Consider the following 144,179-nt stretch of genomic DNA (forward strand, 5'->3'; position numbering starts at 1 on the left):
AACTGGTTAAAGGATGAATATTCGATTCTACAAAGAATACGAATCTTGCTCAGCTGGGGAAAATCAACAAAGGATTCCAACCAAAGAGCGCATGAGACATATTATTCATTACCGGCAGACCGTGAATAATATACTCGAAAGGAAGAGACACCAGAGATACCGAAGTATATAATAGGTGACTAACCAAAAAGAGAGACCATCGATACCAAGCATCCGGGTAAACGAAAGACAACTCAAAGGATAAATCGCAAGCATCCGGCAATTATCCAACAACAAGAAATATTCGATTCCGCGAAGGGAAATAACGAATCTTACTCGACCAGGGAAACACAAAAGGCTTCAACTGAAGAGTGCATGAGATATATTATCCATTACCGTCAGAACGTGGATAGTATACTCGCATGGAAGATTATCCACAACCGGTATAAGGGTTAACAAAGGATAAATCGACCGAAAAGAAAGGCATCGGGATACCAAAATAGGTATATAATGATGACCAATCAAGGAAGCAACAACATTACCAACAAAAGGGTAAATGAAAGACTCACTAGGGATAAATTGCAAGCATCCGGCAATTATCCACAAAACTGGGAATACATTGACAAACAACCAATGATCCGGGGAACAAATCACTAGCAAACGGTGAAAAGACCCACTGGCGACTTCAAAAGGATAACATTGCAAGCATCCGGCAATGATCCAGAAGACTGTTGGGAATACAAGTGCTTACTCAAGAGCAACTACCCAAAAGCAGGAAGGAATATCAACATCGAATATTGAATGAAGATAACCACAAAGGAAGATTAGGGTTTACATCTACCGAATACGGGGCAGAAGACCAAAAATCTGGCTGAGAAAACAAGAGGTTCAACAATACCGACTACTGGGTAAGAAACCAAAGACTCAGCTGAGGATAAAATTGCTAGCAACCGGCAATTATCCACATGTATCATAAGATACAACTCCGCTGGAGAGAAAAATCACAGCGACAAAGGATTTACAGCTACCGAATACGGGGTAGAAGACCACAAACTCCACTGGGGATATAAATCACCACCGGGAACAAAACTCTGTTTGGGATAACACCACAACAACAGGAAATCCACCAACAACCAGATCGAACCACAAAGGTTACCACTGCTAGGGGAAAAGAGATAGGACTTACGACTACCGGATACGGGGTAGGAGCCATACTCTGGTGGGAATAACCACAAATTAGGGTTTACATCTACCGAATACGGGGTAGAAAACCAAAACTCTGCGTGGGGATAGAATAAATCACGAATCCGCACGAGAAACCGAAAATGAGGTTTATAACAGACCGCAAACTCTGTTGGAGAGCAGGGAATTAGGATTTACGACTACCGATTATCAGGTAGAAAACCAACAACTCTGGCTGGGGACTAAGAGGTATATAACCACAAGTTCTGCCAAGAAAGCCAGGAGAACAGGACTTACAACTACCGGTATAAGGGTAGAGGCCAAAATCGACTCTTGCGGAGGAATGAAAGGTATATAACCACAAATTCCGCCAAGAGGACAAGGAACAATAGGACTTACAACTACCGGTATAAGGGTAGAGGCCAAAACTCCGCTGGGGGACAACCCACTGGGAAGCACAAGGAACAGACGACAAATGTCAATTCAGGAAAGATCCGAAAAGACAGACTGAATCAAGACACGTCCTAATGAGGATATAACTCAAATAGGAACATCCATCCCAATATATGTGTTGGGAGGAAACGGAAGAAACCGTCATCCACGAGGGTATATCTCAGTGGGGAACTGCAGAAGGAAAGACAGACACTTTCTGCTTATGGGGCTGACTCTATATGGAGAGATTTAACACCCGACATCTGCTTAGGGAGATCTATAAAGATCTATATCATCATAGCAGGGAACAACAAACAAAAGATATATGGCAAAAAATGCAACATGAATATCTGAATGTTTATGAATATGCATGAATATGCGTGATTTATGTTTGATGAATGCTGACAAAACAGACATTTCTAACACAACAGGTCCAGGAACCAAACGCCCGGTATTATACTTCCAGGGGGAAAACCAGCTGGAAAGCCAATCTGCCGGAGATCCACATGCTATAAAGCAAAGATCTGCGAGTACTGCTGGGAAGCAGAAGCAAAAGAATCAGAGATATCTGGAGAATACCAAATCTCTGAGCACTGGATCAGCGATCATCCCAACTAGGGCACAGAAAGTCACAACAGGCGAAGCAGCCACCAAGACAAATCTGTCGGGGAACAAGAGAATCTCAAAGTCCTGCAGGGGATCCTAGCACACTGCTATGGAAACGGATCCAACATAACTCCATTGGGGAACAACCCACTGAGGGAGCAAAGGTCACCCGGGTAGAGTTTGGCTGCACAAGCAACTCTACTGGGGATATCATCAACTACTCTCTTGGGGAACAACCCACTGAGGAAGGAAAGCACCAAACAAGTAGATTCTGCACCAAACCACTCTACCCGGGGCGAACACACATCTGATGGATCACACCAGCAGATTCTGCAATAAAATCCGCTCTACTGAGGATCGAAAAGTAATCAGGAAATCAATACAATCTCTGGATGACGGAGCCATCAACCGACCATACCGGGGATTGAAGGAGGTTCAACAGGCAATACTGCCACAACAACCGCTCTGCAGACAAATGCTGGAGAAAGATGGATGATAATACTGGGATATCCCAATCAACCACTGAGTAGGAAAATAAATCCTGCTCTGCTGAGAATAACAACCATTTTGATAGAGGGAAAGTAAACAACTCCACTGACGACTTTGCCGGGGAAAAGGTAAGGTATCGGGTATCAAACCACTGACTTACCGAGTCTTCCAAAAGGAAAGCGACCGTGCTGAGAAAACAGATAAATCTGCTGGCAACTGCGCTGGGGAGAGTGACAACAACTTTGCTCGCGACTGCAATGGGGATATCAATAACAGCTCTATTGTGCCAGGGAGACAAATAAAGTCTGGGGGTAGCGACCCACTGGAGAAAGTGACGAGGCACCAAGGTGACAAACCATCAACCGCCGAATCCTCCATAAGGAAATCATCCATGATAAGGGAAAACTGTTGCTGGAGAAAATTGAGTCTTCAACAACACTCTGCTTGGGGAATAACCCCACCAACAACTCGACTTGCAATCATGCTGGCAACTCACTTGGGGAGAAATACGGGATACGGGGATATCAACCCACTAACCACAAATATTCTGAACAACTGAGCAATCAAGCCGGGGAGAGACTACTGCTGGAGAACAGACTGAGTCTTCAATACACCACTCTGCTTCGGGGAGTCAAAATCCACAGAAGCTCTGCTTGGGGAACAACCCCAACAATCAAATCTCTACTTGGGGAACAACCCCAACAACCAAATCTGGAGAAGAAGGATACAAACCAAACCAGGAGTATGAACAAATGTCTTACCTGTTGGGAATCATGCCACCCTTGGGAGAGCACTGAGAAATTCTTTAAGTATCCTTTTATCATAGTGAATGTTCACTTTGTTTAAAACAATAATTTTGAAAAATTTTGTTTTTAAAACAATGATATTTTTATCAATTAAAACATGCAAAACATTTGTTGAATTGAAACAAATAAGAGTGCAAATAATTGGATAAAAGCTCAAATTTATTCGATGGAATGGTAGCCTGCAAATGGCAAGACTCCATAGATCTGTACAAATGTGAAATCAGTGATATATATTGGAAGAGGGCTACATTGAACATAATGATCCTTTCTCTACCAATTTGAATCTCGATGTATTCGAAGCTTCAGTTGACGACGAATCGAGAATCCTCTGACGAAAAGACAGCTGGTGAAACAGAAAGTCTTGTCAGGACGCAGTTACTTGCCGAATCCCTAACTTTTGCCTAGATTGCCCCAGGGTGAGGTACTCAATCTAGCGGGATGCAAATATGCTTTTTTTTCAAGTCTCTAATTTTTGCCTGGATTACCCTTGCAGGTTTTCCACCGAGACGCTCATTTTTGCCTAAGCCGCCCTTTCGGATTTTCAACTTAGCAAGCTATTCTGTTTTTTCCATTTGCATATACTCTTTTTTTTTTTTTTTTTTTTTTTTTTTTAGGCAAAGTATTTCTTAACTGCATCTGAATTCACAGGACGAGTGAAATCCTCCCCATCCATTGTTGTAAGCCTCAAAGCACCGCCTGAAAAGGCTCTCTTAACAACATATAGACCCTCGTAGTTTGGAGTCCACTTGCCCCTGGAATCAGGCGCGAAAGACAAAACTTTCTTGAGCACAAGGTCACCTTCTCGGAACACACGAGGCTTGACCTTCTTGTCGAATGCTTTCTTCATTCTCTGCTGATATAACTGACCGTGACACATGGCAGTCAATCGCTTCTCTTCAATCAAATTCAGTTGGTCATAACGACTCTGAATCCATTCAGCATCAGTCAACTAGGGACTTGAGGGTATCAGGCTTCTTTTATTCTTTTTTTTCTATTTGAAAAAATTTTCCTGATTTTTGCCTTTACTTTGATTTTTCACCCTCTCTTCTTTCATTTTTTTTTACATTACATTTGTAATGCCCCAGTTTGACTGGTTTGCTGATTCTCATGAGACGCAGCTGAATGATCTGCTTTTCATTGCGCAAGTGCTCGGGTAATCTCATCAGAAATCCCCTTCAACATCATCTTCCTCTGCTTCGAATACAAGGAATTCAAATTTGGGAGATGGCGTTGGATCATTATGTTCAATGGGTTTAGAAGTCCCTGCATAATGATTCTGGATAATGAAAAGCTTTTGAATTTAAACAAGCAAATCATTTATGCAGATGAAGAGATGTTTTATTGTTTTCCAGGTTTTTTGTGATCACTGATTTCATGCAAAAAGCAAAAAGTGAAAACAAATGGAAAAACAAATGTTTACCAATGCATTAATTGAATGAAAACATCATCGTATATATGAGCCAAACAATGTCATCACTTCTCCTTTTGGCATGGGAGAAGGGTTTCAAACAAAGTGAACAATTACTCTGATCTATTGATGACTGTAGGAACATCCACAGCGACCCAATTGTGGCAGACGCCACCAGGAATGACGAAATTGTTCAAATCCTCTGCGTCTTCTTCAATGATAGCAGCAACTTCCTCTTCTACAGACTGGTCCTCATGGATGAATCCTCCACTCGTGAACAGGCCTTGCTCATTATATGCCCCGGAACAGTAGCCAATGCCAGCCCGGGATCGGTTAACCAGGAATAAATCCATCAACAGCACTAAGGCTGGCAGAATCCTCTCTGAATTCACAACTCTCTTGCTCAGGATGATCCATCAATCTGGTAGAGTTGGCCCTGGTATAATACCGGCGAGGTGCGTCTCAAAATAAATGAAGATCGCAGGGTCGGACCACAGGACGGGAGACCGGAACAAAACACCTGCTTATGCAAATGATGCATGAAGTGTTTATGCATATGCTTGTTTTTTATTTCAAAGGAACCCGAGGGTTTTATTTGTAAACTTTGAAATATTTAAGCATTTTGATCATATATGAGAATATCTCATCAGACATATCAGGTGAAAAAAATTTCCCGGTTTTTTCATGTTTTGAAATTTTTTGCAAATAAACTCCTTTGAGTTCCTTGAAAATTTTCTTTTTATCTGATGATATGGATGCAGATGAATGCATGAATGTATGAATGCAACAATCACACTCAAGGATCAAGCAAGGCACACCAAACAAAGGTCGTGGGAAAGCTCATTGTATCCCTAATATCAATCATCCATTTTGGTGGATTTAGGTTTTTCACCTTATCGACACCCAAGTTCCATTGATATTAACGGTACATGAACCGGCTCAAACATCCTTAATATCAACCAGCCGCTTTGGTGGATTTTAGGTTTTACACCTGATCCGGGATCCATTGATATTAACGATGTTTGAACGACTCAACCACGAATCACGGGTTTGCTGAGAGTCACGAGCATGGAGTCTCGGTTAAGAACCACCCAAAGGGAGTGTACTAGGGTTTAAACCTGCCAGACATGTTCTACCAGAGGTTCCCATAATCATCGTTCCATCTTTCGAATATTATCGGAGGAACGAATACTCGTATTCTAAAAATATCCTCAAGAGAGACTCTTATGAGTGTAGCATCGCGTGACAATCGCATCAGAACTTACATCTGAACGACCTCCGCACTACGTCCTAAAAATAGGCCAAGATGGGTTTGGTAAACTAAGGTCCTTGGCTTCTAAGGCACATGATTGAAAGAATAATGCCTAACCACAAATAACTTGTGTGACATTATCAATCCAACATGACCTCCACCAAGTGAATGGACTCGCAAGTCAACTGGCTAAGGACTACTCCACACCAGTCAACAAGACTATGCCATTCTCCTATCCTAGAGTGCACTCGAGTTCGGGTATAGAACTCATCTCACAGAGATCACCAAAGCAAACAGCATTTGTATATCAAGCAATTCAAACATTACAATCAATACAGTTATCCCAAATTGTACAAAAATATGTCAAATAACAAATAATAATATAGCATAACAAAGGGTGAAAAGTGGGCAATACCACCAAGGATGTGTCCCCAGCAGAGTCGCCACTTTTCTGTAGCGGTGTATTCGTCACTATATGATCTATTGATTAAATCATAAGCAAATCATACCATGAACATAGAGTCGCCACCGCACTTTTATTTATCCTAAGGACTGGTTAAAAAGCGAACAAAAACCTAAGAAGTTTTACACGTAGAAAACTAATGAAAAAGATCAGAGAGTCTGGATAAGGGGTAAATTACGCAATGGGAAGGTGTTAGGCACCCAATGCGTCCTAGGTACTCCTAGGGAGCCCTTTTCACACTTTGTTGTTTGAAAATTATTATTTGTCATGACTTAAGTATTGTGCAAACACGATTGGGATGATGAGGAAAGAATGCACAAATTAATTATTGGGTTTGAACGGATGAACCCGCTGCCTACGTACCTTCCATCAAAGGTAAGGATCAAAACGCCGTAGTTCGGCTAAAAAATTTCCAAAAAGTGAGTTGGGTTCAATTTTAAAACAAGAGCATCGAGGTTTTACGTTACCCATGGGAGAAAACTCAACCTTATATAACAAGTAGTCCACCATGTGAGAAAGGCTTCAACTTGCCAGAGAGGGGTTAACCCTATAATAGGCAAGGAAGACTTACAATTCATCTACTAAGGACAAATAGGTGAGATTAATATCAACCAACTAGGGTAAATCAAACCTATAGCTAATGTATGAAAACTTAACAAACATGGACAAAGCCACAAAATCATTTGAATGGGTGAAGTTAATTGATTTGGATTATTTACAAAGTATGGTCAAGGTATGATTAAAGTCAATTCACAATGAGTATTTACAAAATGGAATTTGGAAAAATCATGGACTTAAGGTCCAAGTTTCTAATTTGAAAAGGGGTGAGAATGTTTGCACAACACTTATTTCAAGCTTTAAACATGTGTGAAAAGGTAGGACACAATGAGATGAATGGAATGGTGAGTATGTAAAACTTTCTTAAAAGGGTCCGCCTCTTGAAATCATATAGAAGATGATTCAAGTGGGTCCTTAGGAATAGGCTACAAGTGAGCAATAACATGAACATGGTAACACATGAGATTAAATAAAAGCGGATACTGGATGCCACTCAATGGTCTTATACCTGTCTCCTAAAACAAGTAAGGATATCAGAAGCCACTCTATGGACTTACACTAATCTCCATCAGAATAAAACAAAAAACAAAACAGGGAAGTCAACTGCCAATCTATCTGGACTTATGTTAACCTCCACAGTATGATCCTAGGAGTACAAATGCCACATCACAGGGACTTACAATGAATCCTCACATACAACAACAATGCTCAAACAAAGAGCAAAGAAGATATGAGTGACCAATGAGGTCTTACACTCTATCTCTTCCATGTCATAGGAACAAAAGCCAATCAATATGGACTTACAATTGGTTCCTCAATGGGTAAGCAAACAAATCACATAGGTATGAACTAATGGACATGCCACAAGGAGCAATGAATGATAGTAAATGCACTAAGGCATACAAGCAATCATGTACAAATGAGTAATAAATCACAAATAGTCATATAGCACACTCTATAGCCAAACAAGGAGGCTCAATCAAAAAGGGTTTGACTATGAAAGTCCACTGTAATAGGTAAGTGTCGCTCTTAACCTGGCCATTGAGGGGCTCAGGTGAAGCAGATGAAAGGATATGAGGGGTGTGCCTCATTGCTTCTATCTCAGGTCCGAGAGAGCATGTAAATATAAGAATGTGGGGGAGTTCAGAAAGATGGAACTCTTTCCCCAGTTAGACTCGATAGATCTTGGGTTTGGATCTCAATGCTACAACCATGTAATGGGAGCAACGAGAAGACTCACTGAATAGTGGGAGATAGGCTACTTATCTCTACCTTCCACCAATTGCCTCAAATGAGGACTTTTCCTGCTTGGGACAAATATAAACATACACAATCAATGCCTCTTAAGGAGGACTTCAGACAATTTGCCCGGTCAAATAACAGACCGGGTCTCCAGACTACATGAAGAAGAAGGTTCTATACCTCAATGCAAGTTGCTATTTAAGCAAAGCAAGGCAAGTTCTTAAGAGAACTGAGCGACTAAAGGGTACCTGAAAACAATCCAATAAAATCAGCATCCCATTCATAAACAGATAACAACATAAGAATCAATTAACAATGTTCAATCATAATCAATAGTGTGCATAGCACAAGGCTCACATGAACCAAACATCCTACAAAACAGATACATTAGTCATATGTGTCAAGTAACACAATCCAAAATGTAGAGCAAATTCCTTAATCATTAACTCCTTAACCTGAAAAAGGCACAATTAACTTCAAATGTAAGTAACATGACCACTAGGAATAGCCTAGGGTCAAAAAGATGGAAAAATCCTAAAACAGCAACCAATTCATGATCAAAGTCAAGCCATATCACATACAAAGGGATCCCAATTGGTCCCATACCCAAACTATATACACATTTCAATTCATGCAACATGGAAGGTAAAAGAAGCAAAGTTAAGTCACACATGAATGGCCAGCAAGATCAAATTCAAATAAAGGTCACAAAGGCTCCAAAAAATCCACAAAAATTATGTTCTAACCAGAAGGCATTCAGCAAGCCACATGTTAATTTTCAAGTCATTTGGACTAGTAGATCAATAGGAATTAATTAAACATATCGGAGCATGCAAAAACAACATCAAATTAAGCCTACAATTATACACCAACTTCAATTAGATGGTAAACAGCAATGGTACATTAGAAATTAGTAGGACCAAAGCCAAAAGATAGCTACAGGGGTTAAGAATTATGTCATCAATTTTCAAGGTCATTGGATTAATTATGAGAATATGGCAACATGATGAACAATGGTGACACAAGCTAGGTCCTAACAATGATAGGCAGCAAGGAAAAATCTTAATTAAATTGAAAATGGATTATAAAAATCCACAAAAAATCATGTTGAACATTAACCTGCTAAGGATACCACATGCAAAAATTCAAGGCCATTGGCCAGAGGGAAGCATGGTAAACAATTAGGGGAATATAGCCTATCAAACTATGTCACATTTTTACACATCCAAATTCAATAATTCATATATAATAAACCATAGGCCCAAAAATTACCAAACCTATGTCAAAAATCCAGAAGGATGTCAAGAATCAATATCTCAATTTTCATTTAATTTGGATATAGCATGTAGTTTATATAATTAAAATGGCAACATGTATGAAAATATGTATACATTGGAATATCTCTAGGTCCATTTGAATTTTTTACCACGCACAAATTATTTTTGATTTTTATGAAATAATAGAGAAAAAAATATGATCAACAAAAAATCCCTGCATTTTTTTTGGATTAAAATTGGCCGTTTTGTGATTTTTAGAAGTTTTTATATAATTGTTTAATATTTATTTGGAATTTATTTGGATTTATTTTAATTAAATTAGGATGCAGTGGCAAAATAGTAATAATTATAGCCACGCCTAATACACTACCGTTTCAATTATTGACGTGTCATCCTGTAATTGGACCTGGCAAGCGGAAACAAGAAACGGAATTGAAACGGAAACATGATGGATCTACATGCAATTTTTTCCAGAAAAACTAACGAGCTTCATCGTCTTCTTCGGACGTTCTTGGCTGGGATTCTAGGTTTCGATCCAATGTCAACGAAAATGCATAAACTATATACCGGTCGAACCGGTTTTTCATCACGATCACGAATACGCAAGCTATTTCATCTATAGATTAACAAACAGCACGAATCGATGGAAAAGAAAAATGGCGACGAAACCTAAATCATGAAGTTCTCAACCAATTTCCAACAATTTTACAATCCACGAATTGCTATACAATCTACAAAGCATAATCTACAACATCCCTAACTCAATTGAAGCAACTACGAGTTTTGATTCCAACCTTTCTTGGAGCTAGCAGTGCGGAACCGTGCGATTTCCAGCTCAAAAAATGCGAAACAGATGCGTAATAGTGTTGTGGAAGATGCGTGGAGTGTTCGATTTAGCTCGACGATGCTTGGATCAGCAAGAATCCGTGACTGCTATGGAAGGTGCAAGTTGCTCCAACAGTTGTAATTTGTGAATGATTCTTGATTTCACCTGCAAACAGAACTCATACAACCAATACAAATGATGATTTTCACCAAAGATTCGCTCAAAGATCCATGGAAAATGTGAATTGATGCAAAAGAGTGTTGTGAAACTTTTTGAAGAAAATGAGAGAAATGAGAGAATTTTCTTGTGAAATTTTCTGTGAGATTGTGAAAATGTGATTAGTTCCTGCAAAATTCTGTTAGATTAACCTTATATATGGATCCTTTAATCCAATAATTAACCTTAATTAGTAAAAAATGAAATTAGTGTAAACATGGTTTATGTGCATTTTGCTTTCTTTGGCCTTTGGAGCTTAGAATCATGACAGCAGAAATTTATCACTTGAAACCACTCACAAAATAGCATTTGGAAGCTAATTGCATAGGCATTATTTCCAAATTCCTCATATTTTGCATTTTGACTATGAGATGGCTTAGGTGTCCATTTTTCCAATTCATTTTCAAAACCAATTCTCAAACCACAAGGCCTAGGCATGTTGTGAATATTCCAACAAATTTCAAATGCCATTTATGAAGTGTAGAAAAAATCCCCACTCAAAAATTCCAATTATTTCACAAGTTGGACGATTTTGCCCCTGGTTCATTTAACAGTCCAGTTGAAATTTGACCTTTTGCATTGAGCAATTTTGAAGAAATCCAATTATGCACCATGAAAGTACATGTCAAATGGAGTTTGTGCATAGAAAGAACTTGCAATTTGGACAATCCATGTGGTAGTTATGCCCTCCTGATTACGGGTCTTTTTTGAAATTCACTAAGCCATATCTTGCAAACCACACATGGGATTTTCAAGTTCTTGGACTTTTTGGAAAGGTGAGATCAAGATCTTCAACTTTCATGTTGGACAAATTTTGATTTGAAGCTTGTATCATGAAGTTATCTTGAGGGGAGAAAACTTTCCATTTTGGGCAGCTGAAAATTACAGGTCATTTGCCATTTTGGGAAACTTTCTGTCTGACTTCAATTCCTTCAACCTTGGTCTTTGAAATGTCAAATGAAGCTTATATGGACATGAATGAGGTCTTTCTAACCATCTCACGCCCTCCAATTCCTGATTAAATGCACAGTTGACCACAGTTGACTTTTGTTGACTTTGGATGACTGGGCCATGTTCTGATGAATTCCAAGCCTTTTTTACTTGAGATCTTGATTCCAAATGATATCACAAGTTATATGAACTCTTTATGAATGATCATGGTGTCCAAATTCTTCAGGAATGGCCACCATCTATTGCTCAAGGCCTGATTTAACTGCTTTGACCTGGTCAGCTTCAGCTGCAAGCAACAAGGTTAGATGACAATATTTTTGTACTTTTGGTTAGTAAGCATATGAAAAGCAATGATATACAAATGCAATACATGCTTGGTGATCAAGAACCACACTCACAAGGTATCCCACCCACTAGGAGGGAAGCTAGGGTATGCAATGATCCTTGAGGCCATGATATGAGATGTTATGGGCCATGAGGGATCTTAGGGCCCAAAATTGGGGTCTTAAAGAAACCCTGAGATCCTTCCAAGCTAACATCATCAAAGAAAGTGGGTCAGTACAGGTAATCGGAATGAACCTCCAGGGGTTATCCCACAAATAAAGTGGGAAACCACGCAAGTTATCCCTGCAAAAGTCATGTGAGCCCTCACAAAAACTCAACAAAAGGGTTAGTGAAACACCATAAGCATTTTTTTCATGGATAATAGTATGGTTTCAGAAACCTCAAACCCTGTGGAATACACTTCAGAAATCATGTGATTAAACATTCAAGGCATAGGTTTCACCCATTCATAATACATCACACATTTAGAACATTCAAATTGAAGGCGTAAAATAATGGGAATAGGGCAAACCTGATTGGAGAGCTTGATTGAAATTGAGTTGCACCCGTGAGGCCCTTCAGGGTTTGGAGGCTGCTCTGAGTTCTCTGTCAGGTTTCTCTTCAGGTTTTGTCCAGGGTTTTGTTCCAAGGAAACCTCAGAGTATTTTGCTTCTCTTCCTTTTTCTCAAGTGAGGCCTTGGTATTTATAGACTGAATTTAATGGTTTTGTGGGCTCAAATGAGAGAGACCCAAGTCCAAAAAATTTTATTATATTATATTTATTTATTTATTATTATTTTTTTTTATTTATTTTTGTAAAAAATTATTTATTTATTTATTTATTATTATTTTTTTTATTTTTTTTTTAGGATCTAATTCTGATTGACATGATGAAATGCAATATGAAATGCTAAATGAATGCATGAATGAAGAGGGCAAATTTTGGGGTGTTACAGTTGCCCCTATTCAATAATCAGCTAAACCGAGTAGGATGAAAGCGAACAGCTTATCAGGCAAACGGGGTGAGCTGTGATTGAATACCAAAGATAGACCGAAAATTTGCGCTCCGAGAACACCACAAAAACGCGGAAATACACCGTGCTGTTTATTTTTCTTCCGATCCTCTGGCTTAATCTGGAGTTTCGATCCTCTGACTGAACCTATACTCAATTTAGTCCTCTGGTTGGATATTAATTTTGATCCTCGGGCTGGATACAATTTTGATCTTCTGGCTAGATCTTCTTCGATTTTCTGGCTAGATCTCCTCCGTTTCGATTCTCTGGCTGAATCTATTTCCTTTGATTCTCTGGCTGAATCTACTTCGATCTTCTGGCTAGATCTGAATTGTTGCGATTTTCGATCTTCTGGCTAGATCTGAATTGTTTCGATTCTCTGGCTGAATCTACTTCGATCTTCTGGCTAGATCTGGATTGTTTTGATGATAAATTCCCGTCATTAGGATCCCGCATCTGAGGCATGCGCTGGTTGACCCTCTTTTGAAATCTACACCCAACCTTCATATTAGATATGCAGCTTCGAGAATATTCCACTTTTGGGCTTCGTACATATTCTTCGGGTTAGAACATGTTGTAACGACTCCTCAATTAGACTTGGGCTTGCTGAGAAAATAAAGCTTGTAGGCGACTTCACTGGGGAATCTTCAAATTGAGCCTTAGGCTGGCTTACTGGAACACGATTCTCAGGCTGAATCTTCGAAATGACCCTCAGGCTGGATCACTGGAACACGATTCTCAGGCTGAATCTTTGAAATGACCCTCAGGCTGGATCACTGGAACACGATTCTCAGGCTGAATCTTCGAAATGGACCCTCAGGCTGGATCACTGGAACACGATTCTCAGGCTGAATCTTTGAAATGACCCTCAGGCTGGATCACTGGAACACGATTCTCAGGCTGAATCTTCGAAATGGACCCTCAGGCTGGATCACTGGAACACGATTCTCAGGCTGAATCTTCAAAATGAACCTCAGGCCGGATCACTGGAACACGATTCTCAAGCTGAATCTTCAAAATGACCCTCAGGCTGGATCACTGGAAAACGATTCTCAGGCTGAATCTTCAAAATGACCCTCAGGCTGGAGCACTCACGCTTGATCCTCTGGTTGGATCTCATGACCTTGGTTGTAAAGTAATTCTTCAGTCTGCTTGGAAGAACCTGTTTATCAGCTTATGTGTATGCTTGATATGATATGCATGCAAATGCAAATGTTATGCATGGTGTAAAAAGAAATCTGCTTGGGGAAGCAAACTCCGGTAGGGAACAGATCGCTGTATCAATCCTTGAATGCTCTGTGGGGAATGATCCGTCTGCCGGGACCAATGAGCCACCAAAAATAAATTGGCTGCTTGAAAAGTTGACCTTGCGGGGGGAGTATCAACTATGGAAACTTTGTTCGGCGAGGCTCTGTGAGGAGAGTCTGTGGGGAAAACACTTCTTGGGGAAATGTCGTAGGAAACGGCCTTTGCTGGGGATATGAACTTGCTAATCGCCCTCAAGCTGGGGATTAACAAATCTGTTAAAAATACTCTGCTGGGGAATGAGATGAACACTGGGAACGCCACCCTCTCATCTGTTGGTTATGCAACCACTTCGCTGTTGCTAGGAAGATACAGTCTGACACTGTCAACTCCGCTAGGGATATATAGTCTGGATACTGTCAACTCTACTAGGGATAGACAGTCTGGATATTGTCAACTCTGTTGGGGAACATGCTCTGCTGAGGAGAGACTTTGTCAACCGCTTGGGGATGAGGATTCATGACTTGGCATCCGGTTCCTGTGACCTGCAACCAAAAATACACGTATGCCTCGGGGGAATTACTCGGTTTGAATTCACCGTTCGGGATTAAGCACATTCAAAGCAATTTTAAATGTTTTCCTGTGCAAATCATCTGCAAAAGCCACCATTATGTTCATATGCAATATCTTTTATCAAAAATTCGGACATTTTTGCAAACAAACTGATAAATGAAAAATAAAGAGGCTCTTTAACTGAATTATTCGACTCTTAATGGAGAGAAAATTTGTGCCAGGAATAGGCGAGGGTATCAGGAAGCTGATCCCTGAAAAGAGGTGATCGCTATAAAAAGAGAACTATCCTAATGGCAATGGGGATACGGGGTCCCACCGAGTTTCGAATCTGCTATGGCTCGTATGTCCTCAAGACGCTCTGCTCATCTTGCTTTCTGAAGTGGATGATTAGTCGATCTTTAACCTTCGAAGATTGCCGGATTGAATGAAGCGGTGATATAACACTGATGAACTCAAATCACAGTCATTCGCTTATTCCCTAACTTTTGCCTGGATCGCCCCCTTTTCGGGTTTTCAATCCATCGGGATACCCATTTTTGCCTGAGCCGCCCTTTTGGGTTTTCGACTCACCGGGTGTACTCTTTTTTTATATCCCTAATTTTTGCCCGAACCTCTTTATTCTTTTTTTTTTGGTTCGTCGGGATGCCCTTTTTTTGCCTGGACTATTCTTTTTATCGTCCAGCGGGTCTATTTTATGCGAATATATTTTTTTTTAACTGCGTCTGAGTTAATAGGGGACGGGAATCCTTCGCCATCCATGGTTGTTAGCATCAAAACTCCGCCATAGAAAATCCTTTTAACCACGTACGGACCCTCATAGTTCGGTGTCCATTTGCCCCTGTGATCTGTGTTGGGAGGAAGAAATATTTTGAGTACCAATTCACCGACTTGATACCCCCGGGGGCGCACTTTCTGACCAAATGCTTTCTTCATTCGTCTCTGATCGAGATACGTCAATTTTGGGTACGTAGTTCCAGCATAGCACCATTTCCCGTTGGTTTGATTGATGACCAAAACTGAATCCCCGTATACATCCAGGGTTTTAATCTGTATATTGACGGCTTCCTCAAGTCTTAGGATACAAGCTTCGTATTCGGCTTCATTGTTGGTGCAGGGAAAAGTTATTCTGGCACCAAATGGCATATGAACCCCCTTCCGGTGTGATCAACACTATACCAACTCCGCGACCATTGACGTGGACCGCCCCATTAAACATCATAACCCATTTGGATTCAGGGTCAGGCCCCTCCTCCGGGAGTGGTTCCTCTCAATCTTTCGATTTGAGAAACATGATGTCCTCATCAGGAATGTCAAACCTCATAGGTTGGTAATCATCAATCGGTTGCTCTGCAAGATAGTCTGACAAGACACTTCCCTTGATGGCTTTTTGTGAAGTGTATTGGATGTCATACTCTGTCAGTATCATTTGTCACCTAGTAACCTTTCCGGTAAGTGATGGCTTTTCAAAAATATACTTGACTGGATCCATTTTTGATATCAATAGAGTCGTGTGAGTCAACATATATTGTCTTAGTCGGCGAGCAGCCCATGCCAAAGCGCGGCAAGTTTTCTCGAGCAATGAGTATCTTTGTTCACAGTCGGTAAACTTTTGCTAAGGTAGTATATTGCATGCTCTTTTCGACCTGACTCGTCATGCTGACCGAGCACACAACCCATTGACTTTTCTAACACAGTCAAGTACATGATCAACGGTCTTTCCTCTCGACCTGTAGACTGGCCTCGATCTTGATCTCTTTCTTGTCGTCTTCGGTACCAACGTTGATGGTCTCAACCACCTCCTGATAAGGTGTAATAGCTCGGTCCTCCTGTTTCAACAATCTGGATAACCCTTCAGGCAATTCACAATCTTCCTCAGCTCCTTCTTCGGCTTGATAGATAAGATTGTCGAAGTCATACTTGGCCATAGCAGTGTCGTTAGCAGTGAGATCCGAGTGGTCGGCTCTGCATGATGGAGGATCATGCTTTACCTTAGAATGAGAGATTTTTTTTGGAAAGAAAGAAAAAACGAAAAAAGAAACATTGCCATTTTTTTTTTGTAAAAGCAGAAAAAAACTGAAAGAAAGAGAACACAAAATTGTTTGCAAAAGCCGTCCTTTATTGATGATAAAAATAATTGCGAAATGTAACTAAATGGATGGCCCTACAAATGAGCTGTTACACCTTGGGCAAAGTGTAAGACTTTATTATGCATGTAATAAAGGAAAACAATAAAAATCACTCTTTCAGTAGAGTAACCCGAACGGTTTTTTCAGACGACCAATTGTCGAGCTTTTCTCCCGGGACACACGGGCGAATCCAGCTATCTAAGTCACAGTCACTGTCAGCCTTGTCTTCATCTGCAGCATTGACGATGTGGGGGGAAACCAAACCCCCGCAGGAGAGAGTACCGGTTTCATTCTTCTGAGATCCTGGAGCATACCCCAATCCAAACTTGTCTTCTTTGATGACTGGCTCCACAAATTTTCCCCAGCCTTGGGCATTACCAACTTTAACCACTTCGACAGCTTGCTTGTATGAAGAGATAGAAGTCCCGACCTTCTCAAACTCAGGTGAAAAGACAGCTTCGGGCGCGACCTCATTGATGTTTGTAGTTTCGAAGCCCTGACACAGCATCTCATGCATCTCGCCATACATCTCTACATACTTAAATGTAGACAGGTGGCTAACAAAAATATCCTCTTCACCACATACAGTGACGATCTGACCTTCTAGTTCATATTTGAGCTTCTGGTGGAGGGTAGAAGTAACAGCACTGGCAGCATGAATCCAAGGCCGACCTAGCAGACAGCTGTAGGCAGGCTGGATATCCATCACATAAAAGGTGCTCTTGAACACCTGCGGTCCAATCTTAACTGGCAACTCAACTTCGCCAAAGACAGCTCTCTTAGAGCCATTGAAAGCCCTCACAATTAAGTTACTTGGCCTCAGGATGATGCCATTGCAATCCAACTTCATTAAGGCTTTCTTTGGAAGAACATTCAGAGAAGAGCCTGTATCAACCAAAACATGGGAAAGCACCACCCCTTTGCACTCCATTGTGATATGCAAGGCTTTGTTGTGATTCCTTCCCTCAGGTGTCAGGTCATTATCGGTGAAACCTAGCCCCCGGCTAGCGTTTACATTGGAAACTACCGACTCCAGCTAGTTAACAGTTATCTCCGGTGGAACATAGGCCATATTCAGTACTTTCAATAAGGCTGCTCTGTGCGCCTCAGAGCACAGCAATAGTGAGAGAATGGAGATCTTTGAGGGTGTCTGATTTAGCTGGTCGACTACCTTGTAGTCACTTTTCTTGATAATCCTCATAAACTCGTCCACTTCCTTCTCGAATGCGGTCTTAGGAGGATCTTCCTCAGTAGTAACCTCTTCGGTGGATACCTGTTTCCCTTTAGCCTTGGCAGCTGCCTCGGCTTCAGTATTCGCGCGTAATGTTGATGGTGCAAATAGGCGTCCACTGCGAGTGAAGCCACCAACCCCTCCAACATTGTCTACAGCGGAGCTACCAATGTCAATGTCTTCTTCGTTAACTTTCTGCCCCTGGCAGTAGATATCAGCCCCATAGTGCCACGGAATAGCACTGTCTTTCTCATACGGAATAGGTCCTGGTACCGTGATGGTGATTGGACCAACCAAAGTCGGTTGAGGGCTGTCAGAGTAAATTGCGACTGGTGCTGAACTTTCGATGTTCACCGCTGCTGGTTCTGTACTTTCTGGGAAATATATTGTTGTCGGAGCGAGTCTCTCGGGAACATATATTTCTTCAGGAGTGAAATAAAACGTCACCGTCGATACATCATTCTTCACCGGACGGGCCTGATCGAACTGAAGACAACCTTCATCTATCAGCTGCTGAATACCCCTTCTCAAACTGTCACATCCGTTTTCGGCAGCTTGATAATTTCTGCATTCTTCCCCACAGCCCGGGAAAATCTGTCCTTTCAGAAGTCGGTCTTTAACCACCGATAGCGAAGTCTTCACCTTAGTCACATCAGAAACCAAATTCAAAGTTTCCCCACTATCAACAGCATTAATCCTCTGCCCGCCGTGAGCCGGCATCGGGTTCTGGATAACATTAGGCACCGGAGCAAAATTGATAGCCTGGGCATCTCTCAAATCTTGTACCTTTAACTGGAGAGCCTTGCAATTATCTGTAGTATGGCCAGGTGCGTTGGAATGAAAAGCACATCTGGCGTTGACATCATAACCTCTAGGCAAATTATTGGGATCGATTGGTAGGGCCAGAGTTCTCAATGTAACCAGATTCATGTCAATCAGCTTGGGAAGTAATACTGAATAAGGCATTGGGATTGGCTCAATGACCCGGTCCGCCTGCCTTGGACGTTGTTGATAGTGTCTCTGCTGACCCGGATTACCTCCTTGTTGTTGATTGTTGTACCTGGGTTGTTGTTGCGGATGATATTGCGGTTGAGGAACAGGTGTTGGAATAGTGACTGCGGCCACTTGATCTTGATAATAATTAGGGCGTCCTTTACTCCTGCCTCTGCCGGCATACACAACGCTTGCCTCGCCTTCTTTTCTTCGCTGACCGTTACCAGCAAACGGTCTCTTGGGACCTGATGGGTTGGAAACACTATTGTCTTGAATTCGGCCCATCCTCAACAGACTCTCGATTCTTTCTCCAGCAATTACTATCTCTGCAAAGCTGATTGACGGGCAAGCAGCCAATCTCTCAATATAATTGCCTTGAAGAGTGTTCATGAACATGTCCGCCATCTCCCTTTCAGACATAGGGGGTTGGACGGACGCAACAATCTGTCTCCAACGCTGAGCATATTCTCTAAAGGTTTCCTTGGCAGTCTGAGACATACCTTGCAACAAGGTCCGATTTGGAGCCATGTCCAAGTTGTATTGATATTGCTTGATAAAAGCCTCTGCCAAGTCTTTCCAGCTCTTGATGGTAGTACGAGACAAATGAGAATACCATTCACGAGAAGCTCCAGTTAGACTGTCTTCAAAATAGTACATCCACAGCTTTTCATCTTCCGTGTGAGCTCCCAACCTTCCCAAATAAGATTGGAGATGAGTGAGTGGGCAAGAAGCCCCGTTGTATTTCTCAAAAGTAGGGGGTTTGAACTTGTGAGGAATCCTTATTCCCTGAACCAGACCAAGATTTGTGACATCAAAGCCTAAGGAATTTTGAGACTCCAAAGATTTGAGCTTCTCAGCAAGCTCATCCATACGGCGAGTGGTCTCGAGGGCCTCGTCATGCAAAGAAAATTGATCATACTGATAATCTTCATTAACGGGGTGCCCGTTAATCCGAATTCCTTGATTCACATCGTACCTTCCGCCAATACCATTCCCAACATTCCCTGTGTTGCCAACATTACCCGGGTTTCCATCAGCATTTGCGTTACCCGCGTTTCCAGCCAGCTCTTTCTGTACTTGGTCCATCGCTAGCTGTGGACGATTTTCCTTTGTCGGGTACCTGTGGACTCGCTTGGGACCAATAACTGCCTGATACAGGGAACAAACATTAGACACTGCGGTGACACCTGCAAAACAGACAAGGGTTAATATGCATGGTATGCGATGCACTGCTTGTTCAGTTTTAAGGCACCCCCATTTTGAAAGGGAATACCCTGCAAATGAATAAGCATGAGATGTTGGATGCAAATATGTAGATGATGTTATGCAATGCAATGGCATGTCAATCAGAATTGATGGATCCGCTTGAACATCTGTCAGGTTGCACTTCCTGGAGAGAAATTCACTGAGGAATATAATACAAGCCCAAAACTCTGCTCCAGAAAATCGGGTTGGTTGGAGGTTAAGGTTTCCTGAATTTAGCCCACCCCTCACTGGTAGGTTCTAAGAACAGAAGTTCGTCAGCTTCAGCCCTTCAGTCGCGAATAATACGTTTACCACTGAAGGTTTGGCATTATTACGGGATAAAAGACCTCCACTGACTCCCCTCAACAGGACATCCTAAAGCAAATTCCCAGTCTCGGGGTCCTCGGATTGATCAGCGAGAATACGCCCACCAGAGCTAACATAATCACGTCTCGGAGGAGAGGCCTCGACTGAGTTCTCGGGAAATGGTCACCAGAGTCGACGATTTCTAAAGGAACACCATGTCGTTACGGAACATCCGTAGGACATAATATATCCAAAAGAAACCTCGTCTGGGTGTGGTTTTTCACGAACGACTTAACGTAGCAACATGCCACGCAAGCCTCATGATCATCCACTCTAAAACCTGTGTGTACACTCAAGCCTGGGTAATGGGCTTATCTCTCATAGAACATCCCATCCCAACAAACAAACAAACAGATCCAATAGATACAACAGATGCATGCAAGCAGGTAAGCAAATAAATGTACAAAAGCATGAACATCTAATAAACAAGAAATCACACAAGCTAGGAGGGACTCGCTTAGGGAAGATGGACCAACAAGAGGTCAACTTCTTAGTCCCCAGCAGAGTCGCCAGCTGTCGCAACCTGAAAAATACAGTGCGCGAAAAAACAACCGGCGAAAGAAAATGACAGAAGAGTCGCCACCGTGCGTTATTCATCCCAAAGGAGGGAAAGGAAACGCTCGAAGTAAACCTGAAAAAGGAAAGGACAAGACGGGGTCTCGCAACCAAATCTTGGGTTCGGGAGTCGGTTATGCGAAGGGAAGGTATTAGCACCCCTACGCATCCGTAGTACTCTACGGGATCCACTTTTGTAGTTTTCGTCTAAAGGGTGTGGGTTTATCTTGTGCTGTTTGCCAAAAAAAAAGGGGTTAAATGAAAATGACTCGCGCGGATGTCGCATCCACTGCATACGTATCTCATCTGAATATGAGAATCAGAGTCTTCGTAGCTCGGCTACCTATGGGTTGGGGGGATGTGTGCTCGCTAAGACATCGCGTCTTATGCCTACGTATCTCATCTGGCCTGAGAATCAGAGCAAAACGTAGTTCGGCTAACTACGGGGTTATGGATTGGGTTTTGGACGAACGACGTCACTACGCAATCTACCGGATGCTCGACCTTTGGAGACTTACTCGCCTGTAGTAGAAGGAGTTAACGTGTTGCTTTGGGTTTTAGGGTTTGGGATGCTCAAGGGCAAAAAGGCAGTCCTTGATGAAGGAACCGCGCTACCTGCAAGGATGCGAACACATACAAAACAAACATGTATAAAGTAAATGTGCCAACAAGGGGCTCAGAAGTAAATAAACAAAAGAAAACAAATGCGTCCTATCGAGGTCTTCCAGCTAAGAAAGCGATAAAATGCGGAAAAAATGTAAAAGTACCACGCGGATAAAGATCCGAAGTAACAGCAATTAGAGGAATGGGAAACCCTGAGATCCTTCCAAGCTAACATCATCAAAGAAAGTGGGTCAGTACAGGTAATCGGAATGAACCTCTAGGGGTTATCCCACAAATAAAGTGGGAAACCACGCAAGTTATCCCTGCAAAAGTCATGTGAGCCCTCATAAAAACTCAACAAAAGGGTTAGTGAAACACCATAAGCATTTTTTTCATGGATAACAGTATGGTTTCAGAAACCTCAAACCCTGTGGCATACACTTCAGAAATCATGTGATTAAACATTCAAGGCATAGGTTTCACCCATTCATAATACATCACACATTTAGAACATTCAAATTGAAGGCGTAAAATAATGGGAATAGGGCAAACCTGATTGGAGAGCTTGATTGAAATTGAGTTGCACCCGTGAGGCCCTTCAGGGTTTGGAGGCTGCTCTGAGTTCTCTGTCAGGTTTCTCTTCAGGTTTTGTCCAGGGTTTTGTTCCAAGGAAACCTCAGAGTATTTTGCTTCTCTTCCTTTTTCTCAAGTGAAGCCTTGGTATTTATAGACTGAATTTCATGGTTTTGTGGGCTCAAATGAGAGAGACCCAAGTCCAAAATTTTTTATTATATTTTATTTATTTATTTATTTATTTTGTAAAAAATTATTATTTATTTCTTTTTTCATTTCTTTTTTCATTTTTTTTTTCATTTTTTTTTCGTTTTTTTTTTCCAATCTAATTCTGATTGACATGAGGAAATGCAATATGAAATGCTAAATGAATGCATGAATGAGGAGGGCAAATTTTGGGGTGTTACACATAGGTATGAATATTAAGAGTAATATTTATATCAGATTGACCCCCTATGAGAATACTATATATAGAAAGTTATGCAAAGTGTCATAAGTTATTCTCATGGTGATAATGGTGTATACCACTCTTCTACTTGAAACCACTATGGACCGTAGATGTAGAGTCGAGTGCTTTATTGCTGATCAAATATTGTCCGTAACTGGATAACCATAAAGATAATTGATGGGTACTCCACGAAGCAGGCTGAGGGACATGAGTGACCTAGATGGAATTTGCCCATCCTGCGTAACAGGATAAATGTCTATGGGCCCAATATTGAACTGGAAAAGGATAACACGATCTATGGCTTGTGTTCAATATAGACAAAAGGGCAAACGGGTAATTATGCGCATAAGTATTATCACATAAGGATTTGTCAGATCACATGACATTTTCGTGTCTTGGGTAGCAATGATGGGTTGCTAGATACCGCTCATTGTTTATTATGTTAAATGCGTGATTAAATATAATTACCAGCATCGCGAAAACCTACAGGGTCACACACAAAGGACAGATTGATGAGAGATAGAGTAACTAAGGAACACCGTAAGGTACGGTTCCCTTAAGTGAATTATAGATCATCGTAAGGTACGGTGTACTTAAGTAGAATACAAAATATGGTAAGGTACCATGGGCTTAAGTGATTTTGGGCATATTGTAAGATATGGGCCAAAATACGCTTAAGTGGGCCTTTTAGCTTAAAGCCCACACAAGTTGTTCTATAAATAGAACCCTTGTGCAGAAGCATTCATTGTAGTTGCATTATTTTTGTTTTCTCTCTCTCTCTCTCTCTCTCTCTCACACACACACACACACTCAAAGCCTTCATTCGTACCAGCTAGCACTGAGATTGAAGGAATCCGTTCGTGTGGACTGAGTAGAGACGTTGTCATCGTTCAACGTTCGTGATCGCTCTTTAGATCTGCATCAAAGGTTTTGATCGTCACAAGAGATCTGCACCAAAGGTTTCAATCGTCACAAAAGGTAAATATTCTAGCACTGATCATGACCATTCGTAAGGATCACTAAAGGAGAAAATTTTAATTTCCGCTGCGTTTTGGATCGTAATTCTCCTTCACTTCCTTTTGCTCCCTATTATGACTTTCGTCCCCTGTGGAGTCATATTTTTCTAAGTTGAAATATACCTTTTTAGGTCTTCCTCAGATGTTTTGGATGATTGATATCTCTCACCCTTATACCGGTCTTAGATATTCATTCTCCCCGAGCATGTTGTTCTTTCACCCTTATATTGGTGTCTTAATCACATGTCTCTTTAGGCTTATTACCCAGTAACCGGAAATACCTCATTTGTTTCTTCCTCGGCTGAGTCCTTTATGGATATCCCCGCCTGAGTCCCTTAGCGGATTTTTCCCATCCGAGTCCGGATTTTTATCTGAAGTATCCTTTGTGGATAGTTTTGTTGTATTGGCATATTCCCCAATACATGCATCTTTGCGTCAGCTCGAGTCTTTCCATTGATTTATTTTCATGGAATCCCTTCGTGTCTCCTAGCAAGTTTTAAGTCGTGACCTGCTCACGCATTTTATTCCCCTTTATTCCCTAGTAAAGTCCTTAGAGTCTCTGTCCCATTTATGAGTGTATTACTCATATGGATTTTCAGTTTCTCCTAATTTCTTTTTCCTTTGTGGACATATATCCCCACAGAGTATTAACTTTTGCATACATACATTTGCATCATGAGGTCTCTTAGGGACCAAAATTCGTGTCTTTGTTATTATTTAAGCCCATTCTACCTCGTCGAGACGAATATTTTAACCTTTATATCTCCGACTAGAATGACCTTAAATAGGGGCATCTGTAAGACCCTAATTTTGACCCTAAGATCCCTCATGGCATCATATCATTGCACATGGCATTTGCCTCAAGGATCATAGCATCTTGGCTCCTTAACCCTTGGGTTGGGACTTGTGTGAGTTGGTTTGAGACTACAAAGCATGCTTGAATTGTATATTATGGCTTTTCTCATTTTGTTTACTAACCAAAAGCACAAAAATATGTCATTAACTTTGTTTGTTTTGAAGCTCAAGCAGTCATGTGATCCAAGGCTCCTAGGAGGCCCTTATGCTCATTGAAGTGGCCAGATGAAAGTGAAAGCAAGCATGACAATGGTTCACAAAGATCTCAGTCACAATATATGCCTCCCAAGTATCTCAATTTGTCAATTTGATCAAGATAAACCAAAGGGCTTGAGGATTGTTTCCCAAGGAAACCCTAATTCAACTGGACCTAACTCCTTCATTTTTCATTATTTTGAGGTGTGACAAAGTGAATTGGGACTTTTAAGATGTATACTTCAATTGTTATGTTGGATAAAAGTTCATAATACTAAAAGAAACACATGTGATAATACAAAACATTATAGGTCACTTTGGACCAAAGTCATTGAAATGTGAAAAAGTCGAACTTCAAGTGCCCATAACTTTCTCATAAAAAACCCAAATGATGCAAAATATAAGTCCAAATGGATTGTCTTGAAAATATATACAACTTTTATGTTGAAGGTTTTGTTATTTTAGGCTTGAATAATTGAAACATAAGGGCTTGAAGTTGGTCCATTTTGGCAAAATTTCCATATACATGTTTTGTACCTTGAACTTCATGGCCAGTTTTTAATATTTTCCCAACTCCAAATGGATTTTTGTTCAACATAACATTTGTTCCTCATGACAAGACATTTCCAACCATTACCTACATGCCTATGTTTCAATTTTGCAAATGGCATTTTCGAAGAGGAGAAGTTTTAGGTCCAATTATGCATACCATGTTAAAATTCCATGCACAAGCTTACACATTGCAATTTGCACGTCCAATTTCATTTGGCTGATGTTTAGCACTCAATTACCAGTGCTTTTGGGCCTCACATGCGCCTGTACAGGCCCATGCATGAAGGACCCAAGCTCATGCACACACGGATATTTCATGCATTGCATCATCTCTTGCTATAAATAAGATGCTTCATTCACTTCAAAAAGTAACCTAAAGGCGCCCGAAGTTCTGCACAATTGAATCCCTAACCCTCACTCAAAGAAATTTTGATTTTTCTCTCAATTTTTCAAGTTCAATTTTCAACTTCATTGGTTGATCTTTGACTTACAATTCCTTAGCCTAGCTTCTTTGTTACTTCAAGAACAAGTTGCATCAAAGAATTGGAGTGGATCAAGCATTGAAAAGCAGCACTTCAAAGGTCGATTCTCAAACTGTTTTCATTCGAATCTCTTTGGATTTTGAGCATTTCTTGTATTGGTTGGTACCTCTGAAGTCCTCATGTGAGAAGCAATTGGTTTGTGCTTTTAATTTTAGGAATTGAGCAAGTTCAGTTTGAACACCTTGTTTTTCCATCTCAGATTTCTCCTCCTATGAGAGTCTTGAGCAAAAACTAAGGGCACAGGGGTGATGTATATCACCCTAGCTTCCGAATGATGCATGGATCGTGTATTATGGTGAAGGTTTGAAAACCTCCAACTCTGGCCGAAACAGTGAGTCTCACCGGAGAAGACGGTGGTTTCCACCACCGTCCCCGCGTGGATGAGTTCCTGGCCCTTGGATCTGGCTCTGGGGATCTAATCTTGGCCATGTATTGTTATGACTTATTTTAATGCTGAGTGTTTCGCTGTTGACCAAGCCTCACCATACGCGCGTGCTTCTGATTCCTTGGATCAACCACGTTAATTAATGAACGTTGATCCAAGCGTTGTGGTTTTTTCCAATTTTTAAGTTCTATTTTAATTTTCTTTTATTCCAATTATTTTTAAAAATTCATAACTTCTTTATTTGGAATCACAAAAATATGAGACCAATTGCAAAATTTATCTCTTAAATTCTAGTTTCTAAAAATGATTTTTAATTATTTTTGTGATTCCATTTAATATTTTTTGTGAATTATTTCATTTCTGTTTGTTTTAATTCATTTAAAATACTTTTCAATATTCAAAAATGCCAAAAATATTTTCTTAACATCTTTGGATGATGATGGATCTATGAAAAATATTCTCATCAATTTCTTAATTGATTTGAGATTTATTTGAGATTTTAGTCCAATTATGTTATTTTTCTTCATTTTTAATTGTTTAAAATTAGTTTCTGTTTTCAAAAAATGATGAATTTTTTTTTTCAAATCTTGTTTGACCATGTTGGACTTATGATGATCCAATTGGACTTTTCCAAGTTGATTTGATTTGGATTTGAAGTTTGACCTTTATTTGTTTATTTTAATTCAAGTATTATTTTGATTCCCAAAATTACCAAAAATATTTTTATTGTTTCTTGACTTCTAAGCTTCATCTCACTTCTGTTTACCATTGATTGATGTTGATTCCATTCATGTTTGATCAATGTGCTTTACTTATGTCATTTGAATTTCAATTATGTACATTCCATTTCCATCTTCCTCTTCTTCTTTTTCTTTTTGACCAATGAGTTAATGATTGGTGGTTAGCCTTGACATATGAGAGGCTTAACCTTCTTTGATCCAAATCAAATTCATCTTGATCAAAAATCAAGTGAATTGCTTTGCATTGAAGATAGGTTGCTTCTTGGTCAAGCAAAAAACCTAAATTCATACAAGGTCATTCTTCTTTTCTTTTGGCATGGCAAGTTGTAGGAGCTTGGCTTACTAGTCATGGTCTCTAACTTGTGTTTATTTGCCTATAGTTTTATTGATCGGCCTCAGACAGGTGTGACTACTACATTAGTCCACTTACGATTGCTTAACATAGTGTTAAATTTCCATATGGCACACTAACACTAACTACTAATCACTAACTTTTAATTCAAGCATTTAATTCTTGCAATTTACTTTAATGCAATTTAATTTCTTGCTCATTAATTCACTTGTCTTTGCCCTTTGCTTACTTGAGCTCATGTTTATGCTTATGCAATTTGTCTTTTGCTCACTTGAGCATATTATTGTGTATATACTATTGTCTTGTGCTTTGTTTTGTTTTGTTTGTGTGAACCCAATGCAAATGGAGAAAGGACTTAGATTTAGGACCTTACCTATGCTAAATGGAGTTTGAAGAGAAACTAGGCCTCATGCCTTTAGAATGCTAAAATTGTCAAAGAGCAACTTGGCCTCATGCCTTTAGAATGCTTAATCTTGAAGATGACATTGAAAGGACTCCTAATTCTAAACTCACTCTTGTCCATTCTTTCTATTGTATTGTGGAACCTTTTGATCCGTGTGTTCTTGTGATAGGGACGCCAAACTTGAGCTACTTAGAAGGACCATTGTCATGGACATCCATGATAAGAGATACAAAAGCCAATTGGAAGATTCCTAGGAGCTTGATTGATTATTTGTTTGATTGCTTAAGTTAATTGCTTATTTCTTGCTAAGTCCAAAGGAATGGAGCAACTTGGATCATCTTTATGATCTCAAGAAGGGAACTCCAAGTATTTTTATTTCTCTTCCCTCATCTTTGCATGTTTAGGACCTAGCCCTTCTCTTCTTCTCTCCATTCTAACCCAAGCCAAAACTTTTTGTGCAAACATTAACATTGCTTTCAAAAATTAGAAACCTAGGCACTATGCCTTTGATTTTTTCAAACTCTTTTCATAACACTTATTTTGAATTGAACCTTAAGTAAACTTTGACCTTATTTTGTGAATACTTTTCATTTGTAAGTACAACTCACTCAAACTGTTTTTATGGTTCCAATGACCATTTGTGTTAAAGCTTTTCATAAACATTAGCTATTAGGTTTTAGTTATCCTAGAGGTTGATATAATACTCACATGTATCCTTAGTGATGGATTATAAGTCTTTCATGCTTATTTTACCCCCTCACTAGCATGTTGAAGCTCTCCTCACATGGTGGATTTGTGGTTCTAGGTTGAGTTTTCTCCCTTTGATAATAAAAGACCTTAAGGCTTTTGACCAATCGATTCACCAACTTCTTTTGAGATTTTTACCCCGAACTACGAGGTTTTGATCCTACCTTTTTAAGATGGTACGTAGGCAATGGGTTTATCCATTCAAACACAAGAATTCTAAATAACTTGTATATTCTTCTCTCATCTCCCCAATCATGTTTGCACAAATATTTTTTCACAAATACCAACCTATCTTACAACATTTGTAAAAAGGGCTCCCTTAGAGTACTAAGGATGTTTTAGGTGCTTAAAACCTTCCCATTGCATAACCAACCCCCTTACCCAAATCTCTGACATTTTTATTAGTTTTTGATTTGATAAAACTTCTCGATTTTTATTCGCTTTCTAACCTTTCCTTTGGATAAATAGAAGTGCGGTGGCGAATCAAATTGTATGATTTACTTTTGATTTAGTCAATAAATCTAAAGGTAACGAATACCCCGTTACAAAGAGCCATGGGGAGGAAATGAAATTCAATAGTGTCGGAGGAACATGAATCTTATCCGCATATATTTGACACTTGTGGCATTTCTTCACAAACTTACAACAGTCAGATTCCATTGTCAGTCAAGAGTAACCTGCTAGCAACATCTTCTTTGCCATTGCATGTCCATTGGAATGAGTACCAAAGGAACCTTCATGGACTTCAGTCACCAATAAGTCTGCTTCGTGTCTATCCATGCATCTGAGCAGAACCAAATCGAAGTTTCTCTTGTACAATACATCACCATTCAGGTAAAAATTATCGGCTAATCTCCTCAAAGTCCTCTTATCTTTCAAGGATGCCCAAAACGGGTATTATCACAAAAGAATTTGTCAGGTCACATGACATTTTCGTGTCTTGGGTAGTAGTGATGTGTTGCTAGATACCGCTCACTGTTTATTATGTTAAATATGTGATTTAATATAATTGTCAATGCCACGAAAACCTACAGGGTCACACACAAAAGGACGGATTGGTGAAAGATAGAGTAACTAAGGAACACCGTAAGGTACAGTGCACTTAAGTGAATTGTAGAACATCGTGAGGTACGGTTTACTTAAGTAGAATATGAAATATGGTAAGGTACCACGCGCTTAAGTGATTTTGGCATATTATAAGATATAGGCCACATACACTTAAGTGAGCTTTTTAGCTTGCAGCCCACACAAGTGTTTCTATAAATAGAACCCTTCTGCAGAAGCATTTGTGCAGTTGCAATTTTGTTTCTCTCTCTCTGTCTCACTCAAAGCCTTCATTCGTAGCAGCTAGCACTGAGATTGAAGGAATCCACTCAGGTGGACTGAGTAGAGGCGTTGTCACCATTCAAAGGTTGAGTCTCATCATATCCCTCGAGATGAGAATCGGATTGCAGATGCTCTTGCAACGTTGTCTTCAATGATTGTAGTGAAGTATTGGAATGAGGTTCCCAATTTGATTGTGATGCGTTTTGATAGGCCAGCTCATGTGTTTGATGTTGAAGAGGTCAAAGACGAAAAGCCATGGTATTACGATATCAAGTGTTTTCTCCAAAGTCAGATTTACCCGCCTGGGGCATCTTTGAAAGATAAGAAGACTTTGAGGAGATTAGTCGATAACTTCTACCTGAATGGTGATGTGTTATACAAGAGAAACTTCGATATGGTTTTGCTCAGATGCATGGATAGACACGAAGCATACCTGTTGATGACTGAAGTGCATGAAGGTTCCTTTGGTACTCATTCCAATGGACATGCAATGGCGAAGAAGATGTTGCGAGCAGGTTACTATTGGCTGACAATGGAATTTGACTGTTGCAAGTTTGTGAAGAAATGCCATAAGTGTCAAATATATGCAGATAAGATTCATGTTCCTCCGACACTGTTGACGTGATTTCCTCCCCATGGCCTTTCTCCATGTGGGGAATTGATATGATTGATCCCAAAGCGTCGAATGGACATCATTTCATTCTAGTGGCTATTGATTACTTCACAAAGTGGGTTGAAGCGGCATCGTATGCAAATGTGACCAAGCAAGTTGTTGTGAGGTTTATCAAGAACCAGATTATATGTCGATATGGTGTGCCAAGTAAGATCATTACTGATAATGGATCAAACTTGAATAACAATATGGTAGAAGCTCTTTGCAAGGGCTTCAAGATTGCGCACCATAATTCTTCTCCCTACAAACCTAAGATGAATGGGGTTGTTGAAGCTTCAAATAAGAACATCAGGAAGATTATTTAGAAGATGGTTATAATGTACAAGGATTGGCATGATATGCTCCCATTTGCTCTGCATGGGTATCGTACATCCATCTGCACTTCAACAGGGGCAACCCCTTTCTCTCTTGTATACGGCATGGAAGTTGTGCTCCCCGTAGAGGTTGAGATCCCATCAATGCGTGTCTTGATGGAATCCAAGTTGAATGAGGCTGAATGGTGCCAGACCAGGTATGACCAACTGAATTTGATTGAAGAGAAGAGATTGATTATCATGTGTCATGGTCAGTTATATCAGTAGAGAATGAAGAAAGCTTTTGATAAGAAGGTCAGACCTCGTGTTTCCAGAGAAGGTGGCCTTGTGCTCAAGAAGATTCTATCTTTCAAACCAGATTCTAGGGGAAAATGGACTCCTAATTATGAAGGCCCATATGTTGTTAAGAGATCCTTTTCAGGCGGTGCTTTGATTCTTACAACTATGGATGGTGAAGAGTTCACGCATCCTGTGAATACCGATGCAATCAAGAAATACTTTTCCTAAAAATAAAATAATAGCTCACTAAGTTGAAAACCTTAAAGGGCGGCTTAGGCAAAAAAGAGCGTCTCGGTGGATTGAAAACCCGAAAGGGTGGTTCAAGCAAAAATTAGAGACATCAAACAGAAAGAGTTATCCCAATAAATTGAGTACCCCACCTTGGGGAAATTTATGCAAAAAAATTAGGGATTATGGAAAATAACTGCATCCTGCTGATCTTCATATTTGAAGACGTTCTTAAGCACAACAATCGAATTTGATTATTTCGCCCCCAATAGCAGTCATGAGCACAATAGATATCAGGAGTTGGTAGAAGGATTAGTAATCATTGTATTCAATGTAACCCTTTTCCATGTAAATTACCATTTTCAACTTTGTAAAGATCTATGAAGTCTTGTCATTTACAGACTATCATTCTATTAAATAAAGTTGAGCTTTTATCCAATTGTTTCTACTCTTATTTAATTCAGCCAAATAGTTTTAAATTTTATTATGATCATTTTGAAAATTAAAATTTTAATCAAAATAATATTTTCTTAAACATATAAAAGCATTAATTTTAAGAAATCGATTTCATTTAAAAGGAATATCAATAGTGGTTCGAAAGCAGTAAAGCCCTAAGTGTGCAACATTTCTGGTTCTCCCTAAGCAGCATGTGCGATTTCTCTTTCATCCCCGGCAGTATTGTTCAGCACCCAGTGTTTGTTGATTTCTCCATGCGGTTAATTCTCTGTTGTCCCCAACTGAGTTGGTGTTTATTCCCCAGCCGAGTTTATATCCATTCTCCAGCGGAATGCGGACATTTCGTTGCAGCAGTTCGCATGGTTCCGGTAGGACTTTGGTTTCCCCACTAGTCACAATCAAATTCGCTCCCAGTCAGTGTTTCCTCCTGGTTTCCGAGCAGCTATTTGTGTTTATCCCCTGCAGGGTTGTCTCCCATTTGATATGGTTGACCTAAAATTCTCTGCAGAATTGGTAATATTTTCCTCAACAGGTCCCCTCCTTCCCCAACTAGGGTTGAGCCTTTGGGATGTTTATATCTCTTTTCTCCAGCAGTTGTTTCTATTTTTTGTGGAATGGCCGAAAATTGTATCGATGATTCAAGTCTGCGACATCTTTGTATCCTTTGAGATCGTTTTGTCAGCATAATTACCATATATACATATACATACATATGCATTCATATAACTTCATTTTTGCACTTGTTAATTCATTCTTGTAATTCTTATTCTCTGTTATACTGGTACTTTATCCCTGTACAGATTTTGTGTGTCTGTCCTCCTTCAATTATAGAGTGTCAGCCCCCTAAGCAGAAAGATTTTAACCTTTCTCCTTTCCCCACTGAGTTATTTGCTCATGGATGATTATTATTTCAGCTTCCTCCCCAATTAATTATCTGGATGGAACCACTTCCCCTTGAGTTATACCCTCATTGGGTTGAGTCTTGTTTGACCGTTTCTTTCTAGATCTTACCTAGATAGATGCTTTAAGTCCTCTAAGAGTTTATTATCCAGTAACTGGTAGTATTCTTCTTAGTTAGCAATTTGTTACTTCTTTCCCAATACCCGACAAAAGTAACTCCTTTTTCTCCCCAGCGTTTCATTTTCACATTTCCCCAGGAAGTATATCCTTGATATGTTCATCCTAACCGGTGACGGATATTTTATTCTCCTGCTTTAAGTCTATCCTTGATATGTTCATTCTAATCGATGACAGATATTCTCATCTTTGGTATTCTACCCAATAAAAAGGTAGTTGTAATCCCTATTTTGTTTCCCAAAGAGTTAATCCTTTATATCTTCATCCTAACCAGTGACGAGTTTTCTCCTCTTTGCGGTCTTCTACCCAGTAACCGGTAGTTGTAAATATTTTTTTCTCCCCTTGGAGTTTATCCTTGATATGTTCATCCTAACCAGTGAAGGATATTCTCTTTGATGGTATTCTATCCAGTATCTGATAGATGTAATTCCTATTATTGTTGTTCAGGTGGTTTATCCTTGATATGTTCATCCTAACCGATGACAGGTATCTTCCTTAACATCCCCAGGCAAGTCTATCCTTGATATGTTCATCTTAAACGATGACGGATTTTCTTTCCTTTGATTCTATCCTTGATATGTTCACTTTAACCAGTGACGGATATTCTCTCCCTTTGGTCTTCTGCCCAGTAACTGGTAGTTATAAATCCTATTTTCAGCTTTTCCCCAGCAAGTCTATTCTTACCCAGTAACCGGTAATTAAATCACCTCCTGGCGACCCTCAGTGAGGCATCCTTGATATGTTTACCCTAACCGGTAACGGATGTCCTCTCTGTCAGATTTTATTATCTTCTTACCCAATAATAGGTAGTGAATAATATATTTCTGCTCCTCCTGTGTTGAAGTTTATTTCTTCCCCAGTTGAGTTGAGTGTGTATTTCCTTAGTGAAATTGTTTTTCCTGCATGGTTCAAGTATTTCGGTTTTATTCTGATCTACCTGTTCCGCTGCAGACGTTTCTTTTGTTTCCCGTCTGAGCCTTTCCATTTTCATGGAATTCCTCTAGTCCCCCAACAGTCTTTAAGTCGTGGCCTGGCCTAAGCATAACCCTTTATCTCCCCAGAGTCTCTGTCTCCCTAGTGAGTTTTTCCTTACGGAGTGCATTACACTCCTGCGGACTTTCGGTCTCTCTGATTTCTTTTCCTTTGTGGCAATATTTCCCCACAGAGATTTATTTTTGCATTCATATCATATGCTTCATGAGGTCTCTTAGGGACCAAAATTTGTTTCTATATGTTGTTATTTAATCCCATTATACTGAGTCGATATGAAGATTTTAACTTTCTCCTCCTCAGTTAGAATGTCCTTAAATAGGGGCAGTTGTAAGACCCCAATTTTGACCCTAAGATCCCTCATGCTATCTCATCATATTCATTGGCATTAGGATCATACCTTGGCATCCTCCTTACCCCTTACTCATTGGGTTTATTTTGGGCGAGATAACCAAGTACCATGTGATTGTATCATACTTGTTATTTTATCATTTACTAACCAAAATACCAAAAATATGTCTTTGCATTTGTCTACTTCTTTTGCAGGTAAGGCACATGATCACCTTTGATCCATCAAGTTCACATCTAGGGTTTAAGACCCTCATTGCAAAGAGCTCAACCAAGGAATGATCCATAATGGATTTATATATCATATATGAATACTCATGAGATTCATATGTTATTTTTATCATCAAATCATCAAGAGCTTAGAATTGGTTTGCCTTGGAAACCCTAGTTCATCTAGGTATCTTGTGTAACTTCTTCAACAAGCTTCTTCACCAATTGATCAAATGTTTCAAGGGGCATATCAAATTTCATCATCCTATGCATATATGATCTCCCAAGAGTCCCAAAAGTCAAGAGAATTGCAATCTAGCAAGTTGGTTGATGGTGGTTGACCAGAGGAAGTCAACTGGTCAAAACTGGGGTTCCCTAAACCCTATCTCCTATAATTTTCATCATATGAAAATGATTCCAAGAGAAAAGTTACTCTAAATAACATTCCAAACAACCTTCATGTTGAGTTCTAGATCTAGTTTTTCTTTTAAAGTCATTTTTCATGTTGAAAGATTATAGGTCGTTTTGTCTAAACCCTAATTTGAAAGTCAACTTCCCAAGGCCATAACTTGCTCAATTTTTATGAGATTGAATATTTCCAAATTGTAAAATTCAATTCATTGTGTCTAATTCAACTTTGATGTTTGGAGGAAGAGCTAATTCAAATTTTATGAGCATGTGATATAAGGATACATTATAGGTCATTTTGGACCAATACCATTGAACAAGTGATTTTCCTTAACTTCAAAAATGCATAACTCATTCATCCCAAATCCAAATGAGGTCAAATTTGTGATCATTTTGAAGGTTTTTGAAATATCTACAACTTTTATGAAGACACTTTTCTCATTTGAAGCTCACATAAAAAGTTAGCCAAGGTGGAATAATTGAACATATGGCTTGACACTTAGAAAAATTCTTAACATGTTGAAATTTCCAAACTTCCACCTCAAAATTCACCATGATACAAGCTCTAAATGGAAAAGTGTACAACATAAGAGTTGTTCCTCGTGATCTAACCTTTCTAAAGAGTTCAAATTCATTCATTTTGGATAAGGTTTGAGGGGTCTGCGTATGGTCTGAACAGGGTTGCATCAATTGGCAAGGATCAATCTTCAAACATCAAGACACTTTTGCCTTGCACCACAATCTACATTCAGACTCAATTACACTTGCATATGGATTTAATTGTGTTGCTTCATGGGCCTGTACACGCCCATGCAAGCATGCACTTCACTTTGCGAAATTTGGAAGTATTTTGAAAGGTGCAAATATCATTTGCATTTGCTATAAATAGAGGCCCATTGCATCAGAAGAAAGGACCCTTGCGCGCCATATTTGCCTCCCACATTTGAAACCCTCACAATTGAAAGGAAAACCTGAGAAATTTCACTTGAAATTTGAGTTTGAATCTCACTATTTGGAGATTCAAAAACTTCAGGATCCAAAGCCTTGTACCAATCCTAATCTACTTCTGCAAGCTTCTTGAGCAAGATCAAAAACGAATTGAAGCAAGAGAGATCAAGTTCTGCACAACATTGAAGGTATTTTTCCAGATTTTTCTTCTCTTCGATTCTCTCTCAATTCTCATCAATTCTCTTGGATCCTTGGTTGTTTGAAGTCCTACCAATGTAGTCAAGAAGATTGAGTTTCTTTGATGTCAAATCGAAGTAACTCATTTCATGCACCTCAAAATTCAACTCCATGTATCTCTCAATATACTTGGAGTTAGTTTGAATTGAGGTCAGATTCGTGATCAGTGTCATTTTCTCTTTAAGATTATGTCCTTCTTTTTCATTTTTGTTATGGTGATGAGAGAACCAGTCCGGCCAAGGTCATCGAAGAAGATGACTGGTGGTTTGGTCCAGCGATGTGATGGACACGTTCTAAGACATTTGATCATTTCAATTTGTTTTAATCCTGAGCGCTCTTTGTGATTACCATTGGTGTAACGCGTTGACTCGTGTGTTTGGTGGAACGTGCGTTTCAGACCACTTAATCTGCCACCTCAATTAATGAGGGAGATCAAGTGATCCACGTTATTCTGACTAATTGAATTTTCATTTTATTTATTTTATTTTCATTAATTCATATTAAATTTAATATTGATCCAAAAAATATGAGAGTTTCACCAAAAAGTCTTAAATAAAATCCTCTTTCATTTTCTGAATTAAATTTACTTTTTGGATCATTATTATAATTTTTCATGATTTAATTGATTTTGTGAATATTTTTAATTGTTTAAAAATACTTTTAAGTTTCCAAAAATTATGAAATTTTTTCTCCAAGGTCCTTTGACCTTGTTTGACCTATGATAAATGTCATGATAATTTCTTTGGTGTTTTGATGAGGTTTTAGGAAATTAACCAACCTTAGTTTAATTTAATGCATATTTTTATTATTTTTAATTGTTTATATGCCAAATTAATTGTGTAGAGCCATTTTAATTGACTTTGTGAGTTTGACTTGTGTTGTTGGGCCTTGGTCAAAGTTGATTTGACTTTGCTAGGTTAAGATCATTGGATTTAGGGGATTGATGGAATTGTACATTCCATCTCTCAAAATGAATGAATGATCTTAATTTGGTAACAGTCATCCTTTGACCAATTTGTGTTTAATCCATCCCCCCTCCCTCTTCATCTCATTCCCCTTCTTTATCCGTTCATGTCATGGACCTACGATGTCTCTATATCCTAAGGCTAGTTGGTTTCAAAATCAACATAAGTATGGATGAGATTATGTCTCCCACTTTGCATATTCTTTTTGTGTGTGGTATGTTTCATGAGCATAGTCCATTATACTATGTTTATAACATGAATTAACACCAAAATTCGATTGCCCGGTCTCAAATAGTTGTGACTTCTACATAAGTCCAATTACGATTGCTTAACATAGTGCTAAATTTTGACACAAAAGGCATAACATTCTAGTTAGTGAGATTGTAAGTCTCCCCTCTTTCATGGTATTATGTGGAAACTTGGGCTTTTTTCCTTCCTTTGGAAGATGTCTTGGTTCAAGGATCCATGCTTGTGATAAGTGGGTTAAGTGTTCTCCAAAGAATGACTTAAACAAATGCAAAGCAAAAGCAACACTAACCTCTAATTCACTAACAACTAACATTTAATTTCAAGTCATTTACTTTTAATGCACTTTAATTTTTAAGCATTATTCATTTGCCTTTATTCATACCATTCAAGTTGTTTACTTTTATGTCATTTTCACTTTGTCCACTTGGACCATATTTTGTGATATATTGTGTTTGCATATACTTGTTTGATTGTGTGGTCTTTTGACCCTAATGAACATAATAAGAACAAAAACCTTAAAAAAACATTTTGTGTGGATTGTTGGTTTGATCCGAGACTATTGGACTTAGAATCTAGGCAACACTCCATATGCAAAGGACTTGGCCAATGCCAACTTTCATGAAACCAAGTACTTTGAAATAAGCATTCATCTGATACAACTTTAAAGATCCATTTGAGTTCATCTGCAACATGATCATTGTGAAGCTGTTAATTTGAATCTATGACTTATGCCATCTTTGAAGTCATCTGACACATGGGAAATTATGAAGAAGATCATGGGGTTGCTAAGCTTGGATGTGGATATTTTTATTTGATTCCTTGCTCTTCAACTTGCTATTTGTGTATTGTTTGTTGCTTGATTCTAAAGTCTAAGGAAAATTTGGGTTTCTATATGACATTCTTGTCTATTGGATTGCAGCCTATTGGTCAGATCTTTTCAACTCTCAACTTTTAAAGTTATACTTAGGATTAGTCTCTTCATATCCTTCCCACTTCTTTAATTTCAAAATTTGTCCCTCCTTTTAAAAACCTTCTTTGATTGTATCTATTTTCTGAACTTTGACCATATTGCAAATTAGAAACTTTGGTCTTATGCCATTGCATTTTCAAATTCCTTTTCTTCATTAAACTTGTGAATAAACTTAATTATACTTGACTTAAAATTTCAAAATCCAAAAATAACTAACACTCATTCAAACTATTTTTAGGCCCTTGTGTCTTTTGAACTTAAAATTTTATTAAAAACAACTCATTCACTTTGAAATTGATACCACGAACTACGAGGTTTTGATCCCTCATTTTTATGTTGGTACGTAGGCATAAGTCTGAAGGTCTTGTCAAACACAAAAATATAATTAATGAATTCTTTTCTCATCCCTACACTCTATTTATTGCAAACATCTTTTATACGAAAACACATGTACACACAAAACAGGGCTCCCTAGGAGTACCTATGACACTTTGCGTGCTAACACATTCCCTCTGTGTAACTAACCCCCTTACCTGTAATCTCTGGCATTTTATTAGTTTTGATTTGAAAACTTCTTATTTTTTTAGGTTTTGTTCGTACTTTTCCCTCTCCCCTTGGAAACAGTAAAAGTGCAGTGGCGACTCTGGTTTTATCGACGTCTAGCTTATCTATAGCTTGATGGTCATGAATTTATCGCTACAAGTAGGAAGTCTAATTCCGCGATAAAAGAGTTATGTTTCCAAATAGATTTGTCCATCCACAATGGAGATAACACTGGTGGGAATAAAGGTTGATATGTCTCTAGCTCAGGTTTCAATGACGAGTGACGCGGTCAAGCTACATGCGTTTGTCTGGTTCGGACACTTTGCGGCTCTTTCTAAGAGACAAGAATGTAAATATAAAATATCACCTAAAGCCTCGCGACCAGGTGGTGGGCGTAACAATAATGACATTTGTGGATACGTCACTTCCTGTTTACTAAGATCATCATAGATTATTAATGTGTGCATTCTATTATCGTGGAAATATTCCCCCATGGAACACCCAAAATATGTTGCCAGAAATTGCAGAGGTGTTGGATCTGAAGTGTTGGCTTCTACAAGAATGGAATATTCTAATGCATTCACTTATGAAAGAATTTGAACTAATTGTTCCACATTTGAGCATTTATGTCCAATCATTACATAGACACAATACAATGTCTCACTCTAAAAGGTGGCCCTTCAGTTCATTTTCTTTTGGTTTAATATGGTATAGATATATATAGCTATTTTTAATAGTTTATCGGTCCCCGATTATAAGTTCTCGTTGACCCCGACCTATAAGAACTAGGTTATCTACTGCTTTTAACCCAGTTTGCATAGGCTCGTGCACTGATTTACGTTCTATAATCCTAGGGGCTTTCACTTCGACATGTCTTCACTTGTGATCACTTAGAGGCTCTATTACTCAATAGGTACTCCTAATTCACCGGCCACATGCCCTAACATAGCCTTTCTCGTAGGAACATCCATAATAGATCTAGTACATTTGACAAGATCTCTTTCTTTGATAGCGGTATCACTACTGAAGACAACAATTTTGTCATTCTCATTCTCAAGATTCAACTTTATTCCTTTCACACCACTGGGAAATTCAACCAATTCCCCAACTTGAATCTCGTTCAATCTGTAAACAAGTTCAATCCCATCTTCAATTGAGACGACTCACCGATCTCAACCACTTGAAAATTTGTGTAAAATTTGGTAATTCAACTTTCTAATAGAGTTATTAGTTGCACTGCTCTTACAGAGAATTCCATATTTTATTTAAAATTAATTTTACCGGGGTAATGCCGCAAAAAGGGAATCTATAAAAAAATCGCAGTAAAGTTAGGGTTTTAATCGTGCAACTAGAAGTCCTATATATCCACCTCTCTAGACACAATATCTGGAGTACTTGTGATGGTGACCACATCTGCTGGCATGTGATGTTTGGACATAGAATTTAGTCCTTGTGAATGGGAAGAGTCTGGTGCTCTTATTTTACGACGTTTGAGAGGATTTCTTCCTATAATGACCAGAAAGACACCAAGTTCTCCTTTAGGTGCTTCAACTGAGGTATGGGTAGAAGGAGTTGGTACGAAAAAACCTTCTATATAAAGTTAGAAATGGTGAATTGAGTTAGAGTAAACTGATGATCTTGTAGTCATTTGGTCGGCTATTGAAAGAAAAAGCTTGCATATGCTCTCCCTATTCGTTCATATAAAAAGAGATGAGAGTTTTGGGCAGACAGGATTACTCATTGATAGGAAACACTTTTCCTTGTACCAAAATTGGCAATTTGGTTCAAATAACCCATTTAAGTGTCTTCCATAAGCGCATGCTCCGCCGGATAAAAAAAATCCCTGAATCATATGTCTTCTTTCACATACGACTTGAGGGGAATACTCATCCTCCACAAGTGCGACCTCTACATGTCTTTCGATGACAGTTGAATTCAGACGAAGGAGTTGAGGATTCTCTCGTTATAAGATACCCCTACCAATTCACCCTCAAATGAGAAACGGGTTCTTCCTGTCGGTTGTTGTCATCGAGAAGCAGAGGCCCCAGTTCAGGAGTCATAGGATGCTGATTACCGCTCACTTCGATGGATTCGTTTGAAGATGGCATAAATTGTAACAAAACACCTTCTTCAAAACTTATCCAACCTGAGGTCGATGCATCGTCAGAGGGTTGCTCCGCTCAAGGACTGGCAGTAGGTTGACCTCTTGCTTGATCCATCATGTGAAAGGTAAACACATCAAGGCCCGAAAGAAGACAAATAATTATAATTAGGGGAACCTCCTGACTAAAAAGTCAAATGAAGAGTAATCTGACTAATCAAACCAAAGGGACTTTATCCCTCAGAATAGTGAAATCAAAGCCAATTACTAGAGCTAATAAATAGTATAAAATCAGGACTAATAAAATGATCAAAATTCTTATCAAAGAATTAGACATTCAAAAACCCTTCTTACTCATATCAGCACCCTCATACATGTCCCTCTTCTTTTTTTTAAAAGTCGTTCCATGATGGTAAAGTTTCATCCTATCCTCTCCTCTTTCTGAGTCATAGCTTTTCACAGAAATCCTCCAATTCCTTTTCTATTGATAAAACTATCCAGCATCAGCAAGATAGCTACAATTTAGAATTCGCAAGAGATTTCAGTATGCTAAGATAGCTATAATAAAGAACAATTGTTGCTCAATTTATTTGAATGATATATTCTACTGCACAAATGAACAATGGACTATATGTCCTTGATCTTGAAATGCCTATTAATAACATTAATACAAAAGGATGAAACCTAACGAGTCAAAACCAACTAGGTAAGAATATTAAAACTCTTCGATCAGATCGAAGTGATGAGTATTTAATCCTAGAGTTTGATGACCATCTGAAAGAGTGTGGGATCCTATCCCAACTTACTCCTCCTGAAACATCCCAATGGAAGGGTGTATCTGAGAGAAGAAATCGAACCCTGTTGGACATGGTCCGATCCATGATGAGTCACACCAATCTTCCAAACTCCTTTTGAGGACATACACCATTGACATCAACTTACACACTTAACCGTGTTCCATCCAAAAGGTTGAAAAGACACCATATGAGATATGGAGTGGTAAGAGACCACATATGTCTTACATGAAGATTTGGGGTTGCGAAGTTTATGTGAAACGACAAATTTCAACTAAGCTTGAGCCCAAATCTGACCAATGCTTATTTGTGGGGGTATCCTAAAGAAACAAGAGGATATTACTTCTACAATCCTTCAGAGGGCAAAGTGTTTGTCGCTCGAACTGGAGTTTTCCTAGAAAAGGATTTTAATTCCAAAGGAACCAGTGGGAGGAAAGTAGAGCTTGAAGAAATTCAAGAATCACAAAGCATCGATACACCTATGGAGGAATTAGAGCAGGAAACACAAGTAGTTGTGTAAAAGCAACCTGCTCAAGTAGAACAAGACCAGCATAGGTCAGGCAGGATACGTCACCTACCTGAGATATATGGATATCTGATCAAGGTGATGTATTACTCATGGATCAAGATGAGCCTGTGACCTACTCATGGAATCTTCGTTTTGATGAAACAGTTAAACTGTATGGATTCATCAAGAACGAAGATGAGCCTTGTGTCTACAAGAAGGTTAGTGGGAGCATGATCGTATTCCTGGTATTATATGTAGGTGACATATTACTCATTGGAATCGATATCCCTACCCTGCAACAAGTAAAGTCTTGGTTGGGGAAATGCTTTTCTATGAAGGATCTGGGTGAAGCAGCCTATCAGAATCTATAGAGATAGATCATGAAATGCTTGGCCTAAGTCAGAGTACATAGACAAAGTGATGAGACGCTTTAATATGAATGATTCCAATCTGGTTATGTGTTTTGCTTAAATGGTGGCACTGTGAACTTGAAAAGTTCAACGCAAGATGCAGTTGTTGATTCTACAACTGAGGCCGAGTATATTGTTGCCTTAAGTGCAGCAAAGGAAGCTGTTTGGATCAATAAACTTGGCATAGTCCCTAGCATTGTGGATCCCATTGGTCTCTATTATGATAACAATGGCGTTATCGCACAAGCTAAGGAGCCTAGATCTCACCAACGATCCAAACACATACTTAGGCGTTGTGTGAAAATATGTAAAGTACTTACACTTGACAATGTTGCTAACCCACTGACAAAGCCTCTTGCGCAGCAGAAGCATGATGGCCATACTAGATCAATGGGCATACGGGGTATGCCTGATTGGCTCTAGTGCTAGTGGGAGATTGTTGGTGTAAGCCCTAGAGGCCAATACTTTTGGTACTTGTATCGAATTATTTAAAGGCATTTTCTTTATTATAGTTGATTAATAAAGTCCCTAGAATAGATAGTCCGTTTAATGTATTAAGTGTGACTTAATCATGAGAACACATTAAACATAAGGACACTATTCTTAAAGTATCCGTAGTCGAGCTTTAATGTGAAGTGGGATAACATTAAAGCATTAAGACTATTATGTTTGTAGACTGATGATCACATCTCATGGATCATGGATAAAGAGTTATCAAGTATTAAACATAGGTATGAATATTAGGAGTAATATTTATACCGGTTGACCCGCTATGAGAATACTATATAGAAAGTTATGCAAAGTGTCATAAGTTATTCTCATGGTGATAATAGTGTATACCACTCTTCGACCTGAAACCACTATGGATCCTAGATGTAGAGTCGAGTGCTTTATTGCTGATCCAACGTTGTCCATAACTGGATAACCATAAAGACAGTTGATGGGTACTCCACGAAGCATGCTGAGGGACATGAGTGTCCTAGATGGAATTTGCCAATCCTGCGTAACAGGATAAATGTCTATGGGTCCAATATTGAACTGGACAAGGGTGACACGGTCTATACCTTGTGTTCAATATAGACATAAGGGAAAAGGGGTAATTATACACATAATTATTATCACAGGAGGTTTTGTCAAATCACATGATATTTTCGTGACTTGGGTAGCAGTGATGTGTTGCTAGATACCGCTCACTGTTTATTATGTTAAATGCGTGATTTAATATAATTGCCAACGTCGCGAAAACCTATAGGGTCACACACAAAGGACGGATTGATGAGAGATAGAATAATTAAGGAACATCGTAAGGTACAGTGTACTTAAGTAGAATACGAAATATGGTAAGGTACCAAGTACTTAAGTGATTTTGGCATATTATGAGATATAGGCCAAAATGCACTTAAGTGGGCTTTTTGGCTTGAAGCCCACACAAGTGGTTCTATAAATAGAGCTCTTGTGCAGAAGCTTTGTATGGGAAAACAACACAACTGAAGAGTTGGAATTTCGTATCTCTCTCTCACTCAAAGCCTTCATTCACAAACAGCTAGCACTGCGATTGAAGGAATCCGTTCGTGTGGACTGAGTAGAGACGTTGTCATCGTTCAACGTTCGTGATCGCCCCGTGGATCTGTACCAAAGGTTTTGATCATTATCAGAGATCTGTACCAAAGGTTTGAATCGCCACAAGAGGTAACGATTCTATCACTGATCATGCCCATTCGTAAGGATCACTAAATGGAGAAATTTTTAAATTCCGCTGCGCCTTGGATGGCTATTCTCCAACAGTGGTATCAGAGCCACTTACGAAACCATGAATCTGATATATGTTTTTGTTATGTAATAATATGATTAAAACAGAATGAATCAAAGGTTAAATTGAGATCGATCAAGTTACATATATGTGATATATGTAACCCTGATGCAAAATACATTATATACGATATAATGTTCTTGTTTCGTTCATTCAAAACCTCGATGATTGTTTTCCTTTGAGCGATCAATGGTCGTTTGCTTCTTGAACCGACATTAGTATGGTGAAGCAATGACGTGTTGATCAATCATACTGAATTAACAATCGAGACGTGTTTGACGGTCTGAAATTGGTGCATTAGGGTTAGTGACGGCACAAGGGTTATGTTGTCAGAGAGTTATGCGATTGGGGTTTGAACGCACAAGAGTTCTGCTTCCTAAACACTTTTTGGAACAGTGTTAACCGGTTAACGCGTATGGTTAACCGGTTAACGGAATGCGAAATAAAATTTTTGAGATTTTTTAACAGTGTTAACCGGTTAACGCATATGGTTAACCGGTTAACGCAAGGCGGAAAACAGTTTTCCAAGACATTTTCAAACAGTGTTAACCGGTTAACGCATTTGGTTAACCGGTTAACGCAAGGCAGAAAACAATTTTTTCAGATTTCAAAACAGTGTTAACCGGTTAACGCATATGGTTAACCGGTTAACGCAAGGAAATTTTCGCCCATTCGGCTAACTCAGTGCTTTAAAAGTGTCAAGTGTTGATACGAAAAGCGACATCGATTTTAAATGAATTGTTCATTAAAATGTGATGATCGGTCGTCGAAATTTAATTTGATTAATTAAAGGAATTAATTATCATAATAATAAAGTGTTTATTATTGTCTTGTGGTGATCGGTTATGGCCTTAGTTTTCCTTTGTTTTGTTTTGGGATTTTAAAATACGACCTGCGTGTCGTGCCTCTCTCTTGATCTCCCAAATGTAACTTCTTTTCTCATCTCACTCCCTCGTATGTAAAACGAGTTTCCTTCATGTAATGCAATGATATGAAGAAAGCAAAGGAGTTAGTGCCAAAGGAGGACAACCTTGAAGATCTTGCTTGGAGAAGCTTAGATCGTTGTAGGTTAGCTTAGGTTCTCTCATTGGCTTGGGAGAACAATTGCGCTAGGGGCCATAACTGTTTCATTTTGTTTGTATGTATGTTGATGCATGTGAATGTATGTTGATGCATGTGAGAGACGGTTTATATGATAAACAAGCCGGTGAGATCAGAAAATTGCAATTCCCTCAAAACTAAATATTAAGTTTTAAGCTTTCCAAGTTTTAACACTCATCAAGACTAGTATCGAATAATGTAGGTTTCGCCTACGCGAGGTGCATGTTCTATATTAGTAAGGTGCGATGGGATAATTGTAATATCCAACTGTTAAAACAATGGGTCAAACTTAACTAAACAAATTATAATAAGATTATATATATGTTTAGAAGCAAGAGTTGGGAATGATCCATATGATGGATTGAAATAAGGAGTTATTCACCCAACTGAAATTTTCGAGAGTTGTATGAGATACAATTGGAAGGAGTTCCTACCTAAATAACCTAGTTTTGTGTAATCCGCCTACGCGGACTTAGAACGAAGTGAAATATGGATCTCGACCCACTAGAAAATCTTCCAACGGGATTTTCCGAATCAAATGATGAGGGTCATCTGTTTTGAATAAAATAGTGGGAGCATGTTTAATTAAAGGCCTAATTGAATATGTCAATGATACTTATATTTTCATTAATCCTTATGTAGATTACCATGACAACAAACACCTCTAACAACATCCTGCGATCAATCCTTGATAAGGAAAAATTGTCTGGGACAAATTTTCTGGATTGGCACCGAAACCTGAGGATTATCCTCAAACATGATAAAAAGCTGTATGTCTTGGAGACACCTGTTCCTGAATAGGAACCTCCTAGTTCTGCACCCAAGGCAGAAAGAGATGCTTATAAGAAGCATGTCGATGATGCCAATGAAACTGCTTGTCTCATGCTAGCTACCATGAACTCAGAATTGCAAAAGCAACATGAGAACATGTCAGCGTTCGATATGATCGAACACCTGAAGTTGCTCTATCAAGAGCAAGCAAGGCATGAGAGGTTTGAAGTTTCAAAAGCCCTTTTTCAAAGCAAGTTAGCTGAGGGAGCCCCTGTAGGTCCCCATGTACTCAAGATGATTGGGTATGTGGAAAACCTTGAGAGATTGGGTTTTCCCCTCGAAAAGGAACTTGCAACTGACTTGATCTTGCAATCGTTGCCAGATAGTTTCAGTCAATTTGTCCTAAATTTCAATATGATTGATATGGACAAATCTCTTCCTGAACTGCTCGCCATGTTAAGATCTGCCGAGCAGAATCTGAAGTCAAAAGGGAAGTCCATTCTGATGATCGGAAATGGAAAGAGACAGAACAAAAGGCCCACTAAGCATAGTGATAAGGGGAAGGGCAAGGAAGTTGCCAATCCCAGACCCACTGCTGCTTTGAAGCCTAGTGGAGGCATAGCAAAAGAAGGCACCTGCTTCCATTGCGGTAAGACCGGACACTGGAAGAGGAACTGCCCAAAGTACCTGGAAGATAAGAAGAATGGAGTAGAGACTTCAACTTTAGGTATTTTTGTTATTAATTTATCTACTTCTATATCATGAGTATTAGATACTGGACGCGGTTCTCACATTTGTACAAATGTGTAGGAACTAAAAGGGAGTAGAGATTTGGCAAAAGGTGAAGTCGACCTACGAGTTGGCTATGGAGCAAAGGTTGCTGCTTTAGCCGTAGGAACTTTTTGTAGTGACTTTACCTAGTGGTTTAATAATTCAGTTAGAGAACTGTTATTATGTACCTGCAATTAGCAGGAATATTATTTCCATTGCTTGTTTGGACAAGTTTGGTTTTTCATTTATAATAAAGAACAATTGTTGCTCAATTTATTTGAATGATATATTCTACTGCACAAATGAACAATGGACTATATGTCCTTGATCTTGAAATGCCTATTAATAACATTAATACAAAAGGATGAAACCTAACGAGTCAAAACCAACTAGGTAAGAATATTAAAACTCTTCGATCAGATCGAAGTGATGAGTATTTAATCCTAGAGTTTGATGACCATCTGAAAGAGTGTGGGATCCTATCCCAACTTACTCCTCCTGAAACATCCCAATGGAAGGGTGTATCTGAGAGAAGAAATCGAACCCTGTTGGACATGGTCCGATCCATGATGAGTCACACCAATCTTCCAAACTCCTTTTGAGGACATACACCATTGACATCAACTTACACACTTAACCGTGTTCCATCCAAAAGGTTGAAAAGACACCATATGAGATATGGAGTGGTAAGAGACCACATATGTCTTACATGAAGATTTGGGGTTGCGAAGTTTATGTGAAACGACAAATTTCAACTAAGCTTGAGCCCAAGTCTGACCAATGCTTATTTGTGGGGGTATCCTAAAGAAACAAGAGGATATTACTTCTACAATCCTTCAGAGGGCAAAGTGTTTGTCGCTCGAACTGGAGTTTTCCTAGAAAAGGATTTTAATTCCAAAGGAACCAGTGGGAGGAAAGTAGAGCTTGAAGAAATTCAAGAATCACAAAGCATCGATACACCTATGGAGGAATTAGAGCAGGAAACACAAGTAGTTGTGTAAAAGCAACCTGCTCAAGTAGAACAAGACCAGCATAGGTCAGGCAGGATACGTCACCTACCTGAGATATATGGATATCTGATCAAGGTGATGTATTACTCATGGATCAAGATGAGCCTGTGACCTACTCATGGAATCTTCGCTTTGATGAAACAGTTAAACTGTATGGATTCATCAAGAACGAAGATGAGCCTTGTGTCTACAAGAAGGTTAGTGGGAGCATGATCGTATTCCTGGTATTATATGTAGGTGACATATTACTCATTGGAATCGATATCCCTACCCTGCAACAAGTAAAGTCTTGGTTGGGGAAATGCTTTTCTATGAAGGATCTGGGTGAAACAGCCTATCAGAATCTATAGAGATAGATCATGAAATGCTTGGCCTAAGTCAGAGTACATAGACAAAGTGATGAGACGCTTTAATATGAATGATTCCAATCTGGTTATGTGTTTTGCTTAAATGGTGGCTCTGTGAACTTGAAAAGTTCAACGCATGATGCAGTTGTTGATTCTACAACTGAGGCCGAGTATATTGCTGCCTTAAGTGCAGCAAAGGAAGCTGTTTGGATCAATAAACTTGGCATAGTCCCTAGCATTGTGGATCCCATTGGTCTCTATTATTATAACAATGGTGTTATCTCACAAGCTAAGGAGCCTAGATCTCACCAACGATCCAAACACATACTTAGGCGTTGTGTGAATATATGTAAAGTACCTACACTTGACAATGTTGCTAACCCACTGACAAAGCCTCTTGCGCAGCAGAAGCATGATGGCCATACTAGATCAATGGGCATACGGGGTATGCCTGATTGGCTCTAGTGCTAGTGGGAGATTGTTGGTGTAAGCCCTAGAGGCCAATACTTTTGGTACTTGTATCGAATTATTTAAAGGCATTTTCTTTATTATGGTTGATTAATAAAGTCCCTAGAATAGATAGTCCGTTTAATGTATTAAGTGTGACTTAATCATGAGAACACATTAAACATAAGGACAATATTCTCAAAGTATCCGTAGTCGAGCTTTAATGTGAAGTGGGATAACATTAAAGCATTAAGACTATTATGTTTGTAGACTGATGATCACATCTCATGGATCATGGATAAAGAGTTATCAAGTATTAAACATAGGTATGAATATTAGGAGTAATATTTATACCGGATTGACCCGCTATGAGAATACTATATAGAAAGTTATGCAAAGTGTCATAAGTTATTCTCATGGTGATAATAGTGTATACCACTCTTCGACCTGAAACCACTATGGATCCTAGATGTAGAGTCGAGTGTTTTATTGTTGATCCAACATTGTCCGTAACTGGATAACCATAAAGACAGTTGATGGGTACTCCACGAAGCATGCTGAGGGACATGAGTGTCCTAGATGGAATTTGCCAATCCTGCGTAACAGGATAAATGTCTATGGGCCCAATATTGAACTGGACAAGGGTGACACGGTCTATACCTTGTGTTCAATATAGACATAAGGGCAAAGTGGTAATTATACACATAATTATTATCACAGGAGGTTTTGTCAGATCACATGACATTTTCGTGACTTGGGTAGCAGTGATGTGTTGCTAGATACTGCTCACTGTTTATTATGTTAAATGCATGATTTAATATAATTGCCAACGTCGCGAAAACCTATAGGGTCACACACAAAGGACGGATTGATGAGAGATAGAATAATTAAGGAACATCGTAAGGTACGGTGTACTTAAGTAGAATACGAAATATGGTAAGGTACCAAGTACTTAAGTGATTTTGGCATATTATGAGATATAGGCCAAAATGCACTTAAGTGGGCTCTTTGGCTTGAAGCCCACACAAGTGGTTCTATAAATAGAGCTCTTGTGCAGAAGCTTTGTATGGGAAAACAGCACAACTGAAGAGTTGGAATTTCGTATCTCTCTCTCACTCAAAGCCTTCATTCACAAACAGCTAGCACTGCGATTGAAGGAATCCGTTCGTGTGGACTGAGTAGAGACGTTGTCATCGTTCAACGTTCGTGATCGCCCCGTGGATCTGTACCAAAGGTTTTGATCATTATCAGAGATCTGCACCAAAGGTTTGAATCGCCACAAGAGGTAACGATTCTATCACTGATCATGCCCATTCGTAAGGATCACTAAATGGAGAAATTTTTAAATTCCGCTGCGCCTTGGATGGCTATTCTCCAACAGTGGTATCAGAGCCACTTACGAAACCATGAATCTGATATCTGTTTTTGTTATGTAATAATATGATTAAAACAGAATGAATCAAAGGTTAAATTGAGATCGATCAAGTTACATATATGTGATATATGTAACCCTGATGCAAAATACATTATATACGATATAATGTTCTTGTTTCGTTCATTCAAAACCTCGATGATTGTTTTCCTTTGAGCGATCAATGGTCGTTTGCTTCTTGATCCGACATTAGTATGGTGAAGCAATGATGTGTTGATCAATCATACTGAATTAACAATCGAGACGTGTTTGACGGTCTGAAATTGGTGCATTAGGGTTAGTGACGGCACAAGGGTTGTGTTGTCAGAGAGTTATGCGATTGGGGTTTGAACGCACAAGAGTTCTGCTTCCTAAACACTTTTTGGAACAGTGTTAACCGGTTAACGCGTATGGTTAACCAGTTAACGGAATGCGAAATAAAATTTTTGAGATTTTTTAACAGTGTTAACCGGTTAACGCATATGGTTAACCGGTTAACGCAAGGCGGAAAATAGTTTTCCAAGACATTTTCAAACAGTGTTAACCGGTTAACGCATTTGGTTAACCGGTTAACGCAAGGCAGAAAACAATTTTTTCAGATTTCAAAACAGTGTTAACCGGTTAACGCATATGGTTAACCGGTTAACGCAAGGAAATTTTCGCCCATTCGGCTAACTCAGTGCTTTAAAAGTGTCAAGTATTGATACGAAAAGCGACATCGATTTTAAATGAATTGTTCATTAAAATGTGATGATCGGTCGTCGAAATTTAATTTGATTAATTAAAGGAATTAATTATAATAATAATAAAGTGTTTATTATTGTCTTGTGGTGATCGGTTATGGCCTTAGTTTTCCTTTGTTTTGTTTTGGGATTTTAAAATATGACCTGCGTGTCGTGCCTCTCTCTTGATCTCCCAAATGTAACTTCTTTTCTCATCTCACATCCTCGTATGTAAAACGAGTTTCTTTCATGTAATGCAATGATATGAAGAAAGCAAAGGAGTTAGTGCCAAAGGAGGACAACCTTGAAGATCTTGCTTGGAGAAGCTTAGATCGTTGTAGGTTAGCTTAGGTTCTCTCATTGGCTTGGGAGAACAATTGCGCTAGGGGCCATAACTGTTTCATTTTGTTTGTATGTATGTTGATGCATGTGAATGTATGTTGATGCATGTGAGAGGCGGTTTATATGATAAACAAGCCGGTGAGATCAGAAAATTGCAATTCCCTCAAAACTAAATATTAAGTTTTAAGCTTTCCAAGTTTTAACACTCATCAAGACTAGTATCGAATAATGTAGGTTTCGCCTACGCGAGGTGCATGTTCTATATTAGTAAGGTGCGATGGGATAATTGTAATATCCAACTGTTAAAACAATGGGTCAAACTTAACTAAACAAATTATAATAAGATTATATATATGTTTAGAAGCAAGAGTTGGGAATGATCCATATGATGGATTGGAATAAGGAGTTATTCACCCAACTGAAATTTTCGAGAGTTGTATGAGATACAATTGGAAGGAATTCCTACCTAAATAACCTAGTTTTGTGTAATCCGCCTACGCGGACTTAGAACGAAGTGAAATATGGATCTCGACCCACTAGAAAATCTTCCAACGGGATTTTCCGAATCAAATGATGAGGGTCATCTGTTTTGAATAAAATAGTGGGAGCATGTTTAATTAAAGGCCTAATTGAATATGTCAATGATACTTATATTTTCATTAATCCTTATGTAGATTACCATGACAACAAACACCTCTAACAACATCCTGCGATCAATCCTTGATAAGGAAAAATTGTCTGGGACAAATTTTCTGGATTGGCACCGAAACCTGAGGATTATCCTCAAACATGATAAAAAGCTGTATGTCTTGGAGACACCTGTTCCTGAATAGGAACCTCCTAGTTCTGCACCCAAGGCAGAAAGAGATGCTTATAAGAAGCATGTCGATGATGCCAATGAAACTGCGTGTCTCATGCTAGCTACCATGAACTCAGAATTGCAAAAGCAACATGAGAACATGTCAGCGTTCGATATGATCGAACACCTGAAGTTGCTCTATCAAGAGCAAGCAAGGCATGAGAGGTTTGAAGTTTCAAAAGCCCTTTTTCAAAGCAAGTTAGCTGAGGGAGCCCCTGTAGGTCCCCATGTACTCAAGATGATTGGGTATGTGGAAAACCTTGAGAGATTGGGTTTTCCCCTCGAAAAGGAACTTGCAACTGACTTGATCTTGCAATCGTTGCCAGATAGTTTCAGTCAATTTGTCCTAAATTTCAATATGATTGATATGGACAAATCTCTTCCTGAACTGCTCGCCATGTTAAGAACTGCCGAGCAGAATCTGAAGTCAAAAGGGAAGTCCATTCTGATGATCGGAAATGGAAAGAGACAGAACAAAAGGCCCACTAAGCATAGTGATAAGGGGAAGGGCAAGAAAGTTGCCAATCCCAGACCCACTGCTGCTTTGAAGCCTAGTGGAGGCATAGCAAAAGAAGGCACCTGCTTCCATTGCGGTAAGACCGGACACTGGAAGAGGAACTGCCCAAAGTACCTGGAAGATAAGAAGAATGGAGTAGAGACTTCAACTTCAGGTATTTTTGTTATTAATTTATCTACTTCTATATCATGAGTATTAGATACTGGATGCGGTTATCACATTTGTACAAATGTGCAGGAACTAAAAGGGAGTAGAGATTTGGCAAAAGGTGAAGTCGACCTACGAGTTGGCTATGGAGCAAAGGTTGCTGCTTTAGCCGTAGGAACTTTTTGTAGTGACTTTACCTAGTGGTTTAATAATTCAGTTAGAGAACTGTTATTATGTACCTGCAATTAGCAGGAATATTATTTCCATTGCTTGTTTGGACAAGTTTGGTTTTTCATTTATAATAAAGAACAATTGTTGCTCAATTTATTTGAATGATATATTCTACTGCACAAATGAACAATGGACTATATGTCCTTGATCTTGAAATGCCTATTAATAACATTAATACAAAAGGATGAAACCTAACGAGTCAAAACCAACTAGGTAAGAATATTAAAACTCTTCGATCAGATCGAAGTGATGAGTATTTAATCCTAGAGTTTGATGACCATCTGAAAGAGTGTGGGATCCTATCCCAACTTACTCCTCCTGAAACATCCCAATGGAAGGGTGTATCTGAGAGAAGAAATCGAACCCTGTTGGACATGGTCCGATCCATGATGAGTCACACCAATCTTCCAAACTCCTTTTGAGGACATACACCATTGACATCAACTTACACACTTAACCGTGTTCCATCCAAAAGGTTGAAAAGACACCATATGAGATATGGAGTGGTAAGAGACCACATATGTCTTACATGAAGATTTGGGGTTGCGAAGTTTATGTGAAACGACAAATTTCAACTAAGCTTGAGCCCAAATTTGACCAATGCTTATTTGTGGGGGTATCCTAAAGAAACAAGAGGATATTACTTCTACAATCCTTCAGAGGGCAAAGTGTTTGTCGCTCGAACTGGAGTTTTCCTAGAAAAGGATTTTAATTCCAAAGGAACCAGTGGGAGGAAAGTAGAGCTTGAAGAAATTCAAGAATCACAAAGCATCGATACACCTATGGAGGAATTAGAGCAGGAAACACAAGTAGTTGTGTAAAAGCAACCTGCTCAAGTAGAACAAGACCAGCATAGGTCAGGCAGGATACGTCACCTACCTGAGATATATGGATATCTGATCAAGGTGATGTATTACTCATGGATCAAGATGAGCCTGTGACCTACTCATGGAATCTTCGTTTTGATGAAACAGTTAAACTGTATGGATTCATCAAGAACGAAGATGAGCCTTGTGTCTACAAGAAGGTTAGTGGGAGCATGATCGTATTCCTGGTATTATATGTAGGTGACATATTACTCATTGGAATCGATATCCCTACCCTGCAACAAGTAAAGTCTTGGTTGGGGAAATGCTTTTCTATGAAGGATCTGGGTGAAGCAGCCTATCAGAATCTATAGAGATAGATCATGAAATGCTTGGCCTAAGTCAGAGTACATAGACAAAGTGATGAGACGCTTTAATATGAATGATTCCAATCTGGTTATGTGTTTTGCTTAAATGGTGGCACTGTGAGCTTGAAAAGTTCAACGCATGATGCAGTTGTTGATTCTACAACTGAGGCCGAGTATATTGCTGCCTTAAGTGCAGCAAAGGAAGCTGTTTGGATCAATAAACTTGGCATAGTCCCTAGCATTGTGGATCCCATTGGTCTCTATTATGATAACAATGGTGTTATCGCACAAGCTAAGGAGCCTAGATCTCACCAACGATCCAAACACATACTTAGGCATTGTGTGAATATATGTAAAGTACCTACACTTGACAATGTTCCTAACCCACTGACAAAGCCTCTTGCGCAGCAGAAGCATGATGGCCATACTAGATCAATGGGCATACGGGGTATGCCTGATTGGCTCTAGTGCTAGTGGGAGATTGTTGGTGTAAGCCCTAGAGGCCAATACTTTTGGTACTTGTATCGAATTATTTAAAGGCATTTTCTTTATTATGGTTGATTAATAAAGTCCCTAGAATAGATAGTCCGTTTAATGTATTAAGTGTGACTTAATCATGAGAACACATTAAACATAAGGACACTATTCTTAAAGTATCTGTAGTCGAGCTTTAATGTGAAGTGGGATAACATTAAAGCATTAAGACTATTATGTTTGTAGACTGATGATCACATCTCATGGATCATGGATAAAGAGTTATCAAGTATTAAACATAGGTATGAATATTAGGAGTAATATTTATACCGGATTGACCCGCTATGAGAATACTATATAGAAAGTTATGCAAAGTGTCATAAGTTATTCTCATGGTGATAATAGTGTATACCACTCTTCGACCTGAAACCACTATGGATCCTAGATGTAGAGTCGAGTGCTTTATTGCTGATCCAACGTTGTCCGTAACTGGATAACCATAAAGACAGTTGATGGGTACTCCACGAAGCATGCTGAGGGACATGAGTGTCCTAGATGGAATTTTCCAATCCTGCGTAACAGGATAAATGTCTATGGGCCCAATATTGAACTGGACAAGGGTGACACGGTCTATACCTTGTGTTCAGTATAGACATAAGGGCAAAGGGGTAATTATACACATAATTATTATCACAGGAGGTTTTGTCAGATCACATGACATTTTCGTGACTTGGGTAGCAGTGATGTGTTGCTAGATACTGCTCACTGTTTATTATGTTAAATGCGTGATTTAATATAATTGCCAACGTCGCGAAAACCTATAGGGTCACACATAAAGGACGGATTGATGAGAGATAGAATAATTAAGGAACATCGTAAGGTACGGTGTACTTAAGTAGAATACGAAATATGGTAAGGTACCAAGTACTTAAGTGATTTTGGCATATTATGAGATATAGGCCAAAATGCACTTAAGTGGGCTTTTTGGCTTGAAGCCCACACAAGTGGTTCTATAAATAGAGCTCTTGTGCAGAAGCTTTGTGTGGGAAAACAACACAACTGAAGAGTTGGAATTTCGTATCTCTCTCTCACTCAAAGCCTTCATTCACAAACAACTAGCACTGCGATTGAAGGAATCCGTTTGTGTGGACTGAGTAGAGACATTGTCATCGTTCAACGTTCGTGATCGCCCCGTGGATCTGTACCAAAGGTTTTGATCATTATCAGAGATCTGCACCAAAGGTTTGAATCGCCACAAGAGGTAACGATTCTATCACTTATCATGCCCATTCGTAAGGATCACTAAATGGAGAAATTTTTAAATTCCGCTGCGCCTTGGATGGCTATTCTCCAACAGTGGTATCAGAGCCACTTACGAAACCATGAATCTGATATCTGTTTTTGTTATGTAATAATATGATTAAAACAGAATGAATCAAAGGTTAAATTGAGATCGATCAAGTTACATATATGTGATATATGTAACCCTGATGCAAAATACATTATATACGATATAATGTTCTTGTTTCGTTCATTCAAAACCTCGATGATTGTTTTCCTTTGAGCGATCAATGGTCGTTTGCTTCTTGATCCGACATTAGTATGGTGAAGCAATGACGTGTTGATCAATCATACTGAATTAACAATCGAGACGTGTTTGACGGTCTGAAATTGGTGCATTAGGGTTAGTGACGGCACAAGGGTTGTGTTGTCAGAGAGTTATGCGATTGGGGTTTGAACGCACAAGAGTTCTGCTTCCTAAACACTTTTTGGAACAGTGTTAACCGGTTAACGCGTATGGTTAACCGGTTAACGAAATGCGAAATAAAATTTTTGAGATTTTTTAACAGTGTTAACCGGTTAACGCATATGGTTAACCGGTTAACGCAAGGCGGAAAACAGTTTTCCAAGACATTTTCAAACAGTGTTAACCGGTTAACGCATTTGGTTAACCGGTTAACGCAAGGCAGAAAACAATTTTTTCAGATTTCAAAACAGTGTTAACCGGTTAACGCATATGGTTAACCGGTTAACGCAAGGAAATTTTCGCCCATTCGGCTAACTCAATGCTTTAAAAGTGTCAAGTGTTGATACGAAAAGCGACATCGATTTTAAATGAATTGTTCATTAAAATGTGATGATCGGTCGTCGAAATTTAATTTGATTAATTAAAGGAATTAATTATAATAATAATAAAGTGTTTATTATTGTCTTGTGGTGATCGGTTATGGCCTTAGTTTTCCTTTGTTTTGTTTTGGGATTTTAAAATACGACCTGCGTGTCGTGCCTCTCTCTTGATCTCCCAAATGTAACTTCTTTTCTCATCTCACTCCCTCGTATGTAAAACGAGTTTCTTTCATGTAATGCAATGATATGAAGAAAGCAAAGGAGTTAGTGCCAAAGGAGGACAACCTTGAAGATCTTGCTTGGAGAAGCTTAGATCGTTGTAGGTTAGCTTAGGTTCTCTCATTGGCTTGGGAGAACAATTGCGCTAGGGGCCATAACTGTTTCATTTTGTTTGTATGTATGTTGATGCATGTGAATGTATGTTGATGCATGTGAGAGACGGTTTATATGATAAACAAGCCGGTGAGATCAGAAAATTGCAATTCCCTCAAAACTAAATATTAAGTTTTAAGCTTTCCAAGTTTTAACACTCATCAAGACTAGTATCGAATAATGTAGGTTTCGCCTACGCGAGGTGCATGTTCTATATTAGTAAGGTGCGATGGGATAATTGTAATATCCAACTGTTAAAACAATGGGTCAAACTTAACTAAACAAATTATAATAAGATTATATATATGTTTAGAAGCAAGAGTTGGGAATGATCCATATGATGGATTGGAATAAGGAGTTATTCACCCAACTGAAATTTTCGAGAGTTGTATGAGATACAATTGGAAGGAGTTCCTACCTAAATAACCTAGTTTTGTGTAATCCGCCTACGCGGACTTAGAACGAAGTGAAATATGGATCTCGACCCACTAGAAAATCTTCCAACGGGATTTTCCGAATCAAATGATGAGGGTCATCTGTTTTGAATAAAATAGTGGGAGCATGTTTAATTAAAGGCCTAATTGAATATGTCAATGATACTTATATTTTCATTAATCCTTATGTAGATTACCATGACAACAAACACCTCTAACAACATCCTGCGATCAATCCTTGATAAGGAAAAATTGTCTGGGACAAATTTTCTGGATTGGCACCGAAACCTGAGGATTGTCCTCAAACATGATAAAAAGCTGTATGTCTTGGAGACACCTGTTCCTGAAGAGGAACCTCCTAGTTCTGCACCCAAGGCAGAAAGAGATGCTTATAAGAAGCATGTCGATGATGCCAATGAAACTGCTTGTCTCATGCTAGCTACCATGAACTCAGAATTGCAAAAGCAACATGAGAACATGTCAGCGTTCGATATGATCGAACACCTGAAGTTGCTCTATCAAGAGCAAGCAAGGCATGAGAGGTTTGAAGTTTCAAAAGCCCTTTTTCAAAGCAAGTTAGCTGAGGGAGCCCCTGTAGGTCCCCATGTACTCAAGATGATTGGGTATGTGGAAAACCTTGAGAGATTGGGTTTTCCCCTCGAAAAGGAACTTGCAACTGACTTGATCTTGCAATCGTTGCCAGATAGTTTCAGTCAATTTGTCCTAAATTTCAATATGATTGATATGGACAAATCTCTTCCTGAACTGCTCGCCATGTTAAGAACTGCCGAGCAGAATCTGAAGTCAAAAGGGAAGTCCATTCTGATGATCGGAAATGGAAAGAGACAGAACAAAAGGCCCACTAAGCATAGTGATAAGGGGAAGGGCAAGGAAGTTCCCAATCCCAGACCCACTGCTGCTTTGAAGCCTAGTGGAGGCATAGCAAAAGAAGGCACCTGCTTCCATTGCGGTAAGACCGGACACTGGAAGAGGAACTGCCCAAAGTACCTGGAAGATAAGAAGAATGGAGTAGAGACTTCAACTTCAGGTATTTTTGTTATTAATTTATCTACTTCTATATCATGAGTATTAGATACTGGATGCGGTTCTCACATTTGTACAAATGTGCAGGAACTAAAAGGGAGTAGAGATTTGGCAAAAGGTGAAGTCGACCTACGAGTTGGCTATGGAGCAAAGGTTGCTGCTTTAGCCGTAGGAACTTTTTGTAGTGACTTTACCTAGTGGTTTAATAATTCAGTTAGAGAACTGTTATTATGTACCTGCAATTAGCAGGAATATTATTTCCATTGCTTGTTTGGACAAGTTTGGTTTTTCATTTATAATAAAGAACAATTGTTGCTCAATTTATTTGAATGATATATTCTACTGCACAAATGAACAATGGACTATATGTCCTTGATCTTGAAATGCCTATTAATAACATTAATACAAAAGGATGAAACCTAACGAGTCAAAACCAACTAGGTAAGAATATTAAAACTCTTCGATCAGATCGAAGTGATGAGTATTTAATCCTAGAGTTTGATGACCACCTGAAAGAGTGTGGGATCCTATCCCAACTTACTCCTCCTGAAACATCCCAATGGAAGGGTGTATCTGTGAGAAGAAATCGAACCCTGTTGGACATGGTCCGATCCATGATGAGTCACACCAATCTTCCAAACTCCTTTTGAGGACATACACCATTGACATCAACTTACACACTTAACCGTGTTCCATCCAAAAGGTTGAAAAGACACCATATGAGATATGGAGTGGTAAGAGACCACATATGTCTTACATGAAGATTTGGGGTTGCGAAGTTTATGTGAAACGACAAATTTCAACTAAGCTTGAGCCCAAATTTGACCAATGCTTATTTGTGGGGGTATCCTAAAGAAACAAGAGGATATTACTTCTACAATCCTTCAGAGGGCAAAGTGTTTGTCGCTCGAACTGGAGTTTTCCTAGAAAAGGATTTTAATTCCAAAGGAACCAGTGGGAGGAAAGTAGAGCTTGAAGAAATTCAAGAATCACAAAGCATCGATACACCTATGGAGGAATTAGAGCAGGAAACACAAGTAGTTGTGTAAAAGCAACCTGCTCAAGTAGAACAAGACCAGCATAGGTCAGGCAGGATACGTCACCTACCTGAGATATATGGATATCTGATCAAGGTGATGTATTACTCATGGATCAAGAAGAGCCTGTCACCTACCCATGGAATCTTCGTTTTGATGAAACAGTAAAACTGTATGGATTCATCAAGAACGAAGATGAGACTTGTGTCTACAAGAAGGTTAGTGGGAGCATGATCGTATTCCTGATATTATATGTAGATGACATATTACTCATTGGAATCGATATCCCTACCTTGCAACAAGTAAAGTCTTGGTTGGGAAAATGCTTTTCTATGAAGGATCTGGGTGAAGCAGCCTATCAGAATCTATAGAGATAGATCATGAAATGCTTGGCCTAAGTCAGAGTACATAGACAAAGTGCTGAGACACTTTAATATGAATGATTCCAATCTGGTTATGTGTTTTGCGTAAATGGTGGCACTGTGAGGTTGAAAAGTTCAACGCAAGATGCAGTTGCTGATTCTACAACTGAGGCCAAGTATATTGTTGCCTTAAGTGCAGCAAAGGAAGCTGTTTGGATCAATAAACTTGGCATAGTCCATAGCATTGTGGATCCCATTGGTCTCTATTATGATAACAATGGTGTTATCGCACAAGCTAAGGAGCCTAGATCTCACCAAAGATCCAAACACATACTTAGGCGTTATCATCTCATTCGAGAGATAATAGATAGAGGAGATGTGAAAATATGTAAAGTATCTACACTAGACAATATAGCTGACCCACTAACAAAGCCTCTTGCGCAGCAGAAGCATGATGGCCATACTAGATCAATGGGCATACGGGGTATGTCTGATTGGCTCTAGTGCTAGTGGGAGATTGTTGGTGTAAGCCCTAGAGGCCAATATTTTTGGTACTTGTATCGAATTATTTATTAATAATAAAAGGCATTTTCTTTATTATGGTTGATTAATAAAGTCCCTAGAATAGATAGTCCGTTTAGTGTATTAAGTGTGACTTAATCATGAGAACACATTAAACATAAGGGCAATGTTCTTAAAGTATCCGTAGTCGAGCTTTAATGTGAAGTGGGATAACATTAAAGCATTAAGACTATTATGTTTGTAGACTGATGATCACATCTCATGGATCATGGATAAAGAGTTATCAAGTATTAAACATAGGTATGAATATTAGGAGTAATATTTATACCGGATTGACCCGCTATGAGAATACTATATAGAAAGTTATGCAAAGTGTCATAAGTTATTCTCATGGTGATAATAGTGTATACCACTCTTCGACCTGAAACCACTATGGATCCTAGATGTAGAGTCGAGTGCTTTATTGCTGATCCAACGTTGTCCATAACTGGATAACCATAAAGACAGTTGATGGGTGTCGCATCGCGCGAAAAACCGGCGGGAAAAGAAAGAACAACAGAGCCGCCACCGTGCGTTATTTATCCCAAAAGAGGGAAAGGAAACGCTCAGAGTAAACCTGGAAAAGGACATGGTCTCGCGACCAAAGAGAATGGGTTCGGGAGTCGGTTATGGGAAGGGAAGGTATTAGCACCCCTACGCATCCGTCGTACTCGACGGGATCCACGCACACTAGAAAGGAAAATTGGTTGCTAAACACTGCTCAAATACTCACACACACTGGCTGAAAGAGACACAAGAAACTGACTGAAACTGACTCGGCAGGATGTCGCATCCTGGGCCTACTTAGTCTATCAGGCATAGACATCAGAGTCGAAGTAGTTCGGACTGGGGAGACGACACATGCTCGCTAGGATGTCGCATCCTATGCATACGTATCTTCTCGGACGAGAGAAGAATCAGAGCATTCGTAGCTCGGCTGACACGCACACAGACAAACAAGACACAGGCAAAGGCAAACGTGGAGCCCGACTGCCAATCACTGGACTTATGTCAGCATCCGAACCAACACACGCACACTGGAACCCAAATGCCACTTGATGGACTTACATCAGCTTCCAAGCACACAACAAGACAAAACAAGTTAATAGGGAGTCGGGGACTCGAGCCTATAACTGTCAAGCACACACACAAACAAACAGACAACAGATTGCTAAGGAGTCAGGCACTCGAGCCTAGCAACTGTCAAACAACACACACAAAAAGAAAAAAAGGGCGCCCGGAGAGATCAGCTCAATCTCCTGCCTACATACTTCATCTGGTATGAAGATCAGGGCGATGTAGTTCCCCTACGCAGGGACAAGGTTCTAGCCTAACCAGATAACAGAGGGAGACACAACTAGGGAGACTACGACTCGAGCCTAGATGTTATCATGCAAATCATCCCTAAGTTAAGGTTTCTAGCTAAATGGCACAAGGGCCAACCTATCCTAAGCATGGCTCACACAGGAAGCAAGCCACACACACTTAACTTGCACAGGAAGCAAGCCAAGTAAAACCTAACTTGCACAGGAAGCAAGTCTAAACTAATCCTAACTTGCACAGGAAGCAAGTCAAACAATCCTATCTTGCACAGGAAGCAAGTCAAACAATCCTATCTTGCACAGGAAGCAAGTCAAACAATCCTACAAGCACAGATAGCACACGCTATACACAAACAAGTGGCTCAAACAAGGGTTAGGTTTTAGTCAAGGGGTCATATCAACCTCAACAAACAAACCTCTGGAATGGGGTGAGTGTTGCTCTTAACCTTGCCATTGAGGGGCTAAGGTGAAGCAGATGAAAGGATGAAGTGAGGATGAGACCTCACAGCTCTTATCCCTGGCCTGGGAGAGCTCAAGACAAGAATGTGTGGGTTCAGAAAGTGGGAATCCTTCTACACATTTAAAACTGACTCAACTGTACAATTGTACAAGATCTTGGGTTTGTATCTGCAATGCATCAACACAGTGGTGTGAGCAAAAGCAGATGACACACTGAATAGTGGGGGATAGATTGCATATCCCTACCTTCCACCAATTGCCTCTTCACTTAGGAGGACTTTGACTCTATGCAAGGACAAAGTTAAACATCCACAAACATTGCCTCTTAAGGAGGACTTCAGACAATTGCCTGGCCAAGTAACAGGCCAGGTCTTCCAGACTACATGAAGTAGAAGAGACATACCTCAATGCAAATTGCTTATACAAGCAAAGCAAAGCAAAAAGTTCACAAGGAACTAAGCAACTAAAGCACCTGAAACAGTCAAGCAGATGTTAGTATACAACTTCAAACAAAGTAAAAGGAAACAGAGGCCAACAGTCAATTAGAGGCACATGGATGTGCAAGGCACAAGGCTTAAGGCATGTGAGCCAAGCCACCTACAAAACAAAGAGGTTAGGTAATGATACTTGAGTAAGCTCAGTCAAAAGAATTGGTCTTAATGGCCATTTGATGGTCAACCTGAAAACACTAGCTCAAAGGTGAGTAGCAGGACCACTAGGACGAGCCTAGGGTCAAAAGTGAATGAGAAAGTCCAAACAGCAAGGGGTAAGTATCCAAAATCATGTTCAAACAATTAGGAAACAAAACCAATTGGGTTCACATTCATATCAATCACTATCATCATTACATGAACCATTTAGGTCAAAACATGGCAAACAGAAGCTCATAGAAGTCAACAGCAAGACTTGCATCAAAAACAATCTTAAACATTTCCAAAAATCACCAAATAAATCATGATCAATCCTAACACATAGCATGGTAAGCATGTCAAATTTCATCTCATTTGGACAAGTGGAAGGCAGTCAATGAAAATCAGAAAGTCAAAGCAATTCTGAACATGCTCAATGAAGTCAACCAAACATGCATCAACTTAGAAAAATCATAAGTCAAGAATTGTGTATGATAAATGAATGGGACTAAAACCATGGCAAAGATGAGGATGTCTAGTTATCTCATGCAAAATTTCATGTCCATCTAATAAAGTATGAGAATTTCACAAATGAAATGGGAACATGTGTCACACAAAGTCAACATTTGACTAGGCAGGGAAGAAAAATCTCAAACAAATGGAAAGTAGTTCAAATAAATCCAATAAAATTCACAAGTCAACTAGACATACAAGAGTAGGTTCATGCAAAAAATTGGATCAATTGGAGGTCAAGAAGCATGGTAATGAAAATCATGAAGTTGGTCATCAATGGTGTGACACAAATTGTCACACCCTAATTCAAAAAATCATAACTCACAAACCAGCAAGGATAAATTCACAAACTCTACACCAAAATCACCATGAATGTGTCTAGTTTAAGCACAAACAATTTGGGAGTCATTGGATACATTCTCATCATTTCTCAATTGATTTGGCAAAGTGTACCAAAATTGGTCACATGTTACAAACCCTAGCAACATTTAAAAACCACTCATCCAAAAATTCTGGAAAAATAATGATAAAAAAGTAGAGATCATGATGAACACAACACAAAAAATCCCATTGAATTTGGATCAAAAATGAGCAAGTTATGATTTTTGGAAGATTGGTTATAAAATGTGAAATTGAAATGAAATAAATGGAGCAAGAATGGCAAAGTTGTAATATCATGAGTCACTTAACCAAACACAGTCGTTTTGGGCAAGGGTTGAAATGTTTCTATTGGCTGGTAGAATGAAGAGCCATGCACGTGAGAAATGGGGCAGAAAATCTGGGAAAATATTTTGAAAGTTAGGGTTTCACTGTTCATCACCATCCCCAAATCATGATTTCACAAACTTGCCCAAAAACCAAAATTGAATATATGGAAATGATCAGCATGGCAAGGTCAACATGAATCCACCATTGATTTCCATTAAAACCACACACAAGTCAAGAATCGAGCAAAAACACATTTTAACACCAAACTTCAAAACAATATATCTTCATGAATAAGTATTCATTTCAAAAAGTGTAAGCATCATGACAGCCGGCATAGAAAGACCTATCCAAAGTGTGTATCAATTTGACAAAAGAGGGAGGTCGAATCCATACCTATTTTTGAAGGGCAGTTGTGTACAGATGCTTTTTGATGGTTTTGAAGTGAAACAATTGTCCTAGAGCCCTCCTGATGATGAATGGTGAAGGTTGCTTGGATTGCAATGGCTTGGAGTGAGCTTACATAATTTTTGCCATGGATGATGCAAGGTTGAAGACAGTGCTGGAAATGTGACTTCCAGTTGGAGAATGCTAGTGAGAACCACTTCCAAATGTTGTGTGAATGTTGTTTAGGCAAGTCAAAGTTTTGTTCCCTTGGAAGCCTTGACTGGTCTTTTGAAGAGGCAAGCAAAAGTGAGATTTTTGAGTGAATGAAATTCAATGATTGGTCTGCTATGTTATGTTGGTTTGGTGGTTGCAAGGCAGGGTTGGACTATTGGAAGTTTTCTTGGACAGGTTTTGGAAAGTGTGATTCTTTGAGAGGAATAGCCAAGGGTTTGTGGTTTGTGTTAGGTGGTGCTAGGTTTCATCTTTGATAGCACATGATGAAGGGAAAAGCCAAGGCCTGGTTTTGTTTCATTGAGTTGTGACAGATTTCTCTTTGAAATGCAACAAGTGAGGTGTGTGTGGATGTGAAGTTGGTTGGTATTGTTGGCTAGCAGGGTTTGAAGAAGCAATGCAGGGCTCAGGTAACTTTGAGGTTTTGGACTGGTTTGGTAAAATGCCAAAAGCAAGGTGGATAGGTGATTTGCTGCTGCAGTGGGATGGCTTGTTCTACTGGTTTTTATAACAGGAACATGGGGTGTATGTCCTGCTGTTAGAAGCTGCCTATTGTTTGGAGTTTCAATGCAAGTAGCATAATGTTAGAAGTTGCTCTTGTTTTCAACAGCATGGGCAATTTTGAGAGAGAATTGTGTGCCATCTATTGCTGCTGCTACCAGGTTTTTTCATGACAGGGAGAATGGTGTTTTTCTGCTGTTCTATGTTGCTTTTGGTTTGGCCAGGTTTTTACTCTTTTTGTGTTTGGACAGGAAATTTAAAATGCAAATAGTAGGGTTCCTTTTCTTTTTGGATCTGAGCAGAATGAATTTCAAAAAATGCCAATGTATTTTGATGGATGCTAGTTGTCTACAAGTGACAGCAAAAAAGATGAAAGGCCCTGCTAGGTTCTAGTACAGTCCAAGGCAAGGTCTTTTTTGTCTTTGACAGCAAAATTGCAAGATGTATGGTGTGTTGGTTGCAGCTAGTAATGCTGTGTAATTGACAGAGAATGGTGCACCAAGGAACTGCTATGTGAGAGTACCAAACATGGCATGGAAGTATGGTGTTTTTGACAGAAAATTAGGAATGCAAGTAAGAGAGATTCAGCATGAGTGAGTTGGTTTCTCCACTGCTATGTTGGCTGCAGTATTTGTGTTCAAAAGGACAGAAAAAATCCTGCATAAGCTTTGCTGGACAGTGCAAGGTATGGTTGGCTTTGGTCCTTTCTTCCCAATTCCAAGCAAGTAAGTATGGACTTTTTTGCTGTTGGTTTAGGCTGCTAATAATGTGTTCAAAATGACAGCAAATAGCCTCTAAATTTTCTGTTTTTAAGAGTACAAGGCAAGGCATGGTGGATGGTATGGACAAGTATGGTGAAATTGTACTTTTCTTACAATTCAAGCAATCAAGCAATGGCCTCCTGTACTGCATAATTTGAGCTTGCAAACACACTTAAAATGATATTTTTGAGCTGTTCCAATTGGCCAAATGTTAGAAAAATGTTTATATCAAAAAGTCAACTCTTGGTCAAACTTGCATTTAAATGAGAAAAGTCAAAATATGCCATTTTGATTGGTGAAGTTTTGGCTCATGAAATTTATATTTTTGGAAAGAGGGGATCAAATGTGACTTGTAGGAAAAAACCCCACCAAAATTGGCCAAACGGTTTGGGAGATATGGCCCTTTGAAGTTCAAGATTTTCTGAAATCGATTCGATCATAACTTGCCAACCACACATGGGAATTGAGAGTTCTAGGACTTTTTGGAAATGGGAGAACAAGATCTTCAACTTTCATGTTGGGCAAAAATTCATTTGAGGCTTGTATCATGATGTAAGTTTGAGGATCAAGACTTTCCATTTATGGCAGGTTTCAGTTACAGACCCAGTTTCCATTTTGGGAAATTTTGATCTGGCTTCAAATTCTTCCATGATGGTGTTTGGCATGATGTATGAGGACTATTTGGCCATGAATGAGCTCTCACAAACCAATTCCAATCATCAAATCACTGATTAAATGGACAGTTGACCAACAATTGACTTTTAGGGTTTCTGACTGATTGTGCATTGACTGATGACTTCCAAACCCTAATTCCTTGAGAACTTGACTTCAAATGATGTCCCAAGACATATGAACTCTTGATTATTGATCATGGTGCCCAAATCCCACAAGAATGGCCACCAACCATTGCTTTGACTGACAGTTGACTTTCTAGGGTTTTTGACTATCTGTGTATGAACTGATGATCTCCAAGCCTTCAACCCTTGACTCAAACACTTCAGATGGACCTCCAAGTCATGTGAACTTGTTGGACAAACCCTAGGGCCTTGGCTCAATGAAAAAAGGTGCTTGCTTGCTTGACTGACTGATCTCCTGATCAGTTTGACCTAATTCCTTGATTGGCTTGCACTTGAGGCAAGAGAGGCAATGCAATGCTATGCAGTGGACCATGATATGCTATGACCTAATATGAAAATGTATGTACAATGACAGGTGCAAATTTGAGGTGCTACAGCTGCCCCTATTCAATCAGCTGGGAACCCGAATGGATGAGAGCAACGGCTGTCAGACTTTCAGGGTAAACAGGGATTGAATACCAAGAACCGTAGAATTTGCACAATACAGGGATCCACCAATGGAAACGTCCACTGGGATTTGATATTTATTGCTGGGTATATATTTTTTGGTTTTGTTTTCAAAGGGTACGGCCACATCCAGACATCGCAACGACGATGAATGGGAAAAGAAATCACAACTAGATGCCAACGGACAACTAGGAAAAACTCGACGTTTATCAGGACCAACAGAGAGGTAACCAGTCATTAATGAATGACTGGAAGGGATATAACCGTACGTCAACGGACGAAATGGGAAAAACTCAACGTTTACCAAGACCAACGGAGAGGTAACCAACTGGGGACGACCAGGAAAAACTCGACGTTTATCGAAACCAACGGAGAGGTAACCAGACATTAATGAATGACTGGGAGGACTCGACCAGACATCAACGGATGAATGGGAGAAAACTCGACGTTTACAGACATCGGAAGATGATGTTTACAGACATCGAAAGATGATGTTTATAGACACCAAAAAGATCGACCAGACATTTACAGATGAATGGGAATACTCGACGTTTACAGACATCGAAAGATGATGTTTACAGACACCAAAAAGATCGACCAGACATTTACAGATGAATGGGAATACTCGACGTTTACAGACATCGAAAGATGATGTTTACAGACACCAAAAAGATCGACCAGACATTTACAGATGAATGGGAATACTCGACGTTTACAGACATCGAAAGATGATGTTTACAGACACCAAAAAGATCGACCAGACATTTACAGATGAATGGGAATACTCGACGTTTACAGACATCGAAAGATGATGTTTACAGACACCAAAAAGATCGACCAGACATCTATAGATGAATGGGAATACTCGACGTTTACAGACATCGAAAGATGATGTTTACAGACACCAAAAAGATCGACCAGACATCTACAGATGAATGGGAATACTCGACGTTTACAGACATCGAAAGATGATGTTTACAGACACCAAAAAGATCGACCAGACATTTACAGATGAATAGGAATAAGAGAAACACAACCAGACGTCAACGGACGAATGGGAAAAACTCATCGTTTATCGAAACCAACGGAGAGGCACAACTAGACATCACCGGATGACTAGGAAAAACTCGACGTTTATCGACACCAACGGAGAGGAGGAAACTCTTCTGGGAGAGTGAACACATCCAAGTCATCAACGGATGATCGGGAAGAACTCGACGTTTATCGACACCAACAGAGAGGAGGAATCTTCACTAGGGGAGGGACGACGTTACGAACATCGAAAGATGATGTTTACAGACATCAAAGAAGACCAGACACTTACGCATGACTGGGAATCACCGAAAGATGGTGTTTACCGACGCCAAAGAAGACCAGACACTTACGCATGACTGGAAATCACCGAAAGATGGTGTTTACCGACACCAAAGAAACAACACACCCGGGTGCTGACAGGGTATACTGACATTCTCAAGATGACAGGGCTAGGCTGAACACTTGCAGGAGGTCTCACTGGGGAGAAGCAGGCTTTCCTTCCACCAACGGATGAGGAAATAAACCTTTGTGGGGATATCAACCCTGAATGCTGTCAGGAGCAACTGTAGCAGACTTGCTGTGCTGATGTTGAAAGAGATGATCCGCCTCTGTCGGGGATACGGTCTGGTGAGGTTAACACATGAATGCATATGTTTGAATTTTTCTATGGCGTAATGCTCCATTTATAAATGGGAATGCTACGCGATTTTTGAGGATGCAATGATTACTACATGCAAAATGCAAATGAACCCTGGCTAGGGAGCCAAAATGATCAGATACTCTGACTCTGTGGGGAGACTCCTCTTGGGGAAATATTCTGCGGAGAACTCTGCTTGGGGAATGGTACCGCGACTTCACTGGGAGAAAGGCCCAACCAATCCTCAGATAGGATAAACTCTGCTTGGAGAAAATCTGTTAATCCGCTGGGGATAACCCATGCAGTCCATAGGTAGAATCAACTTAGCTGGGGATGTAGATATCAGTCTACTACAGAAACTCGTCCAATCCACTGGTAGGATGAACTCTGCTGGAGAAATAAATGCTACTCCACTAGGGACGACCCAACCAATCCATATGCAGGAGAATCACTGCTGGAGATGTATTTCATGAGACCCGCTCCACTCGGGGAACTTGCTGAGGAAAAACCAACACCATTCTGCTGAGGAGAACGATCCTGGTGGAGAGAACAACCATAGTGGTGAGAGTAACAACTCTGTTGAGGATGATAACACGTTATATCATACTGGAGATGAATTCCCACAAACCTGCTTAGGATAAGCACTCATGGCCATACTGGAGATAATAGCATCACGAAACCAATTGTTGGGGAACACACCAACGGTCTACTGATAAACTCCACTAGGGGACTCCCGGGGAAAATAACTGTTAGGCGCTCAGCGGGGATTCTCAACTGGGGAAATCTGTAAGCATAGGCCTGCTGGGGAGAAGCAATCCTTAGATCTGTTGGGGAAGGAAGGTACTGTCCACAGGTATCTCTGCAGGGGAAAATAATTCTGATATCTTCAGTACTGGCTTGGGCTGGGGACGTCCTCCACCCTGAGAAACATCCTGCCCCTGCCCCTGCTGGGGGACGTGACAACCTTCAGGCTTGCTGAGGAGACAAAGATCTCGAATCTGCCAGGGAGATCACACTCTCAATCCTCTGGGGAGATACAGCTTGTTTGACAGGGATGTCGGTCGACTTGTCGAACACTGGTGTCCATCATCCACTCATAGCGTTGACCTTTCCATTTTTAAGAACTCCCAGACTCTTCTGGACTTTTCTGCTCCATCATCTTGTATTCCCAACTCGTCCGTACTTCACGGGGATCGAACTCCTGGTATTCATACATACTTTCCAATCATCAGACTTTGAAGAGTCTTCTTGATTAATTTTCCAGGATCGTCGTTGTAATCCTTCACCGTCTTTTCACGGTTCATCTATCCCTTGCCCCTGGTTGGACTCTGCAGGGATCGTTAGATAAAAGAACGTGCCCCAGGTATGCCCCATGATAAGGCTCAAACATCACTCTACTGGGGATGCCCCACGATAGGGCTAATAGGGACTTGGAGGGAGAAATGTTGCACTACTGGGGACATGAAGATGAACATCTTCAAACAACACTGCGTCGGGCAACTTCATTGAGGAGAGACCATACGAGGTTCTGTAGGACAAAGATACAGTCATGCTCGAGATACGAACAATTGTCTTACCTGTTGGTAATCATACCACCCCCGGGAGAGCACTGTGGGTCTCCTAAGTATCTTTCCATCATTGTGAAGGTTCACTTTGTTTAAGAACAATTTTTTTGAAAAATTTGTTTATTTTGAAAACAATGATACTTTATCAATTAAAACATGCAAAACGTTTGTTGAGTTGAAACAAATAAGAGTGCAAATAATTGGATGAAAAGCTCAAATTGATGTGATGGAATGGTAGTCTGCAAAGGGCGAGACTCCATAGATCTGTACAAGTTTGAAATCGGTGATATATATTGGAGAGGGCTACATTGAACATAATGACCTTTCCTCTACCATTCTGAATTTGCGACGTATTCAAAGCTTCAGTCGACGACGAGTCGAGAATCCCTGACGGATGACAGATATAGAGCACAGTCTTGTCAAGATGCAGTTACTTGCCAAATCCCTAATTTTGCCTAGATTGCCCCAGTGTGAGGTGTTCAATCTAGCGGGATGCAAATTCTCTTTTTTTTTTTCAATGTCTCTAACTTTTGCCTGGATCGCCCTTTCGGGTTTTCAATCCACCGAGACGCTCTTTTTTGACTAAGTCGCCCTTTGGGGTGTTCGACTTAGCGAGCTTTTGTTTTTTTGTTTTGTTTTAGGCGAAGTATTTCTTGACTGCATCTGGAATTCACAGGACGAGTGAACTTCCATCCATTGTCGTAAGTATCGGAACACTGCCTGAAGAGGCTCTCTTGACAACATATGGACATTCATAGCTTGGGGGTTTACCTGCCCCTGGAATCGGGTACAAAAGACAAGACTTTCTTGAGCACAGGGTCCCTCGGAACACACGAGGCTTGATCTTCTTGTCGAATGCTTTCTTCACTCTCTGCTGATATGACTGGCCATGACACATGACAGTTGATCTCTTTGATTTTGATTGAACTCAGCATCAGTCAACTTGGGACTTTGAGGGTGCTATTTCTCTTTTGTTTTTTTTTCTTTTTCTTTTTCTTGATTTTGATTGATTTCTTTTTTTTTTTTTTGTGATTTTGCACCCTCCTCTTTCTCTTTTTTCTCTTTTTTTTGATAATGCCCCAGTTGGCTGTTCTGCTGATTCTCGAGATGCAGCTGAGTGATCTTCTTTTCTTGCTCAAGAAGTCGGGAAATCTCGTCAGGAATCCCTTCAACATCATCTTCGTCCACTGCGAATACAGGGAATTCAAAATTGGGAGATGACGTCCGATCATTATGTTCAACGGGTTTGAGAAACAACCTGCATAAAGATTTTGATATGAAAAGCTCTTTGAAAATCAAACAAGACAATCGTTATGCAGATGAAAAGATTGCTTTTATTCCTGTTTTTAAAGGTTTTTTGTGATCACCAATTTCATGCAAAAAGCGAAAAGGGAAAACAAATAGAAAAACAAATGTTTAACATGAATTATTTGAATGAAAATATCATTGCACAAAATGTTGCCAACAATGTCATCACTTCTCCTTTTGGCATGGGAGAAGGGTTTTTAAACAAAGTGTTTATTACAAAGACTTATGAACAACTGTAGGAAAGCCCACAGTGACCCAATTGTGGCAGACACCACCAGGAATGGTGAAATTGTTCAAGTCCTCTACGTCCTCTTCCAAGATAGCAGCATCCTCTTCTTCAGGTTGATCGTCATGGACGAATCCTCCACTCTTGAACAAATCTTGCTCACTAAGTGCCCCAGAACAGTAGCCAATACCAGCCCGGGATCGGTTAACCAGGAATAAATCCATCAACAGTACAAAGTCTGGCAAATATCTCTCTGAGTTCACGATTCTCTTGCTCAGGATGATCCATCAATCTGGCAGAGATGGCTCTGGTATAATACCGGCAAAGTGCGTCTTCAAAATAAATGAAGATCGCAGGGTCAGACCACAGGACGGGAGACCGGAACAGAACCTGCTGATGCAAATGATGCATGAAGTGTTTATGCATATGCTTGTTTTTATTTCAAAGGAACTCGAGGGTTTTATTTGCAAACTTTGAAATATTTAGCATTTTGATCATATATGAGAATATCTCATCAGATATATCAGGTGAAAAAATTTTCCCGGTTTTTTCATGTTTTGAAATTTTTGCAAATAAACTCCTTTGAGTTCCTTGAAAATTTTCTTTTTTTCTTTTTTTCTTCCCTTTTTTTTTTATTTCTTTTTTTTGATTTTTTTTTTGATTTTTTTCATTGCGTTTCTTTTGAAAAATAAATATGCTATGATGCAAATGATGCAGACTGGACTGGCTGGTTGTGCAAACTCTGATACTAGGTCGAAGCTTCAGTCAAAATCAGAACATAAATCCAACTTAAGGTCAACTGAAAACTGTTGTCTGAACTAGAGTCACCAACAGAACCAAGTCACCAACAGAACCGAGTCACCAACGGTACCTGTAATGAATAACCCTTCCCCACTCACGGGTGTAGTCTAGGCCAGGGTAAGGCTGAGAGAAACGCAGCATAAATAACCTTTCGCAGAATACTGTCATATACACACCCGAAGTATGTAACGACAGCATCCCACCAGGGTCTGAACTGCTCGTGATATCAATGTTCCGCTAAGTGGCGCCATACCACCCGCTTCCCATGAATCACTCTATTCCTAGGTATCCTAGATTGCACTCATGGTCTGGGTATTGGACCTTTTACCTCAACTGACTCTTCCCCCCCACACAGAGAGAAACAAACAACCAGCCAGGTGAACAGATGAATAAATGCAAACATTAATGCAAACATAAATGCAAACAATAGACAATGAATGCAAACAGTAAATAATGAATGCAATAAATAAACACAGCACAAAGCAACCAAAACCCTAACCTAGAGAGCGCTAGGAGAGACTCGCTCAGGGAAGATGGACCAGCATAGGTCAACTTCTCTTTATCCCCAGCAGAGTCGCCAGCTGTCGCATCGCGCGAAAAACCGGCGGGAAAAGAAAGAACAACAGAGCCGCCACCGTGCGTTATTTATCCCAAAAGAGGGAAAGGAAACGCTCAGAGTAAACCTGGAAAAGGACATGGTCTCGCGACCAAAGAGAATGGGTTCGGGAGTCGGTTATGCGAAGGGAAGGTATTAGCACCCCTACGCATCCGTCGTACTCGACGGGATCCACGCACACTAGAAAGGAAAATTGGTTGCTAAACACTGCTCAAATACTCACACACACTGGCTGAAAGAGACACAAGAAACTGACTGAAACTGACTCGGCAGGATGTCGCATCCTGGGCCTACTTAGTCTATCAGGCATAGACATCAGAGTCGAAGTAGTTCGGACTGGGGAGACGACACATGCTCGCTAGGATGTCGCATCCTATGCATACGTATCTTCTCGGACGAGAGAAGAATCAGAGCATTCGTAGCTCGGCTGACACGCACACAGACAAACAAGACACAGGCAAAGGCAAACGTGGAGCCCGACTGCCAATCACTGGACTTATGTCAGCATCCGAACCAACACACGCACACTGGAACCCAAATGCCACTTGATGGACTTACATCAGCTTCCAAGCACACAACAAGACAAAACAAGTTAATAGGGAGTCGGGGACTCGAGCCTATAACTGTCAAGCACACACACAAACAAACAGACAACAGATTGCTAAGGAGTCAGGCACTCGAGCCTAGCAACTGTCAAACAACACACACAAAAAGAAAAAAAGGGCGCCCGGAGAGATCAGTTCAATCTCCTGCCTACATACTTCATCTGGTATGAAGATCAGGGCGATGTAGTTCCCCTACGCAGGGACAAGGTTCTAGCCTAACCAGATAACAGAGGGAGACACAACTAGGGAGACTACGACTCGAGCCTAGATGTTATCATGCAAATCATCCCTAAGTTAAGGTTTCTAGCTAAATGGCACAAGGGCCAACCTATCCTAAGCATGGCTCACACAGGAAGCAAGCCACACACACTTAACTTGCACAGGAAGCAAGCCAAGTAAAACCTAACTTGCACAGGAAGCAAGTCTAAACTAATCCTAACTTGCACAGGAAGCAAGTCAAACAATCCTATCTTGCACAGGAAGCAAGTCAAACAATCCTATCTTGCACAGGAAGCAAGTCAAACAATCCTACAAGCACAGATAGCACACGCTATACACAAACAAGTGGCTCAAACAAGGGTTAGGTTTTAGTCAAGGGGTCATATCAACCTCAACAAACAAACCTCTGGAATGGGGTGAGTGTTGCTCTTAACCTTGCCACTGAGGGGCTAAGGTGAAGCAGATGAAAGGATGAAGTGAGGATGAGACCTCACAGCTCTTATCCCTGGCCTGGGAGAGCTCAAGACAAGAATGTGTGGGTTCAGAAAGTGGGAATCCTTCTACACATTTAAAACTGACTCAACTGTACAATTGTACAAGATCTTGGGTTTGTATCTGCAATGCATCAACACAGTGGTGTGAGCAAAAGCAGATGACACACTGAATAGTGGGGGATAGATTGCATATCCCTACCTTCCACCAATTGCCTCTTCACTTAGGAGGACTTTGACTCTATGCAAGGACAAAGTTAAACATCCACAAACATTGCCTCTTAAGGAGGACTTCAGACAATTGCCTGGCCAAGTAACAGGCCAGGTCTTCCAGACTACATGAAGTAGAAGAGACATACCTCAATGCAAATTGCTTATACAAGCAAAGCAAAGCAAAAAGTTCACAAGGAACTAAGCAACTAAAGCACCTGAAACAGTCAAGCAGATGTTAGTATACAACTTCAAACAAAGTAAAAGGAAACAGAGGCCAACAGTCAATTAGAGGCACATGGATGTGCAAGGCACAAGGCTTAAGGCATGTGAGCCAAGCCACCTACAAAACAAAGAGGTTAGGTAATGATACTTGAGTAAGCTCAGTCAAAAGAATTGGTCTTAATGGCCATTTGATGGTCAACCTGAAAACACTAGCTCAAAGGTGAGTAGCAGGACCACTAGGACGAGCCTAGGGTCAAAAGTGAATGAGAAAGTCCAAACAGCAAGGGGTAAGTATCCAAAATCATGTTCAAACAATTAGGAAACAAAACCAATTGGGTTCACATTCATATCAATCACTATCATCATTACATGAACCATTTAGGTCAAAACATGGCAAACAGAAGCTCATAGAAGTCAACAGCAAGACTTGCATCAAAAACAATCTTAAACATTTCCAAAAATCACCAAATAAATCATGATCAATCCTAACACATAGCATGGTAAGCATGTCAAATTTCATCTCATTTGGACAAGTGGAAGGCAGTAAATGAAAATCAGAAAGTCAAAGCAATTTTGAACATGCTCAATGAAGTCAACCAAACATGCATCAACTTAGAAAATCATAAGTCAATAATGGTGTATGATAAATGAATGGGACTAAAACCATGGCAAAGATGAGGATGTCTAGTTATCTCATGCAAAATTTCATGTCCATCTAATAAAGTATGAGAATTTCACAAATGAAATGGGAACATGTGTCACACAAAGTCAACATTTGACTAGGCAGGGAAGAAAAATCTCAAACAAATGGAAAGTAGTTCAAATAAATCCAATAAAATTCACAAGTCAACTAGACATACAAGAGTAGGTTCATGCAAAAAATTGGATCAATTGGAGGTCAAGAAGCATGGTAATGAAAATCATGAAGTTGGTCATCAATGGTGTGACACAAATTGTCACACCCTAATTCAAAAAATCATAACTCACAAACCAGCAAGGATAAATTCACAAACTCTACACCAAAATCACCATGAATGTGTCTAGTTTAAGCCCAAAATATTTGGGAGTCATTGGATACATTCTCATCATTTCTCAATTGATTTGGCAAAGTGTACAAAAATTGGTCACATGTTACAAACCCTAGCAACATTTAAAAACCACTCATCCAAAAATTCTGGAAAAATAATGATAAAAAAGTAGAGATCATGATGAACACAACACAAAAAATCCCATTGAATTTGGATCAAAAATGAGCAAGTTATGATTTTTGGAAGATTGGTTATAAAATGTGAAATTGAAATGAAATAAATGGAGCAAGAATGGCAAAGTTGTAATATCATGAGTCACTTAACCAAACACAGTCGTTTTGGGCAAGGGTTGAAATGTTTCTATTAGCTGGTAGAATGAAGAGCCATGCACGTGAGAAATGGGGCAGAAAATCTGGGAAAATATTTTGAAAGTTAGGGTTTCACTGTTCATCACCATCCCCAAATCATGATTTCACAAACTTGCCCAAAAACCAAAATTGAATATATGGAAATGATCAGCATGGCAAGGTCAACATGAATCCACCATTGATTTCCATTAAAACCACACACAAGTCAAGAATCGAGCAAAAACACATTTTAACACCAAACTTCAAAACAATATATCTTCATGAATAAGTATTCATTTCAAAAAGTGTAAGCATCATGACAGCCGGCATAGAAAGACCTATCCAAAGTGTGTATCAATTTGACCAAAGAGGGAGGTCGAATCCATACCTATTTTTGAAGGGCAGTTGTGTACAGATGCTTTTTGATGGTTTTGAAGTGAAACAATTGTCCTAGAGCCCTCCTGATGATGAATGGTGAAGGTTGCTTGGATTGCAATGGCTTGGAGTGAGCTTACATAATTTTTGCCATGGATGATGCAAGGTTGAAGACAGTGCTGGAAATGTGACTTCCAGTTGGAGAATGCTAGTGAGAACCACTTCCAAATGTTGTGTGAATGTTGTTTAGGCAAGTCAAAGTTTTGTTCCCTTGGAAGCCTTGACTGGTCTTTTGAAGAGGCAAGCAAAAGTGAGATTTTTGAGTGAATGAAATTCAATGATTGGTCTGCTATGTTATGTTGGTTTGGTGGTTGCAAGGCAGGGTTGGACTATTGGAAGTTTTCTTGGACAGGTTTTGGAAAGTGTGATTCTTTGAGAGGAATAGCCAAGGGTTTGTGGTTTGTGTTAGGTGGTGCTAGGTTTCATCTTTGATAGCACATGATGAAGGGAAAAGCCAAGGCCTGGTTTTGTTTCATTGAGTTGTGACAGATTTCTCTTTGAAATGCAACAAGTGAGGTGTGTGTGGATGTGAAGTTGGTTGGTATTGTTGGCTAGCAGGGTTTGAAGAAGCAATGCAGGGCTCAGGTAACTTTGAGGTTTTGGACTGGTTTGGTAAAATGCCAAAAGCAAGGTGGATAGGTGATTTGCTGCTGCAGTGGGATGGCTTGTTCTACTGGTTTTTATAACAGGAACATGGGGTGTATGTCCTGCTGTTAGAAGCTGCCTATTGTTTGGAGTTTCAATGCAAGTAGCATAATGTTAGAAGTTGCTCTTGTTTTCAACAGCATGGGCAATTTTGAGAGAGAATTGTGTGCCATCTATTGCTGCTGCTACCAGGTTTTTTCATGACAGGGAGAATGGTGTTTTTCTGCTGTTCTATGTTGCTTTTGGTTTGGCCAGGTTTTTACTCTTTTTGTGTTTGGACAGGAAATTTAAAATGCAAATAGTAGGGTTCCTTTTCTTTTTGGATCTGAGCAGAATGAATTTCAAAAAATGCCAATGTATTTTGATGGATGCTAGTTGTCTACAAGTGACAGCAAAAAAGATGAAAGGCCCTGCTAGGTTCTAGTACAGTCCAAGGCAAGGTCTTTTTTGTCTTTGACAGCAAAATTGCAAGATGTATGGTGTGTTGGTTGCAACTAGTAATGCTGTGTAATTGACAGAGAATGGTGCACCAAGGAACTGCTATGTGAGAGTACCAAACATGGCATGGAAGTATGGTGTTTTTGACAGAAAATTAGGAATGCAAGTAAGAGAGATTCAGCATGAGTGAGTTGGTTTCTCCACTGCTATGTTGGCTGCAGTATTTGTGTTCAAAAGGACAGAAAAAATCCTGCATAAGCTTTGCTGGACAGTGCAAGGTATGGTTGGCTTTGGTCCTTTCTTCCCAATTCCAAGCAAGTAAGTATGGACTTTTTTGCTGTTGGTTTAGGCTGCTAATAATGTGTTCAAAATGACAGCAAATAGCCTCTAAATTTTCTGTTTTTAAGAGTACAAGGCAAGGCATGGTGGATGGTATGGACAAGTATGGTGAAATTGTACTTTTCTTACAATTCAAGCAATCAAGCAATGGCCTCCTGTACTGCATAATTTGAGCTTGCAAACACACTTAAAATGATATTTTTGAGCTGTTCCAATTGGCCAAATGTTAGAAAAATGTTTATATCAAAAAGTCAACTCTTGGTCAAACTTGCATTTAAATGAGAAAAGTCAAAATATGCCATTTTGATTGGTGAAGTTTTGGCTCATGAAATTTATATTTTTGGAAAGAGGGGATCAAATGTGACTTGTAGGAAAAAACCCCACCAAAATTGGCCAAACGGTTTGGGAGATATGGCCCTTTGAAGTTCAAGATTTTCTGAAATCGATTCGATCATAACTTGCCAACCACACATGGGAATTGAGAGTTCTAGGACTTTTTGGAAATGGGAGAACAAGATCTTCAACTTTCATGTTGGGCAAAAATTCATTTGAGGCTTGTATCATGATGTAAGTTTGAGGATCAAGACTTTCCATTTATGGCAGGTTTCAGTTACAGGCCCAGTTTCCATTTTGGGAAATTTTGATCTGGCTTCAAATTCTTCCATGATGGTGTTTGGCATGATGTATGAGGACTATTTGGCCATGAATGAGCTCTCACAAACCAATTCCAATCATCAAATCACTGATTAAATGGACAGTTGACCAACAGTTGACTTTTAGGGTTTCTGACTGATTGTGCATTGACTGATGACTTCCAAACCCTAATTCCTTGAGAACTTGACTTCAAATGATGTCCCAAGACATATGAACTCTTGATTATTGATCATGGTGCCCAAATCCCACAAGAATGGCCACCAACCATTGCTTTGACTGACAGTTGACTTTCTAGGGTTTTTGACTATCTGTGTATGAACTGATGATCTCCAAGCCTTCAACCCTTGACTCAAACACTTCAGATGGACCTCCAAGTCATGTGAACTTGTTGGACAAACCCTAGGGCCTTGGCTCAATGAAAAAAGGTGCTTGCTTGCTTGACTGACTGATCTCCTGATCAGTTTGACCTAATTCCTTGATTGGCTTGCACTTGAGGCAAGAGAGGCAATGCAATGCTATGCAGTGGACCATGATATGCTATGACCTAATATGAAAATGTATGTACAATGACAGGTGCAAATTTGAGGTGCTACAATGGGTACTCCACGAAGCATGCTGAGGGACATGAGTGTCCTAGATGGAATTTGCCAATCCTGCGTAACAGGATAAATGTCTATGGGCCCAATATTGAACTGGACAAGGGTGACACGGTCTATACCTTGTGTTCAATATAGACATAAGGGCAAAGGGGTAATTATACACATAATTATTATCACAGGAGGTTTTGTCAAATCACCTGATATTTTCGTGACTTGGGTAGCAGTGATGTGTTGCTAGATACCGCTCACTGTTTATTATGTTAAATGCGTGATTTAATATAATTGCCAACCTTGCGAAAACCTATAGGGTCACACACAAAGGACGGATTGATGAGAGATAAAATAATTAAGGAACATCGTAAGGTACGGTGTACTTAAGTAGAATACGAAATATGGTAAGGTACCAAGTACTTAAGTGATTTTGGCATATTATGAGATATAGGCCAAAATGCACTTAAGTGGGCTTTTTGGCTTGAAGCCCACACAAGTGGTTCTATAAATAGAGCTCTTGTGCAGAAGCTTTGTATGGGAAAACAACACAACTGAAGAGTTGGAATTTCGTATCTCTCTCTCACTCAAAGCCTTCATTCACAAACAGCTAGCACTGCGATTGAAGGAATCCGTTCGTGTGGACTGAGTAGAGACGTTGTCATCGTTCAACGTTCGTGATCGCCCCGTGGATCTGTACCAAAGGTTTTGATCATTATCAGAGATCTGCACCAAAGGTTTGAATCGCCACAAGAGGTAACGATTCTATCACTGATCATGCCCATTCGTAAGGATCACTAAATAGAGAAATTTTTAAATTCCGCTGCGCCTTGGATGGCTTTTCTCCAACAATGTTCACTTTAACCAGTGACAGATATTCTCTCCCTTTGGTCTTCTGCCCAGTAACTGGTAGTTGTAAATCCTATTTTCAGCTTTTCCCTAGCAAGTCTATTCTTACCCAGTAACCGGTAATTAAATCACCTCCTGGCGACCCTCAGTGTGGCATCCTTGATATGTTTACCCTAACCGGTAACGGATGTCCTCTCTGTCAGATTTTATTATCTTCTTACCCAATAATAGGTAGTGAATAATATATTTCTGCTCCTCCTGTGTTGAAGTTTATTTCTTCCCCAGTTGAGTTGAGTGTGTATTTCCTTAGTGAAATTGTTTTTCCTGCATGGTTCAAGTATTTCAGTTTTATTCTGATCTACCTGTTCCGCTGCAGACGTTTCTTTTGTTTCCCGTCTGAGCCTTTCCATTTTCATGGAATTCCTCTAGTCCCCCAACAGTCTTTAAGTCGTGGCCTGGCCTAAGCATAACCCTTTATCTCCCCAGAGTCTCTGTCTCCCTAGTGAGTTTTTCCTTACGGAGTGCATTACACTCCTGCGGACTTTCGGTCTCTCTGATTTCTTTTCCTTTGTGGCAATATTTCCCCACAGAGATTTATTTTTGCATTCATATCATATGCTTCATGAGGTCTCTTAGGGACCAAAATTTGTTTCTATATGTTGTTATTTAATCCCATTATACTGAGTCGATATGAAGATTTTAACTTTCTCCTCCTCAGTTAGAATGTCCTTAAATAGGGGCAGTTGTAAGACCCCAATTTTGACCCTAAGATCCCTCATGCTATCTCATCATATTCATTGGCATTAGGATCATACCTTGGCATCCTCCTTACCCCTTACTCATTGGGTTTGTTTTGGGCGAGATAACCAAGTACCATGTGATTGTATCATACTTGTTATTTTATCATTTACTAACCAAAATACCAAAAATATGTCTTTGCATTTGTCTACTTCTTTTGCAGGTAAGGCACATGATCACCTTTGATCCATCAAGTTCACATCTAGGGTTTAAGACCCTCATTACAAAGAGCTCAACCAAGGAATGATCCATAATGGATTTATATATCATATATGAATACTCATGAGATTCATATGTTATTTTTATCATCAAATCATCAAGAGCTTAGAATTGGTTTGCCTTGGAAACCCTAGTTCATCTAGGTATCTTGTGTAACTTCTTCAACAAGCTTCTTCACCAATTGATCAAATGTTTCAAGGGGCATATCAAATTTCATCATCCTATGCATATATGATCTCCCAAGAGTCCCAAAAGTCAAGAGAATTGCAATCTAGCAAGTTGGTTGATGGTGGTTGACCAGAGGAAGTCAACTGGTCAAAACTGGGGTTCCCTAAACCCTATCTCCTATAATTTTCATCATATGAAAATGATTCCAAGAGAAAAGTTACTCTAAATAACATTCCAAACAACCTTCATGTTGAGTTCTAGATCTAGTTTTTCTTTTAAAGTCATTTTTTATGTTGAAAGATTATAGGTCATTTTGTCTAAACCCTAATTTGAAAGTCAACTTCCCAAGGCCATAACTTGCTCAATTTTTATGAGATTAAATATTTCCAAATTGTAAAATTCAATTCATTGTGTCTAATTCAACTTTGATGTTTGGAGGAAGAGCTAATTCAAATTTTATGAGCATGTGATATAAGGATACATTATAGGTCATTTTGGACCAATACCATTGAACAAGTGATTTTCCTCAACTTCAAAAATGCATAACTCATTCATCCCAAATCCAAATGAGGTCAAATTTGTGATCATTTTGAAGGTTTTTGAAATATCTACAACTTTTATGAAGACACTTTTCTCATTTGAAGCTCACATAAAAAGTTAGCCAAGGTGGAATAATTGAACATATGGCTTGACACTTAGAAAAATTCTTAACATGTTGAAATTTCCAAACTTCCACCTCAAAATTCACCATGATACAAGCTCTAAATGGAAAAGTGTACAACATAAGAGTTGTTCCTCGTGATCTAACCTTTCTAAAGAGTTCAAATTCATTCATTTTGGATAAGGTTTGAGGGGTCTGCGCATGGTCTGAACAGGGTTGCATCAATTGGCAAGGATCAATCTTCAAACATCAAGACACTTTTGCCTTGCACCACAATCTACATTCAGACTCAATTACACTTGCATATGGATTGAATTGTGTTGCTTCATGGGCCTGTACACGCCCATGCAAGCATGCACTTCACTTTGCCAAATTTGGAAGTATTTTGAAAGGTGCAAATATCATTTGCATTTGCTATAAATAGAGGCCCATTGCATCAGAAGAAAGGACCCTTGCGCGCCATATTTGCCTCCCACATTTGAAACCCTCACAATTGAAAGGAAAACCTGAGAAATTTCACTTGAAATTTGAGTTTGAATCTCACTATTTGGAGATTCAAAAACTTCAGGATCCAAAGCCTTGTACCAATCCTAATCTACTTCTGCAAGCTTCTTGAGCAAGATCAAAAACGAATTGAAGCAAGAGAGATCAAGTTCTGCACAACATTGAAGGTATTTTTCCAGATTTTTCTTCTCTTCAATTCTCTCTCAATTCTCATCAATTCTCTTGGATCCTTGGTTGTTTGAAGTCCTACCAATGTAGGCAAGAAGATTGAGTTTCTTTGATGTCAAATCGAAGTAACTCATTTCATGCACCTCAAAATTCAACTCCATGTATCTCTCAATATACTTGGAGTTAGTTTGAATTGAGGTCAGATTCGTGATCAGTGTCATTTTCTCTTTAAGATTATGTCCTTCTTTTTCATTTTTGTTATGGTGATGAGAGAACCAGTCCGGCCAAGGTCATCGAAGAAGATGACTGGTGGTTTGGTCCAGCGATGTGATGGACACGTTCTAAGACATTTGATCATTTCAATTTGTTTTAATCCTGAGCGCTCTTTGTGATTACCATTGGTGTAACACGTTGACTCGTGTGTTTGGTGGAACGTGCGTTTCAGACCACTTGATCTGCCACCTCAATTAATGAGGGAGATCAAGTGATCCACGTTATTCTGACTAATTGAATTTTCATTTTATTTATTTTATTTTCATTAATTCATATTAAATTTAATATTGATCCAAAAAATATGAGAGTTTCACCAAAAAGTCTTAAATAAAATCCTCTTTCATTTTCTGAATTAAATTTACTTTTTGGATCATTATTATAATTTTTCATGATTTAATTGATTTTGTGAATATTTTTAATTGTTTAAAACTACTTTTAAGTTTCCAAAAATTATGAAATTTTTTCTCCAAGGTCCTTTGACCTTGTTTGACCTATGATAAATGTCATGACAATTTCTTTGTTGTTTTGATGAGGTTTTAGGAAATTAACCAACCTTAGTTTAATTTAATGCATATTTTTATTATTTTTAATTGTTTATATGCCAAATTAATTGTGTAGAGCCATTTTAATTGACTTTGTGAGTTTGACTTGTGTTGTTGGGCCTTGGTCAAAGTTGATTTGACTTTGCTAGGTTAAGATCATTGGATTTAGGGGATTGATGGAATTGTACATTCCATCTCTTAAAATGAATGAATGATCTTAATTTGGTAACAGTCATCCTTTGACCAATTTGTGTTTAATCCATCCCCCCTCCCTCTTCATCTCATTCCCCTTCTTTATCCGTTCATGTCATGGACCTACGATGTCTCTATATCCTAAGGCTAGTTGGTTTCAAAATCAACATAAGTATGGATGAGATTAGGTCTCCCACTTTGCATATTCTTTTTGTGTGTGGTATGTTTCATGAGCATAGTCCATTATACTATGTTTATAACATGAATTAACACCAAAATTCGATTGCCCGATCTCAAATAGTTGTGACTTCTACATAAGTCCAATTACGATTGCTTAACATAGTGCTAAATTTTGACACAAAAGGCATAACATTCTAGTTAGTGAGATTGTAAGTCTCCCCTCTTTCATGGTATTATGTGGAAACTTGGCCTTTTTTCCTTCCTTTGGAAGATGTCTTGGTTCAAGGATCCATGCTTGTGATAAGTGGGTTAAGTGTTCTCCAAAGAATGACTTAAACAAATGCAAAGCAAAAGCAACACTAACCTCTAATTCACTAACAACTAACATTTAATATCAAGTCATTTACTTTTAATGCACTTTAATTTTTAAGCATTATTCATTTGCCTTTATTCATACCATTCAAGTTGTTTACTTTTATGTCATTTTCACTTTGTCCACTTGGACCATATTTTGTGATATATTGTGTTTGCATATACTTGTTTGATTGTGTGGTCTTTTGACCCTAATGAACATAATAAGAACAAAAACCTTAAAAAAACATTTTGTGTGGATTGTTGGTTTGATCCGAGACTATTGGACTTAGAATCTAGGCAACACTCCATATGCAAAGGACTTGGCCAATGCCAACTTTCATGAAACCAAGTACTTTGAAATAAGCATTCATCTGATACAACTTTAAAGATCCATTTGAGTTCATCTGCAACATGATCATTGTGAAGCTGTTAATTTGAATCTATGACTTATGCCATCTTTGAAGTCATCTGACACATGGGAAATTATGAAGAAGATCATGGGGTTGCTAAGCTTGGATGTGGATATTTTTATTTGATTCCTTGCTCTTCAACTTGCTATTTGTGTATTGTTTGTTGCTTGATTCTAAAGCCTAAGGGAAATTTGGGTTTCTATATGACATTCTTGTCTATTGGATTGCAGCCTATTGGTCAGATCTTTTCAACTCTCAACTTTTAAAGTTATACTTAGGATTAGTCTCTTCATATCCTTCCCACTTCTTTAATTTCAAAATTTGTCCCTCCTTTTAAAAACCTTCTTTGATTGTATCTATTTTCTGAACTTTGACCATATTGCAAATTAGAAACTTTGGTCTTATGCCATTGCATTTTCAAATTCCTTTTCTTCATTAAACTTGTGAATAAACTTAATTATACTTGACTTAAAATTTCAAAATCCAAAAATAACTAACACTCATTCAAACTATTTTTAGGCCCTTGTGTCTTTTGAACTTAAAATTTTATTAAAAACAACTCATTCACTTTGAAATTGATACCACGAACTACGAGGTTTTGATCCCTCATTTTTATGTTGGTACGTAGGCATAAGTCTGAAGGTCTTGTCAAACACAAAAATATAATTAATAAATTCTTTTCTCATCCCTACACTCTATTTATTGCAAACATCTTTTATACGAAAACACATGTGCACACAAAATATGGCTCCCTAGGAGTACCTATGACACTTTGGGTGCTAACACATTCCCTCTGTGTAACTAACTCCCTTACCTGTAATCTCTGGCATTTTATTAGTTTTGATTTGAAAACTTCTTATTTTTTTGGGTTTTGTTCGTACTTTTCCCTCTCCCCTTGGAAACAGTAAAAGTGCAGTGGCGACTCTGGTTTTATCGACGTCTAGCTTATCTATAGCTTGATGGTCATGAATTTATCGCTACAAGTAGGAAGTCTAATTCTGCGATAAAAGAGTTATGTTTCCAAATAGATTTGTCCATCCACAATGGAGATAACACTAGTGGGAATAAAGGTTGATATGTCTCTAGCTCAGGTTTCAATGACGAGTGACGCGGTCAAGCTACATGCGTTTGTCTGGTTCGGACACTTTGCGGCTCTTTCTAAGAGACAAGAATGTAAATATAAAATATCACCTAAAGCCTCACGACCAGGTGGTGGGCATAACAATAATGACATTTGTGGATACGTCACTTCCTGTTTACTAAGATCATCATAGATTATTAATGTGTGCATTCTATTATCGTGGAAATATTCCCCCATGGAACACCCAAAATATGTTGCCAGAAATTGCAGAGGTGTTGGATCTGAAGTGTTGGCTTCTACAAGAATGGAATATTCTAATGCATTCACTTATGAAAGAATTTGAACTAATTGTTCCACATTTGAGCATTTATGTCCAATCATTACATAGACACAATACAATGTCTCACTCTAAAAGGTGGCCCTTCAGTTCATTTTCTTTTGGTTTAATATGGTATAGATATATATAGCTATTTTTAATAGTTTATCGGTCCCCGATTATAAGTTCTCGTTGACCCCGACCTATAAGAACTAGGCTATCTACTGCTTTTAACCCAGTTTGCATAGGCTCGTGCACTGATTTACGTTCTATAATCCTAGGGGCTTTCACTTCGACATGTCTTCACTTGTGATCACTTAGAGGCTCTATTACTCAATAGGTACTCCTAATTCACCGGCCACATGCCCTAACATAGCCTTTCTCGTAGGAACATCCATAATAGATCTAGTACATTTGACAAGATCTCTTTCTTTGATAGCGGTATCACTACCGAAGACAACAATTTTGTCATTCTCATTCTCAAGATTCAACTTTATTCCTTTCACACCACTGGGAAATTCAACCAATTCCCCAACTTGAATCTCGTTCAATCCGTAAACACGTTCAATCCCATCTTCAATTGAGACGACTCACCGATCTAAACCACTTGAAAATTTGTGTAAAATTTGGTAATTCAACTTTCTAATAGAGTTATTAGTTGCACTGCTCTTACAGAGAATTCCATATTTTGTTTAAAATTAATTTTACCGGGGTAATGCCGCAAAAAGGGAATCTATAAAAAAATCGCAGTAAAGTTAGGGTTTTAATCGTGCAACTAGAAGTCCTATATATCCACCTCTCTAGACACAATATCTGGAGTACTTGTGATGGTGACCACATCTGCTGGCATGTGATGTTTGGACATAGAATTTAGTCCTTGTGAATGGGAAGAGTCTGGTGCTCTTATTTTACGACGTTTGAGAGGATTTCTTCCTATAATGACCAGAAAGACACCAAATTCTCCTTTAGGTGCTTCAACTGAGGTATGGGTAGAAGGAGTTGGTACGAAAAAACCTTCTATATAAAGTTAGAAATGGTGAATTGAGTTAGAGTAAACTGATGATCTTGTAGTCATTTGGTCGGCTATTGAAAGAAAAAGCTTGCATATGCTCTCCCTATTCGTTCATATAAAAAGAGATGAGAGTTTTGGGCAGACAGGATTACTCATTGATAGGAAACACTTTTCCTTGTACCAAAATTGGCAATTTGGTTCAAATAACCCATTTAAGTGTCTTCCATAAGCGCATGCTCCGCCGGATAAAAAAAATCCCTGAATCATATGTCTTCTTTCACATACGACTTGAGGGGAATACTCATCCTCCACAAGTGCGACCTCTACATGTCTTTCGATGACAGTTGAATTCAGACGAAGGAGTTGAGGATTCTCTCGTTATAAGATACCCCTACCAATTCACCCTCAAATGAGAAACGGGTTCTTCCTGTCGGTTGTTGTCATCGAGAAGCAGAGGCCCCAGTTCAGGAGTCATAGGATGCTGATTACCGCTCACTTCGATGGATTCGTTTGAAGATGGCATAAATTGTAACAAAACACCTTCTTCAAAACTTATCCAACCTGAGGTCGATGCATCGTCAGAGGGTTGCTCCGCTCAAGGACTGGCAGTAGGTTGACCTCTTGCTTGATCCATCATGTGAAAGGTAAACACATCAAGGCTCGAAAGAAGACAAATAATTATAATTAGGGGAACCTCCTGACTAAAAAGTCAAATGAAGAGTAATCTGACTAATCAAACCAAAGGGACTTTATCCCTCAGAATAATGAAATCAAAGCCAATTACTAGAGCTAATAAATAGTATAAAATCAGGACTAATAAAATGATCAAAATTCTGATCAAAGAATTAGACATTCAAAGACCCTTCTTACTCATATCAGCACCCTCATACATGTCCCTCTTCTTTTTTTTAAAAGTCGTTCCATGATGGTAAAGTTTCATCCTATCCTCTCCTCTTTCTGAGTCATAGCTTTTCACAGAAATCCTCCAATTCCTTTTCTATTGATAAAACTATCCAGCATCAGCAAGATAGCTACAATTTAGAATTCGCAAGAGATTTCAGTACGCTAAGTGAAACGGTCGATTTCAGTGTACTTTTTTAACATGCCACATGCTATATCGGGGTGGTCTGTGCAAGTGTACTACATAACTTTGAGATAGCAGTACAAGGCAGTTATTTGCTTGCACATGAGCCAACCAAAATATTGTCCTTTCCGTTTTCGTTTTCCAATTCCAATGTTTTAGCAAGAACATGCATTTGTGTTTTTATAAAATTATTAAACTTTTTTTGGGCATTACTTTGGGGTAGAGATTCCTAATATTATTAGAAACCAAAATCATGGCCTAATGTTAAGACCATCAGATGGTTGACTTACAGAACAAAACCTTTATGGATTTTCACTAATCACCTTTTCATGTCTAGATTTCAAATTTTTGAAGTTGAGACTCCATAGCCATAACCTTTTGAATCATACCATCCCAAGACTTATCATTATCATAATTACCGTCACCACCTGTTATCATTAACTTGTGACTCTTGCACTTGTAAAGCAACCTCTAATGTATGCCTATCATCAACAACCCCTCTTGGCTTTGTCTTTATAGCTACCAACCAATCAACCTCTCTCTTGGGCACCTAGGATAAGGTGAATAATAAACTTGAGTTGCAGCTTTTGGGAAAATAAATGGTTCAAATTTACTATATTTTCTCCCCTTATGAACTTCTATAATCTTATATTAAGGATGGATTCGCATCCTATGTCTTGAAGGGTCGAACAAATCACAGTAAAATAAAACCAACTTTTTTGTTGTCTGACTTTACCCAAAAATATATACTGCTGAATTGCAAATAAGAAGAGAAACCAAATGAGTTAGTTAAAGTTCATCATCAATAGAAGTTCTCACATTCTACTACCAGCATTTATGAGTCATAACTCCCCCAGTTTTATTGGTGGCATAAGGCCAAAATTCTACCATTTCAAGCTCCAAAAAATGCGACAGCACTTCCATCCATCCATCACAAATTGACCATCGCAGTTAGCAAAAACCCTGGTATAACAATCTGCCATGGCTAGTATTTAACAACACTGAACCATTACAAGCTTCCATGGCTACTATTTGACAACACCAAATAACTCCTTATAAAGTATAAAAAAAACCTAATCCATGTGATGAAGTTTCGTGAGCATTTCTTTTGACAAATTTGAAAGTGAAACTTGAAATCCCCAATTCCGCCAATAATAATGTAATTTCACTTACAGCATAGCATAACATAGAACAAAAATATTGAATTATACGTAGTGAAGTAAAGTCGAACATTCGTGTGAAGGCAAGCTTCCAACAAATTCTGATGAACACAATGGTTTAAAGCTAAAGTATTATTATCAAAAAAGAAGAGAAAAAATTGCTTATGATTAATCAAAGTATACAAAAATTCTTATCATAAGCAATTTTAAAGTGCTCAATTTATTTGATCATGTATTTAAAAATATTCATTCCATACTTTACTAAAAATGTTTTCTAATGTTTTAATAACTTGAAAATAGTTTTTTGATACATGCATGAAGTTTTGGATTAAATTTTTTTTTTCAAATTAATTCAGCAAGCAATCAATTAACTTCCTTGTGTAATCGATTGAATGGAATCCTGAAATTCAAAATTTTGATCCTTGCAATCGATTAACATGATCCTACAATCGATTGCACCATGTATTTTTTCAAAATTTTATCTCTTGCAATCGGTTGACAGGTTTATGCAATTGATTGCAGCTGAACATGTTTTGAAAAATACTGAATCGTGCTCGCTATTTCAGTTACTCCTTCTCATGGCATCTCTTAATTATAAACTCAATATATTTTAGAAATATTTTCCATTCATTGTCATGTTTTATCAATAGTTGTTTTCACTCTATGAATATAATTCAAATTTCATTTTTACTATTACCTCTTTCAAACATATTTTACAAAAAAAAATTGTATAATTTTCATACAAACTTTCATACTCAGATGTTTTTTTGAGAAAAACTTTCATATCATTCTAAAAACATCATTGAGCACTTAGAGAGTATATGATATTGATATTTCATATTTTAAAGAGAAGAAGATTTTAGTCCTTTGATTAAGTCTTATCCATTCTACAATTTTCATTTTATTCAAATTATTGTTGTTGTTACAGATACCTAAGTATCAAGGATTATTTGATACTCGGAGGATTCTATAAGGAGGTGGATTGTATCTTCTTGTAGAAATTTTTACTTATTGTCTATGATTGTTGGAGATAAGGTTATAAGAAAATGGAGGATTATTTTCTTTTCTTGTGGAACAAGTTTCAAGAGGATTGTTCTTGATAACTTGGTTAAAGTCTTATTTAGGATGATCTAACTATAATAAAATATCTTACATATTGTAAGGGGACTGTAATACTCTCGAGTTGTGAGGGGGAACTAGGATAATTTTCGGTGTTCTTTATTTTCTGCACTTTACCGCTTTCATTGCCTAACCTAACTAGAAAAAATAGAACCAATTCTCATAAAAACATGATAAATTTTTAAAGTCCTAATTCACCCCCTCTTAGGCATACTCATAACTTATAATTAGCATCAGAGCAGGTTATAGGTAACATGTTCCTAAAGATCCAGAATGGCTACCGTAAATGCAAATCATGTTTTCAAAGATGGTGGGAGTAGCAATAAACCTCCATTATTTTCTAGTGAATATTTTGACTTTTGGAAAATCCGCATGAAGGCTCATTTGCAAGCACAAGGAGATGAAATTTGGGATGCTGTGGAGAATGATCTGTTTGTTCCAACAAGTGTTGTCAACGAGGTTGGGACACCAAAGATTAAGAGTTCATAGGATGATGATAAGAAAAAAGTCTTTTATAACAAGAAAGAAATCAACATACTTCAAAGTGCACTTAGCATGGAAGAATTATTTCGTGTTTCTCAATGTACAAAAAAAAATATGGGATACATTAGTAGAAACTCATGAAGGAACCGCTGAAGTGAAAAGATCTAGATGAATACTTTAAGTCAAAAATACGAGATGTTCAAAATGCAGCCTAGAGAATCTACTGTCGCGTTGCAAAAGAGATTTGTGCATTTGACAAATCACTTTATTGCTCTTGGTAAGACTTTTACTAACAATGATCTTAATCTTAAAGTTCTTAGGTCTTTAACCAAAGAATGGCAACCAAAAGTGACGGCAATATCGGAAAAGAAAAATCTTTCTACCATGACTTCCGCATCCTTGTTCGGAAAAATTCAAGAGCATGAACTTGAAATTGGAAAAATTGAAAGACATGAGAATCAAGAAAAGAAGCAAAAGGGTATTTCACTAAAAGTTGATTCAGTGGATGAAGCAAAAGTTGATGTTCTAGAAGAAGACGAAAATTTCATGTGTCTTGTGAAGAAATCAGGAAATTACTTCGGAAACAACAACATGTCAAACTTTCTAAAGAAAAAGAAAATTTTCAACAAAAAGGAGACTTCCTCGCCAACACATATCGTCACATGCTATGAATGTAGAAAACAAGGAAACAACAAGACAAATTGCCTTAAACTATCAAAGAAAAGCAAACATAAAGGTAGAAAGGAATCCAAGTCTAGAAGAGCATATATGGCATGAGACGATAATGAAATAAGTTCTTCATTAGAATCGGAAAGCGATGAATGCTCTAACCTTGCACTAATAGCAACACATGAATCTGACGATGAAGAAGAAGAGGTATGTCTTGAAACACCTTCTTGTGATGATAATGCTCAAAATGCTATAAATATTCTACTCGATGAATGTAAAACTCTGTACAAAACCGTGTCAACTCAAAAGAAATAAATTTTATCTCTTGAATAAAAAGTTGACACGATGAAAAAAAGAATTTGACATTGAAAAACAAAATTATTTTGAACAAGAAAAACAGAGTATTACATGCAAAGAGTGTGAATCACTTTCCTTCCAAATTGTCCAATTGAAAAAAGTTTTAGAAAGATATGAAAAAGGACAACTTGGATTGGATGATGTTCTTAGCCATCAAAGGTACTCCAATGACAAAAGTGGACTTGATTATTCTAAATTTCATAAATCAAGTTCTAGTAAAACTATCTTTGTTAAGGCTAGTGATCAACCAATACAAGAGAAAGTGAACAAATTGCATCATGTGCATCATCATCCTAAGAAGAGAAATATTAGAAAGAAAACTTATGTTCCTAGATATAAGAGTAACTTTGTTCCTACATGATTTTATAGTGGTATAGTTGGTCACACACCTAATATTTGCTATGTAAGGAACTTTAGTGTTGCAAATGGGTATTATATGTGGATTAAGAAAGATACTAATTATGAAGACCCATAGCATATTGGGTACCGAACAAAAATTTGTTTTTTTTTTGTATGTATGCTTGAAAAACACTTCAAATCTATGGTATCCCGATAGTGGTTGTTCTTAGCATATGACATGAGATATCAACAAATTTTTAAATCTAGTGCTTAAGGCCAATGGATGTGTCACTTATGGAGACAACAACAAAGGAAAAATTATTGGCATAGGCAAAGTTGGAGAACCACATTTCACATCCATTGAAGATGTTCTTCATGTTGAAGGACTAAAGCACAATCTTCTTAGTATAAGCCAACTTTGTATTCTAAGCGAAAGTAATATTTAATCAAGTCAAGACCCTTGAATATTTCATCTAAATAAAGTCATAAAATCTCATATAATTAACAAGGTACATGTATTTTTCTTCATTAAACTATATTTATCTATATAAATATACTTGTTTATATTGATTTTATTGATTTTCATTCATATTATTTGATTATATAATTGATTATATTTTTTTTATTGTTATTACTATGATTTTATTATATAAGATTTGATTATATGGTTTTATTAAATAAGATTTGGTTATTTGATCTTTATGATTTCCTTTCCTTAATTGTATAATTATTTAAAATAATTTTCAATATTTTCTTCGGGTTCAATCCATTACAGATTTGTTATAATTGATTGAAATGCTTCAAATTGCATTTTCCATTAAAAACAGAATCAAATAAATTTTGGATGTAATCAATTACACCCTTGTTTGGATCGATCATACCCGAAGCATAATTCTTTTTTATTAAGTTTCAATCGATTACAATATTATTTCAATCGATTACACCTGATATAATATTTACTTTTTTATTAAGATGAAATCAGTTGCACCCTTTCTTCAATCGATTGCACCTGAAGCGTAAAATGCAATTCAATTAAGCTGCAACCGATTACATTATGCCTTCAATCGATTACAGTTGTATGAGTTCTTAAGTTTTTTGTTTTTTCCATCACGTGAAACCCTATTATCTTTTTCTTGGTTAAAGTTACAAACTCTTACATTCGTATTCAAACCCCATGTGATTTTTAGAATTTGTTCCCCTTGTTTTTTCTATGTTTTATTATTATTATTATTATTATTATTATTATTATTATTATTATTATTATTATTATGTTTAAGCTTATGATTTGTTAAGGTTCAATTTATATTCTTCTTATGTTATAAGACTATGTTCTTTTATTTTTAAGTTGATGATTGAGTGTTATGTTTTGTTTAAGACACTGGTTATGTTAAGTTACTAAATTTTATTTCTTGATCATTATATACTTTCTTTATTTTTTACTTTCAATTAGATTTTTACCTTCTTTTTTATTATGAGAAAAGGGGTGAAGATATTACATACGTGTGTATGCTTGTAATCTAATTTTTTCAAAAAGAATCCAAGTTAGTATGATTTGTCAAATTTATGGGGAGTTATCCAAGCATATAATTCTAATAGAAAAGGGGTGTATTGTGATCAAAATTAATCTCATTTACACACATGATTGTTATAATAAAAAATGGGGAGATTGTGAAGGCAAGCTTCCAACAAGTTTTGATGAAGACAATGGTTAAAGCTCAAGTATTATTATCAAAAAAGAAGAGAAAAAATTGCTTATGATCAACCAAGATATATGGAAATTCTTATCATAGGCAATCCTAAAGTGTCAATTTTTTTTGATCATGCATTTGAAAATATTCATTTCATACTTTGCTAAAAATATTTTCTAATGTTTTAATAGCATTGTTTGAAAATAAGTTTTTGATACATGCGTGAAGTTTTGAATTTAGAAAAGTTTTTCAAATTAATTCAGCAAGCAATCGATTAACATCCTTGTGCAATCGATTGAATGAAATTATGAAATTCAAAATTTTGGCCCTTGCAATCGATTAACATGATCCTCCAATCGATTGCACAATGCATTTTTTCAAAATTTTAGCCCTTGCGATCGATTGACATGTTTGTGCAATCGATTGCATCTAAATATGTTTTGAAAAATACTGATCGTGCTCACTACTTCATTCACTCTTTTTCATGACATCTCTTAATTATAAACTCAATATATTTCAGAAATATTTTCCAACCATTTCCATGTTTTATCAAGAGTTGTTTTCACTCTATAAATATAATTCAAATTTCATTTTTATTGTTACCTCTTTCAAATATATTTTACAAAAACTCTGTATAATTATCATACAAACTTTCATACTTAGATGCTTTTTGAGAAAAACTTTCATATCATTCTAAAAACATCATTAAGCACTTAGAGAGTATATGATATTGATATTTCATATTTGAAAGAGAAGAATACTTTAGTCATTTGATTAAGTCTTGTCCATTCTACAATTTTCATCTTATTCAAATTATTGTTGTTGTTACAAATACCTAAGTATCAAGGATTGTTTGATACTCGGAGGATTCTATAAGGAGGTGGATTGTATCTTCTTGTAGAAGTCTTTACTTATAGTCCAGGATTGTCGGAGATAAGTTATAAGAAAAGGGAGGATTATTTTTTTTTCTTGTGGAACAATTTTCAAGAGGATTGTTCTTGATAATTTTGTTATAGTCTTATTTGGGAAGATCTAACTATAATAAAATCTCTTACATGTTGTAAGGGGACTTGAGTACTCTCAGATTGTGAGGAAAATCGGAAATTTCTGCACTTTATCGCTTTCATCGCCTAACCTAACTAGAAAAGATAAAGCCTGTTTTTATAAAAACATGAAGGCCTACAAATATTAAAATCATTCAATTTGAGATATAAGTTATTGAATGAACTTGTCTCTAACACAAATTTTGTGCTACTTCCTTTCTCTATGACTGTTCAATTATGGTGAACCTTTAGCTTAACTACCCCTGTATTATATGAACATAAAAATAAAAAAACACTTAAATAAACATGAGCTAGTTCTACACGATATACAAATTACAGACACATCCAACTTATGTGAAGACTTTTGACTTTCAGGATGAACAAAACTCTTAAAGGCATTATTTTTCTTTTATCTTCCTCTTCTTGAGAAATGAGTAACATAGATTTAAAATCAAGGTATTTTCAAACGATGTCGGAATATTCCGTACAACTATAACACACTATTCTAACTGATGAATAGAGAAAACTTCAAACCTAAACTAGGAAGGTCAAAAATGAATTTACCTTAGTTGAAAGGGTAAAATACAAGCTAGGGGTCAAAGTTAAAGTATACTATGAATCAAAGAAGAGGAAGTGACGAGATTCCGCAATATTAGCTTGTAGGTTCCAATTGAGTGACATCGATTGAGAGACGGAGAAAGTGAGAGACACAATTGACTTGGAAGGATTCCGATTGAGTGACGCCGATTGAGAGAAAGTGAGACGCACTGATTGAGAGAAAGTGAGAAACTTAGGGTTTTTTTGTTAAACTTCATTGTTTGAGTCGTGAATCGTGAAAGCATTCGTTGTTTGAATCGTGAATCGTTAAAGCATGAACTTCGTTGTTTCAAAACTTAGAGAATACAAGTTGTTGTGTGAAAATGATTTTAAAAAAGAAATGCAAAACATATAATAAGTTTTTGCATATAAAAATGGAACGAATTAAGTGATTGATCTAGTGCAGAACCTTTAGCTCAATAGGGGATAAATTGTGGCACCTTTCACAATTTAACCTATAATTTTATGACATTTTTATTCAAAAGTTTAAATACTTTTTATTAATTTTTTGACATTTAACCTATAATTTTATGATTTTTTATTCAAAAAATGTATACCTTTTATTCAGTTTTTGACATTTAACCTAAAGTATTATAAATTTTTTATTACATTTAACCTTTTATATTAAGTAAAACTAATATTTTCTTTAAAAAAAGATTGAAATTGAAATTAAAACAAAAAACAAAAAAAAACACCTTAAAAATAATAAATAAAATAAATAAAATAAATAAATAAGGATTAAAAAATTCAGTCTAGTTTTTTAAATAACGACAATAATGAAAACTATAAAAAAATATATTAAATGAGACTAATATGAATTAAAACCATTTTTTTAAAAATAAGATTGAATTCTAAACTAAAAAATGAATAAAAAATTAATTTTGATAAAATTTTAACGACGACTATCATTATTTTTGAAAAACTTTTAAATTTATTAAACTTTTTTACAAAAAAAAAGCATTTGATTTTAAAATAAAAAATACTATAAAAAAAAATTCCTACGGAATTTCCATCGAAGTTTGTAATGTGGATCGTAGAAAAATCTGCAGTTATACATGCAGTTATTGTGAAGACCTATATAGAATTTTTTTTTAAATAATCATAATTTTCAATTTAATTTCTATAATAATCAATTTTTCAAAAAATTTACTGAAATAATCACCTTTCTAAACAAATGTGACGGGTGAATTGGCGCATCCATTTAATAAGAAGAGGAGTCGCCAACACCATTGACGCATGGAGGCGCCAATACTTCTAACGCATGCATGTAATCTATAGAAGAAGCACCACACATGTGATTACATGCATGCGCCAGAAGTATGGGCGCAAGCACATGCAACCAATGCATGCGTTAGTAACCTTGGCACCTCCATGCATTGCCTTTAAGGCATGCGCCAATGATGTTGACGCCTTCTCTTTTTATCAAATGGATGTGTCAATTCATCTGACGCATCTGTTTGAAAAAGTGATTATTTCAATAAAAAATTTAAAAAATTATTTATTTTAGAAATTTAATTAAAAATTATGGTTATTTAAAAAATAGTATATAACAGAAAAATTTATTTAGATAAACTGCAGCAGAATCACAGTAATACCTGCGGATTTATTTCCGCAGGAAATTCCACAGAAAAACATAGTAGTGTATAATGTATATTTTCTCATGTTATTGTAAGTTATTCATTCCTATATAAAGACATGGTAACAGTTGTGTTGTTTAACCCTCAATTGTTTAATTAATGCAACAACATTGGCAGTAAAAGGACGACTAACATAAACTTATTCTTGGAGTTTAGTTTTTTTCAAAGATAAATTATCACATATAAATGTTAAAAAAGCAATTTTCAACAACAAATAAAGACTAATAAACGTGTTAAGAAGAGCAATTTATAAATATATTAAAAATAGTGATAAATATTAATTTCATAAATAACGGGATTATGTCGGTCATACGAGAATCAATACATCAAATCATATAAAACTAAACCTAATTCAAATAAAAGAGTGAAATTATATGAATACTCATGGTTACCTTAAACAATAATAGAAGGAGTAGATAAACAAAGTCTCAATTTTTTTTTTGAGGTAAAATATGAATTTGGCGTTTTCTTTTCTCTTTTAAATATATCTATTTCAGTTTATTTTAATTTTTAATTTTTCTTTTTCACAAACAACAGTTATAATAGACTTTATATTTTATACACATCACAATTAAAAAAAAAAGCGGATAAAAAAGAAGGCATTAGTGACAAAAATATAAAGAGAAGGCATTACAGGCAAAAATATAAAAAAATCTCCAGAAAAAAAAAACACGAAATACCAAAACCCACAACAAAAATAATCAGAATAAAAAAAATAAACCAATCTCTAAATGACTCCTCATATTAATCTTGATTCCTCACTATTATAGCACTATTATCTCTATAAAAACTAGAATTAATATTATTATAAGAATTTTTTTAGTAAAGTTTTAAGATTTATATGTATCTTAAATGTTTGACCTTCATACCCATCTATGGATTTCTTGTAACTTGTAACTTGTAAGTAGAATTTCTATATAGGCACTATATTTCTAACCTATCGAATTAATCTTTCTTTATCAAGAAGTAAATCTAACCATCTTCACAAAGTCACTAAAACCATTATGATTCGCAAGGTGGAAAAAAAGGTTCACCTACTGATCAAAAATAATGATCACAAAGTCAACAATAAAATTTTAAATTTATTTGAATAATTAATATATATATATATATATAAAATATAATAATGATCAAAAATATTATTTATTCAATAAATCTATAAAAAAAACTTTTATTCTCAAAATAGTGACCATATGTCTTATCTTTGACTATTTTATATATTCATACATATTGATATAGAATAATTTTAGTATGAAGACGATATATAAATATATCCAAAAGGATATATTATGTCACCAATCCCAAAGTTACCTAACTTGATCCCATGTTATCTTAATAACCAAGTAAATTAAAGCAAATAAAACACAAGAGAAAAACACATGTATATATATAACCTTGTTTGTATAACAAAAGAAACTCCACTTGTAGTAATTTCTTCATACTCATCCAGAAACGTGACAGAAACACATCCCCAAAACGGCTGCATGTGTCACTGCATCACTGCATGAAATAATAATAATAATATAATCCAAAGTAGTGCTTTCATGCTTCTGTTTCCGTTGTTTAAAGTTTCTCACTCATGCTTTTTCCACAAACAGAGACAGATAGAGAGATATAGAGAGAAAAGAAAACAATAATAGTATTAACTTTGTGGTAGAAAAGAGATGCATAAGAGAGGTCACATGTCAGAACCATAAAACAATAAAATGCTAGTACTAATATACACAAAAGATTTTCTTGTTTTCTTGCTTGATTAGGTTGGATTGTCTTTTTCTCTCTGACCAAAAATCTCATATCTAAAGGTACCCCCACCTTAAACAAATGATATTCTCGAAATGAAAGAGAGAAAAACAAACAGAAATTTACGTATTCATTCATTCCATTTCCATTTGGTTTCATAGCAGAGTGTGTTACCTTTTCTGGAGGCCTGTGATTTTGGCTACTCATGAATAATCACAACTGAGACAAGTTAGTAATCCAAAATACTGATGGTGGTAAGTAACTAGATCACATGCATTCTGCCTCTGGGTCCCCATCATTCATCTACTTGTAAAGTACATCATTTTTTTCAATTCTCATTTTAGTCTTTTTTTTATTGCTTCTTTGGAAGTATGTAAGTAGTGCAATCTCTTTCACAATTTCTCTTTTGTTAATTTTTTTTTTCTTTGAATTTTACAAGGTTGGGGATGACACTTGCAGTGTTGGGCTTACATCATTTTCTGTGGGCTTTTTTAGAATCAATGAAAGTGAAATTTTAGATATATACTTTGAGCATAAATTTGTTGGAATATTTTATTATTATGTGAACAAATATTTTTATATTATATTAACTTTTTTATCAAATAACAACTTAATTGAGTATTGAATGAATTAAATAATGACTAGTTAAAAAAATTATTTGATGATTAATGTAATTAATAATTGATATAAATGTTGGTGTACAAAGTTGAAGATGAAGAAGAGAAAGATGAAATAGAGAGAAGAGAAAAAAGTTACAATTAATTTTCTTACTGAAGTTCTATTACATTGAATGAATAACATCTCTAACAAACTTAAATCAAGTTTTAGCTTATATACACAAGCTCAAAGAAAAATGAAATTCAAATGTAAGTTAAATTACACTTAAATAAAACTGAAATGAATTACAACCTAACACCATCCCTTAAATCATATTCAACTAATCAAAATCAACAACACCAATTTTATCTCTCAATTGGATAAAGTGTTCAATGTTAATTGTTTTGGTCAAAACTTCTATCAACTGCTTCTGAGTGCTACATTGCACAACTTCAAGCACCCCTTTTGAACATGGTTCCTCAAAAAAAAAAATTATGACAATGTGTTTGTTTCTTCCATGAAACACTGGATTCTTGGCAAGGCTTATTGCTGATTTATTGTTAATCATCAATTTCACATGCTTGCTCACCTTCATATTCAAATCCTGCAGCAAGTTCAAAACTCATACAGCTTGACAAGCAGTCAAAGCACCTACAATGTACTCATCTTTCCAGGTTGACAATGCAACTACTGGTTGCTTCTTGGAGCAACAAGAATTGAGACTTCTCAGATACTTGAAGAAATATCCAGAAGTACTTCTTATGTCAACTCTGTCTCCACACCAATCAGAGTATGAATAACATATCAGCTTTGAATCAGATTAACATCAAAGGGGAACAAAACTCCATACTTCAGAGTTCCCTTAACATACCTCAGTATCCTGACAACGGCTTGGTAATGTGACAACTTTGACTTGCTCATAAACCTACTCACCATTCCAACTGCATAGTAAATATCACGTATGGTATTATAGAGATATCTTAATGCGCATACCAACTATTTAAAAGTTGTAGCATCTACATCATCACCCTCAACATCAGAACCCAACTTGTGATTTGTTTCAGCAGGTGTGATTGCGGATTTTCAATTTATCAACTCAAATATCTTCAAAAGCTCAAGTTCATACTTCAATTGATGCAAAATTATACCCTTATCAGAGTAAAAAATCTTCATTCTTAGAAAATATGTCATATTTCCTATATTAGTCATCTCAAACTCATTCCATAGCACCTTCTTGAACGTAATTATCTCAGCGGAACAACTCTCTATTAGCAATATATCATCAATATAGAGATATATCAAAATCATATTGCTATCAGATGTATGTTGAACATAAACACCATACTCCATCTCACACTTTCTGAATCCTTGAAGCTTGAAAAATGAATCAATTTTTCATATTCCAAGTCCTAGGAGCTTGTTTTAGTCCATACAAGGCTTTATGCAACTTGTACACCATCTCTTCCTAATTCTTTTTCACAAATCCATGAGGTTGTGACACATAAACTTCCTCTTATAAGGGACCATTTAAAAATGCAGACTTCACATTTAAATGCATCAGAGGCCAATTCCTGTTAGCAACTATATCAAATACCAGTCTGATTGTTTCATGTCTAGATACAAGAGCAAACATCTCAAAGTAGTGTAGTCCAGGTTTCTGTATAAATCTTATAGCTACTAACCTTGATTTGTGTTTGTCAATTGATCCATCTGGCTTTAGTTTCACCGTGCACACCCATCTGACACTGATGAATTTCTTGTTCTTTGGAAGCTCAGTCAACTCCCAAGTCTTGTTTCTTTCTATAGCCTTAAGTTCTTCTTTCATAGCCTTCAACCACGCTTTCTTCTTGAGAGCTTCTTAAGTATTGACTGGTTCAGAGTCTACCAATATGGCACACTGAATGACTTCCCCTTCAGATTCTATCTCAGTATCTCGCAACATGTCAAACTCTGCAAATCTTCTTGGCATCTGTCAGATTCTTTGTGGTCTCTAAACTTGTTAAGAATCTTCTTCAGATGTTGGAACAGTATGAAATGTTGGACTACCTTCAGAGGCATGACCACCACCAGAGGCTAGATCATCATTAGAATTTGGATCATAATCAGATTCACCCTTAGAGTCGGATTCGCCTTCAGACTTTTCTTTAGCCTCTGAGTCACTTTCAGACTCTAACTCATCTTCAGACTCAGAATCTCCTTCAGAATTTGAAATGTCTTCAGAAGTTAGCTCAGGTGTTAACATTACTTCAGAGCTGGATTAAGACTTATTACAATCCATGCTTCTGATTCCTTCATAATGACATTTCTGCTGAATTCAACTTTGTTAATGACAGGACGATAGAGCTTATAGGCACTTATGTTATGATATCCTACAAGCAACATGACTCTGCTTCTCTCATCCAACTTCCTTCTCTTAGCATCGGGAACATGTTTATTACAAACATAACCAAACACCTTAAGATGGCTCATACTTTGGTTATCACCAATCCACTTTTCAAAAGGAATAATTTCCTTTAGCTTCTTAGTTGAACACTGTTGAACACATATGTTGCAGTAGCAACAACCTCTCCCCATAAGGTGTGAAGGATCTTATTCTCCTTCAACATGCTCCTTGTCATATTAAGCAAAGTTATGCTTCTTCTTTCAGCAAGACCATTGTGTTGGCGAGTGTACGGAGAAATAACCTCATTCTCAATTCCATTCTCCTCACAAAACCTTATGAACTCTGTAGAGTTGTACTCACCTCTACCATCAAATCTGAGAATTTTCAGCTTCTGACCATCTGTTTTTCAACCTTCACCTTGAAATTTTGAAACTCAACAAACACCTTATGCTTAAACTTGATGAGTGTTACTCATGTCATTCTTGTGAACTCATCCACAAGTGACACAAAGTATTTGTTTCCTTCAAGTGAAGGTACTTCAATTGGTCCACATACATAAGAATGTACCACTCTTAAAGCATATATTTCTCTTGGAGCCACTTCTGATGCAAATGGAAATCTAGGTTTCTTACCTTTCATGCATATCTCACATGACTTCTTAGGTTTCACAGTCTTAGGAACACCATGTACCATTTTCTTTGAACTCAGATGTCCTAAACTTGTGAAGTTCAGATGCCCTAATCTCTTATGTTGCGGCTCACTATTAGCTTCAACACCTTCTGCACTAAGGAGTTTAATTTCAGTTGTTTCCACATTCACCTTGAATGTTCTGTTATTTCCCTGTTCATATTGTAGGATCAACTTCTAATCAGAATCATACAACTTCAATAGATTATCCTTCATAGTAATTGAGAAACCTTTCTCAATTAGCTGACTTACACTTATCAGATTGCTTTTCATGTCATGAACATACCAAACATCCTTGATCAAAACTGTTTTTCCATTCTTCACTTTGACCTTGACATTTTCTATTCCTTTAGCATTCAGATGCTTATAATCAGCACGTCTGATTTTTGTCCTCTTTCTAGAGTCAAAATTAACCAGTCGTTGTTTGTTTCTAATTAAGTGATTTGAGCAGTCAGTGTCCATATATCACTAGTCTACCAAATATCCACCATCAGATTTAGATGCCATTAATAGCACAAGTTCATCATCAGATTCTCCTCTGGCTATGTTTGCTTCTTCTTATTTGATTTCCTTATTTAACCAACAGACAACAACAAAATGACCAAACTTCTTACAACAGTAACATTGAACTTTCTTCTTGTCAAACTTCACCTTTCCCTTCTGATATTTCTTCTCATCAGAGTTGGAGACTTATGACTTCTAATAACCACCACCATGTCTTTTCTTGGCCTCTAACTAAGACTTCTTCTGATTCTTCTTACCAAAAGATGCCTTCAGATCCTGTTGTACCTCTCTTTCAGAGGTTCTCTCAGTCAGACGCAACTCTTATACCTCTAAACTATTTTTCAGCTCTTCAATTCTCATGGTGCTCAGATCCTTAGAATGTTCAATCTCTACAATAATGTAACCAAACTAAGGAGTAGGTGATCTCAATATATTCTCAATGATTATCTGTTCAGAAAGAGTCTTTCCATAAGATTACGTCTCATTTGTGATCAGAATCACTCTAGAGATGTAATCCGATATCTTTTCATTATTCTTCACGTTGAGATTATCGTACTACTTACATAGAGACTGAACCTTCACCTTCTTCACTTATCCATCACCTCCATAGCAACGTACCAGTATGTCTAATGCAACCTTCAATCTTGTTGAATCAACAATCTTCTTAAACACATTCACATCTCCACACACTCATGGATGTAAACTGAGCTTTCTGATCCTTCTTCCTTAACTCTCTATATGTGTTCCTTTGTGCTTCAGTTTCATCTATTTCAGTCGCTGCATGGCCTTCATTGACGAGATCTAGAACATCTTGAGCGCCAAATAACACACGCATCTAAATCATCCATCGATTCCAGTTCTTTCCATCAAATAGTGGAAGCTTCATATTCAAGCTACTGTTTCCACTGTTCATCTTCGATCTTGTGCAAGAACTCACTAAGATATCACTAAAGACTCGTGTTTCCTAATCCCTCGGAATCAGGAAAATGCGATTCAGTTATGATTCTGATCATAAATTCAATGCGAATTCAAGAAACAAAATCAATCACACACGCCTCACGTACACTCATGTTTCCCTATGAATCGAACCGGGGCTCTAGATACCATTGTTGGTGCACAAGATTGAAGATGAAAGAGAGAGAGAAGAGAGAAAAGTTGTAATTAACTTTCTTACTATAATTTAGTTACATTGAATGAATAATATCTCTAACAAACTTAAATCAAACTTTAGCTTATATACACAAGCCCAAACAAAAATGAAATTTAAATGCAAGTTAAATTACACCTAAATAAAACTAAAATGAATTACAATCTAATAATAAACTCAAATATGAGTAAATATAAGAATGACTTATTTTTGAATAACTGAAACTCTAATTTAACTATTACAATATGTCAAATATATAGATATTATGATCATCAATATACTCGATATATTATATATCACATTTTTTTCTCTTCTTCTAAAGAGCGTCTAAGACATAATAAATTTAGGTCGAAGAATAAAGACAACAATTGTATGTTATCGTCCAGCTTTCTATGCGTTTTTGGATTTACGATATTTCCCAAAGATTTTTAATTTTTCCATCCATCCAAATATACTTATAATTTTTTATAAATTTATTGAAATTAATCAAAAAAGTTTAATTTTTTTTCACCTCCATATTCGTGATTGGATACGGTGTAAGATACGGGTGTCAAATATAGTGTCATCATAACATTCCTGATATAGTATATATTATGTGATGGTCATTTAGTATTTTGTTATTTTTAAATGACTCATCCTGACAATCAGCCACATTCATATTAAGGCCATATTAATTTATTAAATATATAGTTAATTAGGCAATTAGATTAGTCTTATTACTCAACTTAATCAATAATCAATTAGTATTTTTAAGTGATAAATAGATAGTATAATTAAATAAAAATGCGTGTCAACATAATAATCTTTATTGTTACCTAAAATATAAGAATCAAGCATACTAATGATTTTCACATTGCTAGATCTTAGATTTGTGAGCATAAGTTCTTTGTGTTCTCTTTAACAATCTTTATTGTTACCTTTTCTTCGGTGATTCAAGTTTGAATTTTCCAAGTTTTAAATTACTTAATTTTGTATTGGACCTTCATGAATATTGTAGCTCATGTCTGTAATTTATCATCTAAATTGACCCACTCACTTGTAGCCACGTGAGAAGTATGATATACCTCAAATAAAATTTAGCGAGTTACGACACAAGTTCGACATATGGAGCAAGGTCACATTGGTCATGATCGTATAAATGGCATCAGGACTCAGCATGTCCCACTATGTTATATAGGTGACGTGTCCACATCATCTCTCTAACAAGATCAGTGATCCTCATGAGTATGTTACCCTTCATTATGAAGATGGTGATCATATACGTGACAGATTCACTCAAAGGCAAGCTCCTCTACAAAACCTTGAAGGAGTAGGCCTTGCATTGGTATATGAACCTTCCCAAGTTCTATGTAACCAACTATCATGGTCTATCTAGGAAACTGATCAACCATTTTTTGACTAGAAAACACCGTAACGTATCCATCAATAACTTCTTCAATTTTCGTCAAAGTCACATTAAATCCCTATAGGAGTACTTCACATGTTTCAACAAAGCTCCTATCAAGGTGGTAAACCCTAATCGGGAGATGTTCATGGGAGTCTTCCATAAAGGTCTCAAAGATAGACATTTTGATGAGTCCCTCTCCTAAAAAACTATAGACTCAATGGATGAAATAATGGTGGGGTGGAATGCTACATGAAGTGTATTGAAAGCAATGTAGATAAAAGAGCTCGAGATACAAATGAGAGAATGAGTTATGGATCTGACTCCTCTAATCAACATAAGAATAATTATACATAACCAATAAGAGACTGACGGACCTTCAAACTTCCTAGAAGGCCTATGGAAAACTACACGTCTTTAAATACCATGCTAGAGAAAATACGGCGAGAAGTATTTCCCACCAAGGTTGTTCCTAAGCCCTCGGCAATTAATAGAGGTTATGGGAAATTGACCCACAAAATGGGGAAATACAATAAGGTTAAAGTCCATCATAAAAATGATTTCAACCAATTGAACAAGGAAATATAACACCTTATTTAGGAAAGAAATCTCATGAGATACATTCAAGGTGCTTCAATCAATTATGGAGTGAAAACTTTATCTTCTAGGTGTAATAGACCTAGAAGCCCCCAACCTAGTAGAGATAATGAACTAGAACAAAAAACCAAATGAGAACCTACTCGTCTCACCCTCAAAATTATAGTTGGAGAATTTTCGGGAGGAGGAAAATTAAGTTCCATGCACAAAAGATATGTTCGACATGTTATTCATTTCTCTAATTCACACTCGAAGCCTCAATCATATTCTGCACTTGAGATCACTTTCTCGCATGGAGACATCAACAAAATCTTATCCCTCAAGGATAACCCCATGGTCTTCAATGTTCAAATGTTTAACTTGGACGTAAAGCAGGTCCTCATAGACCCCATAAGTTATGTTGACATCCTCTATTGGGATTCCTTTAAACCGATGCAGCTAGATCCATGACATTTGAATATATTTAGGTTTTTCCTAGAAGGCTTCTTATGAAAACAGGTACAAGTTTAAGGATTCATCTCCATCATAACCACTTTCAAAGAGAGCAAGAATTCCAGGACTATCACAGAAATATATCTTATGGTAAACGGTCCTTCTTTGAACAAAATAATAATTTGATGCCATGCATCCAATATGTTATGGCAAATGTTCCTTGTTTGAACAAAAAATCACCTGATTTGTTTCCTTATTTATCTATGAGTTTATGCACTTTTTGGAATTAGGAAAGACTTCCTAAAAATCTAAATTATTAAGACCAAATAAGATTGATAGGGATTTAATTTAATATAGGTTGCAAATTAAATCATATCTTGAAAATGTGCTTTTTGGAGTTGCTTCAGCCACAAGTTTTCTAAACCCTGAACGCAAGCTACAACTGATTGTTTTGCTATTTAAGGAGACACTCTCCATAACAGAAGACCCAAACCTTGAGAGATATTACAATACATTTTATATTTTTCGAGTCTTTGTATTTTTGTGTGTTTACCTCGTAAAACTTTATTCATTTGAATCATTCATATCCACAGGAATAAAGTTTGGTTTATTGAGTTGTAATAGTCTCAGCATCCCAACCTTTTGTAATATGTCCAACATTAGAGATAGTTGTTGAGATAAAGTGAGAGGGGTCTCATATTTAGGGTGGGTTCTAAATAGAAATTCACGGGTGTTATTAAGAAAAAAACTATTGAAGTAGAAGAGTTGATCTAAGACAAATTCGTACTTTAACTATTTGGAGTAAATTTCCTTTCTTGGGTTAATGCCCTTTAGATGTAGGTGTATTTTCACCGAACTGGGTTACCAAATCCTTGTGTTAAATTTACTTTATCGTCATTATATTTGTTACTACATCCATCTTGTCTTACACATTCTCTGACACATTGTGTTTGACATCTTTCTAGAGGGAGAACATAACTTCAATTTACATCAGAGCAGGCTCCAGGGAACTTATAATTTATGTTCAAATGTAACGTCAAAGAAGGAGGATCTGTTAATATGCCAAATATACTAGATGTCACTAACTGTAACTATAAGAAAACTCGCATGATATCTTTTATCAAATCCATGGACAAAAAAAATGGAAGGCAGTCATCAAAGGATGGACATATCCAGTGGTTACTGCTCAAGATGGTACTCAATCCATGAAGCCAAAAGTAGATTGGTCCAAAGAAGAAGATGATGAATCTCATACAAATTCTCATGCTCTTAACTCCATATTCAATGGAGTGGACACAAATATGTTTCGTCTTATCAACACATGTACTGAAGCCAAAAAGCTTGGGAGATTCTCAAAACTATGCATGAAGGAACCTCAAATGTTTGAATGTCAATAATTTAACTTCTCACCAGCAAGTTTCAGAACACGAGAATGAAGGAAGATGAAACCATATTTGACTTTTATGTTCGTGTACATAAGATAACAAACTGCTCATTTGTTTTTGGTACAAAAATGTGTGAAGAAAAACTGGCCAGAAAATTCCTCAAATCACGTTTGAAGAAGTTTAACATGAAGGTTAATACTATAGAAGAAGCTCAAGACAACAATTCAATCAAAGTGGATGAACTTATTGGCTCATTTCTAAGTTTTGAAATGGCCATTAGTGACAAAATTGAAAAGAAAAGCAAGGGAGATAACTTCAAAGCTGATGTGGAAGAAGAGAAGAAGTAAGAAGTTGAATATACGGATAAAAACATGTCCATCTCTATTGCTTTACTTGCAAAAAGGTTTGGTAAAGTAATGAGAAGACTTGACAAACGTTCTAGGAACAATGACATGACTAATGTGAAGGGAAAAGTTTCTAACAACTCAAAAGGCTTCAACTTCCATTGTATGATCAAAGAAGGAGACAATCTAAACAAAGGCAAGGGGATACTATGTAATGAATGTGAAGGTTTTAGACACATCCAGGAAGAATGTACACACTTCCTTTGAAAACAAAATAAGGGAACTGGAAATAAGATGCATTCATCCTTATTAGCTTGTTTTTGATGAAGATAAAAGCTTATCTTAGAAGAAAGATCAAAAAATAAAAAGATTGGAATTGAGTATCAAGATTGCATAAGCTTTGGAATTCAAAATATTGGGTGATTGGTTAGGGTATTTTAATGGAAATTCATATGTTTATATAATCTTTAGATGCTCAAGAAACTTTATCTCATCTTCTCTAAAAATTTACCAATCATTCATATTGCATGCTCTTTTAAATAATGCATTTTAAAGGGCAAATTTTCAAAAACAAAATGCATCAATGCAACGGGTTGACCTAATTGTACAACCGTTTTCATTTTTGTTTTGTACAAAATTTTAAACTTGATGCAACTAGTTGAATAAAATATGCAACTGGTTATATATTGTGGAACATTCACTTTTCAAGGCATTTTTCAAAAGTGCAATCGGTTGGGCTTTTTATGCAACCGGTTACACCTGACACTTTTCGAAAAAAACTAAAAATTTTATGATACATCTTCAATGCAATGATTCTTCATACCTTTTCCAAATCATTTCTACATGATTCATGATAATTTTCATTAAACATTTCCATAGTTTAAAGAAAAATTTCATCTTCTATTTAAACCATATTTTCATATTAAAATTAATCTCTTTCACTCAATTTTTTACATCAATTCGAATATGTTTTACATGAAACTTTTTCTGCAAAACTTTCATATTGTCATACCTTAAAATTTTCCCTCCCCTTTGCAATTTTATTTGACTTTTGGTCTATGGTTCATCTGCATACTCTTGGCATCATAAGACATTCATTTTACCATTGCATTTTTGAAGTAAACATAATTGATTCAAATGCCTTTTGATGTTCATTATTAACATGGAATTAGGGTTTCCCTAAGGACCAAATATATGGAATTTTGATACTACATTGACTAGTGATAACCATTTCTCTGGGACTCAAAGCTAGAGAACCCTAATTCTTGATCTTTGGCACCTATGAATCATGTGGTTTGCATCATGGAATTGGATCTGATTGTGGATTGCAAGTATCACATTAGTCAACCATGAAAGTTTAATTTTGACTGATTAATCTCTTTAAGGGCCTTTTTTAATACACTAGTCCATTATTTGTTATGTTTGGATTCAAGGCCAGTCATTGTGGTTCATACAAGATTCATATTCAAGTTTCAAGATTCATATTCAAGTTTCAAGATTCATGTTCAAATTCAAGGTTAGGTTTTATTCAAATCATTCAAGTTCAATTCAATATCAAATTTTCAAATGCAAATTGGATGGAAAAGTGTTTTCTTTAAGATTAAACTACATTGCCATCCAAGGGTCAAAACTCACTACAAACACTCCAAGTTTCATTACAAGAGATACAAATCCAAATTCTATACAAAAATACCCATTGTTGACCTAAGGTTTACTTTGCTCAACTATTGACTTTTTGGTCAACATTTGACCAAACTAAACTAGCTACTCTAACCCCTAAATCTACTTTGCTCTTCCCATTTCAAGACGTTCTTCAATCATGCCATGATTTGCCTTCATGATCCATTTGTCTCCAATCATTTTTGGCCCATGTGTTAAAACTTTACCATCACCATGCTTAAGCCATGTCTTCAAACCTTGTCATCCCATACCAAATATCATAAGGCCACCAACCCTACAGCAAAAAAAAGAAGCAAATACCTCAATCAAACATACATGACAAGTTTGATTTTAGAGATTCAATCAATTCATAAGTTAGGCTAACATCACTAACAACTCCAATTCACAAGTAAGCTTCCAACTGTAACTAACATAATCATCCAACAAAATCACACTAACCTCCATAAACTAACTCATTAAAAACAATTGAGCATTGCCTAACTAATTGCCACCATATTATAGTTTTCACCATTCCTAGCTGTAAGACCCCAATTTTGACCCTAAGACCCCCCATGCTATCTCATCATATGCATTAGCATTGGGATCACAACTTGGCATCCTCCTCACCCCTCATTCATTGGGTTTGCATTGGGAGAGGTAACTAAGCACATTTGGTTGTATCATACTTCATTTTTCTTTGTTTACTAACCAAAATACCAAAGATATGTGAATATATAGTTTGTTGCTTTTGTAGGTAGTGTACATGCTCACCTATGCTCTATCAAGTTCATATCTAAGGTTTGAGACCCTCAATGCAAGGAGCTAAATCAATAATTGGTTTACATTGGCTCTAGACATCATATATGGGTCACCATGATCTTCACATGTTTTTTTGATCAAGAAATCATTAAAAGTTTGGAGTTGGTTTGCCTGGGAAACCCTAATTCATCTTGGTATCTTGCGTAACTTCTTCAACAGGTTTGTTCAACAATTGATCAAATATTTCAAGGGATACTTCACATTACGTCCTCTTATGCATATATGATCCTCCATGAGTCCCAAAAGTCAAGAGAATGTCAAGCTAGCAGGATGGTTCATGGTGGTTGACCAGAGGAAGTCAACTGGTCAAAATTGGGGTTCCCTGGACTCTATCTCCTACAAATTTTGTCATATAAAAATGATTCCAAGAGCAAAGTTACTCAAAATTACATTACAAACAACTTTAATGTTTAGGTCAAGATCTAGTTTTGCTTTCAAAGTCATTTTTTATGGTGAAAGATTATAGGTCATTTTGTCTAAACCCTAGTTTGGAGGTCAACTTCCCAAGACCATAACTTGCTCCATTTTTATCAGATGAAAGCCATTAAAATTGCATATTCAAATTCAATATGTCTACTTTAAGTTTTATGTTTCTGGGAAGTACAAATTCAACATGCAAATGCATATGCCAAGAGGAAACATTATAGGTCATTTTGGGCCAATACCATTAAACAAGTGATTTTCCTCAACTTCTAAAATGCATAAATCCATTATGCCAAATCCGAATGAGGTCAAATTTGTGACCAAATTGAAGAGGTCTGAAAGAGATACGACTTTGATGAAGGAATGTTTCTCATTTGAAGTCCCTCGAAAAAGTTATTCAAGGTGGAAGAAGTGAACATTTGACTTGGGACATAGAAAATTTTCAAATATGTTTGATTTCCCAAACTTCCACCTCAAAATTCATCATGATCCAACCTTAAAATGAAAAACTGTTCAACACGAAAGTTGCTCCCCTTGATCTCATCATTCTAAAACATCCAAGATCATCTCATTTGGATCAAAATTGAGGGACTTGCACATGGCTTCTTTATGGAAAGTGTTTTGGCAAGATTGGATTTCAAGTGATCAAGTTCTTTTGCATGCTTACACATGATGCATTCAGCACAGTTTGTACACGAATTGGGAGTGGATTGCATCATCCCTAAGGCCCAAATGATTGCCCATGCACCCATGAAAAGGAGTTTCCAAATTTTTCCAAAATTCAAGTGGTGCAAATATCAAGTGCATTGCCTATTTAAACAAGCTTAAGGCTTCAGATTCATCATCAACACCTTGCCCAAGCTTTGCTAGACCAATTCAAACCCTCACTGCCATAGAATTTCTGAAGGTTTCTCTTGAAATCAGGCTTGAACTGCATCTTCTGTTTGGAAGTTCAAACTCTAGAAATTCACTTCCCTTTTCATCTCATTTGGTTTCTGTAAGCAAGAGGAGGAGAAAACAATCAAATCCAGATCAAGATCAGGTGGAATTAGATCAACTCGAAGGTGATTTTTCATAAACTTCTTCTCTTCGATTCTCTCTCGATTCTTCACCATTCTTGTTGATTTTTGGTTATCTGAAGTCCTATATATGTAGGCAAGAAGATTGAGTTGCTTTGAGATCAAATCGAAGCAGCTCAGTTCATGCTCCTCAAAATTCAAATCCCTGTATCTTTTTATATACTTGGAATTGGACAAAATTGAGGCCAAATTCGAGCTCCTGAGCATTTTTTCTTTAAATCCATGTCTTGCTTTTTCATTTAGGTGATGGTTGAAGGTGGACTAGTCTGGTGAGGTCCACCGGAGAAGAAGACCGGAGCTCTGGCTCCGGCGATGTGTTGGCATGCATCTCAACCATATGATCCATTTGATTTGTTTTAATCTTGGGCGTTGCTTTTGATTACCACGTGTGTGGGACAGTTGACTGTAGTGCAGGTGGAACACGCGTTTCCATCCATCTGATCCGCCACCTCAATTAATGAGGGAGATCAGATGGCTCACGTTTTTTTGAATTTTTGAATTTTCAATTTAATTGCTTATTTTTTGTTAATTCATATTAATTTCATTATTGATCCAAAAAATATGGGACTTTCACCAAAAAATTTCAAATATTTTTCTCTTTTATTTTCTGAATTAAAATTAGTTTTTGGATTAATATTGATATTTTTCATGATTTAATCGTTTTTGTGCATATTTTTTATTGTTAAAAAATACTTCTGACTTTTCAAAAATAATGAATTTTTTTCTCCAAGGTCCTTTGACCTTGTTTGACCTATGATAAATCTATTGACCATTTATTTGGTGTGTTGAAGAGGTTTTAGGTTTTTGATCAAACATAATTTAATTTAGTGCATTTTAATTTGATTTTTAATTGTTTAATTGTGTGAAAATTATGTTGAGCCATTTTTATTGACTTGTGAAGTTTGACTATGTGTTTGGGCCTTGGTCAAGGTTAATTTGACTTTTGTTGGATTAAAATTATTGGATTTAGGGGATTGATGAAACGTACATTTCATCTCTCAAAATGAATGAATGATTTTAATTTGATAAAATTCCTCCCATGACCAATTTGTGTTTGTCTCATTTCCCCTTCCTCTTCATCTTCAATCCCATTCTATCCCATCCCTTCCATTGGCCAATGACATCTCAATATCCTAAGGCTAATTGGTTCATCAATAACCTTGTGTTAGATGAACCAATACAAGTATGGATGAGATTAGGTCCACCATAGGATCATTTTCTTTTTGAGTGTGGTATGTTTTAGGAGTATGGTCCATTATACCATATCTCTAACATGCATTAACACCAATTTTTTTCCCGGCCTTAGATAGTTGAGACTTCTACATAATTCCAATTATGATTGCTTAACATAGCGCTAAATTTTTACCCAAAGGCATAGCGTTCTTGTAAGTGAGATTGTAAGTCTCCCCCCTTTCATGGTATTGTATGGAAACTTGACCTTTTTTCCTTCCTTTGAAAGATGTCTTGGTTCAAGGATCCATTCTTGTGAATAGAGGGTTGATTGTTCTCCAAAGAATGACTTAAACAATTAAAAAGCAAAACTCCACTAACATCTAATCAACTAACCCTTGACTAACATTCTATTATAATTTCTTTAAATTTCAACTCATTTACTTTATGCCATTTAAACTCAAGCCATTTATCATTTGCCATTATTATACATATCATTTAGCTTGTTTATTATAATGTTCCCTTTGCTCACTTGAGCCATATATTGTGATTGTATGTATTTGTTTGTGCTTGTGGTCTTAGGACCTTAAAATACCTAATAAACAACAAAAAAAAACCTAAAAAATGTTTGTGTAGACTGTTGGATTTCATCTGAGCTTTGGGCTTAGAATTAGGCAACATTCCTTATGCAAAAGGACTTGGCCAATGCCAACATTTTTGAAACCAAGTTCTTGTGATTTGAATTTTCATCTGATGGAAGTATTGAGATCCATTTGAGTTGATCTACTACATAGTCTTGATACAAATGTTACTTTGAACCTGTGTCTAATGCGTTATTCTGAGCCATTCAAGGAGTATATCATCTGATACATGAGAAGATTATGAAGAAGACTATGAAGTTGCTAGCTTGGATGTGACTATCTTTATTTGATGCCTTGCTCTTCATTGTGCTACTTGCTTATTGGTATTGCTTGATTTAAAGTCCAAAGGAAAAGTGGGTTTCTATATGACATTCTTGTCTATTGGATTGCATCCCATTGGTCAGATCTTTTCAACTCTTAACTTTTAAATTTTTGCTTAGGATTAGTCTCTTCATCTCCTCCCATTTCTTAAATTTCAAATCTCTCCCCCTTTTCAAAATCTTCTTTTCTTGTGATTTCTAAACTTAGACTTTATTGCAAATTAGAAACTTTGGCCTTATGCCATTGCATTTTTACAGTCTTTTCTTAATCAAACTTGTAAAAGAACTTAACCATATTGACTTAAAATTTCAAAAGACAAAAAGAACTAACACTCATTCAAACTCTTTTAGGCCTTTTGCGCCTCTTTTAAACTTAAATTTTTGTTAAAATAAATTCACTCATTTTGAAAATGATACCACGAACTACGAGGTATTGATCCCTCATTTTATGTTGGTACGTAGGCACAAGTCCGAAGGTCTTGTCAAACACAAAAATATAATTAATGAATTCTTTTCTCATCCCCACACTCTATTTATTGCAAACATCTTTTATACCAAAAGCACATACACACATTAAAAAGGGCTCCCTAGGAGTACCTAGGACACTTTGGGTGCTAACACCTTCCCTCTGTGTAACCAACCCCCTTACTTGTAATCTCTGACATTTTATTAGTTTTAATTTGAAAACTTCTTATCTTTGGGTTTTGTTCGTACTTTTCCCTTTTCCTTTGGAAACAATAAAAGCATGGTGGCGACTCTGGTTTTATTGATGTTAAGTTTATCCATAGCTTATTGGTCACGAATTTACCGCTACAGAAATTAAGTTGTGACTCTGTTGGGGAGTAGTCTCCAATGGGTGTAGCCTACTTTTTTATGTGTATATATTTGTGTACTTGATGTTTGTATGTTTGTTTGTGTGATATAATCTGCTTGTTGTGCTTGGTGATCTCTGTGTGGTGAGATAAGTTCTAACCCGAACTTGAGTGCAATTAAGATATGAGGATGGTATAGTCTTGTTCGACTTGTGTGGAGTAGTCCTTAACAAGTTGGCTTGAGACCCGTCTACTTAGTGGATACCCTTTTTGAGTTATTGATGTCACACAAGTCATTTGTGGTTAGACATTACTTTCTCTGATTTAGGGTCCAAGAAGCTGAAGACCGTAGAACATTTAACCCAACTTGGCCTATTCAGGACGTAGTGCAGAGACTCTTCAGGTGTAGACTTGATAACAGTTGTTACACGATACTACACTCAGACTAGTTTCTCTTGAGAATATTATGGGTTGATGAGTCAGTCATCCTAACCTATAATATCTGATAGATGGAATTAAGACTCTGGGAACTTTTTAGAACATGATCTATAGGTTTTTATCCTTAGTAAACTCCTTTGGGATGGTTCTTAACTAGACTTCATGCTCGTGACTCATAACAAACCCTTGATTCTTGGTTGATCCAATCAAGTCTTGTCAATATCAATGGAACTTGGATGTTGATAAGGTGAAAACGATAATCCACAAAAATGGATGATTGATCTCGACAATGACTTGATTCATCGCTTGACCTTTGTTTGTTTGCCTTGTGTGTGATCCCTTATTTGTGGTTGTTGCATTCATGCATTCATGCGCATCATTACATTCATCACACGAAAAATAACTTCAAGGAACTGAGGTTTTATTTGCAAATATTTTCAGACCATGGCTTGTGGACGAAGGAACACTAAGAAGTACAGTTTCAGATGTCCCAATTTGAAAGAGTTAAGGAAGTTATCATCCTTTGTATTAGATCCCTTGGACTTCAAACAACGTCATGGGAAGCTTCTACCTGTATTGTCTGCTTATGTGGTTGAAGGACTCTTGAGTCTGTTGGTTCAATTTTATGATCCTCTCTACCGTTGCTTCACTTGTTCCGATTATCAGCTTGTGCCTATGTTAGAGGAGTATGCCCATCTCTTGGGAATACCTGTTTCTGACAAGGCGCCTTTTAGTGGATTGGAAGAGATTCCCAGATCTCATATTATAGCTGAAGCTCTTCATCTGAAGAAGTCTGAGATTGAGGCTTATTGGGTGAAGAAAGGAGGAATGTTTGGGTTGACTTCTGAGTTCCTTATTGGGAAAGCTACCGTCTTTGCTCAAGCCGGTAGTATGGATGCTTTTGAAGTTATCTTTGTGTTGCTCATATCTCGTTTGGCTTTGTTCTCTAACATTGATGGTTTTGTTGATGTTAACGCCATTAGAATTTTCTTGATTGGGAATCCTATGCCTACTCTGTTGGGTGATATGTACTTCTCTTTGCATCTAAGGAATTCTGAAGATGGTGGAAGTATTGTGTGTTGTGTTCCTCTTCTGTACAAGTGGTTTATTTCACACTTGCCTCAGACGCCTGCTTTTATGGAGAACAAACGATGTCTACGGTGGTCTCAGAGACTTATGTATCTCACTAATGATGATATAGTTTGGTATGACTCTACATTGAGTAGCTTGGGTATTATTGATGGTTGCGGTGAATTCTCGAATGCTCCTCTCATTGGTACACATGGAGAAATCAATTACAACCCTGTTTTGGCTCGTCGTCAACTTGGGTTCCCCTTGAGAGACAAACCTAATAACACTCAGTTAGAAGGTCTTTTCTATCAAGAGGGTAAAGATCCCCAACATTTGAAGCAAAAGATGGTACATGATTGGCATAATGTGCATAGGAAAAGAAGATCCGAGCTTGGTCCGTGCAACTGTGTAGCTTTGGAAGCTTACACTACTTGGGTGAAGAAGAGAGCTTTGGAGTTGAAGATGCCTTATGCTTGTGAAAGACCTATGTCTATGGTTGTGGTTGAGCCATTAACTCTCCCTAACCAAGATATAGAGGAGTTGGAAGACGCACTCTCCAAGATGAAGCAAGAGAAGGATATGTGGGAAGAGCAGTTCCATGCTTTGAGCCGAAAGCATGAGGAGTTGCAGCTTGCGTCTAAGGATAAAGACGCGCTTATTGAACTTCTTGAAGACCGAGTGGTGAAGATACAGAGAGAGCCAGAGGGTCCATCTTCCTCTAGTATGCCTCAGCCTTCCGGTGCTTGGAAGAAGATTGTTGATCAGGTTGTCCTTGAGAAGGCTCAAATGAAGACATCCTTTGAGTCCGAGATTCGATGCATCCGAATGAAGTACACGCATGTAGCCAGATCATCTGACACTATTGTTAGGAGATCCTTAGGATGATTAGTCTCCTTTTCTCTTGTATTTATGTTTTGGTTTCCGAAATTGTACTCAGTGTAATCCTTCCAAAATTATATGAATAAAAGAGATTTTTATGGTCAATCAATTTTTTATTATTATATTTTTTCAAATAAAATAGTATGTTCCTTGAAAATAAAAACAATCAAAACATTGCATTTCATGCATCATTTGCATAACAGGTTTTCTTCTGCCAGATGTCTTATTGGTTATTCTTCTGTGCTTCAGCCAAGTTGACTCACTGATACAACACTCGCGCCAATCAACCGAGAATCATGGAACATTTGGAACAAGAGAACCGAAAACTGAAGGGAGAGATTACTCGAGTGACTGCCATGATGGTGTCTGTTTTAGATGCTCAGAATTAGTCTTCTCCAATGCCTGCAACTCCTCCTCCTTAGAGGACTATCATTTCAGAGGTTGCTACCCCAACTGTGCTTGCTACTCAACCTGGTCCATCTATGGCTGCTGGATTTCTGTGGGAATGCCATCGAACTTTGTGCCTACTTTTGCTTCCATGCCGGCATCTAGCCCGGTCATGTCTATTCCGCCTCCAATTATTCACACCCTTCCTCATGTCGAGGACACCATCTACCATTCTGATCCCTCTGAGGGACATGATGTTTATGAGAAGATGGACGAGATGAAGGATCAGTTCCTTGAGGTGCGAAAGGAATTGAAGACTCTGAGAGGAAAAGATTTGTTCGGTAAGAGTGTTGTTGAACTTTGCTTGGTACCAAACGTCAAGATCCCGATGAACTTCAAAGTCCCTAACTTTGAAAAGTATAAGGGAAATACTTGTCCGCTTAGCCATCTTGTCATGTATGCCAGGAAAATGTCAACACAAACTGATAATGATCAGTTATTGATTCACTATTTCCAACACAGTCTAACTGGTGTCGCTCTGAGGTGGTACATGGGGCTAGATAATGCAAGTGTTCCCAGGTTCAATTATTTGGGTGAAGCCTTTGTGAAACAATACAAGTACAACATGGACATGGCGCCTGATAGAGATCAGCTAAGGTCGATGTCTCAGAAGGACAAAGAGACGTTTAAAGAGTATGCCCAGAAGTGGAGAGAGCTTGTTGCTCAGCTCAATCCTTCGTTGGAAGAGAAAAAGATGACCAAGATTTTCCTCAAGACCCTGAGTTCGTTTTATTACGAACGCATCATTGCTAGTGCCCCCGTGATTTTACCGAAATGGTAAACATGGGGATAAGGTTAGAAGAAGGTGTCTGTGAGGGACGTTTGTCTAAGGAAGAAGTATCATCAAGCAAGAAGTATGGGAGTGGTTTCACCTGAAAGAAGGAAGGTGAAACCAATGCACTATCTATGGGGAGACGAAGAAGGCCTCATGTCAAAAGAAATCCACAACCGTGTCGGCATCATCATCAAGTTTCATCCGTTATTCAAGTATTTTCAAACAATCAATCAGCACCAGTTCAACAATAACATCAACAACAGCCACAACAAAGAACAAATAACTACAACAACACCAGCAATAGTCAGCAACAACAGAATTTTGAGAGGAAGAAGGTCTCTTTCGACCCTATTCCCATGTCATATGCCAAACTCTACCTGTCTTTGGTTCTCAAGAACCTACTCCAACCAAGAAATCCGCCACAAATTCCAGAACCACTTCCATGGTGGTATAAACCTGAGCTCCGTTGTGCCTTTCATCAAGGAGCTCCCGACCATGATATTGAGAACAACTACCCTTTGAAGTATGAGGTCCAGAAGTTAGTGAAGAGTGGGATGATGTCCTTTGAGGATCGTGCACCGAATATGAAAGCTAACCCATTGCATGCTCATGGTAATTCCTCTATCAATATGGTAGATGGTTGTCCAGGAAGTTTCGAGTGTTCGATGTGTGACGTATTCGTCGGTCCTTGGTAGAGATGCATAAGACTTTGTGTACCATCTGTGATTGTGAGCATGACCATGACGGTTGTGCAATTTGCAGTGTAAACCCCCATGGGTGTTCAATCGTCAAGAGAGATATCCAGAAGTGGATGAATGAGAATGTAATCCAGATTCAACAATCGAGGGATATAAATGATGTCAATGTTATAGTACCAGTGTTTAAGACCCCTGAGCGGGTAGTGATTCAGTTTGATAGATAGCAGCAGAAGTAACATCTTCAATAGATCGATATCGCCGTTAGTAATACGGTTAGCGGGCCCCGTCCCGTATGCAGCTGATAGAGTTGTTCCTTACCAGTATAATGCTACTATGATGGAGAATGGTCAAGAGGTTTCGTTACCTACGACCAATTCTGTTGTAAATATTTCCAATATAGAAAAGGTGACCCGTAGCGGTCGTGTGTTTGGTCGGGTCTTTCTAGAGGTGGTAGAAGATGTGTCTGTTGGTAAGAAGGTTGATGTGCCAATAACGAATCCGGTTAGTGCTCCAAAGTGTAAGTCTGGTGAATCTAGCAATTTGAAGCCTAATGATGATGTTGAAGTGTTGAGATTGATCAAGAAGAGTGATTTAATATGGTGGACAAGCTGCTCTAAACTCCTTCGAAGATTTCAGTGTTGTCTCTGCTAATGAATTCTGAAGCGCACAGAGAAGCATTGCAAAAGTATTGGAGCAAGCTTAAGTAGAGCATGATGTGACTGTGGATCAATTTGACCACATTGTGGCTAACATCACTTCCTACAACAACTTGAGCTTTTATGATGAAGAACTTCCCGAGGAAGGCAAAAATCACAACCTAACATTGCACATATCGATGAATTGCAAGGAAGACGCGTTGTCAAATGTGTTGGTTGATACCGGTTCTTCTTTAAATGTACTCCCCAAGTCAACTCTGTCAAGGTTAACATATTAAGGCGCCCCTATGAGGTACAGTGGCGTGATCGTCAAAGCTTTTGATGGTTCTTGCAAGACTGTTATAGGAGAAGTGGACCTTCCAGTGAAGATAGGTCCGAGTGATTTCCAGATTACTTTCCAAGTAATGGACACATGAGGCTGTAGTTGCTTGTTGGGAGGGCCATGGATACATGAGGCTGGAGCTGTAACATCCACTTTGCACCAAAAGTTGAAATTTGTGAAGAACGAAAAGCTTGTCGTCGTTGGTAGAGAGAAGGCACTCTTAGTGAGCCATCTGTCATCCTTTTCTTATGTTGAAGCTGAGGAGGAGGTTGGGACTCCATTCCAAGCCTTGTCTATTGCTGAGGTGAAGAAAATTGGGGCACCCATGTTCTCTTTCAAAGATGCACAGAAAATTGTTGAAGATGGCAGTTCAGATCAATGGGGCCGTATGGTAGAGGTCACTGAGAACAAAAGTAGAGCTTGTTTAGGATTCCAATGAGGGTTGTTTTATGTCAAAGCTGAAGATGTGCAACCTAGTTTCCATAGCAGAGGGTTCATCCATGGTAATGAACAACACTCAACTGCTGTGATCGAGGGTGATGAAGATGAAGACTGCGCCAATTTTGTGACACATGGAAAGGCTTGTGACAATTGGATCGCTGTTGATGTTCCTATTATCGTCCATCTCTCTAAGTAATTTGTTTTTATCATTCTTAGAAAAAATCCTTCTCCTATTCCTAAGGGAGAAGTGAACATTGTTGGGCATATCTCAAATGAATCATCAATAAAATGCAATTCTATTCATCCACATCTATGATGTTTTTATTTTTTACCTTTTGCTTTTCTAAAAATGATAATCATAAAAAACATAAATAAATAATAATTGTCCATCTGCATAATATTTGGTCACAATTCACTTCTCTAAAATCAAAATATCAAATCATTATGCATGTTGGTTTCTAAACCCATTGAATACAATGATCTTACTCCTTCTCCAAACTTTGAATTCCCTGTGTTTGAGGTTGAGGAAGAGATTGATGAAGAAGTTTCTGATGAATTGTATCGTCTACTTGAGCACGAGGAAAAATCCATTCAGCCATTCAAATAGTAGATTGAGTTAGTCAACTTGGGTTCCAAAGATGATGTGAAGGAAGTCAAGATTGGGTCTCAACTGTCTCCAGAGGTTAAGAAGGGGTTGATTGATCTTCTTCGAGAGTATTCATATGTGTTTGCTTTGTCCTATCAAGATATGTCTGGTTTGGATTTTGAGATTGTGAAGCATAGATTTCCGTTGAAGCCAGAATGCCTGCCAGTCAAGCAGAAGCTGAGGAGGACTCATCTTGATATGGCAGTAAAGATCAAACAAGAAGTGAAAAAGCATATCGATGTCGGTTTCTTTGTTACTGCTGAGTATCCGCAGTGGGTGGCCAACATTGTGCCTGTTCCGAAGAAAGAAGGAAAAGTCCGTATGTGTGTTGATTATAGAGATTTGAACAAAGCTAGTCCGAAAGATGACTTCCCTCTGCCATACATTGACATGTTGGTAGACAATACATCTAAATTCAAAGTCTTTTCGTTTATGGATGGATTTTCCAGATATAATCAGATCAAGATGGCACCCGAGGATATGGAGAAGACCATATTCATTACACCCTGGGGAACATTCTGTTATAGAGTGATGCCTTTCGGTTTGAAGAATGCTGGTGCAACATACCAGAGAGCTATGACCACTCTTTTTCATGATATGATGCATAAAGAGATTGAAGTCTATGTTAATGATATGATGCATAAAGAGATTGAAGTCTATGTTAATGATATGATTTCTAAATCCACTGATGAAGAAGAACATGTGGAGCATTTGTTAAAGTTATTCCAGCATTTGAGGAAGTACAAACTCTGCTTGAATCCCTATAAGTGTACATTTGGTGTTCGTTCTAGTAAGTTGTTGGGCTTTATTGTCAGCGAGAAGGGTGTTGAAGTTGATCATGCCGAGGTCAAAGCAATAAAAGAGATGCTTGCGCCCAAAACTGAGAAGCCAGTCAGAGGTTTTCTCGGCCGCTTGAATTATATCTCAAGATTTATATCGCATATGACTGCCACATGTGCGCCTATATTCAAGCTTCTTTGAAAAGACCAGTCTTGATATTGGACCAAGGATTTTCAGAAAACTTTTGACAGTATCAAAAATACCTGCTTGAGCATCCGATTCTGTCTCTACCTGTTGAAGGGAGACCATTGATCATTTATTTTACTGTGCTTGAAGAAAGTATGGGTTGTGTCCTAGGTCAGCAAGACGAAACTAGAAAGAAAGAATATGTTATCTACTACCTCAGTAAGAAATTCATCGACTGTGAGACTCGGTATTCTATGCTTGAAAAGACTTGTTATGCACTGGCTTGGGATGCTAAGCGTCTACGTCAGTATATGTTGAATCATACCACTTGGTTGATATCCAAAATGGATCCAATAAAGTATATTTTTGAGAAGCCTGCTTTAACTGGGAGGATTGCCCGTTGGTAGATGTTGTTATCTGAGTATGATATCAAATATTGTTCTCAAAAGGCTAAGCCATCCATGAAGGAGAATACCGAGAACTGAGTTGTGTTATCCACCAAAACGTCAATGCGAGGTAATGGGAAATCATCCTTAGGGCTAGCTCTGTTCAGATCCCGGTTGTCGACGCACATCCGTACCTTTCCATCCTTCTTAGGTACTGGGATGATGTTTGCAACCCATGGCGGATAATTTGTAACTGCTAGGAACCCTGCGTCCAACTGTTTTTGCACTTCTTCCTTTATCTTGACAACCATCTCTGGTCTTGTTCTTCTGAGCTTCTGCTTGACCGAAGGACACCCTTCTTTGAGAGGCAAGCGGTGTACCACGATGTCCGTGTCAAGCCCTGGCATGTCCTGATAAGACCAGGCGAAGATGTCAACATACTCTTGCAACAATTCAATCAACCCCTTCTTCACATTATCTTCCAAAGTAGCCCCTATCTTGATTTCTCTCTTGGCATCCTCGGTGCCGAGATTAATCACTTCAACAGAATCTTGATGCGGTTGAATGACCCTTTCCTCCTGTTTTAATAACCTGGAAAGTTCTTCAGGGAGTTCACAGTCTTCATCACCCTCTTCTTCAGTTTGAAAGATCGATTTTTCAAAGTCGAAGCGAGCCATAGCATAACTGTTATCAATAGGATTCGGTGACGTGCATCTGCATGAGTGATGGTATGTGCTTATGAGTGTGAACAAGAAGTGGAAACTAAACAAAACATTTCCAAATGTATATTTTTTTGATTTTTGAAAACTGCAAAAATAGAAAGACAGTGAACAAAATATTTGAGTGCAAAAAGACGTCCTTTATTGATGATAAAAAATGCAGGTATTCGCATAGATGAGCCCTACAATGAGTCATTACGCCCTGGGCGGAACATAAGACTTGGATATGCATGAATAAACAAAGAAAATTACTCTTTCAGAAAAGTGACTTGGACAATCTCCTCAGAAGACCAATTGTTGATGACTTCACCCGAGATCCTCAGACGCACCCAACTGTCGATGTCACAATCACTATCCCCATCTTCATCGTTGACCGCAGAGACCTGGCCATACTGGATGACGCCAGCGCTGGAGAAAGTAATCGGCCCCTGACGAGTCTGAAGTGTTGAAGTTGTAGAAGTCAGAGTTGGCTGATACCCAATCCCGAACTTGTCTTCTTTCATTGGTAACTCCAACAGACGTTCCCAACCGGGAGCAACACCTGAATCCACCAAGGCCTGTGCCTGCTTAAAGGACGAGACAGCGGCACCCGCTTTAACTTCTTCCATCGGAGCTGCGTCCTTGATCTGAACTGCCTCAAAGGCCTGACATAGGGTCTCATGAAATTCACCTTCTACCTCTACATACTTGAATGTAGACAGGTTACTGACCAGAATGTCCTCCTCACCACAGACGGTGATAATCCTTCCATTGACTGGGAATTTAATCTTCTGATGTAAAGTTGAAGAGACTGCCCCAGCATTGTGGATCCAAGGACGACCCAGCAGGCAACTATAGGAAGGACTGATATCCATCACATAGAAGACGGTGTTGAAGGTTTGTGATCCAATCTGAATTGGCAATTTTACCTCTCCAAACACCGACCTTTTAGAACCATCGAAGGCTCTCACAATAAGATCTGAAGGCTTCAGAACCAAACCCTCTACTTCTAACCTTGACAGGGCTCTCTTGGGTAGCACATTGAGAGAGGAACCTGTATCCACCAGAACAAGAGATAACGTGGTGTCTTTTTAATTCCATCGAGATGTGCAAAGCCTTGTTATGGTTGCGTCCAACTGGTGTCAAGTCAGAATCAGTAAAACCTAACCCGTTGCTTGCATGAACATTTGCAACGATTCCTTCCAGTTGGTTTACCGAGATCTCTTGAGGTACATAAGCAGCATTAAGAACCTTCAGAAGTGCCTCCCTGTGTGCCTCCGAACACAACAGGAGTGAGAGAATAGATATCTTAGACGGCGTCTGAATCAACTGATCGACTACCTTGAGGTCACTTCTCTTTATAATTCTCAAAAGCTCGTCCACATCCTTCGCAAAAGTGGGCTCAGAACCAGCCTGGGGTGAAGAGGCACCCTCATTCACGACTTGCTTGCCTTTGGCTTTCGCCGCAGCATCAACACTATCAGTTTGGGTAACGGGTGGTGAGAACAGTCTACCACTCCTGGTGAATCGCGCGATTCCACCAACATTGTCCACTGAGGGACCTTCGACTTCAAGTCCATACTTCTGACCCTCTTCTACCTTCAGTGGCCATTCCACCCCATGATCGTGCGTGTATACACTCCCCCCATAATGCCAAGGAATGGCCCTATCGCTAGTGAAAGGTAAAGGACCAGGGGTTGTGATAGTCATAGTGGACGGTCACGCTGGTGGCGCCGGTTGCGCTTCTGGCACATTGATCTGATTAGTTGGGTAGAAAATGGTGATAGTAGCAACATCATAGGCATACTCCGAAATCTCATCCATTGAAACATAAACATCCGAAACATCGGATTCAAGTTTAATTACATCAGAATCAACCACATTGTTTGGGATATCAGCAACAACATGGGAAAAATTAAATACATCATCATGGATTATAGAATCAGTAGGAACAACATCTGCGAATTCATCAGTAGCATCTTCAAACACCTTTTCCTCAACCCCTTCCACAGACTCTTGGACAGACAAATCTTCAACCTGGAGGGTACCTCCGTCGAGCAAGGCCTGGATACCCTGCTGTAGCTTCAAACAACCTCCTCTCCGAGTAGCACAATCCACACAACCCTTCCCACAACCAGGGAAAACATCGGCCTTCAACAAGTAGCCCTTGATATCCAACAACGAAGTCTTCAGTTTCAACACATCTTTGACGGATCTGGCTTCCCCTTCCATCATATTAACATTCGCACCACCATGCTGTGGCATGGGATTGTTGACGACATTAGGAGCCGGTGCAAGGTCGATGGCCTTTGAATCTATGAGGTCCTGAACTACATGCTTAAAAGCTTTGCAGTTTTCAATATTATGGCCAGATGTCCCAGAGTGGAAACTACACCTAGCGTTGGCGTCGTAACCCACCGGAAGCCTACCAACAGGAGGAGCCAGAGTGCGTAACTGCACAAGTTGTAGTTGTTGGAGACTAGAAAGCAATTGAGCGTACGACATTGGAAGAGTGTCGAAACGCCGGTCCATCATCCTTTGCCTCTGTTGATAGGCGGGTCTGATACCCTGTTGCTGTTGTTGGTACTGAGTTTGTTGACGTTGTGGTTGTTGTTGTTATAGTGGTGCTGCAGCTGGAATGGTCACAGTCGCAACATACGGTTGTTGATGATAGTTCTGAAAGTTATTCCTCTGGTTACCCCTGTTCTGATAAGAAGATACAGCATTTGCATCCCCTTCTCTCCTCTTCTGTCCCTGAATGAACGTTTTCTTCATCCCTGATGAAGATCCACCTCCACTATGGATCTTGCATGTCTTCAAATAGTTCTCCACCCTCTCGCTGGTAGAGACTACATCAGCAAAGTTGGAGGCGTTGCAACCCACCAGGCGCTCCAAGTAAGGTCCGGGCAGAGTGTTCATGAACATGTTAGCCATTTCCTTCTCCAACATAGGAGGTTGAACACGGGAAGCTGTCTCCCTCCAGCGTTGAGCGTATTCCCTGAAGCACTCATTGCTTTTAAGAGACAGATTCTGAAGTTGAGTTCTGTCCGGAGCCATGTCTGCATTATACTGATACTGCTTCATGAAAGCCTTAGCCAAATCCCTCCAGTAGCGAATGTGGGCTCTGTCCAGCCTCATATACCATTCCAAGGATGCCCCAGCTAGGCTATCTTGGAAAAAGTACATAAGCAACTTTTCATCGTCAGAGTATGCAACCATTTTACGGAAATAGGCTTGCACATGGGCCTTTGGGCAAGAGTTACCACCGTATTTGTCAAATATCGGGACCTTGAATTTCGGTGGCACCCTCACGCCTGGGACCAATCCCAAGTCAGCAACGTCTCCTCCCAAAGGATTCTCTCCTTCCACTGCCTTCAGCCTCTCCTCTAATCTTCTAAACATGGGGTCCATACCATGACCCATGCCGAAGTCTTCCTGAAGCAAGGGGAATTGGTCGTCCTGATCATCATGGATGGGCTGTTGACCGAAGGTGACATGTAGGATCGGGGTAGGCTCCGGTCCACTGGGTCCGTTAACCTCTCAAGCTGGAGGATCAATCATCGTCTCTGGTTGAATAGTGGCAGGATTCCTCTGCATCATCTGCCAGAGCTCTTGCTGTCCCTGAGCCACCCCTTGAACCACATCCATGAATTGGTTCATGCGGATCTTCATCTCGGCGAGCTCTGCTTGTAGGCTTTCCATTGCTCTCTGGTGATTTCTTCGGGTACCGTATCGGTGAATGCCTGAGTCAGCTATCCTGCTAGTGGAACACCAAATACTATGAGAACATCGCGGCGGTACCTGTTATGCAAGACATGCTAATGAATATGAAAATGCAATGACATGTTTATCAATTCCAAAGGGCATTCTACCCCCTTGATTCCAGTCTCACATTTGATAAATAGTGTAAGAAGAGAATCCCGACTAGAATCAAGAAGAAGATATAAACCCCCCTAGAAATGGATAAACATATATTAAATGATGTGAATGCAAATGATGTGATGCAATGCAGTGACATGGGAATCAGGATTGCTGTATCTGCTTGAACAACTATCAGGTTGCACTGTCCGAAGAGAAAACCACTGAAGAACATGTAAGGGATCAAAGTTCCGCTCCAACAAGAATACCAGAAAAGCCGGGTTGGTTGGAGGTTAAGGTTTCCTGAATTTAGCCCGCCCCTCACTGGTAGGTTCTAAGAACAGAAGTTCGTCAACTTCAGCCCTTCAGTCGAGAATAATACGTTTTACCCCTGAAGGTTTGGCATTATTACGGGATAAAAGAACTCCACTGACTCCCCTCAACATGATATCCTAAAGCAAGTTCCCAGTCTCGGGATCCTCGGATTGAGCAGCGAGAATGCGCCCACTAGAGCTAACATAAACGCGTCTCGGAGGAGAGGCCTCAACTGAGTTCTCGGGAAAATGCCACCAGAGTCGACGATTTCTAAAGGAACATCATGCCGTTACAGAACACCCGTAGGACAGAATATATCCAAAAGAAACCTCGTCTGGAATGTGGGTCTTCATGAACGACTTAACGTAGCAACATGCCACGCAAGCCTCATGACTATCCACTCTAAAACCTGTGTGTACGCTCAAGCCTGGGTAGTGGGCTTATCTCGTAGAACATCCCACCCCAACAAACAAACAAACCATAGAGCCAGCAGAAACAACAATGATATGTACACAATGCAATAAGATAAAGCAGATAAATGCCGAAAGTACACTACGCCAAATAAGGGAAAAGAGGGCGCTTATTTTGGCCTATAACAGCGCTTTTAAGCACCCTCTAATCTGGCGCTGGCATAGGTAAAGACAGCGCTTTGTTTTCCTGGAGAAAGCGCTGTCTAAAGGCCCACATTATAGTGCGCTTTATGAAAAAAGCGCCCTCTGGAGTGGTCCATAAAGGGACACCTTAGAGGGCGCTTTCTGGAAAAAAGCGCCCTCTAAAGTTGTCAATGTAAAGTGTTTAGAGGGCGCTTTCTGGAAAAAGCGCCCTCTAAAGTTGTCAATGTAAAGTGTTTAGAGGGCGCTTATTTTTTTAAAATAACTAACACTTTAGAGGGCGCTTTCTGCAGAAAGCGCCCTCTAAAGTTGTCAATGTAAAGTGTTTAGAGGGCGCTTTCTGGACAAAGCGCCCTCTAAAGTTCTCAATATAAAGTGTTTAGAGGGCACTTCCTACAGAAAGCGCCCTCTAAAGTGTTAGTTATTTTAAAAAAATTTGTTTGAAAAACAGTGGATATTTAATTGGTAACCTGTTCGCATGCTGCAAAAGTGTAAAATTCATATTGATTTCATCCTTTAATCCAATGTTATACACCATTAATCCATTGATATATACAACATGAATCCATTTATATACAACATTAATCCTCCATATATACAACATTAATATATGATTCTTTGATCAACAATATACAACAACATATTCATGATTTAGTAAAAGTACAACAACAATATACAACATATATACAACAACAGCATACAACAACAACATTCCATACATATATGTACAACAATATACAACCTAGCTATATGATTCTTTGATCAACAATGAATTGACACAATTCATCCTTCATTTCATCCAAATGAGCTCTTGAGTAAGATTTGTATTCCTCAAAGTACTACAATTAAGAGAATAAAACATATTCATGATTTAGTAACAAATTAGATTAGTTATCCGATAATATTAAAATAAACCCTAAGTTATTATTCCATACCATTTTTGGGATGTCTATACGATTCAATGCAATGATATCTCTCATAAATCTCAATACAAAAAATCCGCAATCGACCGAATTATTTTGCTGAGGACACTACACAGAAAAACAAACAATATATATATAGTTAATTTCTTACAAACACTATTATAAGCAAAAAAACAAACACTATTATAAGCAAAAATAAGATACTTAATATATACCTGAACTCTGACCCAGGTAATGTCCTTCCTAATGCGGTAATTCTTTTTCGATCTAAATTTTAGTATTGCCCTAACAAAATAAAAACGTATATTGAGATCAATCTGACAGACATAATTAAATATAGAAATACACACGAATATTTAGGGGAATTTCACTTACGTGTCAACCGTCTTCTTCAAACCCGGATATTTACTCCAATCACCCGATAACGAATCGAGATAATACACTATTAGTCTCGAAAGATCCATAGCAACCAACACCCAGTGGCCACTGTAAAATAAAACAAAAATTTAGATGAATGAAAATTTTCTACGTAAAAGATATACATAGATTAGAATGAAATTATTAGAAAGAAAATCTAACCCGTTGCCAGAATTAAACGGTAAAAAATACAAACTGCGTGTAGTATTATCGCCGGCCGCCATGAATCTATCGACTAGATCATTCTTTACGGATGTTGGATTTTTCGATATTAACGTTGCGTTGACACGGGAAGCAGCAATAAAATTGAAACGGTTACACAATTCAGTTCCCCGCATCAATTTGTCATACATATACCTTAAATAGAAACATAATAAATATTAGACTACTCATTGAAATATGTAAATAAATTGTTCAACTAAGTAAATTATAGATTGATCGGAGTACCATATGTATGTATGAATGATAGCGATGCCCAATTCGTCGTGCTCAAAAAGTTGTTGCATGTCCTCCTTTCCAATTATTTCGAAATGAGCTTTTCCGAAAACACCTTCATCAAAATCTATACTACGAATGGACCCGTCCATAATATCGGACTCTTCCACCATTTTCTCAAGACGCATCATAATTTGAGATTTTGTCCCGGCCGTCGTTGGAATATCCTTCGTTGGAATATCCTTACCATCGCTTTTCAACTTTCGACCGGGAACCTAAAAATTCATATAAAATAAATCATTACTTTTTGTGATGCAAAAGAATCGTTGTGTATATAATTCAATGGGTATATATATTTGTACCTCTTTTTGAGATGCAACCGACTCGATGCGTCTTGAAATCCCTTTACCAGCTTTAGGGGTGGGTCTTGTAGGAGTCTAACATTACCATGTAATAAGGATTGATTAAATATCATAATTGTAGCTGAATTGAAATGTGAATTCTAAATATTCATAATCATTTAGAACATATATACCTCGGCATCAGGGAAAATTAGATCTGACGGCCAACCAACAAAGGATCCGACTGCATCTCGCATCAACGTTGTCTCTGAAACAACGTCGGGTAATGGTAGACGGGCGTCCGTATCTAATACGAGGTCAACCAAAACTTTCATAAATCCCACCGGGAGGGGATTATGGTGAAGTAATTCACCCGAAGTATTGTGCACTTTTCCCTTGCCAACCATGCGATAAGTTGGTGACGATAGATACAGCTGACAAGGTGAAATGCCCTAAACCAATAATAAATGTTATTGTTAACTTGTATATGTGTCAAGTAAAAAAGTGCTATTTTAATTTCATAATAACATATATAATTACCTCGGGAAATTTCGGTTGATGATTGATACTAGCTCGGTCACTAGTATCTTTTGCCTCGGAAGCGCACCTTTCCTCTCTATACCTTGCATTCTCGTTTTGCAGTTGGAGTACTTGTGCCCTTAACTCCGCCAAGGTCTCCATCACCTCTTTGTTGGTAAGATTTTTTGTTTTTGTTTTTTTATAAAATGACGACGGAGTCACACCAAAACCCTTACCCCTCACACGACCGGAATACTCAGGAACATTTAGTACTCGACTAAGTACGCTCCTGCAATCCTGGACCTCGGTTGAAGGTACGGTTTGGGATAAAGTCTCCTGAAATATTATTAGAGGAGATTAAAAATGAATTATATGTCTAACAAAATTTTCGATATAATTAAAGAAATAATGTTACATATACTTACACATTCGTCATAAACATTTTGGACCGCTTCAACGACAGCCCCATCCTTCCCAACCCGAGCAGCCTTCCATAATACGTGGTCCGGAAGAGATGTTGCGTCACTTTTCTCCTCGGCTAGCTACACATTGAATTAGATTATAAGATCATCAATTATAACATATTGTGACAATGTATAAGCTCATAGCATTTGAATATACTCACAATTCTATGTTGTAACCGTGCATAACCCGTACGCCCTTTTTTGTACGGATACGCGGGTTTTGATGCCCTTTTCCTATTTATGTCGCTTACTTCCTGGATAAAAAAGTTTAAGGCATATTAGAACCAAGTAACTTAACAATTGTATAATACCATAATTAATAGACATTACATGGAATTTTTCGTTTCTTCGTTTGGCGACAAAGTTATCCCATTCATCGGCTGAAATAATCTCGGCATACTTCATTGGCCGTTCTCCTTCAACAAATTTTCCTTCCTCATCCTTGAGAAATTTGTTGCACAAAAAGGATCGAAATCCTCGGAGTCTTTTTCCGGCCAATTGAATACAATATTTTTGCCGGCTTTCATCGATGTGAAAGGATCTCTAAAAAACATACAAATGGAGTGTGTTATTATAAAGTAATATTATAACAATATATGGTTAACAAATAGTCAACAAAAAAAACATATAACAATATATGGTAAGTACCTGTATCTCCGACCATATTTTTTCCTTGCCAACCTTCAAGTCCGGACTTCTCCAATTATCACATGTAATCGGAATATGTTGGCGAACAAGGAAACCAATGTAACTTGCCAACGTTGAACCGTTAGGCTCAATTAGTTGGTCTTCAGCACTCCAATGTACTTCAAATTTTACACCCTTGTCTCTTGCACGAATGATTGACTTCATAACAGTCAATCCTCGTTTGATTTCTTTTTCAACATTATTACGTGATTCATTCGCGGCATGGGTATCGTCTTGGTTAGCCATTTTATCTGTAATATAGAAATGATTCAATAAGACCCAAGTAAGACAATGATTCAATACGTGAACACATTTACTGCATGCACAAACTTACTGCATACACATTTACTCACACACACCTACTGCATGCAAAAGACCAATGCAAACTTATGGTGTTTGGAACATGAACAAACTTGCATCCATAATCATCAAACTTCCAAGCACAAGCTCAAACACACTTCAAATATATCAGTTTTCAATCAGAAATAAAAAACTCAGTTTGCCCTAAACAACATTAATCAACATAATGCACAAAATGAAAAACTAAGTTTAGAAAATGCCCTAATCAAACACATGAAGAAAGTGAACGGTAACGATGGAGAAGAGAAATACCTTAAAGGTGACGGTAACGATGGAGAAGAAAGTGAACAGTGACGGTGGAAGAGGTTAACGCAGTGAACGTGAACGGTGAGGGAGGGAGAACGAACGGCGACGATGACGGTGAGGGAGGGAGAACGAACGGAGGACGAGAGTAATCGCAGTAGAGAGTAATCGCAGTTGAGAGAAAACCCAGTTACGTAAACGAAATAGCTTATAGAGAGGGAAAATAAAGAGACATGCAATATATGTTATAATTTTAATGTTTACTAAAGGGGACCTTAGAGGGCGCTTTTTTAAAAAAAGCGCCCTCTAAAGGGGGCCTAAGAGGGCGCTTCTGAAAGCGCTCTCTAAGGCTTTCCAAAAGCGCCTTCTAAACTGGAAATGTACATGGACTTAGAGAGCGCTTTTTCAAAAGCGCCCTCTAAGGGTAACCTTAGAGGGCGCTTTCACAAAAGCGCCCTCTATTGTTGTCCCTCCATTTTTTTTTGGCTTCACTTTAGAGGGCGCTTAGTTACAAAAGCGCCCTCTAAAGGGGGCCTAAGAGGGCGCTTCTAAAAGCGCTCTCTAAGGCTTTCCAAAAGCGCCTTATAAACTGGAAATGTACATGGACATAGAGAGCGCTTTTTTAGAAGCGCCCTCTAAGGTTACCCTTAGAGGGCGCTTTCAATAAAGCGTCCTCTATTGGTGTCCCTCCATTTCCTCATTATTTTTTCGCTTCACTTTAGAGTGCGCTTTGTTACAAAAGCGCCCTCTAAAGTGCGCTGTCTATTCCAATAGTATGCTCCTTATTTTTTCTCTTTACTTTAGAGTGCGCTTTTGTAATAAAGCGCCCTCTAAGGGGCGCTGTCTATTCCAGTTTTTGGCGTAGTGGTAAATAACTGTACAAAAGACTAAACACCCAACAAACAAGAAAACTACAAAAGCTAGGAGGGACTCGCTTAGGGAAACATAGTCCCCAGCAGAGTCGCAACCTAAAAAAAGATAGAAGATGCAAAAAAAAATAACCGGTAAAAAACGAAAGAAAAGACAGAAGAGTCGCCACCGTGCGTTATTTATCCCAAAGGAGGGAAAGAAAATGATCGAAGTAAACCTGGAAAAAGGAAAGGAAAAGACAAGGTCTCGCAACCAAATCTTGGGTTTGGGAGTCGATTATGCGAAGGGAAGGTATTAGCACCCCTACGCATCCGTAGTACTCTACGGGATCCACTCTTGTTGTTCTTGTCTAAAGGGCGTGGGTTTATCTAACGTACTATTTAGTAAAAGAGGGGTCAAAAGAAAATGACTCGCACGGATGTCACATCCACTGCATACGTATCTCATTTGAATATGAGAATCAGAGTCTTCGTAGCTCGGCTATCTATGGGTTAAAGAGGGGTGTACTCGCTAAGACATCGTGCCTTATGCCTACGTATCTCATCTGGAATGAGAATCAGAGCAAGCCGTAGTTCGGCTAACTAGAAGTTAAGGGTTGTGTTTTTTAGATGAACGACGTTACTACGCAATCTACCGAATACTCGACCTTTGGAGACTTACTCACCTGTAGTAGAAGGAGTTAACGTGTTCTTAGGAGAAGAAAAATCAATGAGTTTGTTTTTGCTTTAGGAATGCTCATGCAAAAAGGAAGTCCTAGACGAAGGAACCGTGTTACCTTAATTGACATGCAAACGAGAGACTATACGAAGCCTAGCAATCCTATGGGGAGACGATCACACCATACAAAACATAACATGCATAAAGTAAATACGCCAATAAGGGGTTCAAACATACATTGGTAGGGCTTTAGTCAAGAGGGGTCATATCAACCTCGACAAACAAGCCATGGAAGGGTAATCAAACAGGCTCTTAACCACTGACATTGAACGTCAGGGTGAGCAGACCACAAGGGTAATGAGGATAAGACCTCATAGCTCTTAACCCTGGACAGGGTGAGCTCATGACAAAAAGTGGGGATTCAGAAAGGTGGAACCCTCTCCACTGACTGACCGGACAAAAGATCTTGGATTTTGTTCTGAAGCATCGACACGTAGTGCGAGCATAAGGAATGACACACTGAATAACGGGGGATTGACTACTAATCCCTTTTATCCGTCAATTGCCTCTTTATGGAGGTCTTTGGGCACAAAAGTAAACAAACAAAAGAAAACATTGCCTCCTATTGAGGTCTTCCAGCTAAGAAAGTGGTAAAATGCGGGAAAGATAAAGGGATCAAGAGATCTACCACACGGATAAAAATCCGAAGTAACAGCAACTAAAGAAACAAGAAACCCAGAGGTCTCTCAAGCTAGCATCACCAAAGAAAGCAAGTCAGTAAAGCAATAAGAATAAATCTCCAAATGGTATCCCATAAATAAAGTGGAATACCAAGCAAGCTATCTCTTCAAGAGTCATGTGAGCCCTCACAAAAAACTCAACAAACAAGTTAGAGAAACAAGATAGGGTGCAATCAAGAGTTGCACCAAACAGAAGAATCATAGCAACAACAATGTCAGGTGAACAGTGCACAGATGCAATAGAAAGCATGTCATAACGAACACAACACAGATTGGAGAGCAAACAGAAAAAACGGCTACTGTCGTGATCGCTACTGCTTCGCTTAGCGAAGGTTTAGCGAAGTTTCACTGCAGATTCGCCTAGCGAAGGTGCTAGCGAATGCCTGCGGGTTCTGGATTCTCCATTGATAACAGTACGATTTCAGAAATTAAGTGATCAAACATTCAAGGCATTGTTCTACACATTCATGCATAGCTAAACCCACATGTGAAACCTAACGGTACCCACTCTTCCAGATTCACCCGTAATGCCTTATACATTTAGAAATTTCAAATTGAAAGCACGAAATAGTGGAGATGAGGCAAACCTGATTGGAGAGATCGAATGAAATTGAATTGCACGGTTGGGTTTGCAGAACAATCTCAGGGTTTATATGAGATGGAATGGGTTTTTTTTGCAGATGAGTTCCCTTCAGTCTCTGGAAGCTACTCTGAATTAGTTCTCACTCTCTCTGTTTTTTTCCAGGGTTTTGTTCCACTGAAACTCTGAATTTATAACCTGATTTTCGTGGCTTTGTGGGCTCAAATGAGAGAGGTCCAAGTCCATGATTTTTCTGTTATATTTTGAAAACGCGTGCGCTTCGCCTAGCGAAGGATTTTGTCGCCTAGCGAGCATGACAGTTCAGATTCGCTAGGCGAACCACGTTGCTCGCCTAGCGAGCATGACAACTCAGGAATAGACTTTGGCTCCTTCAAGATTAACATTTTGCATGATGAATAGACCCCATTTGATCATGTTGGAAGTAGCTCAAGTCATTCCCTTGTGTTGACTGATCACCTAGATAGAACCCACAAAGTGTCTTGGATGATATTCAAGCTCTTGGAGTTGATTCTGATTGACATGATGAAATGCAATATGAAATGTTAAATGACCTAAAAATGAATGCATGAATAAGGGGGGAAAATTTGAGGTGCTACAGCTGCCCCTATTCAATCAGCTGGAGACCCGAAAAGAAGATAGCCGCGGCTTTCGCACTTTCGAGGTATCAAGGGATTGAATATGATAAAAGCCTGAAAATTTACACCGAAGTGAAGTGAAGTAACAATGCCTGTAAGAATCGGCAAAGAGTTGGTCTTGAAAGAAGAATCCGTCTGGTACGGTGAGAGTCTATCTGAATACCGAAGAAGAATGTTAACCTGGATACCAAAATAAATGGTAACGCAGAAATAACCATGGCCTGAATGCCGCTCATCAGTCTGAATACTGGAAATGACCTCGATCTGAGCATCGGAAGATATGAGATTATTAATATCGGTCTGAACACCGAGAAACTTGGCCTGAATGCCACAAGTTGCGTCGACCTGAACGTCGGAAACCTCTTCGATCTGAACATCGGAAAATTGGCCTGAATGCCACAAGTTGCATCGACCTGAATGTCAGAAAACTTCTTCGATCTGAACATCGGAAAATTAGCCTGAATGCCACTTCGGTCTGAATACCGGAAACCTGGCCTGAATGCCACAAGTTGCATTGACCTGAATGTCGGAAACCTCTTCGATCTGAACATCGGAAAATTGGCCTGAATGCCACAAGTTGCATCAACCTGAACGCCGGAAACTTCTTCGATCTGATCATCGGAAAATTGGCCTGAATGCCACTTCGGTATGAATACCGGAAACCTGGCTTGAATGCCACAAGTTGCATTGACCTGAATGTCGGAAACTTCTTCGATCTGATCATCGGAGAATTGGCCTGAATGCCACTTCGGTCTGAATACCGGAAAAAATTCATGCCTGTCAGCATCGGCAGAAATAGGGAGAATGATAATTGAGGCGGCACGCGGGCCAACGACCCCTGCTGGGAATAATAAAGATAAGTCATGAACAATCTTCAGTCTGAGTACTAGAAACAACTTCTGGCTTATCACTTGGGATACCGAGAATGTTTTATGCTTTATATGCGTATGTTTGAATTTTTTGATGGCGTAGTGCTCCATAAAAATGGAAATGCTACGCAATTTGGGAGGATGCAATGCAATATGATTCTACATGCAGGGATGCGAAATGCTTGATCAGAGAGAATGCCAAGCTGAGGCAAGGAATTCTGCTGTGGAAATGATCACAATCTTCTGGACCCTGACAATGTTGTTGGAGATACACAACACAAAGAACTCTGTGGGGAAATGACCCGCCACACGGTGTTCTGGCAAATAACAAAATACCGAGGCTCTGGCTGGGGAGAGAATGGCATTGAAAACTTGCTATTGAGGAAAGCGACAATGGTTCTGGCAATCAAAATCTGCGAGAGAGACGACTCAACAGGGGAAGCAAACACCGATTCGGTACCGAGACTCTGCTTCAAGGAAAGAGACCATGGATCTAGCGTCGAGATCATCGATCTGGCATCGAACTCTGAGGAGCAGCCGCTTCTGCTGGGAAGATACAGTCTGACACTGTCAACTCCGCTGGGGATATACAGTCTGGCACTGTCAACTCTACTGGGGAGTGCCTAGTCTGAAACACATGCTTGGGGAGAGTACAGCAGTGAGAGCCTGCTGGGGATTGAAGAATCCAACGCTCGGGCCAGCTCTGCAGGGATAAGATACCAAATTCTAACTGTTGAGGAAAAACATTTGCGATCATCTGATGGGGACCTTAAGGAAATGCCCCGAGTGTACCTGTTCTGAATAAACGATCCAAAGCATTTAAAATTTACAGCAATTTTCAATGTTTATTAAGCACGTACCTGTAAGGCTCTTATGTTTCATGATGCAATGTTTATCAAAAATTCGGACGTCATTTTTGCAAACAAAATAGTAAAATGAAAATGAACACGGAAATATTCTGAATAACATGATTTTATTGATTGAATGGCCTCTGAATAGGCATTTACATCAGGAAGCAATTCCTGGAAAGAGGTAATCACACAAAAGATAAAAACAGAAATTAATCTAATGGCAATGTGAAATGGATTTCTATCGGGTTCCAATTCTGCTATGACTCGCTCGTCTTCAAGATCCTCCAGATGATCAGCCTTCTGAAAAAGGTGATTGGACTGTTTCCTACCTTTCGAAAGTTTCCAGTTATCGACATGAGATGAGATTCAGAACTACTCAGAACGCAGTCATTCGCTTAATCCCTAACTTTTGCCTGGATCGCCCTTTTCGGGTTTTCAATCCACCGGGATACCCATTTTTGCCTAAGTTGCCCTTTCAGGTTTTCAACTTACCGGGTGTACAATCTTTTCACTTTTAATCCCTAATTTTTGCCCGAACCTTTCATTTTCTTGGTTCGTCGGGATGCCCATTTTTTGCCTGGACTATTCTTTTTATTGTCCAGCGGGTCTATTTTATGCGAAGTATTTTTTAACTGCGTCTGAGTTCACAGGGGAAGTGAAGTTTTCACCATCCATAGTTGCAAGCATTAAGGCCCCACCATCAAAAACCTTGGTGACAATATACGGTCCATCATAGTTGGGAGTCCACTTGCCCTTGTGTTCTGTTTGAGGAGGAAGGATCCTTTTCAACACCAAATCTCCGACTTGGAAACACCGAGGACGCACTTTCTGATCAAAGGCTCTCTTCATCCGACTTTGATACAACTGCCCATGACAAATGGCTGCCATTCGCTTCTCCTCGATAAGACTCAACTCATTGAACCTTGTCCGAATCCATTCAGCTTCGTCTAACTTGACATCCAACAGGACTCTTAGAGAAGGAATCTCCACTTCAACAGGTAGGACTGCTTCCATACCATACACAAGGGAGTAAGGGGTTTCCCCGGTCGACGTACGTACTGAAGTACGGTACCCGTGTAAGGCGAAGGGTAGCATCTCATGCCAATCTCTGTACGTAACGACCATCTTCTGCACAATCTTCTTTATGTTCTTATTTGCTGCCTCAACAACGCCGTTCATCTTAGGGCGATAAGGGGAGAAATTGTGATGCTGAATGTTGAAGTTCTGGCACAACTCCTTCATCATTTTGTTATTGAGATTAGAACCATTATCAGTAATGATTCTTTCGGGAATCCCATATCGACAAATGATTTCTTTCTTAATGAATCGGGCAACCACATGTCTAGTGACATTCGCGAATGACGCTGCTTCGACCCACTTGGTGAAATAGTCAATGGCAACAAGGATGAAGCGATGCCTGTTGGAGGCGGTCGGCTCAATCTTTCCAATCATATCAATGCCCCATATAGCAAAAGGCCACGGCGAAGACATCACGTTCAAAGGATTTGGCGGCACATGTACCTTATCAGCATAAATCTGGCATTTATGGCACTTCCGAGCATATTTGAAACAATCAGATTCCATGGTCATCCAGTAATAACCTGCTCTCAACAATTTCTTAGCCATTGCATGTCCGCCGACATGAGTATCGAAGGAGCCTTCATGAACTTCTTGTATTAACACGTCTGCTTCGTGTCTATCCACGCATCTGAGCAAAACCATGTCGAAGTTCCTCTTATACAACACATCATCCTTGTTCAAGTAAAAGCTTCCAGCCAACCTTCTCAAAGTCTTTCTATCATTGTTGGATGCCCCTGCAGGGTAATCTTGATTCTTCAGAAAGCACTTAATGTCGTGATACCAGGGCTTGTCGTCAACTACCACTTCAGCAGCAAACGCATGCGCGGCCCTATCAAGGTGCATAACATCGATCCTGGGAGCATAGTTCCACCGAATCACCTTGATCATGGAGGATAGAGTGGCAAGAGCATCTGCCATCTGGTTCTCGTCACGAGGTATATGATACAACTTTACTGTTGTGAAGAAAGTCAACAATCTTCTCGTGTAGTCTCTGTAGGGGACCAAATTAGGCTGGAGGGTGTTCCAATCACCATTCACTTGATTGATCACTAGAGCTGAATCTTCGAAGATGTCCAGAGTCTTGATTCTCAAATCAATGACTTGCTCAATACCCAAGATACAGGCTTCATACTCAGCTTCATTATTGGTGCACTCAAAAGTCAGACGAGCGGTGAAAGGCATGTGGGCACCTTTCGGAGTAGTAATGACAACACCAATTCCACTTCCTCTGGCATTGACAGCCCCATCAAACAACAAAGTCCACTTTTCGTCTGGATCAGGTCCCTCTTCAACAACTGGCTCTTCGCAGTCCTTCATCTTGAGGAACATGATGTCTTCATCTGGAAAGTCAAATTTCATCGGCTCATAATCTTCAACCGGCTGTTGAGCAAGATAGTCTGACAGAATACTCCCCTTGATGGCTTTCTGGGATGTATACTGGATGTCGTACTCTGTCAGTACCATTTGCCAACGAGCAACCCTTCCGGTGAGAGCTGGCTTCTCAAATATGTACTTGACTGGATCCATCTTGGAGATCAATAAGGTTGTGTGAGTCAGCATGTATTGTCTCAATCGCTTAGCAGCCCATGCAAGTGCACAACATGTCTTTTCGAGCATTGAGTATCTCGACTCGCAATCTGTGAATTTCTTACTCAGGTAGTAGATGGCATGCTCTTTCCTACCTGTCTCGTCGTGTTGACCGAGAACACAACCCATGGAATTGTCTAGTACTGTCAAATACATAATCAGCGGTCTCCCTGGGACTGGAGGCATAAGGATTGGGGGATTCTGCAAATACTCTTTTATCTTCTCGAAAGCCCTTTGGCAATCATCATTCCACCCGATGGCCTGATCTTTTCTCAACAATTTGAATATTGGCTCACACGTGGCTGTTAGGTGAGAGATGAACCTTGCAATGTAGTTCAACCTTCCTAAGAAACCACAGACTTGTTTCTCTGTTCTTGGCTCAGGCATTTCTTGTATCGCTTTCACTTTGGCCGGATCCACCTCAATCCCTTTTTCACTAACAATAAAACCCAGCAGTTTTCCAGATCTCACCCCGAAAGTGCACTTGTTCGGTTTAAGCCTCAGCTTGAATTTCCTCAAACGCTCAAACAGTTTCTGCAGATTTACCAAATGTTCTTCTTCTTTCTGAGATTTGGCAATCATATCGTCAACATAAACCTCGATTTCATGATGAATCATATCATGGAAAAGAGTCACCATCGCTCGTTGATATGTTGCCCCAACATTTTTCAGGCCAAACGGCATCACCTTGTAGCAGAAGGTGCCCCATGGGGTTATGAATTTCGTCTTCTCCATGTCTTCTGGTGCCATCTTGATTTGATTATAGCTAGAAAAGCCATCCATGAAGGAGAATACTGAGAACTGAGCTGTGTTATCCACCAAAACGTCAATGTGAGGTAATGAGAAATCATCCTTAGGGCTAGCTCTGTTCAGATCCCGGTAGTCGACGCACATCCGTACCTTTCCATCCTTCTTAGGTATTGGGACGATGTTTGCAACCCATGACGGATAATTTGTAACTGCTAGGAACCCTGCGTCCAACTGTTTTTGCACTTCTTCCTTTATCTTGACAGCCATCTCTGGTCTTGTTCTTCTGAGCTTCTGCTTGACCGGAGGACACCCTTCTTTGAGAGGCAAGCGGTGTACCACGATGTCCGTGTCAAGCCCTGGCATATCCTGATAAGACCAGGCGAAGATGTCAACATACTCTTGTAGCAATTCAATCAACCCCTTATTCACATTATCTTCCAAAGTAGCCCCTATCTTGATTTCTCTCTTGGCGTCCTCGGTGTCGAGATTAATCACTTCAACAGACTCTTGATGCAGTTGAATGACCCTTTCCTCCTGTTTTAATAACCTGGCAAGTTCTTCAGGGAGTTCACAGTCTTCATCACCCTCTTCTTCAGTTTGAAAGATCGGATTTTCAAAGTCGAAGCGAGCCATAGCAGAACCGTTATCAATAGGATTCGGTGACGTGCATCTGCATGAGTGATGGTATGTGCTTATGAGTGTGAACAAGAAGTGGAAACTAAACAAAACATTGCCAAATGTATATTTTTTTGATTTTTGAAAACTGCAAAAATAGAAAGACAGTGAACAAAATATTTGAGTGCAAAAAGACGTCCTTTATTGATGATAAAAAATGCAGGTATTCGCATAGATGAGCCCTACAATGAGTCATTACGCCCTGGGCGGAACGTAAGACTTGGATATGCATGAATAAACAAAGAAAATTACTCTTTCAGAAAAGTGACTTGGACAATCTCCTCAGAAGACCAATTATTGATGACTTCACCCGGGATCCTCGGACGCACCCAACTGTCGATGTCGCAATCACTATCCCCATCTTCATCGTTGACCGCAGAGACCTGGCCATACTGGATGACGCCAGCGCTGGAGAAAGTAATCGGCCCCTGACGAGTCTGAAGTGTTGAAGTTGTAGAAGTCAGAGTTGGCTGATACCCAATCCCGAACTTGTCTTCTTTCATTGGTAACTCCAACAGACGTCCCCAACCGGGAGCAACACCTGAATCCACCAAGGACTGTGCCTGCTTAAAGGACGAGACAGCGGCACCCGCTTTAACTTCTTCCATTGGAGCTGCGTCCTTGATCTGAACTGCCTCAAAGGCCTGACATAGGGTCTCATGAAATTCACCTTCTACCTCTACATACTTGAATGTAGACAGGTTACTGACCAGAATGTCCTCCTCACCACAGACGGTGATAATCCTTCCATTGACTGGGAATTTAATCTTCTGATGTAAAGTTGAAGAGACTTCCCCAGCATTGTGGATCCAAGGACGACCCATCAGGCAACTATAGGAAGGACTGATATCCATCACATAGAAGACGGTGTTGAAGGTTTGTGATCCAATCTGAATTGGCAATTTTACCTCTCCAAACACCGACCTTTTAGAACCATCAAAGGCTCTCACAATAAGATCTGAAGGCTTCAGGACCAAACCCTCTACTTCTAACCTTGACAGGGCTCTCTTGGGTAGCACATTGAGAGAGGAACCTGTATCCACCAGAACATGAGATAACGTGGTGTCTTTGCATTCCATCGAGATGTGCAAAGCCTTGTTATGGTTGCGTCCAACTGGTGTCAAGTCAGAATCAGTAAAACCTAA

At 38.5% G+C, this 144,179-nt stretch overlaps 2 pseudogenes; both read right to left on the reverse strand.

Annotated features, from left to right (window-relative positions):
• Window positions 1–38,659: 38,659 nt before the first annotated feature.
• On the reverse strand, window positions 38,660–40,428 carry LOC127136744 (ATP synthase subunit alpha, mitochondrial-like; annotated as a pseudogene).
• Window positions 40,429–41,547: 1,119 nt separating this feature from the next.
• LOC127136745 (ATP synthase subunit alpha, mitochondrial-like) lies at window positions 41,548–87,677 on the reverse strand (annotated as a pseudogene).
• Between the last annotated feature and the right edge of the window lie 56,502 nt (window positions 87,678–144,179).

This window comes from Lathyrus oleraceus, chromosome 4 (assembly GCF_024323335.1).
Source record: "Lathyrus oleraceus cultivar Zhongwan6 chromosome 4, CAAS_Psat_ZW6_1.0, whole genome shotgun sequence".
NCBI classification, from domain to species: Eukaryota; Viridiplantae; Streptophyta; class Magnoliopsida; order Fabales; family Fabaceae; genus Lathyrus; species Lathyrus oleraceus.